This window comes from Pezoporus wallicus, unplaced genomic scaffold (assembly GCF_028554395.1).
Source record: "Pezoporus wallicus isolate ANWC-B61680 ecotype Strahan unplaced genomic scaffold, APGP_CSIRO_Pwel_v1 contig_5418, whole genome shotgun sequence".
NCBI lineage: Eukaryota > Metazoa > Chordata > Aves > Psittaciformes > Psittacidae > Pezoporus > Pezoporus wallicus.
Genome location: NW_026640709.1, coordinates 5,436,478 through 5,580,656, shown reverse-complemented (window position 1 = coordinate 5,580,656; position 144,179 = coordinate 5,436,478). Strand labels below are relative to the sequence as shown.

Below are 144,179 nucleotides of genomic sequence, written 5' to 3'. Positions count from 1 at the left end.
TTTTTGGGTTTTTAATATATCCCACATAAAGAACAATGTGATTCCCTTGGTTGTTCATACACGGTGGTCTTTGGTCTTACTGATATAAAGAAAGCCAGAATCTGAGATGTACACCATGTAGCTGAAGGCAGAGAAAATCTTCAGTCTCACTTACATAAAAATTACATTAATAAATGCAAGAGACACAATTTCTTAAAATGGAATAATAATTAAATAAAAACTTTCTTTTTTTTTTTTAATCCACAATTCCAGTGATACATAACTGTCTGCCTGCCTCATTCAGATTTAACAAAACAAATACTGTATTTGCTGACACTCTTTAGAAATCACAATACCTTAAAATATGTGCAGAATCTTAGTTATGATAATTTTAAAAGAAAAACAGAAAATTGCACATATTGAAGACACAATCCAAATAATAACCAGAATATTAAATTGAAGAATACATGAAAAAAATTTGAACCATAAATGAAAACCTAAGAAAAACCCAATGTGAAATTAATGTAGAAAATTTGCATCTTCTTTAGAAATGTATTTCCACCCCTTTTATAAATAGAGAAAACTCAGAGTTTCAGGAAATAGAATTATGAAGTGTTTCACTTTGGAGAAATTAGTACAAATATATAGCGGATATATTTAAAATTATTTCCTTGCTCTTTCAAGTTATATTCCCACTTGCATGTGAGAAAATTCTATATGAGAAAATAGTGGTAGAGAGTTGAATGCATTATCTCTATATATACACAAACGAAATATTGCTCAAGTACACTAGCTTGTGGGCATTTAACAATGTCAGACATGGACTCTTCCCTCTGAGAAGCTGTACATACATAAACACCTGAATCTCTTGTATATCACATGCAGTGCAGATGTGAAAGCCCCTTTAAGTTCTTCTGACCATGCAGTAATTCCATTTATAACACATGTTCATCATAAGTCACCCTTTAATGTGAAGCTTTAAGTCTGATCACTCAAAATCTGCTAGATAACCATGTCAAGTACCAGATATGTTAAATTCACTGAAGTTGGGCATGAAGCTAGCAACATTAGTACTCATGATGGCTTTAGACAGTGTAATATACCAGAGTCTCCAAATAAAAGCTGCAAAATATTTGTAAACAATTTCTAGAATTGTTTTGCTTACATAGGAGATAATGCAACAGATCTTGTATATTTGCTCATGGATGTGTTCTAGATGTTTTTTTCTCCCTAAACTGCAAAATAAGTAGAAAAGGTAGGTCCATAGCCCACCTGTTTTTCCTTAATATCTACAAACCATTACTTTTTTCCTCATTTTTCTCTTATATATGCTTCCTTAATCTTATCTCTTCACAACCTGTGATTCTAAAATGTTATAAAATCCCTGCTTAATGTAAAATTTTCTAAAAAAAAAGTATAGATTTGACAAATAAAGCTTGTCATTGAAAAGGAAACCATCTCTGCCAGAGGCATTGCTGCTTTACTGGGGCAAATAAGTATTTACTTTAGAGCTTCTCCAAAAAAATATCTTTGTTAACAAATTTAAAGTATAGGATAAATTATCAAAACACTTGTTAAAAAGTAGAGGCTGAACCAATTTTAACCAGCAATCTTTTGACCTTTCTCTGAAAAAAAAAAAAAGAAAGTATTGATCATGATTACATTAGAAATGTCATAAAATATTTCAAGAATTAAATTTACTTTTAATGATGTACCATGGAATATATTTATAGCTACACCATATGCAGCAAATGATGTTTTCAGTGAAAGAAAATAAAAGTCCAAAATTGTTTAATCACTGCAGGATGTATTAATTATTCTCCAGTTACTGGCAACCTTTCTCTGTCCTTTCTGGCCACACCTCGTACACAAAAAGAGGTAGATGAGTAGAAAGTTGGTTTACTTTCACACTCTGTTGAACACAGGAGAAATTCTCACTTTGAGGGGACATCAGAGAGTCATTGTGGGTTGCCACAAGCTAGAGATCTGATTCATCCTGTATTTCAGTCACCACTAGTAAAAGCTGATAGATTTTAATGCAATGAAGACAAGTTTCTTGAAGTTTAGATACTGAGGTGCTCAGTTAAACTTGCTAAAGTAATTAGTTTAGCCATAGCCCTAGTTTCACAGGAAAAGGGTGACTGTTGGGGTTTTTTAGATGTCAAATATCTAAATTTATAAATTTAGAAACAAAAAATATACATAAATTAATATGTATATATATAAATAAAAAGAAATAAAAATAAATGTCTAAATATCATTACACATAGCTGTAAGAATACATGCCTGTGCATTACTTACAAGGTTTTTCTCTATTTTGTCTTCTCTATTTATATCTGAAATTCAATCTATAACACAGTAATATAATTTAGATAAAATTCTTTTAAATATCATGCATATATTTAGCTATATATATAAACATGTATATGTATGGTTTAGTATTAATGCAGCGGTATGGAATTGTCCATATCTGCACTTATTTCATGGTCTGTTGACTCTTCATTGACTTCTTAAGTACATTTTAATAGACATAATATGAAGCACTTCCTAGGGCAATTTTTCTTTACAGAGATGTTATCAGAGTTTCGTTGAGAGGATGGTGGGGTTTAGAATCTGACATTAGTAACTGGTACTAAGTTAGTACATTATCTGGAAGGTTACAATAAAATAGACTTTCTGGGAAATGTATCCCAAAATGTGCAGGGATGGGTGTGCAATACAGAAATAGTATTATCTCCTCTGTTAGTCTCATTAAATAATGGAACTAAAATTTCCCCCAGCTGGGAATTGACTTGGCCCTATGGGAAACAGTTTCATCCTTGAATTCATGATGAACAAGACCAGACCCTAAATGAGTAAAACCTATGCCTGTTTTCTCCTCAAATGTCTCAATTTTTTTATTCCCATTTCTGTATGTGTACACCAAATAAATCCTCTAACCTGTTTCACTGAAGGAATAAGGCAGAACATTTATATTAAAACAAAATAAAGCCAGAATTATGCAGGGACAATATCCACCTGGTCCATCCTCCTGCCCTACAAGAAATGTATTATTTCAGATGTGCATGAAAAGAGTTCTTCCTCACATTTAACCTTAAGATTTCACATGCACCTTTTCCTATTGTTCTACATAGCAACACATATGTCCTATCCTATTAGATATAAAGCAGGACAAGCACTGAGTCCACTTTGGTGTTTCCGAGTGTTTCTGGCTTTTCTAGTGTAAAACAAATTAAAATCCATATCGCCACTTCTGTGATACATTCATCCCAGTTGATCTCTTTGTTCTTTAGATTTTCCTTAAGAAATATGAAAACCCTCATATTTCTTAAAAGTCAACAGTCTCTGAAAATGAACTATTTATGGGAACAGTCAATTCAGCTTCCCCATATAAAAATTTATCTAGTTTTCACATTTTTTTTAAATCTTTTTGTAGAATTGCAGTTTACACATACCTAGTGAAATGGTTCATAACCCCTATGTAAATAGTTTTTTTAATTCACACAGGTTTGAGAAGCTCAAGATCAAGCCAATGTACAAAAGACATAATATCATTATTTTATGTAAATTTTAAAATTCCACAGAACCAATCATGTACTAGATTCTGTTGCAGTTTTCCACAAAAGCTTAGTGAACATAATTTTTATGTTTGCGTGTATGATGGCTTACAGTACTGTCCACCAGTACAAAACAGGGTATACAATGAACTCGGGTTTAATGTCTGATTCTTCTGTAGATGTTAATGAACAATTTATTTCACTGGAGCAGGAGCAAGTCCTAAGTACTGCATTTAGGTCTGGGCACTTAAGAAGAACGTGGAGCTATTGGACAGAGCCCAGAGGAAGGCCACGATGATGATCAGAGGTCTGAAGCACCTCTCCTGTGAAAACAAGCTGAGAGAGTTGGGGCTTGTTCAGTCTGGAGAAGAGAAGGCTCAGGGGAGATCTTAGAGCAGCATCCAGTGCCTAAAGGGGGCCTACAGAAAGGCTGGAGAGGGACTTTTTACAAGGGCAAGCAGTGACAGGACAAGGGCTAGTGGCTTTAAACTGTAAGAGGGGAGATTTATATTAGAAGAAGAAATTCTTCACTATGAGGGCAATAAGGCACTGGAACAGGTTGCCCAGAGAAGCTGCTGCTGCCCTATCCCTGGCAGTGTTCAAGGCCAAGGATGGGGCTTTGAGCAACATGGTCTAGTGGAAGGTGTCCCTGCCCATGGCAGGGGGATTGGAACTGGATGATCTTTAAGGTCCCTTCCAACCCAAGACATTCTCTGATTTTAATACACCCTTCAGCTTCGTGTTCACTCTGTTCTGTTCAGTTAACACACTCTCCATTGCTGTGACAATTTAGAAGCATTTATTCTGTAAATGAATAGTCAGCTTTGTGCAAACAGAGCATTAGCATTAATCATATGACTCTCACATGATCTCTTGACAAAAAATGTGTTTGCAATAATTTCCTTGTCCATGACAAAAAAGTAGTTGGTGAGAAATGAAAAATAACAATTGAAAAGGAAGGTTAAAAAAAGTGATCTCTTTATACCATTTAATTTCTCTACTGAAATATTAAACCCCTTATACTAATTAGTGTAAATATGAAAATGGTATTTCTGTTTATCAAAATGAGTCTTTGCCTACTTTATCACTGATCCTCTTACATAAACTAATATTTGTATTTCCTGATATATTTCTCCTTGGAAAATTCTGAAGAATTTTAACTTACCAGAGTCCAAAATGTGCAACTGCATACAAATAACTGAATAAACTGAATCATTGGCACTATTAAAAAACAAGAAAGAATACTTTCTTGGTCTTACCTAAACAGTTTTACGATATTGAAACTTTACAGCTTTCAACACATGCACTTTCACTTGAGTTTCACTGAACACTGCTATGCAGCCACTGGAACTAACTTGCAATAGAGCTCCTGCCTATCAGGAAATAATCCTGAATCTGAACCATAGCCCAGTGAATCCAATATGAGGTTTTTTCCTTCAACTTTAATTGGCACTGGATCAAGCCCTCTGCACATGATCTTCCATTTCTTCGATATTAAAGAGATGCTTATGACTGTCAAACAATGTTTTTACTTTCAATATCTATTCAAAGGGAGATTTTGAAAACCATTCTAGAACTCTGCAAAATGAAAATGAGACTTGGATTTGTGTGTCAAATAATAATCTTCAGAAGCTTGTTATATTGCAGATGGAGATTTTAGCTGCCATGTTGTCCTTCTAAAAATAACATGCAGTTTTCCAGTGAGCATGCAGTCAACTAGCAAATCCAGTGTGCATTTATATCACAAAGAATCATCTGAGAAATCCATCTTTATAGGTTTCTACAAGCAAATTGGAAAAACTATTCATTTTATACATGAGAAAAATATTCTTAAAATCTTTAAAAACATGATACATCTCAAAGTCCTTTTATGTTTCACATTGGAAGAAAAAAAATACCACAGATGAAAGTGATAATGAATAAACTATCTAAGAACTAATTGACGTTTCTTTTAAATGACAATGCTGGCAAACCACAAGAATGGAATGTTAAGGAATTTACTGTAAGCCAAGAGGAAAAGGTTTATATGCATTATCTCCAAGCCAAAATACACAAAATCCATTTTCAGACTTTAAATAAAATACAATCAAAGGACCATTTGTGACTTTGAGCCCCTGCCTCTTTCTTATGTTATAAAGGAGCCCCAAATTTTCCAGCACCATTTTGGCCCTTTCCTTTAAAAGGCAGATACTGTTTAGTTAGGAAGGCACTTGTACAGTTTTTTAATCCTGATCCAATTCCTACTGTTGCCAGTGGGAAATTTTCTGTTGATTGTAATAGAAATAAAAAGATGGTCCTTAAATTAGACTTAGCATTCTATATTAAAATGGTTGCTGATAAAATTGATTAATCTGTGACTGTCCCAGTGGCTTATCAGTAAGTTGACGAGACACGGACAGTGTATTTTTTGAACCAGTTGTAAGGCAGAAAAGCTGAGGTTATTATTTGGATTCCCTGACGAAATGCTGTAATTGTTTCATGTATAGGTAAATGCATTCTAGATATTCCCAGAGTGACCTTGGCAGCCAACTGTGTTGCCCTTAGTGTCAGCAGAAAGAAGGCTGTTGGTGTCAGTGGGCTTTGGATCAGGCTTTAAGGACAGAGAAAGCTTGCTTAAGGAGGAGAACAGACATAACGAATAGTCCTGAAACCCCAGGTTTTGTCACTTACTTAGACTTTAGAATATCAACAAGACACTTTAAACCCTGGAGAATAATTGTTGTAAGTAAACGATTTTGACCTTGTATGTTTCTACAATTGTATACAAGAATAAAGAAGAACAAATCTCTCTGGCTTACAAAAAAAGCCAAGTACTTTATTTATCAATAGAGATTTTAGCTGCTTTTTACACCATTGCAATGACTAAACAAATAGCATAAAATAAACAAAGGAGAGTATAAAATCACTTTATTCCAGCTGGTATCCCAAGACAACCTTTTGATTAAGTACAGAGTTAGGTGTTTCAAGTATGGCACTTATATATAAATAAGAGCAGAGAGAAAGTGATATATTCACAGTTAAAAGCAATGAACTCTGTTCCTTTGGTATGTGTGTCATAGCTGATCGTAGGTAAATACATAACTTGGTTGGCATAAACCAACTCCATTTTATTCATGCACATATTAGGGAATAAACTGAAATGTACTGATATATTCTGCAGATCACAACTAATGTAAGATGATTAAGGTCTCTGGTGTGTGTGTGGACAGGCAAACAAATAAAATGGCAAAATTATATTCAGCGTTTATTGTTTAGCATAACTAATTGATGCACAAACTATGATAGAAAATAGCTAATAATACACACCAGGAATAAACTCTGTGATTTAGACAAGCAAAATAAGACATCTGTGAGATAGGTGAACGCAGATATCCTTATTGAGCTGTGGTCAGGCTCCTTACAGTGCGATTATCCTCCTTTTAAATCATGCTTACATCTGCACATTGCAACAGTTTCCCCTACCCCACCCCACATAGAGTATCCTTGCAGATTTTTAATATGAACATTCTACACATTTACAACAATTAGTCAGACAGTCCAAACTGTAAACTTATCCTAACAACGACCAAAAAGCTGTTCCACCGACACGTAACGCTGTCAGTCATTAGAAAGAAAAGTAGGAATAATAGTAGCTGTGCTGTAAGGCTAGATCAAGCATGGGTTTATAGCAGTTTTTTCAGTCTTTTACATAGCACTGCATTCTGCAGCTAGTTCAGTAAGTGCGGATCCAATACCTTAATGGCTTTCTTGGTGGTTTGATAAAATGCTTGCCTAAGCAATGTACCTTTCTCTAATGGTATCTGGGTCTGTTCCACCTGGCACAGTGTTTCAGTTCTGTCACAACCTCACACATAAGCTGAGTCACTTGACTGAGTCCTGCCAAAGTTGGGCATACTCATTCTTGGCAGATCCTTATTTCTGATTTCGTATATGGATTTCCTTTTTGCCTGTACTCCTCTCACTGCCATTTTGATCTTTCTCCAGCCCAAGTGGTTCAGTTCTGCCAAATTGAGCACCACACAAATCCCACTGACAGCAAACATGAATACCAAGAATACAGTCTTCTCAGTGGGTCTAGAGACATAGCACTCTACTTCTTTAATGCAAGGGTATCTGTCACATTCATACATGGAAGGGACATTGAATCCATACAGAAAATACTGTCCCACTAAGAATCCAATCTCTAGGGCATTTCGAAAGACCACTTGGATGATATAAAATCGAGAAATGCCTTCTTGCCTCCTCATCTTTGACTTTGTAGTTCTGATAGCAGGATTGGGGATTTCCTTCACTTCTAAGCAGTCTGGTTCTGCCTCTTTGGTGGAGTTCTCAGTGTTCTGCAGCACCCCATTGACAATCGTGTTCTTGATTTTCTTACTGTCCTCACGCTTCATGGAATCCTGGTCCCTCTCCAAGGTGAGGAAGACAGTGGAGTACCTACGTTCCCTCTGCTTAGCAGACTGGTGAACGGAGTATGTTATGAAGCAAAGGCTGGGAGTGCATACCATGATGATCTGGAACACCCAGTACCTTATGTGAGAAATAGGGAAAGCCTGGTCGTAACAAGCCTGGTTGCAGCCTGGCTGCAGCGTGTTACACACAAACATAGTTTGCTCGTCATCGTACACCGTCTCCCCTACAATGGCCACAATGAGTATCCTGAAGATCACCACCACGGTCAGCAGGATCCTGGAACAGAGAAGCCCGTCAGTGCTCGCCGCCGGCGGGAGCTGTCCAGTGCTGACCGGGCTCGGCTCGCGGCGCCCAGGCCCAGCTCGTCACACCGGCGGCGGCAGCCCCGCTGCCGCTCAGGAGGCGTGCAGCCCGCTGTAGCATCGCCTCGGCGCAGTCGTGTGCGCCCGTGCGAGTCCGCGCTGGCAAAAATCTGGGGCGGGAGTCAGCTCTGCCGCCCGCCCCGACCTCCCGCCGGAGAAAAATCAACCGCAAGGGCGGCGGTGGGGGGGCCCGAAAACACAGGAGGGAGCGGCAGGGGGTCGCTCTGGCCGCGGGACGCCGACGGCAGCAGGGTCTCCCCGATGCCCGCCCGCTGCACCGTGGGGACAAGGACGGCGGCGTTCGCGTTGTCCCTAGGCCCCGGTGGCCTGTGCTGCAGACATAGATACACACACGCAAGGCGCACACCGCAGGAGCCCCGCGCGAAGGGTGCACCCCACAGCAGCGACCCGCGTGTGCCGCCGCCCAGCCCTGATACGGGGGGATCCCGCCCGTGGCCCCATTGCTCCCCGCCGCCTTACCTCCCGATCATAGTAGAATGCTGCTGCACGGCAGCTTCCAGTAGCCTCTCTAGAATAGTCCATTCCCCCATCGCTGTTCATCCGGAGACAAAGACTTTGGGAAGCGGAGGGGATCTCTTCACTTCTTCCTTCCTTTTCCCCCCGCCTCTTTTTGAGGAAGATCAAACAAAAGAGAAACGCCTCTCTACCGCCCGCAGTCCCGTGGCGGAAAGGCTGCTGGAGGCGGCAGCCGTGCCGAGGGCTCCCGACTCGGCTCGGCTGGGCCGGGCTGGCCTCGGCTGGACTGGGCTGGGCTCGGGGCCCCGCGGCGGCCGCCACCGGCCCGGCCCGCTCGGTTCGTGGGGCGGCGCGGCGCGACGGACCCGCTGCGTGGTGGGAGGAAGGCTGGCTTTTAGTGTCTTGCTGCCTCTAATCTGCCTTTAAGTACCCTCCGCTTGCGTCACTGACAGGTTGGTGGAGAGCAGCCAAAAGCAGCGCTCGGATTTTCTCATTTTTATTATTCCGATGAATGCAAATAAATAAATGTGATAAAAAGAAATAAATGGAGGAGGAGGAGGAGGAGGGAGGGCGGAGGTAGAGCTGCCCCAGCCGGCACGAGGCTTGTCGTGCAACCGAGTGCCTCTCGCTGGCCGCAGCAGTCGGGACGGGCCCCCGCTGCCCCGCCCGCCCGCCGGAGCACAGCCTGGCGCTCTCCCGGCGGCACGGGCACTCCCTGGCCCGGGAGAGCGGCCTCGCGGGAGACGGGTGCTGCCCCTCGGCTCCTGGCTTGAAAAGCCGAACACCGCGGCCCCTCCGGCCACGAACGCCTGGCTGCCCGGGGGAGTCCCAGGGGCTGCTCTGCTTTGCAGCGACTGTGCTTTCTGCCGCTCACAAAACACCGGTGTCATACGGCAGTAACCTTACCTGTTAGAACTGCTTGTCCTTGGAAAGCGTAGGACTTAAAATTGCATCCTTATTGTCCCTCGATTACAGGCGTGAGAATCACTCAGGAGAAATGAAGTGCATAGCTATTTCAGAGAATTCTGAGCCTGATACTGTGCTTAAGCTAGGAAAGACACCAAACCTTCATACAAAGCATCTCTAAACAGCACCAGAATTAAGTATCTCAAGTAAATCCCTGATTATAATCGATCCACATATTTTATTCTTATAGACTACTACACTGTGTTTGAAATATTTTTCATTTTACAGATACCCTTGAAGACTGTACCTGAGACACCACCAAACAATTTCACACAACATTGGCACCAACTGGAATCGACTGTTCTCTGGTGGAAAAGCATAAAATGTGTTCTACATATTTCCATAAAGATCAAGTATAGCTTCCTACCTGCTGTTCATTTTGCTCAATTAATCTTATTTAAAAGCAACATTCTAGTCATTCTGATCATAATGCCCCTACTACTAGTAAAATCAGTCTCTTTCAAAAGCAGAACTGCTCAGGCCACCGTAAACAATGTAATCTTTTATTTTCTTTGCACCTCTCTTGTGAACTAATTCTGTGTTGCCTTAATGATGTGTTTTCTGAATAGATGGAACCACGCTTCATCTGTGCAGAGGACATCTGTGTGTTTTAGACACCCCAAGGTTTGCCATCTCTTCAGTTGTAGTGTGCAGATGGTCTCTGATTCACATGATATTGGGTAGGTTGCCTAGTTGGATCCCCAAATCTTTGACTTAGGAAAGTGTCAAATGAGAGAAGATCAGTGAATACCTCTGCACAGAAATTGGTGGATTTTTCATCCCTCTCAACCAAGAGTCTGTAAAGAAGCATTCAATAATCTAGATTGTTTTCTTCCCACACTGTTGCAAATTACTGGTAAGACTGAATAATCACTGGTTTTCTCTAAAATTTGGCTGCATTTTCCTAAAATCTGGTTCTCACATTTCCTGCATTTGTGCTGCAGAAACACCATAACTAATAAGAAAGGTTGTTTCTTTTAAGAGGACTGTAGTATTTATCCAATGACCCTGACAACTGAGTGCCTCTCATATGGACCACAAAGTATCTGTTTGAAGATGGATATGAAAATGGGAGAAACCATACCAGTAAAGGAAGCAGTAATGCATGCGCAGAAGGAGAGAGGACAGGAAATATGCTAAGAAGCTAATGATGATAATTCTGTTTAGCAAACCAAACAGAGAGAGAAAGCCTGTGATTGAAATTATTAGGGAAAGAAGAATTTGGTTCATAGACAAATGTAAGAATTTACAAAGCAAAGCTGTTCTCTAGTGCTCAGACAGAAACCCCACTTATCTGAGCTTTTAGCACCAGTAAATAAAAAGGAATTAAATTCTGATCATATAAAAAAAAATGGCCTATTAATGAACAGTTAGTCAGTGTTTGCTGTGTGTGATAAATTCTATTTACTACTGACAGCCCAGCTGTGGAGACATGGAGGGGAAATACTATAAATGAATGCTACAAACATGTAAGCACTGTTATGAAATTACTTTTATTTTAAATATGGTTTAAAGTTAAACACTTTCAGGTCTGCTTTTACAGGAGTTGCATCTCATTCTAAAATAGCTGGCCTCTCCTTTTTTAACAGTAACCTCATGCATCCCCCAACTGTATTTACATACAGGATACTTGGCCTTGGACTTGAAAAAGTTTAATGAATTTTAGACCTTAGTGAGTTTGGGGGAAAAAAGAATCGTGTCAGTGGGAGACTTCCTTTCATGATGTCAACATACATTTTAAGTGCCTGGAAAGCTCAAAGGACTTTGTTATATCTCAAACTTACATGTACAGTTTCTGGAACTATGATTTTCTATCCTTACTTTGAGCCCTGAGTTCTTTTCAAAATAGAAGTAATAAGAATCAATGTGATGTTCTCTGGTTAGTGCAACAGTGAAAGGTTTATGAAGAACATAATTATTTGCATTTCCATTATCCATTACATGTATAACAGCAACCTGTGGACTTGTCTGACAAATTGTCTAAATAAGAAAGTACTCATGTCATGTATAGTCATGATTGTAGACAGAGAATTGTAAACATAAGAAGATTTTCAGCTTCTGAAGGTTCATCTGAGGTTTTACACCATTCCCCTGAATGCTTCCGCCTATGATAAAGCCAGGATCTGCAGAGCAGAACACTGCCAGGAATGCTGTGAATGTGTATTACAGTGTGTGGTATTCATATTAAAAAACCATGCCTACATTTCACTCACAAGCATTCAGGATTATTAAAGCTCTCCTGGCTTACAAAGAACCATTTCCTAATGAAGCAGCAGCACCAGTTTGCAGTAGGACCAAGCCTGCCTTGTTCAATACTGTTATCAGTTGCATACAAAGGAAACAAAATCAACTTCCCACTCCACACATGGGCTTTTTGTGGGAGGGTATAATTTTAATTTGAAGAAAATGAGTATTCATCTACACACAGAATTCAGTATGAACTCTGTTGTCCCTAATAGGAGCTCAAATAAGCTTTGCAAAAAGAAATCTTCAGTCTGCCTGTGTTCAAAAATGCCACTGCCACAATATTAATTTTTGAGAAAATAATATAAATTAAGTTGATCTTGGATTAGGTCTGAGGAATGAGACTCTATTTGTCCTCAGTTTGGTGCCAAATTGAGGTTAATATGTTTCTAAGATGATGTAGGCCAGATTCTCTCTAAGAAGTCCAGCCCTTTTGCACTGGTCAGGTTTTGTGAAGGGTCCAAAAAGCAGTCAAATCTCGCAGGCAGCATATTCTTCAGTAGAGAGAGGATCAGAATGGGAGCAGAGATGCCACGCTTGGCTCTCCTGTCAGTCCCCCTGCAGCCTGGATGTAGATGGCATGATTGGGTGGGATGAAGAACTCACATGTCTAGTGCCATACCTGGTATAAGATAGTGTGCTAAACAATGTCATTTCTCTGCTTTCTTATTTTCTATGCTAAGGTTTACTTATGTTAAAACCTAATCCATACCTTGCACAAGCCTTCCCTATGTACAACCTCCTTTTAAAGTCATACATTTATCCTAAATTTATTCCAAATATTTTATCTTAAATCTACATATTTCAAGTACTATCCCATACGATCCTCATGACCTTCCTTGATGATCTTTTTCTGCAGTTGTTCACAATGGATCCATAATTGCAGCAAATAAATAAATATCATATTTAGATTCCAAACCTGCATGACAGATAACTATTTCATTATTTTATTATAAACCACTGTTTCCATAAATTGTACAAAACTGGGGGCAAAGGAAGAGCTTTTAATTAAAATCTGTGAGGTATTACTAAAGAAAATATTGGGTTTGTCTTTTAGAATTTTTTGTAAAACATGTTGCTTCATATCTGCTTTGTAACTGCATTTCTAGCTAATGCCACAGAAGATTTTTCAATGTTACTGTCATAAATCAGTAGAACTTTATTTGGAGAACTGATAAATTCTCCCTTTCTGCTAGTATTTGGTGTCATCCATGAAATCTAAGTCATTAACTACTAAACTGAAAATGCCTTTTTAAGACCTCTCATAGCCATCTGCTACTCTCTGTTTTCATTTGGTGCCATGTGTGTATTAATGAAATGATTGCATCAGATTAGATCTTTTATTCATAAAATCATCTAGGTCATCTGTTTCCACCTACACTTTCTCTCTCATTAAAATGAGCATTTATGCCACGTTCTCCCCCCACTATATGGGTACAACCCTAACTGCAGTCAGCTGCTATGTGGATCTTAATAAGAAATCCCTCTCGCTGTTTTTCTCTCAGATGAGATGCCTTCAAAAGACAACTTGAGTATTTTACACCACAGAAAGTGTATTTTTCCTACAATTTAAAGACTTCCGAAAAGGTAAGAGACCTGGATGTACTAATGACCTCAGTCCTTCACAAAAGAAAACAACATTTCAAAAATACTGTCATTTTGTTGCCAAGAAATAAGTAGCACACTCTTCACAGCTGGCCAACAGTGTTTGTGTCAGAGCTGTCAATAGCAGGGCAAGCACTTCTGTTCCTTGTTGCGAGGAAGAAATACAGCCTATATTTATACACTTCATGCTTGAGAATAGGAAGGTGTCAAGTGCACAGAACTGAGGACTTTCTGTAATGGGTAAGCAGACAAAATAGCCTAATAACCATATTAAGACTCGACTGTGTATCAGAGGTACGTATCTATGACTGAAGATTGCTATAAATGGAAAATTCTTTGGAAAATCAATGAATATTACCTGTAAAGAAGAATATATCTATGAATATTCACAAATTTTTAAAGTGAGGGCTTGTAAGTTGTATGCTGAATTTCCATAACTATTTTTTGCCAAGGTTGGCTAGTATAAGAAACGTTCTTGAGCGAGGCAGGTATTAAGTAAATATTCCTCTATGTTCTGAGCTAATGCAATTTAAAATATCTAAATGAAAATGCTTTAACTAGAAAAAAAAAAATGTGTATCATACTTTTCTAGTTACAGAATATTTTATTCCCTGGAAGACAAAATCGCTCAAGTTTCAAGGGGGACTCGTGTAGCAGTCCATGAAGACATTTTAATGCACAAGTTAACCACGCAAATCGATTTCTTTGGAAATATTTTGCATCTATATACTAGATAGCATTTGCATATACTTCTGGCATATATTCATGGGTATATACACACACACACACACACATATATATATATGCACATTCTTGCAAACTCCTGAGCATAAGCTCTGCTTATTTGCAGACAAGCTGCAGCTAGGAGAAGAAAAACATCATTGAATCAAGACTTTAGGAGCTGGCAGGCTTGGGAAAAAAATGTACAGAAGAATTAAAATATTCCAGTGGCCAAATCATCTGCTGCCTGTATCTTGATTTTCCCTTCTGTCTTTCACCATTTTCAAAAGAGCACTCACATTGTGCTAAAGTATCCATTAATGTAGCTTCATGGACTATGATGACTTACGTGTAAATTTGTGAGCAAATCTTATATGGATTCCCATTATAGTCTACTTTAAGATTCCATACTCACTAAAGAAAGAGCCTTTCAAAAATACCTTGGACATGGAAGAGTATGAAGGATTCCATATAACCAAATTTGGTACACACTGCAAGGATGCAAGGAAATATGCACATACTAACACACTAATAATGAATTTAATATGGGAATGAAAATGATCTTTTACTGATGAATAATTGATTTTTTTTTTCTTAAAGTCTTTTAAAGATAAATATTACAAAAGATACACAGCCCTATATAACTGATTAGAGCATTATGGTAAAATATGAGCCAATTACACAGCCACTATGTCAGAATCAATACAGAACACTGGTTAGACTCAGTTTGGCAAAACTTATTTTCATCTTTCCCTTACAATTCAAAAGGAGTTACCAATTGTAAGCAGAAGAAACTTAATTACATTTAATGATAATCATATATTTTTTAAAAAATTGTCTATATCATACTATTGTAGTAACTCTATGATAGTAATTTTTCATGGTACTAATGGCAAATCCCACTGACTTCAGTGGAGCTGGAATTTAAAGCCTTAAAGATGTTATTTACAACAAAATATTTTTAAATCTCTAACGGCAGAATACAGATTTTGAGAAAGTTACTGTGTGATTCAGAATACACAGAACAGAAAAAAGCAAGATCAAATAATAAGAAAAAAGAGTCCTCCTAGCAGCATTTTGATGATTCTTGTATTCCACAGGGAAAAAAAATATATATATTTTTGAGAGATCATGCTTCAATATTTCAGTATGAAGGCATTGCATGAAGGTGTTTTTTTGTTTTTTTTTTTTATTTTCAGACCTACTGCTTTGCTTTGGGTTGTCTACATTTGTCTTCATCTAAATGCTGAATCTCTGTACTCCCAGCTGCTTTCAGTTCAGTGTAAGGATTTACGGCAGAGTTGTTTTCCTTTGTTTTGATTGTTACACCACCATATGCCTTCAGTATTCCTGGTGCTCCTCATTCTCATCCTCTCCCTCCCTATCTCACCAGTCTCAGAAGAGAATTCACGTTACATTAAAGCATCCCTTCGGAGGTCAGGCTGAAACAATCCCTTGAAATAACTAGGGCAGTCAAATGATTGATTTGAAAGTAAACTATGTCAGTAAATAGGAGTGAAAAGCAGGATCTTAGTAAGAAATGCAGAGATTTTTTTTCTTTCTGTCAAAGATTCTATGGTTACAATAAAAATGTATGAAATATATTTGATATTAAATCAGTTACAGATAAGTAAGGTATAAATGCACATACACACATATGCATATGTGTGTGTAAATGCATGCATTTATGCATGAGTTATAATTGGTGTCTATTTGCATTACTGCAAAAAAAAAGAAATACGAAATAGTATTTAATAAGTAATTCTATAGTAACTCCTGTTCTCTAGAAGTCCTCAATAATCTTATTTGAGGTTATTTAAACAGCCTGTGTGGGGAGAATATATTTAAATTCCATGTGAATTTAGACTCAGGTAAATCCCTAGGTAAAAGCTGTTGAGCTATCTTTTCAGTTAGATTAGTATATGTGGATCAAAAGGGTATCTCATGGGTTTGAGAGAAGAATCTGACATATTTTGTAGACTTCATGGAATGTTAAAAAAAAAAATCTTCTTGTGAATTTAAGTGTTATAAGCATTCAGAAGTGCCAATTTTTAGTCTAATCTATAGGTTTATATGCTCTCACTGGAAAACACTGATTCATAGACCCAGAAGAGTTTCCTGGAGCCATCCCAATCATGCACATCTGGAGTTTCACAGGTAGTGATTTAAACTGGCAATTTTTGTGAGTTCCACAACTGTTATTAACAAGCAGCATCTACTCAATGCTGTGGAGCATGCTTTCTTTTCAGAACACATTTTGTTAATCTTTCCTAAACAAAAAGTTTTCCAGGATGAGCTTTTCATTACATTTTTGTAATGTTTCTATACCAAAATGAAATAAAATCAAATTTGGACTATGAGAATTTTCTGTGAAGCAAAAGCCCTGATTTTTATAAAGTTGTGATTAGGATACTCATGGTTTTGTCCCACAGAAAGTTTAAGTAGTTACCTCCAGATTTTGCAAATACAATCATGTTCTGAAGTATTCAATTCATAACTATATTTTCCAGAATGTACTAGAGATGATGCTGTGGGAAAGAATTTGTGATACAGCAAGGCAAAAAGATAAATTCAGTCATTCATAAAACATTGTAGAAAACCAACAATTGTGCATGATCTCTTAATGTGCTTTTAAGAAAAAAAACTAAATCAGCATTATGCATAATGTTGCTATGGTACTGGAAGTTACAGTTTCTTTTTCTAGATAACAGTGAAACCCACATAATTCCTTGCACAGGTCAGAGATGCTCAAGGGCTACACTGATTTATACACATCTTATGCAAATCTGTCCTCATTTTAATCAGATACTTACTTTGCATTTTAGATTTAGAAATTCTGCTTTGTAGCTATTTGCAACCTCTTTCACACTTTCCTGTAAGAAAGGGAGGACTGTTTTCCTGTGAGAAACATAACCAAATTATCAGTGATTTATTAAAAAAAAAAAAAAAAAAAGAAAGAAAAAGAAAATTTCCTTAATCTAAAGCTGTGTCTCTTCTACTGGGTGGTAAACAGCATAGAAAGATGAGACTTTCATTACCCTATTCACACCTTCTTTAAGGCACTCCCAGGAGGCTCAGTGGCCCTGTGTGAACAGTCTGGTTCATTCAACAAGCAGATGTTTGAGTCATCCCTGGCTATCCTTCCACTGGTGCTTTCCCACCTCTACCCTGAAGATCAAGGGAAACTGAAAGGTTCCATTACCCACCTCTTGCAAGGCTGAATACCTAAAACAGACCCTGAACAGTAGAATTCACCATTTAAAATGTCTGTTGAAATTCGAAGGCTACAACAGAGTGAAAACAGTGTCATATATTTACACATAAATTCAAATGGATAAATATGTGTACATTTTAATCAACTATAATTTTGTATCAATTACTAAGATTAATTGCAAATACTACGTTTTCTGGTTGGGGTTTTTTTCAGGTTTTGTAGCATCTCTTATATTTGTCTGTATCTCTACCTGGGAACACAGTCAAAGAAGTAACAGAATTTTATTTTCTTCAGTCACCCCCTCTAGGATATCTCTGTTTTGCATGCACATACTTCAGGGATGTGTTCAAACCAATAAGGAGGTCATACCTTCTGACCCAAGACAGTAAGCATCTCTTTCCCCATCCATATTTACTGTCATTTTCCTTCTTCAGCATAGACCCACAATGAAACACAGATTTGCTGATGGAAAGTTGTAAGAACAAGTCAATGGAGGACTTGCCTTCTCACAGAAGCTTTACTTTGCCTAAGAAATCAGGTTACAGTGAATCAAGAAAACAGGACCACAGCTCCGAAGCTTTAAATTTAATAAAGGTTTTCACATGGTTAAAATAGATGAAAATCACACACAGCATTTTCTGACAGGAATTTCAAAGCCTCATGTCTCAGCATGGGCTATCTAATGTTTTCTCAAAACCAGACTTCTTTTGATGTTGAGGAATAGAAATGAGCAGATTTACAGCCCCAATTTCAACATAAGTATATCCATCTTAGATTTTCAGTAGGCAAAATACAGGCAAGTGACTTCAAATATTTACTGATCAGTACTTGACTTGCTTAAACATGAGGTCAATAATTAGTATATAAAAATACATGGATAGATTATTGATTTGTTTCATTAGTGTTGTTTGATGCATTTTATTATTTCATATATTTCCTTGAAGCAAAGGATCTGCCTTGGGGCAGAAATTGTGTTATAAAGAGAAAAAGCTTGCACAAAAGCTAGGGCAGCAGGGGAGAGAGAAAAATGATAGCCACATCCCCACAGGGATTTAATAAATATTTGTAAAGCATATTTAGTTTAATTACACCAACTAGTTATCAAAGTCCAGTATCATGCTACCTGAAATGTCAGTGCACACTGTTCTGGGCTTGAAGGCACTATGTACGGTGAAAATGAAGAATGTGTGAAATCCAAATATGACTGCCACAAAGGCAAACAAGGCCTGAGAGAAAACATGAGCTCAAAGATAGATCCATTAAACCGAAGAACACCAACTAGACAGGTGGGTGAGTCATACACACTGTGCAGGCAGAGTTCCTGTTGAACAGAAAGTACACTTAGTACAGCACGTTTCACTGTGAAAGACAATGTGGCCAACAAGCTATACTAAATTGAGTGGCAAACCTCCTGACTGTGCCATGATGATAGAAGCATCCTCAAGCAGAGAAGAGGGACTGAGCTTCCCCATTATAAGGTCCATCCTCTCATTCTTAGCCCTTCCTAATAATGTGATTTTCCTCTGTTTTAAAGAAGATTTTGGAAAAAAAAAAAAAAAGGATACTTTAAAGTAAAACATTGTTGCCAGGCTTTGAGAAACATGGTCTGGTGGAAGGTGGTTCCCCCTTGCCCATGGCAGGAGGGGGTGGAATTAGATGAGCTTTAAGGTCCCTTCCAACCCAAACCATTCTATGATATGGTTCTGTGATTGGTTTTGATGCAATAAATGGGAACTATCCTTCCTTTTCACTGGGAGTGTTGGTCAGAGAAATACATCAAGTGAATATATCAATATAATTAACTAAACATTATTTAATTGCTCTTTTCTCTGGAAGCAGAGGAAAAAAGTCTTTCCAAAACTGGAAAGTACCAATCTGCTTGCGTCACATTGTCCTGCAGAGATGGTATGACCTACCACAGCTGCTTCTGGAACAAATCAAGTGCACTGCAACCATGTCTATGAATAGCTTGTTAAAAAAATATTTTTGTTTTTTATTAAGTAAAGTAAGTGAATGCGTAAATAGGAAAACTAAAGCACAGAACACATAGAAAAGGCAAAGCTAAACTAGCACATGACTCAAATTTTAAATGGTCTTCTGTGACTGCTTAACACTGCATTCTAAAGGGAGTACAAAAGTGCTTCTTATGTTTGATATTTAATATGAAGATCATCTCAGAAATCGCAGAGAGGAGTGAGAATATGTGAGAGAACCAACTCTGCAGATAGCAATGTCAGTGCAGAAGGAGAGAGAGGAGGTGCTCAGATGCCAGAGCAGAGATTCGCCTGCAGCCTGTAGTGAAGACCATGGTGGGGCAGGCTGTCCCCCCAGCAACAGAGTTCTTGCCAAGAATTGAAAGCAGGACTGACTGGTAACAGGTTTTTCATTATACACTCTTCAGTGCCATCTGCTGTAATTAGATGCATTCAAAAACCTAAGAGATAATCTAATAATCAGTCTCAAGAGCTCCATGACAGGGAAATTATCTAACTCTAGGTTTAGGTCTGTCCTATCAGAATCCCGTTAAGGTTTCAAGTGAGCATCATCACTAAAGATGAAGAACTTGGTTACAACTATGGCCACATTCTTTCAACTTTTTGCTAGACTTTCTTAAGGTGTAGCAAAATACCCTTTACATGACTTAGTACCTGTGAGAATTGCTGCTTTAGTACCACAGCACCTCCTCCAGCCAAACAGTGACAGAACTACACCTGTGAGTAAGACTTGAGAGCAGCTGACCATTTCATGTTCAGGTTGTGAACCCAGAGAAGTCAAGAAACAATATTTCCAAGGTCAGAATGGGAATTGGGTGCCCAGACTCCAAAACCCCAACACTGTAAGACAAGGACACAGGCTTTTTCTCCTCTATCACCGTTAAAGTTTTATTAGATTGAGAAAAAAAGTAGTTCCATTATGCACTTTTTTATCTTAATGTCTTTTCTGCAGTTATTGAAAATATAATAATGATGTTTTTTCTGTGTCTGAAAAGTAAATGCCCAATGTGATTGATTATATCCATTCTGTCCTCCGGGATTTAAACAGAGCTCTAGAACTCTTAAATTATGTCCTAGAGAACAATTTTCTGCTTGAGAAGCCATTTCTTCCAATAAGACTTGCAGTTTAGGTTGTTTGTCACAAGATGCATGGTATATTTTCCAGGAATATTTCCTAAACTTCGTGTACTGGACATACTTCTTTTTGCCTATGTGAATGATACATCATGATCTGGTTTTTATTAGCTTTAGGATACTCAAACTCTGATAAGGGCTTTATTACTCAGGGAGCTACAGACAGACACACAGAAATATTTCTTATACAAAAGACCTTCAGGTCTAAATAAGCAAAATAAAGGAAAAGCGTAATAAACTTTTTACCTTTCCATGCTGATGAATTCCTACCTAATAACATCTGCAATGCATTTCCAGAACATAGAGCGCTGTAGGTTTAGCAAAGTACCACCAGCAGTTTGTTGAATTTTGCACAGCATTATTTATCTGTTATGTGGCATTTGTGGCATTCTCTATATTTAGATTGGCAAATGCCACAAATACCATGACAAATTTAACCACTGTGAGTGATAAATGTCAAGCTTTTAATAGCACCCACTGTCTCTCTGTCACCATATGACCCTATTTGGAGATTGCTCAATCACCATCTCTGTATTATTACTTACAAACGAAATAGTCTTTTCAGCATTAAAGGGCAATATATTTGCTTTGTTTAATAAATACAGACAGAATGAGCAAAGGAACTCTGAATGCCTTTTGGCAGAAAGAAGAGCCTGCAGCATACTATTCCTGATAATTTCGTATGCTGTTTATTTACAAAAACCAAGGTCAGAAGGAGGTTTCCTATTTCTGTTTGGTGCCAGTGTAATGGGCAGAAGTCATGGTCTCAGTTGAAATGAAAGGGCAGAAACAAATTTGTCTACCTAGTTGATGACAACAACTAATGTTATGTTTGATCAGAGAGAAAAAACCTACAAAAGTCTTGCTGCAGCCATTAAATTACAGAATGTGACACCAGCCCTTGCAAACTTATTCTCCACATGACTTTGAGCACTTTTTACTCTTTCAGCAGTACGTGATAGATCCACAATATGTTTGAAAATCATACATTGGTGGCACTTTGACTGTACATTGTAAGAAGCAAAAATTATTTAACATTATCACTAAAAACACTTCAGTTCTGATCTTTTCCCAAAATTCCAAAGTTCTGAGGTCTTCCCTTGAGCAGAAAGCTAAATCAGAAATTAACTTCTCTCTTAGGAACAGGCTACAAAATATCTACAGTTTTGTATTGGTCAAATATCTCTGCGATGCTTCTGACATTGTCCTTCCATCTTCAGCTATGCTGATTTTCTAAGGGATTATTCATATGCTATGTCATACAGATGTGGCCTCTGAAACTTTAGATCAAGTCAGGGATACTCTTCTATTGCAAAGTTAAAGAGAAGACTGAGAGAAAAATATCTGTATGCATATATATGCACACATATGTGTAAATATATTTTTTATAAATATATGTGTAGAATATATTTTTATATGTATATACAGACATGTACAAATACATATATGTTATACATCAAACACTTTGGAGAACCCAGAATCAAATTCAAGAGAAACTATCACCAGAAACAGGATAATCACTCATTTTCCTACATATAGTGAAGATACCAGTTCAAAGTAAGTCTCTTTCAAAGTCCATTTGATTTAGCTGCCAAAATACGTGGGCAAAAGATCAAAAGCTACTGCATTACTGCGGTTTGTCTGGTTGCCATACAGAGCTGAGCTACACAAGAGAGCTCCAATTCAATTGAAAATAAATCTAAATTTATTTCCACACTAGTAAGACTAGTAAGGCCTAAGAGAATTTTTGAAAACTCTGCATCACATATTAAAGGTTTTGTAACATATTAAAGGTTTTGTAACATATTAAAGGTTTTGGTTTTTACAATACACTACATTACATGTTAAAAGCATATCTGGGCATTGTTTAGTATCTTGTAATGGACTGTGATACTTAGTAATCCATAATAAACATAAATACCTACTATATGTTCATTTCTGCATATAAATACATTGCTTTTGAGAAATCATTGAACTTTTGTGAGAATAAAACAACAGATTGTGTTTTTTACAATTTGCATTTCTACATACCCAAACAAGCTGTCTGCTGTGAGTTCAGTGTTCCAACTATGAACAACACAATAATAAAAATGAATTCACAACCAATGCTGAATTAGTAACTGAATTGGTTTTTGATATATATCAATAACCATTTACTCAAATTGTCTTATTAATACTTCAGATAATAAAGTCAGAAGTTTAGCTCAAGAACGGTGTTTTCTGTTTAGCCTCTAACAGAAGACTGAGGAGGAGATGATTCCCTTTATTACACAAAGATTACAACCACAGAGTGCCCATGATTTAACCTGTGAAAAAAATTTTTTCTTGTAGGTGGTGTTCCTTGACAAGGCAGGATCCCCCAGCGTAGGTGCTAAATTCAAGACATAATTCATGTTACAGAAGTATAAAGTGCTTTTTCCTTATGACTTGTTCAGTGGTTTGTCTTTAAAATCTGCTGAAATTTCTATTTCTGCAAAAGTTCTTCTCCCTTTTGACTTACCAGAAAATCAAAGCATTGCAAACATACACACACATGCAGTCAGCTTTAAAACATTTTTAGTAACTAAACATATTTAGTAAAAAAAAAAAAAAAACCCAAGGTACATATTTTTATTGCTTAAGATTAATATTTCTTATTTTATTTGTGTTTGGGTTTTGGTTTTGGGTTTTGTTTGGGTTTTTCTTTTTTATAAAATAGAGACAGCTGTTGAAGACACAAGCCTGTGTCCTGAAAATAATTTATATAATCAAAATTAAAGAATTATCATGAAATTAACTGTCAGAACTCAGCTATAACATAAACATTAGAATATGGCTTGAATTCCCTAAACTTTTCTTTCATCCTTGATGACAGCTGCTGTAAAATCCCTGCACTTCTGGATGCTGTGGAAGCGGTCTCCACCCATACCGGCCCAGCAATATATGTCTCCCAGTCCCTTTCCTCACAAGAATGAAATTAACTAGATTTTTCACCTGTGCGCATTCTCATCTCAGCAGAGTCAGCCACAGCCAACTACAAAGAGCTGGGGGAGAGGGAAGAGTATGCGGCAGCAGTTTTTATGCTGCTAGAGATACCCATTTCACTCTCTCTAGAAGAGCTGGAGCTGCAGGTCTTCACCACCATCCAGGAGGTCCTCATTTTCCCGTTGAACATTGCCTTTTTGTGACAGCATATCCACCATGTAGCTCATAACTCATTTGGGACCCCTTGGAAAGAAAGCTCATGTAGTCCTCATTATCACTGACAATACTCTTTCTGGTAATCTAAAACTGAGGGGCTTAGAGACTCAGAATTGATCTTTAAGCTCTTTCTGACTGCTGTATTACCTTGATTTTATTGGGCACCTTCCAGACTTAATATATTGCTGGCAGGTTATGAAGATCTACATCAATATAGCTTTATGCCACATCCACCTTTTCCTCTGCATATAGATATATATAGAATCATAGAATCATGGAATAGTTAGGGTTAGAAAGGACCTTAAGATCGAGTTCCAACCCCCCTGCCATAGGCAGGGACACCTCACACTAAATCGTGTCACCCAAAATACATATATATATATATATATATGCACACATATCGCCTGCTAAATTAATTTTATCCAACATTACTCACATAGGACAACTTAATAACAAATTATTTCCATCTTTTAATTATATATCAGCATAATATTTTTTTTCCAACCATTAACATTTCTGTATGGTGAGTTTGCAAGTTTCAGCAGTTGTAATCATCCTCAGGAGTAATTGGTAGTACATTAATTGTCCAAATTGTTTCTTTCTTGAGGTAATGAGTGAGATTTCCTACTCACTCACTTTTATAAATGATTTTTTTTTTTCCTTTTACTTGTGTCACAGGATGCTTCAGGGTGGGACTGAGTTAAGCTCTTACTAGAAGAAAGTATCAGTCTCTGCCTTGTATTCAGTTTATCCAATCAGCAGAGAAGGGTTTTTTCTTTATTCTTTTTCTATTGCTGTGCTACAAATGTAGATTAATCTGTCACTTATATTTAGAGTCACCTAATAATTTTAAGTATAAAACTCTCTTATTCTACATTTTTAAAAAGGTTATCACTCTACAGAACTCAATTATTCAAGCTAAACATTTTTATATTGCTGCTTTACCTCAGGGTGACTTTTTTAAAGCTTTAGCTAAAATATCCTTTTTAGAGAAGATTAGTGCAAAGTAGACAACTCTATCAAATTTATGACTGCCTTACCAATTTTTTTGGAAGGAATGTTGAAGCATTAACAAGTGACTTCTGAAACATTTCCTTATTCCCTGTCAAAAACCCCATCTTTTAAAGCAGAATCACAGGATTTTCAGATTATTAGCACATACTCCATATAGATATTACAAGCTTTCTATCCTGATCATAATCCTATCCTTCAATACTCCTTAAGTGCCAGCATGCTTCTCGACCTGCAAGGAGAGTTTTCTGTAAGATCTGTGGATCAGGCAACAGTAGTAACACCGCAAAATGCTTCAGTCAGAAGCAGAAGTACTGGGCTGCCTTGTCCTGGCTACCAGAACAGATTTTGTCCCTGCTCGTCCCTGTTCTCTTAAGTATTTTTAAACACTTTTTAGACCTTACTGAATAAAGCCTCTTTCTGTAGCTTAAAATCATGCTAGACTGACTTTCACAGAATTATTTCCACTCCATTGTATGTAGAGAGCAGCAAGGAGCTGCAAAGTCAAACAGGACACTTTGGTATGGCAGATAAATGTTTTGCAATGTATCCACAATGCTTCTCAAAATCTATAAATTTGGCTAAACATTGTTTCCTTCTTCCATCCAAAGAGAATCTCATCAAAAACAATGAAGGTTAGCTGTGATCCTTTAGTCTCAAAATTTATGTCAATGTGTTCATTGGCTGAAGCAGTTCAGAGCTGAAGATTGATGATCAAAGCAGGGTTTGGGTACAGCTGAGTTTTAATTTGCCTTTTTGAAGAGAGTATCTGCAATAGTTTTACTTTTTACCAGATAAATGCTTTAAAGTTATTTTCTGCATCCTATTATATCTTCATTTGCCATACAAAATATATACTACTGTATATATTCTTGTAAAATGTAAACAGAGTAAAGTATAACAGTGGTATCTCATATGTGTTTTGAATACTAGCTTATGTGACTTAACACTCAAATTCCTTTCAGATTGATCAGTTGCATTATCCATATTTAAAAGGCCTAGTTTTGCTTCCATAAATAGTTATTAGTTATTATAATATTATAACTTAGGGCCACAAAGATGATCAGGGGTCTGAAGTGTTTCTTTTATGAGAAGCTACAGGTTGGGCTAAGAAGAAATCCAGAGCAGCCCTGCGGAGAAGGACATGGGGGTGCTGGTAGATGAAAAAATGAACATGAGCAGGCAGTATGCACTCGCAGCCCAGAAAGGCAACCGTATCCTGGGCTGCATCAAAAGGAGTGTGACCAGCAGGTCAAAGGAGGTGATCCTGCTCCTTTACTCTGCTCTCGTGAGACCTCACCTGGAGTATTGTGTGCAGTTCTGGTGTCCTCAACATAAAAAGGACATGGAACTGTTGGAACAAGTCCAGAGGAGGGCCACAAGGATGATCAGGGGCTGGAACATCTCCCATACAAAGACAGGCTGAGAAAGTTGGGGCTGTTCAACCTGGAGAAGAGAAGGCTGCGTGGAAACCTCACAGCAGCCTTCCAGTATCTGAAGGAGGCCTACAAGGATGCTTGGGAGGGACTCTTCATCAGGGGTTGTAGTGACAGGACAAGGGGTAATGGGTTAAAACTTAAACAGGGGAAGTTTAGATTAGATATAAGGAGGAAGTTCTTTACTGTAAGGGTGGTGAGGCACTGGAATGGGTTGCCCAAGGAGGTTGTGAATGCTCCATCTCTGGTGGTGTTCAAGACCAGGTTGGACAAAGCCTTGGCTGGCATGGTTTAGTGTGAGGTGTTGGAGGGGGCTTGGAACTTGATGATCTTAAGATCCTTTCCAACCCTAACTATTTTGTGATTCTATGATTCTATGAGGAGAGATTGCAGGAGATGGCCAAAGGGATCTCAAAGGCCAGGAGGATGGTGCCAGACTCCTTTTGGTGGTGGCCAGTGATGGGACAAGGAGCAGAGGACATAAACTAAAACACAGGAAGTTTCACCTCAACGTGAGGAAGAATGTCTTTATGTTTGATCAATTGCTGAGGTGAGCAGCTCGAGAGAGGACGCCTTCAACACCTGAGAGGGGGAGGAAGCTCAGGGTCCAGGAGTCTCAACTCATAGTGGCAACAGCCACCGAGGGAGCCTCAGGTCCTTGACAGGACCTGCCCAGGAGCCCTGGGACTAACAGGGGACAGAGCCAGGAGGGGCGGCACCAGCTGTGAGTGGTTAAAAACCTGCCCCAGGGAGCACGAGTTGAGGCAGTTTGCGGGGCCAGGCTGTTGGGAAGGTAGGCATTCATCGTATGACTATGGTCCGGTCTGGGAGCTCTGCTCTGGCTGCCCCGGCGGTGGCCAGCGTAGGCACCCAGACAGAGCCGGTGAGAGGGGAGGCTGCAGTGCAGAGCTCGGGGTGTAGAGAGTGCCTGCACTGGTCTGGTGAGGGGAGGGTGCACAATGGGCAGGGCTGCACTCGGTGCTCCCTGGTGGAGGTGCTCCTGCAGCAGGGGCTGAGCTGCGGGACGGTGTCAATAGACTGCGAGATGTCAGGGAAGCTGAGAGGAAGCAGGAATGCTTGCTCCAGGCCCAAAATGTGCAGGGACCTCAAGCGTCCACTGTAGCTCATGGAGGGAAGAAATAGGCTGTTAACCTGGGAAGCTGGGAATTAGTAACAAAGAAACAAAAAAAAACCAAACAAAATATAAAACCCACCAAAAAAAAAAAAAGGAGGAAAAGGACAATTAAAAGCAAGCGGCTTCCTCCATAATCTGCTGTCCCCACCGCTTTGCTGTCCTGCAGGGGGCTGATGAGGAAACACGCTCGCACCAGAAACCGCCGGCTGATGCCCTGGTAAAGATCTCTACTGGTGCTGCTGGGAAAAAGCGGCGGGTTGTAGTGGGAGGAAACTAAAAAGCACAGAGGTACGCATCTGTAGGCCTGACCCATCTCAGGGGAGGTGTGTTGCCTACCAGGGGCACGGATCAGGTATGTTGCAGAGACACTGCCTGCTCTAGTAAGTCCCACTGACTACTACCCACTTGTAGTGATCCGTGTGGGTGCTAGTGATATAGATAGCAGTAGCCCAGAGAACATGCAGAGCCCTGGGAGAGGTGGTTAGGGGCTCTGGAGCTCAGATAGTCTTTTCATCAGTTCTCCAGGATACAGGGGAGGACCTGAAGAAAGCTAGGAGGATTGGCCAGGTTAATAAATGGTTAGTAAGGTGGTGCCATAGTCGGGGGTTTGGATATCTAGAACATAGGATGCAATTTAGTAGGCCAGGTCTACTGGGGGCTGATGGAGCGGCTTTTGTAGGAGGCTTGCCAGACTGGTCAAGGAGGCTTTAAACTAGATGTGTTGGGGAAGGGGGGCATCATTCCATTCCAACACACCCAGTCAGTTGCCAGCACCTATAATAAATGCTCGGAGCAATGTAGAGATATTCCAGCCACTCCAGCCAATGAGCCGGCTTCATTTCGAGCTCATCTCAGATGCCTCTATACAAACGCCCATAGCATGGGGAACAAACGAGGAATTAGAGATGTGTACATGTCTAGGGGGTATGATATAATAGGCATCACAGAAACATGGTGGGATGGCTCCTATGACTGGAGTGTTGGAATGGAAGGTTACAGACCCTTTAGAAAAGACAGGCCTGGCAGGCGGGGAGGAGAAGTTGCTATTTATGTTAGGGATAGGCTGGAGAGTATGGAACTCTGTCTGGGGACAGGTGAACAGTCAATAGAGAGTTTGTGGGTTGGGTTAAAGGGAGAACAGTGATGGGAGACATTACTGTGGGGATCTGTTACAGACCGCCTGATCAAGAGGACTCTGTGCATAAAACACCCTATAGACAGATAGGAACAGCCTCATGCTTGCAGACCCTTGTTCTCATGGGGGACTTCAACCACCCTGATATCTGTTGGAGGGACGGTACATCCTGGCACAAGCAATCCAGGAGGTTCCTCGATTGTGTGGACGGCAACTTCCTTCTGCAAGTAATAGAGGAGCTGACAAGGAGAGGTGCTGTGCTTGACCTTGTGCTCATCAACAGGGAAGGGCTGGTTGGAAATGTGACGCTCCAGGGCAGCCTTGGATGCAGCGATCATGAGGTGCTCGAATTCGAGATGCTCAGGACAGTCAGAGGAGCGTGCAGCAAGCTCACTGCCCTGGACTTCAAGAGAGCAGACTTTGGCCTCTTCAGAAACCTGCTTAGTAAGGTTCCACGGGACACAGCCCTAGAGGGCAGGGGGGCCAAAGACTCTTGGTTAATATTCAAGGATCACCTGCTGCAAGCTCAGGAGTGTTGCATCCCAACGAGGAGGAAGTGCAGCAGGAGGGCCAGGAGACCTCCTTGGGTGGATAAGGAGCTGCTGAGGAAAATTCAAAGGAAAAAAGAGGCTTGTAAAAAGTGGAAGCAAGGACAGGCGGCCTGGGAAGAGTACAGGGATGTTCTCCAGGAAGCTAGGGACCAGGTTAGGAAAGCTAAGGCTCAGTTAGAATTAAACTTGGCTAGGGATACTAAGGATAACAAGAAGGGATTCTACAGGTACATAGCAAATAAAAAACAGACTACGGAGAATGTAGGCCCCTTCAGGAAGCTCTCGGGAGAAGTAGCTACACAGGATTTGGAGAAGGCTGAGGTTCTGAATGACTTCTTTGCCTCAGTCTTCACTGGCAAAGGCTCTGACCACACCACCCAAGTCTTGGAAGGCAGATGCAGGGACTGTGAGAATGAAGACCTTGCGCCCACTGTAGGGGAGGAACTGGTTTGAGACCATCTTGAAAATCTGAATGTGCACAAGTCCATGGGTCCTGATGAAATCCATCCGCGGGTCCTGAAGGAGCTGGCAAATGAAGTTACTAAGCCGCTGGCCATCATATTTGAGAAATCATGGCAGTCAGGTGAAGTTCCCGATGACAGGAAAAAGGGAAATATAACCCCCATTTTCCAGAAGGGGAAAATGGATGACAGGGGCAATTACAGACCAGTCAGTCTCACCTCTGTGCCTGGCAAAATCCTGGAGCAGGTTCTCCTGGAAGGCATGCTAAGGCACATGAAAATCAACAAGGTGCTTGGTGACAGCCAGCATGGCTTCACTAAGGGGAAATCCTGCCTGACCAATTTGGTGGCCTTCTATGATGGGGCTATGGAACTGATGGACAGGGGTAGAGCGGTTGATGTCATCTACCTGGACTTGTGCAAAGCGTTCGACACTGTCCCACATGACATCCTTGTCTCTAAATTGGAGAGACATCTATTTGATGGATGGACCACTCGGTGGATAAAGAACTGGCTGGATGGCTGCACACAAAGAGTTGTGGTCAATGGCTCAATGTCCGGCTGGAGACCAGCAACCAGTGGTGTCCCTCAGGGATCAGTCTCGTTCAATGTCTTTGTTGGTGACATGGACAGTGGGATTGAGTGCGCCCTCAGTAAGTTTGCTGATGACACCAAGCTGTGTGGTTTGGTTGATACCCTGGAGGGAAGGAATGCCATCCAGAGGGACCTTGACACACCTGTGAGGTGGGCTGATGCCAACCTCATGAAGTTTAAACATGACAAGTGCAAGGTCCTACACTTGGGTCAGAGCAATCCCAGGCACAGCTACAGGCTGGGCGTAGATGAGATTCAGAGCAGCCCTGCGAAGAAGGACTTGGGGGTGTCGGTCGATGAGAAAATGAACATGAGCAGGCAGTATGCACTCGCAGCCCAGAAAGGCAACCATATCCTGGGCTGCATCAAAAGGAGTGTGACCAGCAGGTCAAAGGAGGTGATCCTGCCCCTCTACTCTGCTCTTGTGAGACCTCACCTGGAGTATTGTGTGCAGTTCTGGTGTCCTCAACATAAAAAGGACATGGAACTGTTGGAACAAGTCCAGAGGAGGGCCACAAGGATGATCAGGGGCTGGAACATCTCCCATACAAAGACAAGCTGAGAAAGTTGGGGCTGTTCAGCCTGGAGAAGTGAAGGCTGCGTGGAAACCTCACAGCAGCCTTCCAGTATCTGAAGAGGGCCTACAAGGATGCTTGGGAGGGACTCTTCATCAGGGGTTGTAGTGACAGGACAAGGGGTAATGGGTTAAAACTTAAACAGGGGAAGTTTAGATTAGATATAAGGAAGAAGTTCTTTACTGTAAGGGTGGTGAGGCACTGGAATGGGTTGCCCAGGGAGGTTGTGAATGCTCCATCTCTTGTGGTGTTCAAGGTCAGGTTGGACAGAGTCTTGAGTGACATGGTTTAGTGTGAGGTGTTCCTGCCCATGGCAGGTAGGTTGGAACTAGATGATCTTAAGGTCCTTTCCAACCCTAACTATTCTATGATTCTATGTTGAGTTTGGCAGAGCACTGGAACAGGCTGCCCAGAGGGAGCCATGGAGATGGAGACATTCAAAACCCTCCTGGACATGTTCCTGTGTAACCTTCTCTAGGTGGCCCTGCCTTGGCAGTGGTGTTGGGCTGGATGATCTCCAAACGTCCCTTCCAACCTTAATGGTTCTGTGATTCTGAGAATTCCCACCCCATTGAATTATTAAAGTTTTCACTGCACTGAGTGTGGACACGCATTTTGCATTAAAACAATACATCTGGAAGCTTACTATAAGAAGAGAAAAAGGTCATTATTACTTTTTAGTCATATGCTACGTATTTGCAAGCATATCACTATTTTCCACAACCCTTGCTGCTCATATCCATTTCCATAAATTACAGCCCCCAAAATATCTACAGAAGGAATTTTTCCACTAGTCATGCAGTCAGTGGCTTCCTTCCGTTCCCTCTTCGTGCCACAGCTCATGGGTGAGCTCCTGATGCCAGCCGTGAATGTGGTGCCAGCTGTACACCTGCTGTCCTTGACCTATCAGTCAGAGCCAAGCAGGCAGGCATGCACTGGTCCCGACTCAGCATGCCCTTTGCATACTCGCTTAATATTTTAAGCTCCAGTGGGTCGCACCCTATTAATTCACTGTAATACCTGAGATGACCTTTCTAACCAGCTGAATCTTTCACATTAGCAAGTGAGACCAAGCAAGAAAAGCATAGTAGTTCTGAACAACAACGTGCAAACATCACTGGCTAACATCTGAAGTCTTAGTAATTAGATTTGTGTTGGTCAGAAATCTGGAAATGTCCCCATGTTTTCAAACCATATAAAATTTCTTAATGGTGTGAACTTCAGAGTGATTCCCTACCCTGGAAACTTTCTTGAGGACAGTGGAGGCTGTTGACTTTGCCTTAACAGATTTATGGGTTAATTAATTTGTATTGTGTTGTGAAAAGGCTTATTTGTAGTAGCATGTTAAAATTTTGGTTTTGTATTTATCTAGAATGTTTTAATGTCTGTTTAATTTTTCATATTTATGTTTAAATTTAATTTATATTTAATGACTCCATCCACCTTCTCTGCCCCCCCCCCCAAAAAAAAAAAAAAAAATTTTGAATATTTCATAGAATCATAGAATAGTTAGGATTGGAAAGGACCTTAACATCATCTAGTTCCAGCTCTCCTGACATGAACAGGGATGCCTCATCCTCAACCATGTTGCCCAAGGCTCTGTCCAACCTGCCCAGGGACAGAGCATTTATCACTTCTTTGGGCAGCCTGTTCCAGTTCCTCACCACCCTCACAGTATAGAACTTCTCCCTTATATCTAATTAAAATTCCCCTGTTTAAATTTAAACCCATTACCCCTTGCTCTATCTCTACAATCCCTGATGAAGAGTCCCTCCCAAGCATCCTTGTAGGCCTCCTTCAGATACTGGAAGGCTGCGATGAGGTCTCCATACAGCTTTCTCTCCTCCAGGCTGAACAGCCCCAACTTTCTCAGCCTGTCTTCATATGGGAGGTGCTCCAGTCCCCTGATCATCCTTGTGGCCCTCCTCTGGACTTGTTCCAACAGTTCCATGTCCTTTTTATGTTGAGGACACCAGAACTGTACACAACACTCCAAGTGAGTTCTCAGGAGAGCAGAGTAGAGGGGCAGGATCACCTCCTTTGACCTGCTGGTCATGCTTCTTTAATGCAGCCCAGGATACGGTTGCCTTTCTGGGCTGTGAGTGCACACTGAAGCCGGTTCATGTTAAGTTTCTCATCAACCAACACCCCCAAGTCCTTCTCCGCAGGGCTGCTCTGATCCTTTTCTCCACCAAACCTGTAGCTGTGCCTGAGATTGCCTCGACCCAGGTATAGGACCTTGCACTTTGCATGGCAGAACTTCATGAGGCTGTCATTGGCCCACCTCTCAAGCATGTCAAGGTCCCTCTGCATGGCATCCCTTCCCTCCAGCGTATCAACTGAACCACACAGCTTGGTGTCATCAGCAAACTTCCTCAAGGCGCACTGAATCCCACTGTCCATGTTGATAACAAAGATGTTGAACAGGACTGGTTCCAACACTGATCCCTGAGGGACACCACTTGTCACTGGTCCCCAACTGGACATTGAGCAGTTAACAACTCTCTAAGTGCTGCCATCCAGCCAGTTTTTTATCCACCAGGTGGTCCATCCATCAAATTGATGTCTTTCTAGTTTAGCAACAAGGATGTCATGTGTGACAGTGTCAAGTTTTCAGTTGTAAGCCAGTGGCAAGCAATTACAGTGACACCTCAGTGAACTGTTTTCTAATGATAAGTAAACTGGAGGCAGACGCTAAATATATCTTCATATATTCAAAGAGTAAAATCAATTCTACTTAATTGCAGATCATTTCTAATGGCCAAGTGCAATGCCTTTCAAGAAGGTAAAAGTTTTTTGTGTAAATGTTTGAGGTATTTTTAATTAGCTATTGAGAATAAAATTAGCATGAAATTTAATCATTTCAAACACCTGCAACAGCAGTTGCCTAACTAACTACATGCAGTTTGATAAACACTTTCATTGATATCCTAAATCAAGTTTAGGTAAACTCCATCCTGTACATAGTTCAAACTATGACACTGACTTGTTCCATTACCTTAATGGAAATAAGCCAGATCATTCTGTATTTTACCTTTTAGATATTACTTCTTAAAAACAAACAAACAAACAAACAAACCCCACCAAAAAAAACATACAACACCCCCCCCAAAGAGCACAGTTACAAAGTTATGGTGAGGAACAGTAAAGCCCATGCAAAATGTGCAGTTTATGATTGTCATATATGGGTCAAATAGCAACAAAGGATAGCAGAGATTAAGGATTAAAAATTGCCTAAAACATATGAATGATGATGTGAAAATAATCACAATTGTAATGGTTGTATGTTTATACAGTAAAGTTTTATTCTTGTGCATTGGTAAAATAAAGACTTCACTTCTCTGGCTTTGAAGAGGTGGGAGAAGATGAGTAGGTTATCAGTTTGAATTAATGTTTTGTGATAAATATTTATAGCCCACAGAAAATAATTGTATGGCTCTTAAGGATTGAGCTAATTAGTTATAAATCGCATTCTAAATGTATTAACATACTTCTTTTACAGCAGCTTTGGCTTTCAATAAATTAGTATTAAAATACTTGGGTTATAATAAATGCAAAGGAAGAAATGTTTCTAAATGCAGTAAGAGAATGTGAGGTTTCCTTCCTCTCATTCTACTTACTAAGCCTACCCTCAAGGCTATTTCTTTGTAAACTTTGATATATGATGCTTCCTTTGTTTCAAGTTTCAAAATGTAAACTACAAAGTATAACTTCTCTCTGATAGAAAACCATGGCTTAACACACCTATATCAGTTAGGGCATGCATGCATTGAAAGGTTTGATGGGAGTTTTCAAATCTCAGGGTGGTTAGTCACATTTTTTTAATCAGATAATACTTATAACGAAACAGAAGACAAACATTTGTAGGTTGCAAGTCTCAGATCTTGTTTATTTATAAAGCAATAAATATTAGAATCACAAATAAATTGCACGGGTGTGTAAACAAACTGTACAATGACTGAAGAGTTCAGGAAGGGTTGACAGAAGACTTCAAGAAGCATATCATCATCATCCTGAGTGGGAAGTAAATTGAGGGGAAAAGTGCTTAGAAGCACTTGCGGTGGACAATGGATGGACCAGCTTCATCATACTCCTGTTTACTGATCCACATTTGCTGGAAGGTGGACAGAGATGCAAGAATGGAGCCACCAATCCAGACAGAGTACTTGCGCTCAGGTGGGGCAATGATCTAGAATAAAGAAAAGCAACAAAATCCTCATTTAACTGTTACATTTCTGAACAACCACAGCACCAATGTCACAAAACAGTAGGTATTTCCTTAAGTAAACAAAAAACTTCTCAATAATAGAATTAATCTTCAGCATCTGGTAAAATAGATGTAATAGTCCTTAAGAAATTCTATAACCGTATTTTCCTCTTTTCTAACACTTGCTTCTAAACAATATAATTATTCTGATTAAGTGGAATTTCTTCTCATTTTTCCACCAGCTGTTGATCTTACTCTTGAGTTGTTCCTATATACCAATTTAACAATGTGGATATTTTCTCCATCTTTATTCACATTTTATAGTACAGAGTCAAACTCCTTACCTTGATCTTCATAGTGCTAGGAGCAAGTGCAGTGATTTCTTTCTGCATGCGATCAGCAATACCAGGGTACATCGTCGTACCACCTGAGAGGACGTTGTTGGCATACAAGTCCTTACGAATATCAATATCACACTTCATGATACTGTTGTAGGTAGTTTCATGAATACCAGCAGATTCCATACCTTGAAGAAAGAGAATAAAGTAGGTCAGTAAATTATACAAGAGGTCTTCGTGAAAAGAAATCTTGGCATTTCTCCTCATCATTAATATGAACTTCTATGATCTCTTTGTTGCAAAATTATTTAGTGATCATTAAGTGTTATAGAAAAACAAACAGAATTACAGAACTAGCTTAGAAAATAAAATTATTTGTTAGAAAAGGAAAGAATCATAATGTATGTGGTAAAGAAAAGAGACTCAAAATATACAGTAAGAGAAGAAGTAGACACACAAGATAAACTCATGTATGGCAAGGGGAGAAAGCTTTATAGAACAGAAAACATGAGGATCAGATTATGTCAGTCTCACAAAAAGCACTAGTTGAATACAGTAAAGACAGCAACAAAGACAATGAAAAGAGTTGAAGTAGAAGTAAAGAATACAACAGTAACTTCATTTTCAAAATACAGTCTATACTGTTCATAAATATCAAGGCAAGACGTAACCAAGACAGGGACCAAGATAGCAGTACTTGGCTGTAAGAAAAAAAGAAACCAGGAGCAAGTGTTCGTAGGTTGCATTCCAATTTCAGCAGGTGCTTCCTGAAAGGCCTGACACTAGATCCACAGTAAGACGTCAGCTGATGAACAACTGCAGTACTGCTCAGGACTTGGAGTACAAGCATTTGTAATATCCGTCAGCTGCATTCACAAACAGCAAAGCTTACTATCTTGACCGTGACAATGTTCAATTACAGTGTGTATAAATATACGTGCACCTTCATTACATTTTTGTCTCCTTCCAGACACTTTACTCCTTCATGGAGTCAGATACTCTTTTAGGTGTAAGCCTTACAATTACAGCACTGAAAGCTATTCTTGCCATCAGTGACACAGAATCATAGAATGTCTCAAGTTAGAAGGGACCCATAAGGATCACTGATTTTGACTCCCTAATGATGATATTCTATCTGCTCATCTTATCACTAAAAAATTGTGACCCTCAACCCTGATCTAAACTTGCAACAAGAGCCCAGAGCTCAGCTGATTAGAAGTTGAGTTCACAGCAGCCACAGCTTAGAAGGTCCAGAGGATCTAAGCCATTATTTATTTATGTTTGATTTTGAGCCAAATTTAGATAAGCAGCAAGAGGAGCAGGACACCTTCTAGATCTTCTGTTTCATTTATACCTCCTACATAAAGGAGAATTTCCTGGGGACACTTACCAATAAAGGAAGGCTGGAATAAGGTTTCAGGGCAGCGGAAACGTTCGTTACCAATTGTGATCACTTGCCCATCAGGCAATTCATAGCTCTTTTCCAGAGAGGAGGAAGAGGCAGCAGTGGCCATTTCATTCTCAAAGTCCAGAGCAACATAGCACAACTTCTCCTTGATATCACGAACAATCTCACGTTCAGCTGCAGATAGATGGGAAATAAATCAAGGTTTGAATAAGCAAAATACTAGCGGAAGAAGATGGGCCAAGAGAGACATGAGGATTTTCACAGGAGGGTAAAGCTGAAGGACTGACCTGTTGTCACAAAGGAGTAGCCACGCTCTGTGAGGATCTTCATGAGGTAGTCAGTCAGATCCCTGCCAGCCAGATCCAGACGCATGATAGCATGAGGCAAAGCGTAACCTTCATAAATAGGTACATTGTGGGTGACGCCATCGCCAGAGTCAAGAACAATACCTGGGAGAGAAATGTCAGAGAGCAGTTGGAATCACCTAGAAAATGCTTAGAGCCCTCAGGTACAGTAAGCAGCAGCAGACATCACAAAATATGGTATTTTTCAGGCATCTATCAGCGTCATTCTATTTTAGCCATAAAGATCTTTCACATTCCTTCCACCTTTGCTTGTATGGACATTCCTGTTTGGTATGAACTTTCCCTTAAAACAACTCTTCTGTACATATTGTAAGCTAATCCATAGGAGCAGTAACTACATTTGCAACAGTGATTGTCTTGATCTGATATGAGCATCTTTCAGGTCCAGTTGAAACTCTTAAACTGGCATAACACTTGTATAACTGCACTACAATCACAGGACTCTCTCCTTGTTTGTGTCATGACAAGTGGAAGGAGAGTCAGTGCCCCTCCAAAAGCAATGCACACAGGTCCACATTGTCCATGAACTACTTTGTAGGGGCTTTTCTGTTATTGTTATCATCAATCACTAAAAACTAAAAATACCTAGTTCTCTGTAAATTTGAATGAGTTACAGTTTGGTTTCTTCCCACTTGAAGCGGGAAGGAAGGAGAGTTCCTGAAGTGAAATATTTAAATAGTAGTTATTTGTTTATTTTACCTGTTGTACGACCAGAGGCATACAGGGACAGAACAGCCTGGATCGCCACGTACATAGCAGGTACGTTGAAGGTCTCAAACATTATCTGGGTCATCTTTTCACGATTAGCTTTAGGGTTCAAGGGGGCCTCTGTGAGCAAGGTAGGGTGTTCCTCAGGGGCCACACGGAGTTCATTGTAGAAGGTGTGGTGCCAGATCTTTTCCATGTCATCCCAGTTGGTGATGATGCCATGTTCAATGGGGTATTTCAAAGTGAGGATACCTCTTTTGCTCTGAGCTTCATCACCCACATAGGAATCTTTTTGACCCATACCAACCATAACACCCTAAGAGAGGAAAATACAGAAAAGCATTATTTGAGGGAGTCAACACCACAGAGCTCAAACTATTACATCATAGGCAACCATGCTATTTACAAGAAAGGCACAAGCAGTCCCACCACTAAAAGGTTGTTTAGGAAAAGAAATTAGCATTATTAAAATAATAGGTCAACAGAATTTGAAGTTTACTCATAAAATCCTCTTTCCTTTAACCAGCGGAAAGGCTTTTGCCCCCCCCCCCCCTTTCTTTTAATTGACATCTTATTTTCAACTACTTCTTTCTGGTCCAAAACTTTGACTGAAAACAAACTGCACAGTATCAGGAGCAGGAAAAGACAGAGACATACAAAAAGACTTTCTGAACGAGAAGGTACAGAGGGAAATTAGGCTTCTAGTGAAGGAAGATACTCCATATTACTATGAAGCCTCAGCAAAACTTTATTCATGATAGCAAAATACAAATCACAAACACGTGGAAAAGTGTCACTTGTACCACTGCACGAAATGAGAAGGAAGGGCAGGACAGAAGAACGAAGGAGGGAAGCGGCTAGTGGAGGCAACTCCTGGAGAGAGGAGGAAGGCTCTGTCCTGCCGCGGTGCTGCCTCCGTATTTACCTGATGCCTGGGGCGGCCGACGATGGATGGGAATACGGCCCTAGGGGCATCATCCCCAGCAAAGCCCGCCTTGACCAGCCCCGAGCCGTTGTCGCACACCAGTGCAGTGGTTTCCTCGTCGTCACACATCTTCGGAGGGAGGCACGGATCTGAAAAACAACGTGGTGGCGTGTTCAGACCCCCGCGGACAGCCCCTCCCGCCCCCCACCCCAGGAGACACCAGCGGCGGCGGCGGACTGATGGCGGGAGCGGGAAATGCAGCTCGTCCAACCAGGATGCTCGATGGCTCAGCCACGATCTTGGGCAGGGCTTTAGACGGCATCCGTCCGCTGCTTCGAACTGCGCCCCAGCTTGCAAGACGCTCACTAGGGCACCATTAGCAGTGCCATCGGGCAGCAGGTTTAAACGGGAGGGGAAACTTTTGAAACCACAGAGATAGGTCCTGCCCGCAGCCCTTCACCGGCGGCGAGGCATCGTGCCCCGTCGGGCAGCGGCGGCTGGCGGGAGGCGGCCGGTGCCGCCGCAGAAGTCGAAGAGGTGCACGCCGCTAAGCCAGGAGGTGCACAGGCTGAATAGCTGCGGTAACTGCACCACCGACATCGGCTGCCCGCCGGTGTGTCCCGTCCCGTTCCATCCCATCCCATCCCATCTCATCCCATCCCATCCCATCCCATCCCATCCCATCCCGCCGCCCGACTCACCAGACCAGCACCGGCGGCGGGGGGACTGCGGAGGAGAGCCTGGGTACCGGCACTGCGGAGGCGCCCCAATTTATACGGGCCGAGGGGCCGCGCCGGCCTGTCCGCCGAGGGACGGGGCAGCCACCTTCTCCTTATTTGGTCGGCTCCGCGCCACTGAGCGGCCGCGCAGCCATGAATGGAGCCCGGCCAGCCCGGGCGCACGGCCCATGTAAGGCAGGCGCGGGGCAGCGCGCCCCCGGCCCGCCGCATGGCCAAATAGGGAGACCCGCGCACCCCTCGGGGACAGCGCCGACGGGGCGGGGGGCGGCCGGGCTCGGCTCGGCTCGGCTTGGCTCCCGCGACCCGGGGTGTCAATGCCCGGAAACGTGGCGCATAACGGCGGAGCCGGTGTGTCCGGGCGAGGTCAGGGGGAGCCGCACGGTGCTGATGCTGATGCTGCCCGGTGCCACCCGCCCCGGTGAGCGGTTTTCCACCGAAAATCAGCCGGTCGGGGCTGCTTTTCAGCCGGCGCCCCGTGGGGTTGCTTTGACACCAACAACTGAAATTCTCCCATTGAGTGGAGGCAGCATCTGGGGCCCGTGCTGCCCCAGGATGGAGCAGCGCACGCTCAGGCTCTCTCAAACTTTGAGGGGCATGAGCAGCAAAAATCCTGCTTGTCTCTGGTTTTGGATGACAACTGTAGCACAAACCGGTGTCTGCTCATTTATGTCAATACGCACACACTTAAACTCCCCTTTTTTTTTTTTAATGTATCAGTAATGCGGGGTGACATGTATGGGATGGAGGATGAGAGATAAGGAATAGCCTGGGCAAAAACCACCTATGATATTAACGTAATGTGGCAGTTGTTTTCCTGCTCAGTTGCTGAAACATCCACATTGATAATTCGTTCCAGCAGTGGAACCTAGAAAATCCATGCATCTTCAGGATTTTTATTTATTTATTTATTTATTAAGTTAAAAATAGACTAAAGAGGCATCCCTTGTGTGGGCTTGGACTGGTATGTGAATGCAGAGACTGTCCACTTGTGTCCCTGAAGGACTGTATTATAACATGTAGTGCCGTGTCCTTCAGGAAATCAGCGTATAAACTGGCCAACATCCATCTGTGTAAAGTATAGCAGAGGAAAAAGCATTGAGGTTTGGGACAGAAGGGAAGGGTGGGATGTACAAGTCAAGAAGGGAACACTAGGTAAACTGGATCAACAGCTTACGTTCCAGCTTATTAGATGGCAGCCATCACACACTTATATACATCTTCAACGAGGTGGAACAAAAGAGCTTGTGAATGCAATCCAGCCTCAGTTCGGAGGCTCTGGTGGGTGCTGGTGTAAGAGCTATCCTTGCGCTGTGGTTTGGCTCTGACAAAGGCGGCCAGAAGTGGAAGTCGCCGGCTACTCATTTCTAAACTGTATCTAAAGGGGGCGTCAGAGACCCTTCGACTTTTAATTTCTTCTGAAATTGGAGATGGCGGTATCGGTTTCCTCCTTTCTAGAACAATTACTGGGTGGTTAGCTCCACCCCAGGCGCAGTTTATCTGGACGTTGTGCCCTATTATGAGCTCAACTCTGAAGCAGATGTAGCAACAAATTTCTTGGCCATTGACAGCTTCTGCTTTTCTTTAAATGCCTTGAGGAGAAACAACCTGTTTCAGGTGAGAGACTATTTGTGTGTAAAGGTGTGTGTATGTATATTTCATACGTGTGTATATATATAAAAATATGCACATATCTGTTATATATGCATGTATATATCTGTGTATATATACATACGTTTGTATTACATTTTTTTTCTTAGCTACCTAAGAAAAGAAGGTGAAATACAGCGACCTCAAAAGGTCAAAGCAGGGAAAAACAGTGCTTCAGTGCCTCTGCTTTGGACAAATTTTGGCTCTTTGTTTTCCTGGTATTGATGAATACGTTACCATATGCTGCTTTCAAAAAAAAAAAAAAACAAGTCAGCATCTCTTACTCCATGGTAAGTTGCCATACAAAACTTAAATCTGCTTCTTTTTTTCCGTAGAACATCTTTGCTCAGAAACCCTCTAATGTGAGGGATTGGCCAGCTTCTCCGGCACTAGAGATTGCTTTACAGTGTTATCTCAGCTGTTCCTCGGCTCAGAGGTGTTACAGTATTTACATAGAAGCCCGCTGCTGATAGCTGCATTGGATTCCTCCCCAGTCAGACTCTCCCTGTCACATCCTACATTCCCTTTGGCTAGAGAGGCAGACACTGCTGGAACTGAGACAAAGCCAGCTCCTGCTGCAAAATCTACACTGAACAGTCTGTATTTTCTTGCTTACTTCGTAAAAAAAATACTGGCTTTTTCTACTCTTTCCTCAAATTTTAAATTTCCAGGACTCACTTATAGGATCCTGGTAGACATGAGAGTTTATCAATCCACACGCACCCCTGGTACATTACAGGGTCAAATGAGAAGGGCACCACACAATGTATCTAAGTCCCAAATTACATCTGTTTCCTTGTAGCAACTCAAAAAGTACCCAGCTAATGTTATTCTGTTGGCCAAATCATTCTGCTTTCTGCATTAAAACAATATTACAGCCTCAAATAAACCAAGCAAGCAAAGAAGCAAAACCCTACTGAAGTACATTATGCAATGTCATCTACAGGGAAAATACTCCAGCATCTGACTGGTCAGTGTCCCTGAATGCTGTGTACGTCTCATGACTTAGCTATTGGAGTGACCCCGGAGACAATGGAAATGAAGGCAGTATGGAGTGTCAGGAGAGCAGAGAGATCTGCAGTGGACATGATCTGTGTGTGCCACAGAACAGCCTGAACACACAGGAGCATGTAGCCTCAGTGTGTACGCAATATTAATGGGGTAGTAAAATAATTTATGTATGTGTGGCACATGCCCACGGGTAAAAATGGACATGTTATTCAACCAACAAATTGCTGCTGTGACTGCAGCCAAAATTAGAACAGTTCTTGCCTCTGCATGGTTAAAATGTGAATTTAAAAAAGACACTGTGATCTTATGATGACCAGAAATCCTCATAACTGCTTCTCAGCTGTAAATGAAAAACATTCAGCTTAAAAATAAAGCTTTGATTCTTCAAAACCCGTAAAGCATAGAACACTTGTTACCAGTGACTTTAGATTATTTACAGTACTTAACATTGCATTCAGAAATGAAAATGTGTAGGATCAGGTGGGCTATTTTTTTTTCCTTATCCTTTCAGATTATTCTTTTACTATGTGTACATGTTCCAATAAAACCAACAAACTTCTCATAATGCACCAAACCATTTCATGTACAGTATACACTTACCTAGCAGGTCTTAAAGCAGACAGCTGCTCACTTAAAATCTTCTATTTCTAAGCCCAATGAATTATGACATATAAAATCTGTCCTAGCACAGAGCCAAATGTTACCTCTCTTAAGCCTCAGGCCAGCATAATCTTCAGAAGAAATTTTACTTTTTCAAGAATAAGAAGCAAATGCCACTCTGACAGGTTTTCTTTTGTCTCACAGCAGCTGTTTGGAGTTATAAAGGCTTTAGAAATATAAGCAGCATTGCAGCAAAGTCGTATTGATGGGCAGGAGTCTTGATGAGATTGGAATGCCAAACATACAGTGTATGATGAATATCACTGTCACAAACGAGTCACTGTCACAAAGGAGGCATACTTGGTTATCTATGTCTGTTGTAGTTGTGAATCTGTCTCTGTGTTCATGCAGACATACAAAGAGAAGTCAGAAAAGACAGATCTGCAGTCACAACCAACCTGAAGTTGTTCCCTGTGAAAAGCTCTGCTACACTTTTCCAATTATATTTTGAGCCTCCCAAGTGAGAAATCCTTCTCCTGTACTACTAGAGGACAGCTTCCCAATTTAATAAACACACTGTCAGGAAAACTTTTCCAGAGAATTTATCAGGTATTTCCCTTTCTTAATTATGTCTCATTCAGCCTAGTAGTAGCCCATGTTTCACACTTAATACATTCCCTGTCTTCTCAGCATTTAAACCCTTCACATAGCTGCAGTCTGTTATTATCTCTGTGTCTTTTACTCACTCATGTACTGCTGCACATCTATAATTAACCTAAAACATCTTAAGTGTGTGCTGAAATGGTGGAATCATGAGGTGGCCATTGGGAGTTAGAGGTGCAGCTGCAACATCTTGTTATGAAGCTGAATTAGGCACAAGCAACGTAAGTGGAGAAGGTGAGTGGCAGCAAAAAAAATTGCACTTCTCAGTCTCCGAGTCTCCAGAACCATTATTTGCCACATGCCACTTACAGAGAAAGGCTGTGACTCTCACTCTGCAGCAGAAAGAGAGCTCAGAGAGTGCTGAGAGATCCTAAAAGCACTGCGCCTGCCAGGGAGGAATGCCTGGCTTCCAGAAGTGCTGTGTGTCTCTCGCAAGCCAGAGCATGGCAGGCACAACAGGATAGGACTCCAGCATTCCATACTGTGAAGATTACAGTCTGTTCTGAAATAAAAGGCAGCTAGGGGAAACTGCTACAATTTAAGGCTCCTCAGGCTGTCTTATGCACTGAGGGACATGGAGTAGTTAAAGAGGGCAGAAATAAGTCCTGAGCACTTTGGCTGTTGCCAGCATGTGTTTCAGTTGCCAGTCCTGTGCAGTGAGAGATACCTCCTGTACATTAGAAAGCTGATTGACAGTATTTCAGTCTCATTTCTACTGTTTCTTTGGGAGTTCTTCCCAGTTACAAAACACATCAGACCTAAATATCAGAAAAGGTGGAACATGAAAAACATCTTTGTGTATGCTTGTTCATTATCACACAATCATCATTTGATACTTGATGAATCTCTGGCTGCTAAAACAGTATCAATGAATAACAATTCCAAAAGCATAATTCCTAGATGTACCAGAGACAGTATGACACTATCTTATCTTAGGTATAATTTAAAAAACAGTGCTTAAGGCTAAATTCTGACCGGTTAAATTAAATTTGTGATTATTTTCATTTAAATTATATTTCCTTCTTGCATGTGACTGTAGAAAGCCCAGATTTGCAGGAAGCATAATGAAATGACATGGGACTTCAGCATATATTTCATTAGTATATAAATTATCTAGATTAAGACCTAAATACTTAAAGATGACAAAGGAGAATAGTGAGAAAGAATGTAAGACACAAACTCAGAAATTTGCAGCCAAAGACAGTTCCTCACCCTGATTTATGTCTCACTCCAGTTTCAGTTTCCTCCAAGCTCACTTCACTCTTGTTTCTTTGCCATAGATTCTACATCTGACATGTTCTATAGAAAGAGATCAGGACTTCATAGCTGTCCTGGGTTCAGCAGTAGCAGTCATTTTTCTCCTTCTTGGTAGCTGGTGTAGTGCAGTGTTTTGACTTTCAGCTCGGGAACAGAGCTGATAGAGATGTTTTGGTTTGGCCAAGGACTTTGTGAGCCTCATGCTCTGCCAGGGGGAGGGGAAGCCAGGAGGAAGCAGAGACAGGACACCTGACCCAAACTGACCAAAGAGGTATTCCATACCACAGCACGTCATGCCCAGGATGTAACTGGGAGATAGCTGGAAGGGCTGGGAGACGGCAGGGTTGGAGGAGGTATCGGTCGGAGCTTGGTCGGGCTTGGGGGCCGAGTTATCGGTCAGCTGGTGCTGAGGTGTTGTATTCTCTTCCCTTGTTATTTCCTTTATCATTATTATCATTGGTGGTAGCAGTAGTGATTTGTGTTATACCTTAGTTACTAAACTGTTCTTATCTCAACCCGTGGGAGTTGCATTCTTTTCAATTCTCCTCTCCATCCCTCCGAGAGCAGGGGGAGGGCAAGAAAGGGGGGGAAGTGAGCGAACGAATTACCTGACTGGGTTTAATCCACGACAATAGCCTATCTATGTATTGTTTTTCAAATTTAGCATCACAATTGGTACCAAACCAGTGCCATGAGCAGATGTATATCAGTTATAAATAGTGGTGTTTCTAGCACACTTCTGTAACCTTTCAGTTTAGTCTAGTTCTCTGTAAGCCCTTCTGCAACACCTCTGAGTCACAACCATCTGTAGTAATCCCTGTCGAAGTCTGTAAGGACTATTCAGAATGTTTCATTCTAGGAATTTCTTTTTTCCATTCTTTACTGCTTCTAATGTCCCCCTTTTCATCAATTTCCTTTACTTTTATGTTATTATCACTTTCACACTATTCTCTGTTTCATTACCTTCCTTCTGTTGTAATTCCCATCTTTGTCTTCTTCACTACATATCTGTAAGTTCTCCAGTGCTATATTCTCCAGTATACATACATGATTGTGTGCAGCCACCTATATGCAAAACCAGCAGACACCAACTCTGTGAAAAGGAATCAAACTGCTGAAGAGTTTTCTAGAGAAACAAGAAACATACCTTTCTTTTTTTTTTTTTTTTTCCCCCCAACTAGCATACATTTATAGGAAGATGAAATCTTAGCACTTGTATTTTGTCATTACTGGCCAGTCTTCTTATTTATACCCCACTGCATAACTTTGATCTTACCAACGTACATGAGCAGGAGTCTACCACAATGAGCGGGGTTCAATAATTTGAAACAAAAGGAATCTGTATCTACCAGCTGCTGCAAAGCGCCGTGTGAGTTTCCAGATTGTTTCTCAGCTGCTTTTTATTTTTCAGAATCAGAGACATATGCCTCATAATTACAAGAAAAGCAACAATGAAGCAGTCTACTCTAATTGCATTCTAGCTAAGGAATTAACTTTTAATAAAGGAAGCCATCAAATGCTGGCTTTTCTGTTAACCTGTCTACATGCATTCTCTTTTATTGCATGTTAAGGCAGGAGCTCCTACATTTCTTAATCTGTATAAACTAAACAGAGAGGGAAGTGTTGCTTTACAGATGAGAAGCTAAGATTCAGCAGGATGAAGTGACTGAACTTACGCTGGAAATTAGCAGTTCATGTAAGAATTGAATCCTACTTCTGAAGACCAGTTCCAGCTGGTGAATGAGAAGCATGTCATCGTTTCAAGTATGAGTACATAAAGGCTCTCTGAATCTATGGTGTACATAGAAACAGTTTGCTCTGCCACAATTGATAGACATACACTTCCAAAAAAATATCATTTACAAGATTCTACTGCTGATGGATTCTACTGCTGCTATTAGGAACATAAAGATATTTGATGAGTCTCATAAAAATGTGATGATTCCAATCCACAATTTTGCAAAGTTGTACAATGATTTCAATAAAAGCATCTCAGTTATTAACAAAGGAAGTAGCTGGACTATGATACATGGAGAAAACATTGCAGCAAGTGAATTCAAGGGCAGAATTGGAGGATGCTGAGACTGGCTTGTAACTTTCTGGCAAAATTATTTCTCTTACTAAAAACCCACAGATTCCTCAAACTACATTTTACCCCAGAAGTTTTGTACTCCTGTGATAGGGGCATTTCTGAGTTACCTGTAGAACAGAATGCTTGATTTCCAATGTATTGGAATACTTTATTCTAGTTACTGTCATCCTTAACATAGGAAGCCCTGTTACTGGCTCAGCCAACTTAGTAATTATGTATGCTTGACACAAAGATGTTTAAAAGTCAAATTTAATTTAGTGTTTTGTATAAAGCTGTTCAACATGCCCTGCAGATAAATAGCAAACAGCAACAATGTACCCTTCCAGTTAAAACATCTCTAAGACATAATTAAAATTTTTGTTTATTGTCATTCTTTCTGTAAAGAATGGCCAGAGAGAAATTGTCCTGAACTTGGGAGCAATTATCCATTGCAGGTGGGGATTTGAATCATTACAAAAACCTTGAAAACTTCTTCAAAAATTGAAAGGTTAAATGCATGTTTAGGAACAGGTAATCTACCTAAAATCTCTGTGATTCAAGATCAGAGGAAGTACCAGATTGCATCAGTAAAACCTCATTGGCAAAAGTTCATCATTTAAGTCAACTGGGAAAAATGTTTCTGAACACAGAGTTTTAATTTGTTGCCTTAAGCATAGTAAAAGTTCAGGGGGAAAAAAAAGGTCAATTTGATGGTTCATAAAGCAATTATTTTCCCATAAAATTTCTTCTAAAATAATACACAAAACACAACCAAAGACAGCCACAACAAAGAAAATCTCAATGTTTTCCTACTTTGCAAAATAGTATCAAAAATATCAGGCCATGCAGTTGCCCTCAGAGAAATTACTCTCATGATAAGCAAATGTTTCCCATTGCACAGTGTCTTGCATAGACCAAGGTATTGGATAAACATTTGACAAAGCTTGACATGCAGAAAAATTAAAATTCAGCATACTGCTTTCAGAATGAGAAAAAAAAGGCCCTCAAACAAGGAACTCAGCAAAAATCAGTAAAAAAGAGAAGTTAATTGCTGAGTGAGGTTGCCAAGTCTCAAATCAGCCATCCTGTGCAGAGAATAGGGGCACACAGATGGGCTGGCATTGACATTATTGTCCAATAGAGGTAGTGAGTGAGGACCAAGTTTTCTAAGGATTCAGACTATATTCAGGCTGACTGATGGAGTAAAGGGAAAAAAACGCCATGTTTATTTAACTTTGTTTAACCACATGACATTTGGACACTGTATCTGCCAGGGCACTGAGGGTACTACAGCCCTGACTGTCCCTACCTGTCTACCCTGGGACTCCCCTCACCCAGCCCACAGCCCAGGACTCCATGTTAGCCGTGTTCCTGACCCCCATCTGAACCTTGACTTCTCAGCCTATCCTTGTCATTATGGACCTGTTGCCTACCCATGGATCTGGACCATGTTCTGTAGATTGACTTCCCAGGCTGACATCAGACCTGCCTCATCACCATGATGTTGCCTTTTGATCTGGACTCTCGGCCGTCATCTCCAGACCTGTCCTGCTTGCCTCACTTGGGCACTGTGGGACTGCGACCTGGCTGGTGGGACACCTGTAGCCCTGCTGTCCCCTGCCTGCTGTGTTACCCATCAGGGGATCCCCCATTTGCTGTAGAGAGGCCATACCAAGAGCCTTCCTGCTGATGCTGCAGGCTGCACTACCTATTCATTGTTACTCTTTGCTTTTCTAGCCAATATGTTACTTGCCTCTGCTCCCTTCACCACCATTCACAGAGGCTTTACATAGGCATTGGATTAAAAAAAAGAAAGCAGATACCCAAGATACCTTCAGTCAAGTAGAGCTAGTAGATTGCAGAGTCAGGTTTCATCTCTTATTTTCTCTCCTTTTGCTTTTTCATGACCAGAAATACATGCAACAGAATGAGACAGAATTTTATCTGTTAAGCTTCAAAGGCATTATGGTGCTTAGAATGCTAAGAGCTGAATAGAGCATTAAACTTGTATTTCACATCCCAGCAGAGTACTCTAACCTCTAATCTGTAATAAAAATGAGAAGGAATATCCTCCTCTACCTCCATGTCCTTTTTTATGTCTAGGTGGCGCATAAAAAGAAAACTGACAAAAGAAACAATAAAGAGTAAGTCCTATTTAGCTTCTCAGGAAGAAAAGATGCTCACAATTTTTGCAAGGATTTTGGGTTCTGGCTTCCAAGCAAACAGAGGATCTACCTCCTAGCTTCTCCTGTTCAAGAACACTAACTCCAGAAAGGAATGAAGTTTCAGATACATTGCAGGATTTAGCGTTTCCTGTGTATTATCTCAATGTTCCAGTGCCTAAATAATCTCATGCATTTTAGGTGATACCCACACACCTATGCCAGTCGTATGCAAATTTTCTAGATTCCTGTCTGAGTGACAGGCAACTAAGAACTAGGTACTGCAGCAGCTCCAGCCTTCCTTACATTTGGCACATTACATATATATTTTTTAAAGTAGCAATTAAAATCCATGGTGCTTTCAAAAATTACACCATTTTAAAGGTAAAGACTTTTAATGCAGAATCTCTGGTGAAATGTAAATTGTGTCAAAGCCTTTGGAAACAGAAGGAAACTACTTTGTCTTCTGTAGGACTCATCCGCACTGTTTCGTTTTTCTCTCACTGATGGTCACGCTGGTTCTCATTGAAGACCCTATGGCCAGTCAAGGTAAAATTATCTAAATGGATGCTGTAAGAATGAAACTGTTGCACCTATAACACTGTAGGGAATTCTAAGTACCCAAGTGCAAGAAAAATGGGAGTTAACTACAGCAAGTTCAAAAAAATTTTTATATGTTTGAGAGAAAATCCTTAGAAGAAAGCTTAAGGAGTTGATACAAGCTTCACCAAACTACTTCATAAACTTTCATTGACTTTATAGGCTTTGAAAGAAGCACAGGAAGAGTTGTCTATGTATATTGTTTTCCTATGAAATTAAGGACACAACTATCTATAGATAATAGAAGACATAAATACCCATGGATAAAGAAATATTTATTTGGTAGAACTATAACTAGCAAATTTACTTTGGCCTTTAATTATGAGTCACTGTGTACCTTACAAACCTGTTAATTCAGGTTGTCATCTTCAAAGGACACTGCAGGAGTTCAAACCCCAGCAAGAACTGGATTATTCATATTAAACTAAGTGATTGAAATATTTTGTTGATTCGATTTCATTAGTACCAGGAAGCAGGTGAAATTCCATACAAGCATAAAATAAATTCAGGATTAAATAAATAATAGGATAAATACTGAAAATTACTGTCTAAGCATATTCTGAAAATTAGGTCAGTTAGGCTGGAAGCATATAAATGAAGTAAGCCCTTAAAGCTTGAGACATTAAGAGAAAAAGCTAGAATGTGTACTGTAGTTAGTCTTGTGTTGTTGAACAACTTGCATCTATACTAAAGTCAGTAGCTTTCTAGCTCTTTAGAAGCCTTCCAATTTGGTATAACTAAGTTGTTCATATATATTAGTGAATTTTAAACTCCAAAAATTCCTGTGAGGCTTTTATTCACAAGAAAATGAGGTACAGATTAATTGACTTAATGATAAACAGGAAATTGAAAAATGCATCTTAGAAGTACCATTGCCGTGGTTTAAGAATCAGTTCAGCAGTCCTCAAATTTTCCACTTATCATCCCCACCCCTACTGGTGTTTTGGGGCATGCAATTTTACAGATTAATGTAACAAGATCAAATAGTTGTCATGATGAAGAAGTTGCTTTGCTCAGCCAGATTCTCCAGGTTGATCTGCTTGAAAGCTGTAAAGTTCTGCTGGTTTCAGCAAAGTTATACCCAGCTGAAGCCACAAAGGAGTGAGATTCTGAGCTCAATTATTAACAACAAGGAAATTAAATCTGGAAGTGTTTACCTTTAGGAAAAATATCTGGACAGTATTCAAATGAAAAGAAAAAAGACAGTCTTGGAATTCAAATGAGCATAGAAACATATATGTGTTGAAAATCACAACTTTACATAAACTCTTGCTTCCTGCTTCTGGAACTGGTAGGAAAATGCAGGTGGGTATAAAAATGTCACCACTGCCAAAACAGCTAATGTGATGTCATAGGTGGATTAGTTACTTAACCGGGCATAAAGTCATGTGAGATAGATTGAACTCTAAAATGAAGAAAAGATCTAGGTCCTACATAGGTACCACAAAAATCTGAGTCAGGGAAAAGAATGCTACAAAGGTGACTGTTGGGTAAATCTGTCTGCAAATAGAATTCCAATAAAACTAAACATGAGGTTATTGCTTTTGAATATTCATGAGTTTGAATGCCCTTTTATTTATAATGCATATCATTTATATGATCATATGTAGCATATTTATACATCAGGCTTTGTCAATTCCTATCTGTCATGCATCACTATGCTTACAGGGCATGAAAGAAAATAAATTTTAAAGTATTACCAAACCACGGCTTACTTAGCAACACTCTCTGAATTTATTGTGGGAGATTCTAGATATTTTTTATGTTCCTGTCATTACAGAATAGAAGAAGTGCAGCAGTACTACTCATCCTCAAGTATGTGGCACCATTCGGAATCAAGACCTATAACCAAGAGGACGTATTTCTCACTGTAGTATTACACACTAGCAATACAGACCAAAACAGTTTCCAATACTAGCACAGAACTGCATAAGAACTTATATTAGAATGAATTTAAAAGAACTTCTGTTGCAGCATTAATAATGAAGGGGGCTTAGACTGGTTTTAAAACAGGAATTCTTTCTATCTAGCAGCAGAATCGTATATGGGCTTGCATAAAAGGGTGACAAACTTGTAAATGAATTTCATTGTTTACTTTAAAAGGATGGGCAAAAAATAAACAAGAAAAGTCAGAAAATAAAGAAGAGGAAGATTAATTGGAGAAATTATTGTTTCAACTAACTTTATTGCTGTGCTAGCTTTTCTGGAGACATTGCAAAATCAGCTTTTATCAGTTATGGAAAAATATCAACAAACTAGATACACTTCTAGAACTCAGGTGCTCTTTGGAAGAAGTGTGTTTGGGGGTACTGATGCTCATTTTGGGAACATCTAGAACAACGGTTTTCAAGTGGGGTGCATGAAACCCAAAGGCTGCACAAGACAATCCATTGGGGTGGAGGAGAAAAATATTTTTCATAGCACTAACAAATAAAATTACAAAAAAAAAAAAAAGAAAATACTTTAAAAATAGTGTTTCTTTCATCTTTATCTCATTCTCTTTTTAATTTCTATCATTGTGTATAACATACAGAATATGTTAGTACAGTATTAGCTGTATATAATTTATACATTAATAAATACACATATATTGGGGGTACCTGTTCAAAAATTTTTTACTGATAGGATGTACAATCAAAAAAATTTGGAGACCACCAGTCTAGGATGCTTAATGCTGAAGGTCAACAATAAAAATAGGATGCAGTCCAAAATCTGATCAAGGGTGGCTGAATAAGTGAACTTAATAACATAAAGTTTAAGAAACAAAAAACACAACAGCCCCTTAAAACATACTCAGCACAAGGACTTCTACAACAGTTAAAGTCAGACATAAAATCAACTTTATAAATACAAAAGGAAATTCAACAAAATAAAGTACATAAAGGGGAAGGTAGAAAACATAATGAAGGAAAACAAAACCAATAAATGAAATCCTAAATCAAATAAAGATAAAAAAATCTCACAGGAAAAATATGAGGAAGTAAATTATGACTAACTAAATAAAAAAAAAAAAGCAACAAAAATAGGAAAAAATTAGGAAAGAGGTAAGGAGAATAAAGATGGACAATTAGATCAGGACTGAAAGAAAAGAGGGGAGAATGGAGGGTATGCTGGCCAACATTCACATCTCTCCCTCTTGCTGCATTCCAAGACTCATTGCAGTCTAAAAGGGAGTGCGAGCAACCAGGAGCGCAGCGAGCAGAGCGGGACGAGGCAGTTTGTGTGGCAGTTCGCAAGGCAGGCGAGCGGGATGGTGAGCGCTCTGTATGACCAGGGCCCGGTCCGGGAGCTCTTCTCTGGCTGCCCCGGCGGTGGCCAGCGTAGGCACCCAGACAGAGCCGGTGAGAGGGGAGGCTGCAGTGCAGAGCTCGGGGTGTAGAGAGTGCCTGCACTGGTCTCCTGAGGGGAGGGTGCACAATGGGCAGGGCTGCACTCGGTGCTCCCTGGTGGAGGTGCTCCTGCAGCAGGGGCTGAGCTGCGGGATGCTGTTAATAGGCTGCGAGATGTCAGGGAAGCTGAGAGGAAGCAGGAATGCTTGCTCCCGGCCCAAACTGTGCAGGGGCCTCGAGCTTCACCTCTACCTCATGAAGGAAAGAAGGAGGCCGTTAACCCGGGAAGCTGGGAATTAGTGACAAAAAAAAAAAAAAAAACCAACAAAAAAAAAAAAAAGAAAAGGAGGAAAAGGACAATCAAAAGCAAGGGGCTTCCCCGTAAATCCCCTGTCCCCTCGCAGAACCGCTTTGCTGTCCTGCAGGGGGCTGATGAGGAAACACGCTCGCACCAGAAACAGCCGGCTGATGCCCTGGTAAAGAAGATCTCTACCGGTGCTGCCAGGAAAAAGCGGCGGGTTGTAGTAGCAGGGAACTCTCCTTTGAAAGGAACAGAGGCACCCGTCTGTCGGCCTGACTCCGTCTCAAGGGAGGTGCGTTGTCTACCAGCGGCATGGATCAGGGATGTGGCAGAGAGGCTGCCTGCTCTAGTAAGTCCCACTATTACCCACTTCTAGTGATCCATGTGGGTGCTAGTGATATAGATAGCAGTAGCCTGGAGAACATAAAGAAGGAGTACAGAGCCCTGGGGGAGGTGGTTAGGGGCTCTGGAGCTCAGGTGGGCTTTTCATCAATTCTCCAGGATACAGGGGAGGACCTAAGAAAAGGCTAGGATGATCAGCCAGGTTAATAAATGGTTAAAAGGATGGTGTCATAGTCAGGGGTTTGGGTGTCTTGAACATGGGACCCAAGTTTGTAGGCCAGGTCTAGTGGGGGCTGGTGGAGCTGGTCTGATAAAGAAGTGAAAGAGCAGTTTTGGTAGGAGGCTTGCCAGGCTGGTCAAGGAGGCTTTAAACTAGATATGTTGGGGGAGGGGGGCATCATTCCATTCCAACACACCCAGTCAGTGTCCAGAACCTATAATAAATGCTCGGAGCAATGTAGAGATATTCCAGCCGCTCCAGCCAATGAGCCGGCTTCAGTTGGAGCTCGGCTCAGATGCCTCTATACAAATGCCCGTAGCATGGGGAACAAACAAGAGGAATTAGAGATGTGTGCACATCTACGGAGGTATGATATAACAGGCAGCACAGAAACATAGTGGGATGGCTCCTACGACTGGAGTGTTGGAAGGGAAGGTTACAGGCTCTTTAGGAAGTACAGGCCTGGCAGGCGGGGAGGGGGAGTTGCCCTTTATGTTAGGGATAGGCTGGAGAGTATGGAACTCTGTCTGGGGACAGGTGAGCAGTCCACAGAGAGTTTCTGGGTCAGGGTTAAAGGAATTATAGCTATGGGAGACATTACTGTGGGGATCTGTTACAGACTGCCTGATCAAGGAGAACCTGCAGATGAAACACTGTATAGACAGATAGGAAAAGCCTCATGCTCAAGGGCCCTTGTTCTCATGGGGACTTCAACCACCCTGACATCTGTTGGAGGGATAGTACGGCCCGGCACAAGAAATCCAGGAGGTTCCTCGATTGTGTGGAAGACAACTTCCTTCTGCAAGTAATAGAGGAGCTGACAAGGAGAGTTGACGTGCTTGACCTCGTGCTCACCAACAGGGAAGGGCTCGTTGGAAATGTGATGCTCCAGAGCAGCCTTGGATGCAGCAATCATGAGATGGTCGAATTTGAGATCCTCAGGACAGTGAGAAGAGCGTGCAGCAAGCTCACTGCCCTGGACTTCAAGAGAGCAGATTTTGGCCTCTTCAGGAACCTGCTTAGTAAGGTTCCATGGGATACAGCCCTAGAGGGCAGGGGGGCCAAAGACTCTTGGTTAATATTCAAGGATCACCTGCTGCAAGCTCAGTAGTGTTGCATCCCAACTAGAAGGAAGTGCAGCAGGAGGGCCAGGAGATCTCCTTGGGTGGATAAGGAGCTGCTGAGGAAAATTCAAAGGAAAAAAGAGTCTTATAAAAAGTGGAAGCAAGGACAGGCGGCCTGGGAAGAGTACAGGGATATTGTCTGGGAAGCTAGGGACCAGGTTAGGAGAGCTAAGGCTCAGTTAGAATTAAACTTGGCTAGGGATACTAAGGATAACAAGAAGGGATTCTACAGGTACATAGCAAATAAAAAACAGACTGGGGAGAATGTAGGCCCCCTCAGGGAGCTCTCGGGAGAAGTAGCTACACAGGATTTGGAGAAGGCTGAGGTTCTGAATGACTTCTTTGCCTCAGTCTTCACTGGCAAAGGCTCTGACCACACCACCCAAGTCTTGGAAGGCAGATGCAGGGACTGTGAGAATGAAGACCTTGCGCCCACTGTAGGGGAGGAACTGGTTCGAGACCATCTTGAAAATCGGAACGTGCACAAGTCCATGGGTCCTGATGAAATCCATCCGTGGGTCCTGAAGGTGCTGGCAAATGAAGTTGCTAAGCCACTGGCCATCATATCTGAAAAATCATGGCAGTTAGGTGAAGTTCCCGATGACAGGAAAAAGGGAAATATAACCCCCAGTTTCAAGAAGGGGAAAATGAATGACAGGGGGAATTACAGACCAGTCAGTCTCACCTCTGTGCCTGGCAAAATCTTGGAGCAGGTTCTCCTGGAAGTCATGCTAAGGCACATGAAAAACAACAAGGTGCTTGGTGACAGCCAGCATGGCTTCACTAGAGGGGAAATCCTGCCTGACCAATTTGGTGGCCTTCTATGATGGGGCTACAGAACTGATAGACAGGGGTAGAGCAGTTGATGTCATCTACCTGGACTTGTGCAAAGCGTTCGACACTGTCCCACACAACATCCTTGTCTCTAAATTGGAGAGACATCAATTTGATGGATGGACCACTCGGTGGATAAAGAACTGGCTGGATGGCTGCACACAAAGAGTTGTGGTCTATGGCTCAGTGTCCGGCTGGAGACCAGTAACAAGTGGTGTCCCTCAGGGATCAGTGTTGGGACTGGTCCTGTTTAACATCTTTGTCACTGACATGGACAGTGGGATTGAGTGCGCCCTCAGCAAGTTTGCCGATGACACCAAGCTGTGTGGGTGGGTTCATACACTGGAGGGAAGGAATGCCATCCAGAGGGACCTTAACACGCTTGTGAGGTGGGCTGATGCCAACCTCATGAAGTTTAACCATGACAAGTGCAAGGTCGTGCGCCTGGGTCGGAGCAATCCCAGGCACAGCTACAGGTTGGGCAGAGAAGAGATTCAGAGCAGCCCTGTGGAGAAGGACTTGAGGGTGTCGGTCGATGAGAAAATGAACATGAGCAGGCAGTATGCACTCGCAGCCCAGAAAGGCAACCGTATCCTGGGCTGCATCAAAAAGAGAGTGACCAGCAGGTCAAAGGAGGTGATCCTGCTCCTCTACTCTGCTCTCGTGAGACTTCACCTGGAGTATTGTGTGCAGTTCTGCTGTCCTCAACATAAAAAGGACATGGAACTGTTGGAACAAGTCCAGAGGAGGGCCATGAGGATGATCAGGGGACTGGAGCACCTCCCCTGTGAAGATAGGCTGAGAAAGTTGGGGCTGTTCAGCCTGGAGAAGAGAGGGCTGCGTGGAGACCTCACAGCAGCCTTCCAGTATCTGAAGGGGGCCTTTAGGGATGCTGGGGAGGGACTCTTCATTAGGGACTGTAGTGACAGGACAAGGGGTAACGGGTTAAAACTTAAACAGGGGAAGTTTAGCTTGGATATAAGGAGGAAATTCTTTCCTGTTAGGGTGGTGAGGCACTGGAATAGGTTGCCCAGGGAGGTTGTGAATGCTCCATCCCTTGCAGTGTTCAAGACCAAGCTGGATGAGGCCTTGGGTGGTATGGTTTAGTGTGAGGTGTCCCTGCCCATGGCAGGGCGGTTGGAACTAGATGATGTTAAGGTTCTTACCAACCCTAACTATTCTATGATTCTATGATTTGAACAATCACCTCCCAGTTTCAAATTTGAGAGATATGGTGAGGATAGATCAACTGAAAGAGATGCTCATAAAGATCATTTGGCAGTTAACTCCCATTGTAGCTCTTAGAAATCCTTCTGAGACCCAGAATCATGAACATAGCCCTGACACAACAGGTCCTCTGTGGTACCAAACAGATACATAATAGAAGCAAAATGAAGAGCAAAACCACTAATGTTCCAGTACACCCAGAATGTAGCTGTGAGGCTTAAGCAGCAACTAAAAATTGTTTGTGCATTTCAGGCTCCATTTTACCAGATTCCAAATGCGGTTGGAAGTCACACGGTAACTTTTATGACTGAGAAGATAATGTAATTATAACATTGATTTCAGAAAGCTTAATTCTGTGCAGAAATAAAACAATGTTACTACAGACAGGTATTCTGAAGATAGCTTTTAACAAAATCTGATTTTTCAGAAGTTTGTTTCAATTCCATTTTATTATTGTGGAGCTTTAAGAGAGGGAGAAAAGAGAAAGTATCCATGTCATTCTGTTTGTGCTGAATAAGTATAAAAGATATTCTTTTGTTCCAGCACTTAGAAGGCTCCCTACAGGGAGTCTGCATATGAAGCACATGCTATGTTTTGGGCTTGAGTTTGGGTACATATATTTCTGTTATTTTCATTTCTTTGTTATTTTCCATATCCAGAACACATACTGTGGTCAATCGAAAGCTGATTTTTCCACCTTTTATATTAACATGCATGAGAGATGAATGTTTAATGCCTAAGTTTTAGCTGCCTACTCTGCCCTAGCAAGGATTCACAGCTCCTGAGTTCAGTGTTAATTCACAGGGGAAGTTAAATGTTTCAGAGAACAGAATCAGCAAAAAATCAACCCTAAGCAGTGAATTACCTCAATCAGTGTTGTGTTTCCTCTGATCCTATCCTCTAAAATATTAAACATCTGTGTACCATCACCTAATTCAGCATAAGATGATGCTTGCTGTTTGAGGACAAATGAGGACAATGGTCTTTTGGAAATACAGTTTGTCTCCACAGCTTAGATGCCCCCTCCTCCAGTCTACATTCACACACTTTCTAAGGGCTCAAGCCCCTTGCAATTCTCATTGAAAGAAACAAAAAATACTTCAGTTATGGCCAACTTTATTTTACAACGACTTTTTAATAGCTGTAGCTTATTGGTAAATAGCATATGTAATCCTCCTGTGTTCCAACTGTGGTAGACATATCCCTAACTCCCAGAACAAAGCTACAGGAAATTCTAGGCAGGAGCTTCTACAAGAAGAAGTATGGCTAGATATAGACAAGATTGGATCTCTTGCTACACCCCGGTGATTAGGTGGTTACTCAAAATGAGAGATATTTTGGGGCTGTTTCTGTACCTCTTCTTCCCTTTCAGCACAAGTAATTGTTGTCTGTAAATTCAGTAAACTGTCTGTAGAGCTTGTTGTCTAAGATGCAGGCTAGGAAAGACAGACTCACTGATTTCCTCAGGGATGTTGATGTAGCCTTCTTTACCACAGTTTCCCAAGGGTTCTACAGAACAAGACGATATCCACATATGAGAAACTCTGGAATATATTTGATGATATTAAAATCCAAAGCATCACACCCAGAATGATGCCAAGACCCGTGCTAAAGAAAATGCATGCAGTCATTTATTTTCTAGTTAATCATTAGAGCACCATTCCTGACTTTGGGTGCTTGACTTTGCAAGCATGATACAATTTGCACAAACATCCCAGGGAGGTTAAAACCCAGAAAGCTGATATTCAGTAGGACAGCATATAGCATCATAATGCCACTCTCTTTCCCCAGTGAAGTTGCTCTTTGCAGGAAATTAACACAAATGAGATGCTAATGCACAAGAGTTCTAAAGTCTATTGCAAAGGAACTAAAGAGACACTGAAATATCTGTATAAAAAAATACATACTGTAAAGACATCAGATCAGAATTTCACTTTTGTTATTACTCTGCAATGTGCACTGTGGATTAGAATATTATTCACAAAAGCCAATTTCCAGTTCAGTATCCACTCTTTACAAGCATCTTAATCAGAACCAGAAAGCATATTCCACCTCTAAACAGTATCTACAACTATTTAATTAGATTCTGACACTGAGCTCAAAACCCGAGGGAGGCTTACATAGCTACCTTCTCCAAGTACATGGTATCATTACTCATTTTGAAAACAGTAGCTATAACTTTTATCATATATTTTAGAACACAAACCTCTGGATTGTTAAGGCTTCTTAGACATGCTCAAGAGAAATGTACACAGTTAAAAACTAAAAGTTTGTTTAAAACTGAAAAATTAAGATTAACAGAGCAGCATAGAGTTGAATGCTTGTCTGATTCAGGGCTGTCTCCATTGCTTAACACAGGCGCTTGCCATTGCACACATTCTGAGCATGCTGCCTACCCGAACATGTACCCTTCAGCAACACTTCACTTAATTCATCTAGTCCTATTAAAGTAGTGAGAGAAGAAAAGAATCTATAGAGGGCACACAAGGCTATGCCTATGGGCCAGCCAAGAAACACCAGCACAATGAGCCAGAATAATCTCCACACCAAGCAGTTGCAGTCTGCCATCTGAAACCCAGTGACACAGAAAAGAAGGGTTAACTTCAACTGCAAGTCTATACAGAGATACATAGATAGAACTCTGTTTGAAAATTTCACTTTTGTGGGAAAAAAAGATATTTTCAGCCAAGAAAAATTTGTTTCCTGTATTTAACAGAAGTAGAATGTAACAAATACCAAGTCACACATGCCTCCTGGAAAACTTCCCAAGGAAGAGGGAAATATCAGATTCACTTTAATGAGTAATTTTCTAGGCAAGGATGACTTGCATGCAAGTTTTTGACATAGATCTACAAAGCTGCAATGTTCCTTCAATACATGAGAAAATATGGCTATCGATGAAGTATACAATTAATGTTTGGAATATAACACATGAAGAAAATCCCAAGTTCCAGACTACAGCTAGCCCAATAAATCTGCAGAAGTTCTCATGTTGTTAACAGACAATTTAAGAAGGACACTTCTGATTGTTATTCTCTGGCTTAATGAGAACAGGTGGCACACAACTAGTATTAAGTTAATTGAGTTTACATATCTGCTGGTCCTTTTCATTATCACCAACTCCCTGTGCTGAGCTTTGAGACTATGTGCTTTATTTAACAGATCCATCAAGCCTATTATCCAGGAAGACTATTAACAGTTATCTCCCCAGTGACTGAGATGTGCTGTGAGCTGTCAGAGCATTTTATTTCCACCTTGTTCATTCTTTCAGCAGTCTGGAAAATTGCAGATATATTTATATGTATGAAAATGCTACACAATCCAAAGCATAACCTGGTATTTTCTGCTAGTCTTGTGAGATGTCCAGCTGATAAATAAACCAAGAAAACTCAACTCAAACAATAGAAAAACAAATCGATCCTACTAAAACACTAAAACAGTTCTTATTTTTCATAATTTATAATTGAGATTACATGGTCAAAATACAAATTCCTCAGGAATTTCTTTTAAAATTAAAACCCAAGTGTTTACTATGCACACCTTCATTGTCAAAGGACTACTGTTAACCAGCCCTATATGGAAGGTGATGAAGTGGTTGAGCATCAAGAGAAAAAAGAGAAGTTAGGGTAGTGAAAAGCAGTATTAGTGTTAGCCTAATGAGCAATCCCTGCAGGTGGCACAGTATTACTGAGTTAAATGGGTTGCTCTAATTCAGACCCTAATAAAATACATGAACATGACAGCAGGCAGTGCTTTAAAATCATGACAGAGTAAACAGTGTCATGAAAAATAACTAGCTCTGGGTCTATGGACAGCCTAAACACTTCCATTTATTCCACGAAGTTCAGTTTATAAAACATTTAAAAAATGACCAGAAAGAATGTTTTCCTGAATGATATAACTCTACCAAGATAGCGTTTCTCATGGACTAATTTCATACTAATCACACTAATATTTCATACTAACATACTAACACTGCTTTCAATGTTCCTGTTTAGAAAATAAGACTGGGGCTCAGGGAAAAGACAGTGTGGATTTATTAGTTCAATTTATGCTGCTTTATGTGTACTGAAAAGTACAGAAATTGCTCAATTATCAGTAAGTCAGAAAAAATATACTGAAAACAGCCTTACCGTTACATCACAACTCTATGAACATTTTAAATTATCAGATTTTCTCTGCTAGGTGTTCACCCAAGCAGCAAAAGCGAGGTGAATATTGTTCACCAAAAGCCTTTTTCTCCTCTTTCATTGCCTGAACAGGACCAGCTACACTGTACCAACACACAGACATGCCCACAGCTACGGATGTGCCCTCAGGCCTTGGGTGGGCCGCAAGGAACGGATGGATTGCTGCAAACAGCAAATGTCTCTCAGGAGCTGAGCCCACTGAGCCTGGCACTGCCTCACATTCACACCTGTAGAACTGCAGCCGTGGGAGAAACTGTCTTTGCGCTAGCTCATGTAAGCACAAAAGGGAGGCTGGGCTGGCTGGAGCTGCCGGGCAAGGACAGAAGTGTGCTGAAGTCACCAACATCAGCTGGAAACTACATAACTCAATGGGAGCTGCTGGCTGCTCTGGTAAAGCATGGAGTGTAACCCGTGCCGCAGAGCTGAAGATGCAGCTTCCAGCCCTGACAGCGGTTTTGGCAGCATCATTTTAGTTGATATGGTAACTATTGAGGCAGGGAAACTGAAGACAGGCACTCATGCATGTGCATGTCATGTTTTGGAGGAGAGACCTGGACTATCCTAGAGATATTAAAAATGTCTTCCCCTTCCTTCCATGACAGGGATAGACAAATAAGGATGGCTAAAAAGTTTCACATCTATCTTACATAAAACTCTGCTTTGCCCACTGGAAAAGACTGCATTTTGGAACAGGCATACAATAGAAACAGCACAGAACCAAACAGGGAGGAAAATGTGTCCCCAGATCCCTATGGGAAGGTTTCTTTTTGTGTCAGTTACACAAGCACTCCAGATACTTCACGAATCCTGCAATTTCCTTCATTTTGTGTTTTCCATCTTTTTGTTAGAAAATGAATTTTCAGTGTATTTTTCTGTTACCACATTTGGTAATTCTTTTAAAAAGGCAGCTTACAAATGCTGTTGTATAGGCCACTTTTTATAATTCAACTTTTTTACGCTTCAGAAAATTCTGGTAAAATCCACTTAAGCTACATTAAATCACATCAGAGTGAAATGCTAGAAGATATTCTAAGTAAATTTCTTGTTACCTAGATATCTCAAAGAATATGTCTTGATTTGAGCATTTAGTTTGACAGAGTTAAGATAAATACGTGGTGATCTGAATTATGTCAAAATTATGCCTGAGTCATGTCAACATTTTCTTCACAGTGTATATGAAGAATTGGGGCTTTTTCATAACTTTTTTTCAGCACTGAAGTTGCTAAACAAATATTATGGTTGAAAATGTACGTATACAGATGTCATGATATTCACAGTTAGAATGCTGCTGGCAAGCCTGACAGCTTGCCAGCTGAAATTTTAAACACCCAGACAACTTAAGCAGAAGAATTAATTCAAATAAAGAAGCTGCTCAGGACATAGCAAAACAGTGGCAATATATTTCAGTCTTGACTTTGCTGCCCAGGCCCTTAACATTCAGTTGCAGATGGTTATTTTTTTTTCTTCCATTAGAACACAAACAGGCTAGTCTTCACTCTGAACATGCACTCATTGAAATAATACTGTGAATCAGTGCTCAATCTCTGATTGCCTTTCATAAAAGGCTACTTAAATACCTAATTAAAACTGCCTTCAAACATCTCGGTTGCCAATGTATTTAAGATGTCCTAAATCTGGCTTCAAGCTAGAACATGATAAGGAAGTAGAGTCTTTGTTGTTCTATTGAATGACGCCCTTATTTTAAGCAATTTTTACTAGAACATCTAAAATATTGATAATCCACAATATCAATGTGCAGACCTGGAAGACAGAGGGTAGGGGAAGATTCCTGCTAAGGCTTTTCTGGTTGACTTAAGGATGAGAGATTTCCTCTGCAGGCATGAAGTGTGGTAAGAGTCAGAGAGACAGTTGCTTCCCTCCCTTCTCAAAGGAGAATGACAGACAAAGGTGGAGACAGGTGCCAATTAGGAAAAAAGTTGATCAAAGCAGATATATTTATAGTTCACCTAAAAAAAAAATCTTGCTAGAAGAAACATGGAACTGTTTTTACATCCATAAATTAAAGCTGAAACACTAAGGTACGTATTTAGCTTACTGCAGACGTTTCTGCTTATCTCTTCAGAATTTGCTTATGACCCTTTATGCTTATTGCAACCCTGACCTAATGGCCCCACCAGTTTCTACCTATTGCCATCCAGGTCCCAAGTTACCCACACTTATATGAACCCTTATATAAAAGTTTGAATAGCAGTTTTCAGGACGGCTTTTTATTTGTATGTATGAAAACTTTGCATCTTTAGCCAAGGTCTAGGAAAAATAAGATACAAATTCTTGACCCAAACCCTCATTAGCTTGGTTGGAACATGCTGCCCTCTAATACTCTGTGCTGGCAGAGTTCAGAAACCTAGGAGAAGGATTGCCTTTTCCTCCATGGTACAGGAGCAATAGAAATAACTCTCGTCAGCTCTTTATTCCACCACATTCATCTTGGAACACTCTAAGGCATCTTTTTTAAATTTAATAAAATAAATCCAAATAGAATAACTTTAAATATGCAGAACAAACCCTTTTTGGAAAAATTAGATGCCAAACCACCACTTAAAGGGCATTACACTGCTTACATTGAAAGCCTTTTCCTATATTCCCACAGGGAGAAAGCATGAGTATATATTCATTCATACTTCTGTATATTGAAAAAAAAAATTAAGTCCTGGCTTAAACTATTATTTATAGAATGCACTTCACCTTATATTAAGTAAAACAGCAGGTTTCATGCTGACAAAATTAAGCACATGACATTTGTGATTACAGAAGACATTCTCTTAAGAATCAATTTTCCCTACATAAACGTACTACTACACAAGGTGGGCTTGTTTATTTCCACCACCATTTGTGTTTCTAGAAATGAAGTTTAAAACACTAAACCTGCTTCATCCATTTTTTCTTTCCGATTTTAAATGAGTGTTTCAGCTTAGAGCTGAAAGGTACAGAAGGTACTGTGCATAGGACTGGGCATCAAGATGAGTCAGGAACTGCAGCAATCCTCAGTGCCTCATCACTTAGCTCAGACTGACAGAATGCTGGTGAGTGAACACTGCAGGGAGAAATCTGGGACAACTGCCCCATCACTGAAGTATCTGTGTATAAAGGAGCAAGATTAGTTCATAGTACATTAGAAATCAAATGAGATAATGAAGCCTTTGAAGCTAATGAGCTACTCAGGAGCATTTCTTAGCCCCGAGTAAAACTCACAGGTGTCTAAAACACCTGTATAAGGAAGGAAATAATATGTTACTGTATCCTGTACCAGGATAGGAAAGCGAGACATTGAGGACAACTTAACCAGCTTGAACTTCATAAACGCTATAGTGAATCATTCACTTCTGTGGCCAGGTTGGTCAGTTTTCAAAACTGGAAATCAAGTGGTCCTGCAGGAAGTACCACTTACTTTCAAGATCTGAACATACCTGATCAGAGCTGCTCACAATTTCGTCTCAAATTGCACATTTTAAGATTTCCTGGGTTTTGGAACCAAAAATAATAATAAAAAAAAATCATAATTTTTAAACACTGAAATACTTTGGGCTTTTTTGGTGTGGGTCGCCGATTTTATTTTTTAATTTGGAATACTGTACCTTTTACTTCCTGTTTTATTATTTGACTTTCTAATAATGTATGATTTATGTAAGGAAAAACTGCATTACTAAACCAAGTGCTTGAACAGCTTTATTATTTTTAACTATGATACCTAAGTGCAACACTTAACTAACATTTGTGGAAAAGCACTGCTTTGGGAAAATTGTCATGAACTCTACAATCACATTATTTCCTAAAACACCCCACAAAAGTTTCTTAATTCCCTAACTTGTTTTCTGTTCTGAAAATCCCTAGTTTATCTCAAGGTTTATGTAAATCACATTAATAACAACACTTTAGATACAATGTTATTATAAATAGAACTGACCAGGAGGCCATGCGTTCTGGCCTTCCACTCCACATGATTTTCTGCTACTACACAGTGGCAGAGTTGAGAAAATCCAGAACAACACGCAGTAGGGTACCAGTAAAAGCCAGTCTGCAAAATAAGAACTAACCATTTCCTAGAAGGTGGATATGTACTGTTCTCCTCTAGTATCTGTGTGAAAGTACAAAACTGCTAGTAGAGACCTCGGTTTCAATAAAGATTTCTATCAGTCAAAGAATAGTAGTTCTAAGCATATCTTGCTTGATGAGCAAACCCATTTTCTCTTATCTTTAGTCATTATTAGGCTTTAAATTCAGAGCCATCCAGAGGCAATGTTTGGATACGCATAAGTTCTATTCAAAGGTAATGTTTACAGACATTACAATACAGGAGTTACTTATTTAGCTTTGATGATGTTTCTAGAGGTGATCCGTGACAGGCAGCAAGACAATTCTGCAGCTGGACTTTTCTTCTTCCCAGTGAGTCTTGTTTCAGTGCTCTTGCACCTGCCCTCAGCACAGATTATTGGTGAGGTGCTTTCTCCCCTCTCTGACTCAGCATGCAAAACATGGTATGTCTCATTTTAGAAAACACAGCATAGCCCAACAGGACATCGCTGCTGCTGCTGCCAAAAAAAAAATCACTCAGAAACCAGGGCAAGTCTATACTGCAGATTAAGGTTTGAAACAGAACTTCAGTGCTTCTATACTGAGCTTCTCCCTATTCACTTCTGCTGGCCCTGAACTACTTTCTTTACAGTAGTTAAGGTATGTTATGTCCCTAATGACTGTCTCATCTAAAAATAAGTGCTCTTGACACATATGAGATGTCAGGCCAGCACAGCAGGATGCTGAAGCGTCTCTAGATGCCTAGCAGGGCTTCCTGACACTGGGTTGCAGCAATTTAGGAATTCACACTTGATAAATGCAATACGGGCGGCTTCTTTTTATCTCTTGCAAACAGTGCCAGGACTGATATATTCCTGACCCTTATTTGGCTCTCCAGCTTATTCTTTTATGCTGTTCTCTGGGATCATGAAATTCTAATGTTTCATTAGGCAAACACATGCTGTAGTCGCATATGCTTTTCCACTGATATCTATAGATGAGCTATGGAACTGGCAACTGGCTCAACTTTTTGCTTAGGTCTAAATTTTCTTAAGATACTGATGCGGAATTATACTGTTTGCTCTGATAATGTTTCTCAAGCAGAGAGATAATGCTTGAACTCTGGGAAGTTTCTTAGCTATAACTGAAATAACTCTTCAGCTTTTATTTTTATCTTGTTTTCTAGACACAATGATACAGCAACAGACTTCTCTGTGTCACATTTAAGCAATGCTGTTACTTGATTCAAAGATCCTTGTCCTTGCTCTTATTTTTTCCCCCAAGGTGAGTAAAAATCATAATGGAAGATAAATGAATCTTACTATTTTTCTTAATAGCACATCTTATCCTTAATATGGGTTAGAATAAAGCCCTGCCACAGCAAGGCCCAGAGAAATAACCTGTCCTTGTTACCTACCACAGGAATAGGAAAAGACTTTCTTACTACAGCAGTAGTATTTAGGCTCCCAAAATATTATTGTTAACAAACTGAGAGGGAGTAGCATTGCAGGTATAATTTCTCCCTCTTTCCTTGCATTCTCTTCACCTTAATAATTTTGTAAATGCCTGTGTTGGCAAGAGTTTTGTCAGTTTGAGTGCTGTGCTTTCTCAGAAATCTACCAGAAACCATGAAAATACATGGACTTACAGAGCATACTTAGCTGAAAGTCTTTCAAGTTCTTTTTCAACTTGCAGTGGAAACAGTAGTCTTTTAAAATGTGTTGATCAGTACTATAGCACATAAACATTAGAGTTATAGGGCTTTTTTTGACAGGTACCTAAGCAACCAGTCCTCTGAGAAAAAGGACTGTTAAGAGAACTATGTTTGAGAAACCACACAGAAAAGGAAGCAGTAAGAGCCATAAAAACAATCTCCAGGACTCTCCCTAAAGCATTCATTTTCTATTGATTGTTTGTACTGTGAGGATTACTATGTTTGGCAAAGGGAAACTACACTGCCTTATGTCGTAACGACATACACAGCTTCTTGACTGCTGTGGGTTGTGATCCATTTGCTCACTAGGACATTTGTGTTTGTCTGCTTGTTTTACAAGATTTTTAAGTGTTACATAATTCTATTGAAACAAGAATTGGATGTCATCATGTTTATCCAGTATGTGGTCAACACCTCCTCTAGGTCATCTTTTTTTAAAGATGATAAAACTGGTCTCTCTTGTCCTGTCAGCAAAGCCATTCCATCAGCAAAAGTTAACTTCTGCTCCTCATGAAAATACTTTTCAGGACTCATAACCTTCTTATGTCCCAGGAAACTGCAGAGGTCTATTCTAAGGGGAGGAGAAAGGATCAGGTATTTGCTTCTCCTTTGAAGGAAGTTAGAACCTACCTTATCATAGAATCATAGAATAGTTAGGTTTGGAAAGGACCTTAACATCATCTAGTTCCAACCGCCCTGCCATGGGCAGGGACACCTCACACTAAACCATACCACCCAAGGCTTCATCCAACCTGGTCTTGAACACTGCCAGGGATGGAGCATTCACAACCTCCCTGGACAACCTATTCCAGTGCCTCACCACCCTAACAGGAAAGAATTTCCTCCTTATATCCAATCAAAACTTCCCCTGTTTAAGTTTGAACCCGTTACCCCTTGTCCTGTCACTACAGTCCCTAATGAAGAGTCCCTCTCCCCAGCATCCCTATAGGCCCCCTTCAGATACTGGAAGGCTGCTATGAGGTCTCCATACAGCTTTCTCTCCTCCAGGCTGAACAGCCCCAGCTTTCTCAGCCTATCTTCATACAGGAGGTACTCCAGTCCCCTGATCATCCTCGTGGCCCTTCTCTGGACTTGTTCCAACAGTTCCATGTCCTTTTTATGTTGAGGACACCAGAACTGCACACAATACTCCAGGTGAAGTCTCAACTGTTATCCAACAACACTGTATATCAAAATTACAGTTTTAGACTGCTGCACTTCCCCCACTTACTCTTTCTTGTGAGAAAATGTAAACAAAACACAAAAACTATTTTGGTAGAAAAGACAAAGTTAATCTTTGAACAAAGACAAAACTCATCATGATGATTTTGGTTATCATCAAAATTCACTGCCAAAAATTACAGCTGAAAAGCTTTGAGGGAAAAAGCCCCAAACCACCAAACAGGAAACTTACAGCCACTGCTACAAGAACATGATTTTCGAGACTTTAGAAGATGTATTCTCCTAATGCTACCATGTCCCTGAAAAAAAGCAAAGTTCAGCATACATAGGATAATGAACCACTTGCTCAGCTCAAGCTGCCTCAACAATACCTTCATCTCTTCTACAGGGGGTGCTTGGTCCCTCAGAAAACTGTATATTAAGGCTGCTCAAGCTTTTGCAGTTGTTTGCAGTTCAATTGTCTCTTCCTGCACCTTAGCCAAAACCAACCTTCATTACAACTCCTCTCACCATTTTAGGGCAACACTGAAGTCTGGGATGACTCTATACTTGGCTGTTGTTATACAAGGACTGAGCCAGAAATGACCATGTACACCAGAGACCTGCACAGGGGAACAATCACCACACAGGCAGGCGTGTTCACAGTTAATTGCAAACTGTACATGACTCAAAAAGGTCTTTGCATCTCCTTTTGGCTTTGGGTACTTTTGTCCTAATTACTGGTAGAATCTCTGTTAGTTACATTATCCATTTTATAAAGGGAGTTTGAGAATACTTTTCCAATTCCTAAAATAATACAGCACAATAAATGATTGTCAGACCCAAATACTTACAGAAAATAAGCTGGAAAACAAAGATGAAAACCCACAGATGAGTTAGATCCTTGTGGCTCGAAGGCCCTGTATTATTTGAACCTGCATGAACAGGGGAATGCTACTGCATGAAACTTAACACCCAGGTGTTCAACACTATAATATTTGCTCTCCCAAGGTGATTTGGTAATAAATAGTACACCCCCCCTTCCAATCAAAACAACCAATGAAAGAACACACATTCTATTCATAAGTTTTCTTGCTTGGGAAAACTTCATTTCAGCAAATGAAAACTGTAAGAGAACACCGTGTAGCTACAGCAAATATTAGGATTTGTTACTCCTGAGCTCCCCTCTAACTGAGGGGTAGAATGATTTCAGTATATGACAGATCTGTTTCAAGGAGCCTGGCTTACATTTCACTTTATAGTATTTCTTTTTTCCTCATTATACTATAAAAATACAAAGAAAAATAACTTCAGTGCTATCAATAAAAGCTTATAAAGTCAATTTAATTATTCTCTAGTCAATTTATCAAGGAAGTCCTTCTGGTAGCTTCACAACTGCAGCACACCACCATTTTCCCTTTGCCAGCAGTAAGGGAAAGGGAAGGCTACTGCTTTGAAAATCCACTTGGAAATCCAAAAGTCTCTTTGAACCATTGAATAATTTGCCAAGATTCTTAATGAACCTGGGGAAAAAACTCTCTCTGATTACTTTATGAAAGAAGTACACTCAGAAGTCGTCATAGAAAAACCACTCCACCATGATGTCATTAATATCAATATTGTATATTTTGCAAATCCTGCAGTTAGGGAATTACTTTGATTTTTCTTCCTCTTTGGCTTTATCCTGGGCAATTACTGTGCCCTGTTACAGCAAGAGAAATTTATTTCAATACACTAATTTAAAAAGCAGTGCTATTGAAAAGCTGAATCCTTACTTCATCTATGAATTACAAACAGCATCAGAAGTCAACAGTGAGAAATTGCTATAAGTACCTGAGCCTTATGAAATTTTGAGAATTTGCTGAGGTCACAATTCAATAAAACTTCTGAACATTTTAAAGTCCCATTGTAATTCACACGTCTCATAGACATACTATTAAATATCTTACTGAACTTGAGCCTATGCCTAAAATACCACCTCAGTGTATATCAGCACAGCTCTGTACATGGAATTCTCCATTACAGAATATTAAGGAAACTATAGAGTGTCTGACTAGTATTGAATATACTTAAACCAGTGAGATTTAATGGACAACTCAGTGACTGAATTAAAGGTCAAATATTCAAAACTGGTATAAAAAGCATCTTTACTGAATAGCTTATGAAAAGAAAATTGGAAATTGTGTATCATTTGAGGCCATCAAACAAATTACATTACTGATATTGATAGGAACTCAGTAGAACTTTTGCCAAATATTTTGCTTGTCCATAACGTGAAAAATATACCAAACAGGTCACACTACACAAGCAGACATTTTAAAAAGTCAGTGTAAAATTAGCAATTTTATTCCTAAATGTCTTTTCCCTTATCTGTTTACCAAAACATGTAGAGGACAAACATCATGTGAATCACTTTTCAGTCTCATTCTCGGGTTCACTGTCTCCACTATCACTGTCTCTTCCAGGGTGTTCTGGCATTGTTCGATGTTCATCCACTTCATCCACTTTCAATTCTCCTTCCTTTATCATTTCTTCTCCTGCTTTATTTTCTTCTGCTGCTGCATCTTCTTGCATATCTTGCACTTCATCTTCTATCTCAGACTCCTGAGTTTGAGTAGTTTCTGGTTCTTCAACCATGGCAGGTGGGGGCAGTAAATGCTAGATGATTAAAAAAATAAAGGATTTTCAGTTCTTAGAAATGCATCTATTTTGGCATATATTCCTTTTTTAGCTTGAACTGTTCACCTTGTAGTTAGGATTTTGCATTAGATAACAACTGAACAACAAAGACAATCTAGAATCCTTAATCACCTGTAGGCACTTAACTCCTATATGAAAACAAAAAAACCCCAGAACAGTCTTATTAGACATATATTTTTTGCCTGAAAGAGGATGTTAAAAACTCAGAACTTGCAATTAAAGGCTATCAAACACAGTATCCCAAACAGCCAGACAAGTAATAGGGTTATGGTAAATCCCTACTTGGAGCAACAATCACATTCCTACCGTAATCTCATCTATTACTAACTCCTAGATATGTTTAACTTGCTTTTTGAGGCCATTAATAAGCCTGTTTTCAACAAATCATTCCAGTAATTTCCCATTGAAACATCTTATAGGATGCTATATGAACATTATCTGTACTTAGAGTTGCACCGACAGCTGTAAATGTGGAACAACACAAGTTCCAGTAACACTTTAAGCAATGCTTAGGTATTTTTTCACACAGTACATCCATAAATTCGAAGTCTTTTGCCTGCAAACAAAAATTAGTTGGCAAAATATTATAAGCAGCAATGGTAGCTGTATTACAGATTTTGGAAAAAAAGTAATACCAAGCATACAGTTAGCTGAAGAGTATGGATGACAGCTATACAATTCCAGGCTGTACAGAAACCCTCATACTTCTTGCAGCCTTACATTATTTAATGACAGGATGGGTATTTCCTTGGAATACTATGAAGCATTTTAATGAAACGAAAGCTCAATAAACCTCCTATGGATGACTGTTCAGTTTTGTTTTCCTTAAAGGCAACTTAGCTTCACATGACAAATTGAGTGTTTAATTACAGTGATGTCTTATCTTCAATTAGATGACACTAATATTACAAATTTCTGACAAGCACAGGCAAATCTTTGAAGCAATTATGACTACCAGCAGAGATATGAAAAGCATTTTTATAGACTCTGAAGTTACCATACTGTTTTTTATAATCCATCTGTTCACAGAAAAAGCGTATTTCAAAACCAAAGATCCTTTATGATCCTGATATAAACTCAAGACTTCTTCAGTGATTCAGTTAGATGTATGTTGTGCTTTGTGCCTACTACTCTTAAGTCCAGTGTCAAAGAAAAGGAAAAATACCATGTTGTACTATATAGGCTAAAAGAAATTTAATACCTGCATTTTCTTTTCCTATTTTTTTTTTTTTGTTCACTTTTTTGGCTTTGCCTGCAAGGAGAATGTGATTCATTGCCGCAGTAGGAAAGCTGCAGTTTTGTAACTGATTTTAGCTAGCAATAGACAAAATAAGAAATCTAAAAAGAATAACTGGTATTAGCACAGGATTGGGTCCATATTTGATTAAGGTATCAAGCAAACCCATCTTTTAGTAAAATTTAGAGACTACCATCTGCTTTTCACGACCTTGTCTGTTTTGACAGGGCTATTAATTTGCATCTGAATGTGACCAACTGCATAGTCCGCTGAGGCTTCATCACATAAAATCTGCATGGTTGAAAGATCTCCAACTATATTAGATAAACTGACTCCAGGCAAATCTTGTCATAGGGCTGGGTTTCTAACAGAACAGTGTGAGCTTTCATACTTTAAAAATATACAATTACAAGAAGATGAGATTTTAGTAGTGTCACTCCTCTTTCCCTATCCCCTTTTCTTTACAGCAGACATAATTAGAGCACTTCCCCAAAATAGTCAGTATCCTGTCTACCTGGCAAAGGCTTTTTCTGGGTAGCAAAATGCTTCAAATCTGGCTGAAGCTATGCCTCTCAGAAGAGAAAAAAAAAATAAATGCAAGATTCACTGGGTAAGAACTGCAGAGAAAAAGAAATTTAATATCTGAAAGTTTGATACTGGGGAACAGACTCAAACCTCAACAGCATCTGTCACTTACGAGAAATCAATTTTATTTTAAATGCACACCTTCCATGAGTTAAAAGGTCCTTACCTGTTGATAGTGGTGTGTACTTTGTATCATGTGCATATACATATTGTACACAAAGTTAGCCATCTGTGGCATGTTCTTAATAACATGTACTTGGTGAGATGGCCCTTCTCCATTCTAAGAAGGGAAAAAAAAGTAGACAACAAAGCAAAACAACCATTACTCAAAAGTTATTTAACTATGTTAGAAAACATAAACCCCCTAAAATTAAAAAATACTTTTTAAAGAAAAAAAAACAAACAAACCTGAACTCTTTGGAAAGACACTAAGTGTCTTACTCTTTAGATTAATAATTGATTAATCATGATACTGCAGCCCAAGGGCTGGGGAAGGCTGGGTTTTGATTCTTACTCCATAATTCATTTTGGACTTGAGTCATTTAGCATGTTAAAGGCCAAATAGCTGACAATCAGATTAGGACTTGGCCTACTTGTCCACCACAGTCCAGCTCCTTCTGGATCACCCTCACTTACTATGCATACTTCATTCTTTGTTGCACAGTGGACCTCAAAGTTTCAAGTGAAGGGCTCCTTCCCAGACTTGTCAATAACACTTAAGACCAGGGAAAGATCTGTAATTGAATTTGAATTTTATATAGGCACTCCTTAAAGCTCCATAAAGCAAAGCAGATTTTCTTCTGCTTCCTCATTTAGCATCCTACTCTGCTTAGATGCTTAACAAAACCTTTTCCTTCAAGATCTAATGCAGTATTACAAATAATATTTTTATATTTATGAACCTAGCTCAGCAACAAAACTGTTTTGCAATTCTGGGCCAATAAAAATAAATTAACTGGTTATCCTGAATTACTCAAACAGAATTTTACCTCTTTCAATGAGAAATTATTAGCTTTGTGGTCTTTTTGAGAAGTAAGATTATTTTGTAACAAGACCAAAATTATGTAACACACTAAAAACCTACTTCTCAGAAGAGAAAAACATTGAATCACTTAACATAGGCAGAATTTAGGAAAAAGTAGGCACAGTTATATTGATAACTACATTTTGTGGAAAAATCAACTAAAACCAGCCTGTGTGTACTATGACAGCAGCTAACTCTAGGGACATAATTATCAAAGAGGCACTGGTTTAGCAAAGAACTAGACGATCTTAAGGTCCTTTCCAACCATAACTGTTCTGTGATTCTGTGAAAGAAGGCAGTTCCACCTCTTATAGCCCACTTAAAAGTGGGCAAACACATGCACTGCCATTACAGACCACAAAATTCAGAGCAGCTGTTCCTACCTTTCTTGCTGTTGGAAAACATTCCGTGGGAATGATATGGAGGTGAAGCGGTCGAGCTGTGAGTTGGCTGAAAGCTGGAGTTAGCTCGAAACAGTTCTGAAACAGTGATACCCTTGCAAAGATATAAAGCCCAAGCCTAGCTCTTGACATGGCAACGACTAATCGTCGGACATCCCTTCAGAAAACAAACAAACCCAATTATGTTCTTTTTTACTGATGACATAGTTGCAATAAAAATAACTAGAAGTATACAGAAGCCTTAAATAAAGGAAATATAAAATAATCTGCTAAAATACTACTCTGTCTTTAGTATTTTTCCTTACATTCTGTTTCAATAACTTCCAAATCCTAGAAACATTATATAGATCTCTGTGTTTGTATGTATGTATATCAGTTTAACACACTGGTAAAAGGAAAGGTTGATATAAAATAATAATAATTTAAAAAATCACCGTTTACTACTTCCCTAGACTTTACAGGTTAACACTGACAAATCACAATAGCATTTCTGTATCTCTGAATGAGTAAACATGAGTCTGATAACTCATCTAACTACTTAGATGATCTGTGTGACTGCAGTGATCAAAATCTTCTGATACAAAAACAAATTAAAAGCTCACTTACAGGAAAGCATCCATGAGAAAATTTAAGCCTGCATTTGTTCAACAAGTATTACGTTCCTATCGTTCTACAAGGGTGAAACCAAGTTCAGCCTATCAGCAGTAATATAATTATAGTATAACAGCCATTACTAAAGGATAAAGTGGTTGTGAAGAGGGTACCAGACAGTTATAAAAAGAAGTACGTCTGAACTTCATTCATTACGTAGTATTAAACTGCATTTCTACTACATATGCAAATAACTGAACATTCTTATGTAATGTATTATAAACAATCTTTCTGATACAGAAAACACGCGGTTTAATGACATTACAAGAGTATCTTGTCACATACCTAAGGTGGCCTACAGCTTTGGTACGCACTAGTGAAAGGAGAATATAATCATTTTGTTGACCTTGGAATCTGTCCACAGTTGTTACCTAGAGAATCAAAAATCAAGAAAAAAACCTCCATAGCTTAAATCTTGCCATTTCAATTAAAATGTGACACCAAAATTTTAATATCAACTTTGGACTGATGGGAAGAGAAAAGAAAATGGTTTAACTCTTTAGCTAGCTGCTAACCAAAAATCATCAGCCTGTTCCTTTTGGGAAATGCTGGGAGCAGCTTTTGTCTGACTGTATACTGTTTCTTTTACATTTTTATTCAACACAGATAGATAACAGTGGAATGCTAATATCAAAAGACTGTGGAAAGCCATCAGTTTTATAGAGTTTAAACCTTCATATTAGCACCAGATTTTTACAACTATACTTTTTGTTTCATCAGATTTGTCATCCATCATATGTTTTATCAAAGCATTTCTACTCTGGGTGGATCTTGTTAAAAGCTGTGGGTTTGGGGATTTGTGGGTTTTGAGAACAAAATAAATGACAAAAGAGTTATTCTGTCTCTGGTGGTCTATACCTTTTCCAACTTCATGGACTTCACTTTGTATGAAAAATTACAAACAGGCAGAAACAAGGGCACTACTTTACAAAATTCCATAGAATGTAAGTTAATAAATGTGTAGTTACCAGGGAATACTTGCACAGAAATCTGTGCATCTCACAGATTAGCCTGCTGTATAATATGACAATTTAAAACCAAACAAACCAGAATCACTGCAATGACCAATATATTTTCAAAGTCACCTTATTTGGCCGTCCAATCAGTGGATTATTTCCACACCGCTGATTAATGACATCACGGATCAGATGTTTCTGTCCATTGTATGTTGTCAGGATGCTTATCCTGTCTGCAGGATAACCAAGCAGGCACATATACATGAAGAGTGCCACAATGTACTCAGCTTCACCAAGATTCTTAAAGAAAAAAGAAGGGATTACTCAATCTGTAAAGTTGGAAAGAGTAATACCTATGACATTATCAGAAAAATCTCAGAGCTAAAATGTCTCTAGATCTGATGTTTCAAAATGGCTTTTATTAAGTGAGCAAAGAAAGGATTAAAGAACCTCAAATAGGTTTAATAACTTAATTCTGATTCCTTTTGAGACAACTGCTGAAAATATCTACATCAATATTATTGTTAGTCATTGATTGACACTTTCCAGTATTTACCCAGAAGCTCCCAGTTATTTCAACAAGTTTAAATTCTAAGTGTTTAATAATTGTTAAAGATAATAGTAATTGTTTAAAAATTAAATCATTAAATATTTACACATTAAAAATTAAATATGTACTTATTTATGTACTTATAGCCTTATATACAAAAGGAACTACCAACTTAACTGCATTACACAACTCAATCAACAGGAGTATTTGGTTTTTTCCTTCTTAAAAAGTCACATGCCAAAGTCCCACATTACGTAAAACTGTGAAATTATTATTTGTTAAAAAGTATTAGAAGATGGTAATGTGCAGATACCTGCATTGAAATACAAGGGTTTAAAAAACACTTAGCACCAATACAACATCATTTCAAGTAAGCCTGAAAATAGCTGCAATGACTCACTCTTGAGTAAGCTGAAAGTAAGAACTAGTTGAACTAGAATAACTAAACTCCTTTTGACTATTAATTAGGAGACAGACATCTGGATTATCAAACCTGATTATTTCTACTGCAGGCCAAGCCTATTCAATTTCAAATGACCAGTTGTTATTTCACATTTTGTATACCACAATTTTTTCTGTGCCATTACTGATAATGAACAATGTCTTTCCCAAAGCATCACTCTACTGCCTATTTGAAACAGGACAAAACTTCCGGACTAAAGTTATTCACAGCCTGTTTAAATCCGTTTTCTGTCAACAAAAATTATCTTTCGTGTTAAAAAGTTGCTCTCAATTACTGACATTTACTCCTGCTCTATTTATACTGGGAATCTTATCCCTACTTGGCGTATGTTTGACTAGGCTATTTTTTCTTATTAAGTGGGCTCTGCATTAGTTGGAAAATGCAGTTGCCAGGCATATCAAACACCTGTGGGTGTAAAACTATTCTATAAATTTTAATCCTCCAAGTCTAGAAAGAAATGCCCAAATTCATAAATAAATAATACATGGCTGCAATCTTACCTCATGGAAAACAATGCAATGCCACCAACATACTCTACTAGTATCTCTCAATCCTCAAGACCACAAAAACAACCCAAAGTCCCTCTCCCCTGCAAAAACCTCCCAAAACCCTATAGGAAACATGAGAAGAGCCTGCTCATGAAATCGCTGCTGTAATGATAAAGGTGTCAGTGTTCTTCCATGAGTGTTCCCAGTCTTCTTTGGCCCAGGAGTGGTCTAAACTCAGAGTGCTCAGACTCTCAATTATCAGAATCTCATTTTTAAGGCAGTAACTCCAGCTATTCCTGTTCCACAGGACAACTTTTTAACACTTGTACATTACAGTGTTAAAAACAAATATAGCATAAAAACAAAATAAAAAGAAACTCTTCCCTCCAAACAACTGTGCCCTCAACCTAGAAGTAAGATAAAGTGGATTATGGCTCACCACTGTTTTCTTCACTAACAGCACATTAGTTTGTATAACAAAAAAGTGGGAGGAACCCAAGCAAAACATACAGATACATATCTTGAAAAAAATACATAAACATAACTCAATGATTTTAACAGGGGAAAAAAATGACCATGAGTATTATCATCTTAAAGCACACTGTTTGCTTTTCACAATTTTAAGCAAAATTTAAGGTGTTAATTCCATGTTAATTTCAATCTTTGATCCTTCATGTACAGGGGAAATGCTACCACGCTATCATGGCGGTACAGCTGAATCACAGCAGTATTTAACTTGCTATAGGCCAAAAACAATGTTTTGTAACGAATTATACACCAAATCTCATTCCTCCTAAAACACTGAGAAAACACAGATCTCAAGCAAAGTCAATCACTTTGAGCAAAAAGCAAAACATATAATTTTCAACACTGAAAACTCATTAAAAGGAGAAAAAGAATCATGCACACACATGACTCAATTATCTGAGAACATGAATTAAAACATCCATTTACTGTATTTTGATTGTCTTCATGGCAGATGTAACATGTGATATCTAGGTTAAATGAAGTATATATGTAGCATTTCTCTTACTTGATAGAAATAAGGATTGGGCTCAGACTCTCCCACACCATTGAAATCTTCCACATTTATAAGCTGGAAGTCGTACAAAAACCCAGCATTGGCTGTTCTGAACTCTGGCAGAAGCTGCACATGAGGCAGGTTACCCAGGTTCTTGTAACGCCAGTTGTAAAGGTTACATAAACTGTTCAAAAACACACAGAGACAAACCCTCAATTCAACTCATTCAACACAATTCAAATGCACACACCTCATTACTTTCAACATTAATGTTTCTGCAGGTTTTCAATTGAAAAAATAATTTTGCTGGACAGCTATACGTATATAAATGAAAGCACTTGTACAAGCTATCCAACAATATTAAGTTTTTAAACTCTGTTTGGTTATGTCTCACAGAAAGCTTTAGATTTTACTTCAGTGCAGCACACGCAGCCTTGAGACTGTTCTACTTGATCAGACTTATGCTGAAGGGTACATATTGTGCAAAGAAATCTAGTAGGAATTTCCATGGGTAACAAAACTTAAGGAATATTAATGCTTCTTCACAAGAAAAAAGGAGTAGGAGAAAAAGGATTTTCAGCATTATCTGCTGTAAAGTTTCTTACTGCAAAAAAGAAATGAATTTTCTTATTTTGTATACTGCCATATATTAACATGGGACATGAAGGGAAGCTACTGATATCTACCCACTTCTGAATCACCTCTGGTATTTATAGAGACAGTAATATAAACAAAATGCCTCATTCACAAGCATACAACAAAATCCAGACCAGGTAAAGTAGCAGTTAGTTCATGGGAAGCTACCTATGACAAAGCATAGGAAGGTATGGAAAAAATCCTAGATGATGAAATGGTTTATGAAGTGATAGAATTCTGCTCTAAGAAATTTGCAGAGATGTTGCAAAATAGCAGATGGCAAAATAAACTTAATTTATCACCATACTCAGCTATAATTTGCATTTTTAAAATCAGACTGAACTGTTTTTCATGACTAGAAAATAATATTCTACCCCCCCAACAATTCCTACATGAAAAAAAAATAAGTTCTTGTTCATTTTATGAAAATAAAAAAAAAAATCAGGATTTAAAACTAAACTTAGAGTAGCAAGATTTTATATGGAGTAATTTTCTCTTTGGTTTTATTTTACCTTCTTACTACAACCCCGCAAATATGCAATTTACACAATAAATAAAACATCTACATTACCACAGTAAAGTGACAAATACATGGATAAAAAAAGTTATCGTACTACAGAGATGCTGTATCTCTTTAAATATATAAAAAAGGCTTAACACTCTTGGGTGGACAACATGACTGTCTTCAATAAAAGCTGAAGCTCTGCTGAAATAGTACAAGAAAAGAACTCTTTTGCAGAATTTAAGGGAAATATTATGTATACAACTCTAAGTAAATAATGTATTTATTTGGCCTTAAATATATTTAATATATTAGTTAAGAAAAGGAAGCTTCTAAAAAAGTTTCAGCTGTAAAGAAAAAACCAACAAAATTTGACTACTAAAATTCCTTTAAATATGATTTTCATTAAAGTACTCATAAAATAGCAGAGTACTATTATATTATCAAAAAAGGAAAATAAATCTGATTGTATTTCAGCAAAGCAGTTTTGCAAACTCCTGTCCTAACAATAAAATAAAGTTTCCAAAATTATATGTGTACTTTTTCTCTTTTTATCTTTGTATTTTCTTATAGGATAGACATGACATTTTGTATGTCTCACCTTGCTCTTGCTCTTCCCTGAGCATCCAAATCAACAGTTGGCACTCCAACACGAACAAATCGTGTAAAAAGAGACTGCTCCATGTTGGAGTATTTTTGAAATGCCATGTTCTTAATGACTGGTGGCAGCTGATGATGGTCTCCAATCATAATCCACCGCTTCAAACGACTGAATCCATCCTGGGGGTTCTAGAATTAAACAATTACAGAATTGTAACTGTTACACTGTAACTGAGGTACTCAATTACAACACATTAGCAGTCAAACTGGCTTAGTCTGAGCACTAAATTTCAATATTTGTTCTTAAGCTACACTGAGCTGCAGTCATTTTAAAGACTATTACAGCTTCTTTCTAATCTACTACCAGAAAAAGAAGCAGTGCTTTACATAAACTCCTGTTTGTTATAAAGCAACAGGTAAGTTTATCTACTAAAATAGTAGAGAAATATCAGTATGCCATATTGCATTGTTTTAAAAGTCAAAGTTAACATGTCAGAACACAAAAGGAGGGGAAAAAAGCACGAATACATAGAAGTTATAGTAAAAAAATCTGATTTCTACACAGTAGTGTTACCCTACAATAGTCCTTTTATTTTTTTTTTTATTCCAAGATAGCAAATACGAACTACCTGCAGCATCTGAAACAGTTTTAGTGCTCATGTACCTGAGGTACAAACTGAGCCAACCTTTCAAGTGTCTCTGTAGTTTATGTGTTTCCCCTGTTTAGCTCTGGAATTCTCACATGGCCTCTTCCATGACCAGAACGAGCCTCTAATTAAATCCCCACCCTGGCCCTTGGACTGAATGCTCTTCAGTATGTTTGGTATATCTCTTTCCAGGTCCTCATCATCCTTTGTCTACCTAAATTACATACTGACAGAACTCAGCAATGACTGCTGAGCCCATGAGTTCTCTTTCACGATTTCAGAACTCATGGAAGAACATTGTAACATAGGGACAAAAGGGGAACAGATGTGTAGAACTGGAATTCTGAAATTTTCACCTGCAAGTTTTACAATTCAGAGCCATGTTTGTTATACACTTCTGTGATATTTCCCTTTCTCAATAGGAGCACTACTCAAGACAAAGACTAAAGTTCCTTTCCTTGCCATCCTGAAGTGTAAAAGAAATGAAGACCTCTCTGATAAGAGAGTAAAGAATGAAAACTGAATTCTGGACTGTCCAGCTCACCACGCCGAAAGATGCCTTACTAAGAAAGTGGATGGAAATTATTTTCAATGGCAAGGGAAAAGATTTTATTTTATCCCCTCCCAAAAGGCTACTGCTTTTGAGAAGACCAATTAGTCTATATAATTATTCTTCTCTGATCAGCCATTTCAATCACAAAGAGCTCTGCAAAGAACTCTGTTTTTAAAAATTTCTTATTCTGAATTGTAAGTGCAAGAAATCAAGTACTACTCTGTAAGCCTAGCTCTTCAGGTTTTGTTAAAAAAGGAAACAAAACAATCCTCAATTTTCAAGGTCTATTTTGACAGCTATTGTAAATAAGATCACAGAATAACACACAGAATATGACCCTATGATGAAACAGTCAGCTTATGTATTGTTCATGTACACTTACTTCCCCTCACCAGCCTGATGCACCTGGTTATTCAATGTTCACTCAACCATTTAAAAAACACTCTAAGATGCTTATTTACTATGTCTAATAATTTCATAATCAATGAAAACCACTGTAAAAACCATACAGAATTTCATCATTACATAGCACTGCAGTACAATGTTGCGTCACAATTTGTGAGAAGCCTCACTCCAGTGGTTTGCTCTCCAGACACCCAAATGAGATGGGCAAGTATGTGTTCCTGTTCAGAGTTCAGGCAGTATTTGGGGTTTATAGGGTGAATTAGTTGCCTGCCTGCTCAGAATTATCAAAAGTCATCAGTCTTTAAACACATCAAGGTGTAAAGTACTACATTTTTATCCCTAAAATCTAAAAACCTATGGAGTTAAAACAGCAACTGAGAACAGGAGTTGGGCTTTAAAAGCAACTTAGACATGCAATTTTTTTTGTGTGCTAGGCACATAGTTATTTTCCTGCAACTGTGTTCTAATATCCACTGGAACAGAGCAAAATGAAAAATTATGAGATACAATTACAAATATATCCAGTATTTCATGGAATTTCTATCATGCCTTTTTCAATACACATTTTCTTTTAGAATGAAAATCAAAAAGCTTGGATGTGGTTTTCTTAGAAGACTTTATTTATTGCTTTTCAATGAAAGTATCTGCTCCAGGCAAAGCTTCTGAAACAAAACTTAATTTTACAATATGAGAATATTAATTTGAGAATATGAAATGCAGACTGCATATTTTTCAGAAAGCCACTAGAGTAAGAATCAAATCAACAGTAGACTGTCTTCAGTTTTACTGACTTTCCACACATCAAACTGATTCACAGGTACAGTTTGCCCAGAGCTCCTGAGGGAGGCCATACTTCCAGAGGTGAAATTTTATCTTACAATGACTGCAGATTACAGAGATAGCAGAGCGACAGATGAGCAAGAAGCACATTTTACTTACTTATTAAATCCCCTAGCTCTTAAAAGAGGAGTTGCTAGAAGCAACCACACACAATCCTTACTGGAGGCAAAAAAAAAAAATGTCAAGAAAGTCCAAGCATCTTGAGCTTAGAATGATCAGCACAAACGTTTTTAAGGAAAGGTACTCAACTTCAGAAGTAGCAGTGTTGGCCATCTATTACAAAAATCCCTTACGTAACAGAGCTATTGCTACCTGGCTTCTTAAAGACTATGCTATAAATATCCCCTGTTCCATGTTAGCTCCAGTTCCCTTCCTTCCTTCCCTGCATTAGCAGTACCTTTCCAGCTGCAAGACTTTCATTCAACTGTATCATATCTGCATTCCTTTATCTACTAATTGCTTGCTTTCCAAACACAGTACAAGCTGCAGCTTATTCCGGGCTAAATATTTACCAATTGATCAGATAAAAGGTATAATTATTGGGAAAAAAAAGAACCAATAATCATTTGTTTTCTTTCTGTGGAGTTGTAATGTCAATTAGAAGGTCTCCTCTCTAGCTGGCCCCAGTTTTCCTTGAAGTTGTCTGTGCTTGGTATCTCTCTCTCTTAATCCTGACTGAAACTGACCAAACGCCACAAACAGACAGATGACACAGAGCAATTATGTAAACCTTACGCTTTTGGGTAACAAAACCCATACTTAATAGCCCTTATTTAAAATTTAACAATTTTTACAATCAGAAATAATCACTATTAAATGACAAAGAATATAACAAAGCCAGGACTACTTTACATAAAGTATCTTCACTTTATTTTCAAAACAAAAGCCTGCTAATCCTACTATTTAGTCAATAAAACCAATATATCTAGAACTATTAGCTTACTCCATATCATCAAAACCCAAGGATAAACAACTTTGTAGAACAAAGTGAAAGTTCTTGCTGTCCACTCACATGGCAAGTATCAGTCCTAGGTTACTTTCTGCACAAGGTATTTTCCTTTAAATATTCTGTATTGTTCACAGACTTTCATTTAACATTTTTTGTAATATATTTTATGATTCAGGTCTAACCTGCAGCAGGAGAGGTATAAAGGTTTCTATCTCCAGAATCTGAGCAGACTCTTCCATTAAGATGTTGTCATACTGAGGGGAAAAACGAAACAAAGAGATACGTCCATCAGGCAAGTAATACAAATTTATAGTTATTCAGCCTGGAAAAAAGAAGACATCAACTAGTTATTTGATTTTTGACAGGTGGAACAGTTACAGCAGGATTTTACCTCATAGGCAAAATATCAGTATTACCAAAACTAAATGTCAGAGGGTGAAATCCTACCACATCAATAGCAGATCTATCTGTACCAACCAACCAGGGCTTACATTCAGAAGGAATCCATGACTGAATCACGACATGCTTCCCACATCACACAACCCATCCAGAAAAGCTTTCTGCAGTAGATCAAACTATGCTGGTACCCTTGCACTGAAGCAGAAAAAGAGTGCTTTTGTGATCCAATACAGGGCATTATCAGAGAAAAATAATACTAAAAGTTATTGGTGGTTGGCTACTGTCACATACAAGTCTGTACTAAATTAATATCTATGGCTAATACTGCAGAGTGAGAACAGCATTGCATCATAGTACCTTTTCATCAAATCGTTCATTTTTTAGGTGAAGTTATAAGGGCCATTTTTTCTGCCTTTATTTTATTACTCAGTCATATCACTGCAGATCATCATCTACACTATTAAGCTTTTTTTTATATAAGTAACTTAGAAGTGATCTTATTTTTTACTTATTTTTTTCTTCAGTAAAATTAAAAATTGAAACACACTAGTACAAAAAAAGCAACTCAAAATAACCTAGTTGCCTAGATTTAGTACAGACAAAAAAGTTTATACAAGAGAGGGTGGGGACCAAAACAAAAAAGTCATTACTTTGAAACCTAATTCAACCAGGTCGTGTCGTTTCAGAGCAGCATGAGTACAAGTCATGGCAATGATTTTTGCTTCTTTCACCAACAGGTATTTGGATCTATCCAGGCCACTGCGGAGAAGTTCAAATGCTCTGAATTCCTATGCAAGAGAAGAAAATCGTGAAAGTCAGAATACAAAAAAATTTTCCTTATAAAATGTATTCACTTCAAGTATCTGGCCACTTTCTTAATATAAATAGACAAGTTCTGAAGGTACCTACTGCTAGGAATCCCATTTTGAATAATTTTTAATGCTAAACTTGGAAATCACAGTATTTCAAAAAACAATCTTTGAAATACACAAATAATTCTGCAATCTGTGGGCATATACAAGTTTGCAGACAATTATTCAATCAATTCTGAGGAACTCCCTCAGAATCCCCCAAAATTCTGTTGTACTATACCTTCTTGTTTTCCACTATAACACCACATCAAATTCAGTATTGGAAGACCATTTAAGTTAATATGACTAAATGATACACAGACCACCTTTACCCATACTTTTAAAAGCCTCTAAAGCAATTCTGGGAAAAACAGAAGACAGTCCATTTAAGTTACTTCTAGGTTACCTGATTAAAGACAACTCACTGGAAATGCAAAGACCCTGTGAGGATGAGAGGAGCAGTGATAGGCAAACCAACCCCAGTAACCTTATCAATGAAAACGGAACACCCAGAATGGCTGCTTCCTAAGATCAAAATAAAACAAATTAGACTTTTGTGCCTGTTGTGAAACATGCCAGTATTACCCAAAGGTGGAAATTCTCACCTTAGCAGCTAATAAAGCTGCCTAGAGTTACATACTCGTTGGAGGATACAGGGCAAAGGAGAATTTTGGAACTGTGTAAAGTTTTTTATAGGATTAGCCAGATCCACTTACCTTTAACAGTTTCATGCCTTACCTCAAGCTGAGTGAATATTTTCTTAACATGTCTAAAACACCCTTCAGCAATTTCCATGTCTTCTTCATAGGATTTGCCTTTGAAAACTGGTTGAGGAGCATTTGCAAAATACTGGTGAAAAGGAAAGAAACTGGAGACATCCGTAACATCTGGCACTTTTCCACCCTTAACTTTGACTTTGCTGATATACTCCTCCCAACGAGACATTACCTATGACAAACAGAAGTTTCATATTGACATGTTTTAATATCAAAGTCATTGGCAAGGTGTAGCCTTGCACACACAATATTAAGAAAAATTATCACAAAAGCAAGGTATGTCTAAATTGGCACTTGAGCTTGTATCGGGACAGTGGTTTTGAAGCTGTGGTGCATTGACTTGACTTGGGGAAAACTGATTTGTTTCCAATTGCAAGTGGAGTACAATGGTGAGAAACATACAGAACCAAAACCACCTTTCTTCTCCGCCCCCTCTTTCTTCCCAGGTTCAATTTTACTCCTTCATTCCCAACTCTTCTACCTCCTCCCCACTCTGAACAGTGCAGGAGGAATGGGGCTTTGTCACTCAAGTTTGTAGCACTGCATCTTTGCCACCTCACACGTTTCCACTGCTCTGACATGCGCTTTCTACAGGCTGCAGCTTCAGGGCATATCCACCTGTTCTAGCATGGGGCCCTCCACTGGCTGCGGTGTGGCTATCTGCTCCGACACAGTCCTCCATGGGCTGGAAGGGGGCAACCTGCTTTGCCATGGTCCTCTCCATGAGGTACGGGAGAATCTCTGTTCCTGCTCCTCCTTTTCCTTCTGACCTTGGTGTATATGGTTGCTCCCCACACTCCCCTCTCTGCCCCAGGTGCTGCACAGTGGTTTTTGACTTTTACTCAAAGATGTTTTTAGAGAGGCATCGCCAGTGTCACTGATGGGCTCAGTTTCAGCCAGCTGTGGGTCCATTTGAGCTGGCTGTGTCCAGCACTGAGCAGCCCCATGCCTCTTCTCAGAGATTATACTTGCAGATCACAGCTATTAAAATCTTGCACATAAACCCAGTACAGAAGGAATTTCCTGATTACCTCCACTTACAGTACTTTGGTTGAAATACCAAGTGGGACTCCTCTGGGAGGAAACTGAACCAAAAGACGAGCTCTACCAGTGCTCCTAGAATTCTCCAACACCTAATGTCCATTTAAGGCTTAGGCCCACGATACAGCTAGCCCGAGTAACTTCAGTAAAAACATACACCGTGTATGCATTTGATCCTAAGTACCAGTCTATAAATCAGTTTAAGCCACACCAACTGCTAATATAGATCATATCACTGAAAAATACATGCAAGGAAAATCACGGATATACAATATACAGAAAATGTGTTTTTTATACTGTGCATCTAATTTCATGCTGGCATTTAATGCCATAAAGCATTCTAAAGCAGGACCATCAAGTAACTGCTCTAATGCTTGTTCAAAATGTAAAGCAGACCACATATTTTTCCATCTGAAGGAGAAACTTCAGGTTAGCATCTCTGCCAGCAGCCATGAAGAACAGCACTGCTAGCCTTTAATTGGCGAGTCATCATGTAGGCGTCAAAACAACAGCAATACAAGTAACTAATGCTGCAATTATAGCTTTAGCTGCTATTGTATTTTAAATCACTGAAGAAAATGCGGTTTGCTTTAGTTTTTTTTTTAGACTCAATTTTGAAAATTCACTCAAATTTTCACAAACTGTTCCATAACACACTGAGGTCATACAGTCTTTGTAGAAGGATTTCAGCCCTTACTTGGTACAAGAAAAAGTGGCCAGCTGTTTCACAAGTGTAAGAAACATCTCCTGGGACTCCAAGACTCTCTTGCAATCGTCCAACTTCCCGTAAAAGTTCAAGTCTTCGAGCCAGCACATAATTAACTCTTCCATACCTACAAAACGGATTAAACAACATAATTTGTATTTAAATGTAGCTAATTCAAACCAGTTTATTTCAAGTATCATGAGAGCTCACACACCAAACACGATGCACCCTCAAAAAAAACAACCCACAACTACTAGCTAGTCCCAAAACCCAAGAATATGCTACATGCTAACTATTTCTATCAGTTGAGGCCTAACAATTTACAAAGCCATACAAGAGCCATTACTGTACAGTTCTTTTTATCCTATCACTTCAACAAAAGCTTCTTAAGTGTTAATAAAATATTCCTGCGATGTATCTGTAAAGTAGAAAAAGTATCACAGCGTACTGTTTAGGAGCTACCAGTCCACTACGTTACATAAATACAACCAAGTTATACAAGTCTATGGACCTTCCTAAACAGAATCAATACTCAGAGTTTCAGTATGGCAAGGCTGAATTCCTTTGACAACATACAAAATTTCTAATAACAACTGGCCCACCCTAACAGACAGGTTTCCATCCACACATAGGATACGTACGTACCTGACACACCCTGTGCTCCTAGCTGCCTGCTGAACAACTTTTATGACTAGTCTGTAACTTACTCCTTCCATTCTTCCTCCTCTTACAAAATTCAAGGCCAATTTTTTTTCTTTATAAATCAATTTCCTTATTCCATGCACTCCCCCCCTCCCAGAAGCAGTACAAAACCAACAAAAAATCTATGGATCACTTTTTCTAAAAAAGAAAACAGATTAAAAAAGTATACCAACAGATGAAATTAAAGAAATGAGAGGAACAGGACACTTTCTTTTAAAAATGCATACATAGTTAAAAGCTCAAATAAAAACATGTCAGTACGACACTTTCATGAATAAGGGCTAACTTTTAAGTTCTTATTAAGCTTACTAGCAATAAAATAAGCTTTCAGCACAAAAGCAAAACCCAACAGACACAATCCCTGCTAATCACAATGGGTTCTATTGTCTTATTTAGAAGGGTGAGAGTAGTTAAAAGCTGGAGATTTGAATTTACTAAGAAACAACTGACTATGATATTGTTGACAACTGGAATAAAACAAGTTTCTTTGGACCTATGACAGTTTACGATCCTTGGAGCACTAAATAGTTTTTTTCATCTTCAACAAATCCAATCCATTATAATTACAAGTGACTGCAACCGGTTGTTTGGGTTTTTTTCCCCCCTCACACTTCCAGTGTCCTCTCGTTTCCCACAACATGTTCCTTTTATGGCACCCTCATTCATTGCTACAGAAGTTTCCTTGGCTGTGATTCCCTTTGTGTTTAAGTGGCAATACCAGTTTAATCGGCTCCCATCCACCTTACATTCTTATACCCCTGTTCTGCTTTGCTGCGCCTGCAGAAGGAGCAAAAAGGAACACTATGCTTGCAAGCAGAAGAAATTCTTTAGGCAGTATTGTGACCTCCAAAGCAGCCTGACTCAGGAAAAAATATGAAATCAGAAGCAAACAAACAAAACAAACAAGAGGCATATGAGAAATAAACTTCTCACAGTAGTGCAGCCCACCTTCATACATCTTGCTCAACCCTCATCCTCCCTCCCAAACTGCCAGAACCCTTAGAACTTGCAGTAATGTCCCATAAGTCTGGAGTTACCTTGAAAAGAACGAAAACAGACAATATAGAGTGCCTCAAAGAAAACTTTTTAATGATAAGCATTTCTGTTCCAGGAATACTAAATTCTGGATATTACTAAATAAATATCTTCCATGCCATCATTTCACTAAGATTTTGGCTATCAGATTTCTGGAATAATTTGAGCATGCTAAAGCATTCAAATTTATTAAAAAAAAACACAAGGTATTTATTTATTCATTTATTTATTCATTTTGCTAAATGAAACATAACTATGCATACGGGGGTAGTTTCTAGTCACTATATATAATTTTTACTACAGCTTTTGAAGTCAAAGTATTGCTATAATAATCCAGTACTGGACAGTTATTTCCAGTGCATGACCATTATATCCCTGCTTACATTGATGAATGTACGTAATCCTACTGACGTCAATTGGACTAACACATAACAAACATACTAATATTTACAAGCACAGGTTCTTAAGCCTTTGGACTGATAGAATTAATAGCTTTTCTTATATTTTTATTCTCCAAAGCATGTTATTTACCAATGAAATAAGTGACTCTGCATTAAATCAATACACTAAAGAATTAAAACCAGAAAGTTTAATTTCATGTTTATAGTTATTAATGGCATATTCACCATGCCAGTAGAAGTGATATATTGGTACAAAAAATTCGCAAATGCAGAAACCTACCTTTCTCTCACAAAACAGATTAATTCTATAAAGTGTGTAGGGGCCCAAGATATATTGCGCTACTTTTACTTAAGCAGTTGAGTTTGTGAACATGTCTGATTCTGCCTTTAGATTCTCAAAGGCAACACAGTTTCTCCACTAAATAATAACCAAAATTACTTAACCCTGTATTGAAAGCAGGTGCACTCTGCATTACTGGGATTCAACAATATTACAAGAAAGGCAAAACTTGTCAAACACAGCTCCCTGCTCGTTTACAAGGGGGGGCAGAATGGATTCAGTGCATACTTCTTGCTACAATGCTTACGTAAATGAGTTTATCATTAGCACCTCCTTTCTCACCTGCTGAAATCTTTCTCTGTCTCTAATTCCTCTTCTCCATGACCCAGACGCAGAAGGTGGCGCTCGTCAATGTCTAGAGCCATGATTTTTTCAAACAGCTGGTTCAAGGCCTAAAGATTGACAAGAACAGGAGAAAAGGTAGTTTTTGTAAGTTCAGAGGCTCTTGCAGGGGAAAACTAAATAATTACTTGTAAGCCAGCTAGGAAATAATGCCCATTTTGGAATAAATGGGAGTAAAAGAAAACATGAAGTTAATACTGGAATTAGAGCTCTTAATCTTGGTAATAGGGAAATTAGCCTACCAAAACTCTTGCGTATTCATACTTTACAATAATTAAATTTGATTTTACATTTCTAAAACAATTTTAAAATTCATTCTATCCTGTAATTAATTTACTTGCTAAAGCTATCAGCTTTATAAATTGTCTCAAGAGGCACACTTTGCAAGCATGGATTTTGTGACACAACTAAACGACTCAACTTTTACAGTACATGAGAAAAGTGTGATCTGGTACTGACTGGCAGGTGCTGTGACTATTCCACATGGATAAGTAAATTTTGCTGAACCCAACTTTAAGATGCACTACATCTCCTGCCTTAAACTCTTCAATAAACTGTTCTTAAACTCTCCTCTGCCTTAAACAGGTTAATATCAACTGTCCAATTCAGTGTATTCCAAAGGAGTAAGTCTGTAAGCACTGGATCATCAAGTTATGAAGCAAACAATAAATATGAGCAACCTCCACTTGTACTTCAAGTCAGGACTACAAACCTGAAATTCAAAAAAAATGAATTTCACATTGTGAAATTGGCAAGACCACATACAAGCAAACGGAAGTTTTCACTGTTAAAAAGCAACTGCAATCCCAAACGTACTGATCTCAATACCTACTGGTTTTGATTTTAATTACAGGAAAACTTCATACATGACTGACACTTCACCTGATTAGAGTGTGTAACTATCAGAGTCCTTTGTTCTGGGAAATTATGATAAAGATTGGATATTATCTGAACTGCTACATCAGTTTTTCCAGTACCAGGTGGACCCACTACCTGAAACCAAAGGAAAACAATAAATTAAAAACAAACAAACAAACAAACAAAAAAAATCAACACACAATTTATCAGGGTATCGCAGAATACAGAAATATACCCAGCTGGGAAGAAAACACAACAATCTCACAGGACACTGACATCATACATTAACAACAACAAACAAAAATATCTTCTGTTTTATGTAAAATTGCTTGCTGGCTCCTATGATCTTCAAGAACATGTATAAACAACATGAAAGACTTAAGCTAATGCTGATTCCTGCCTGAGAGGAATACAGTAATCTAGCAATTAATTTCTGCCTTTTGTGAACTTCAAGAACAAATACAATGTATCATAAAAGACTTCATTCAGATTAGTTAGGCAGATTCCTGCCTAAGAGGAATATAGTAACCCAGCATCTGAAGTATTATTCTGTTTTGCAACCCATGAAAACAGACCTCAGAGAAAAAAAGGCTGTTTAGCCTCAGGTCAGAATACACACAGGGGAAACTTGGGAGGCAGGGAGCCTGGGAATAAGGTGAGGCAGATAAAAAGAACATGGGGAAAAAAGAAAGTCCATTCTTTTTATATTCCTCAAAAATGTACAACTGATGACCAAGAAGTGATACTGACAGTTAATATTTTTATATGCTCAATTATACCAATGTTAAAAAATTGACACCTGAGACATTTTAAAGGTGTCAAAGCATTACAGAGCATCTCAGTGTAATTTGTTCAACATCAAGAAACACAAAACGGCAGGTTTCATATGTCTTTACGAAAAATTAGAAATTGCTACGAAATCACACTTGCTTTAAGGAATCTCACTGATCACAGGATTCAAACGCAAGCAGCACTGTAGTTGTCAAAAATATTACACAGAAATACATGACATAATGAAAGAAAATAAAACATAGGCCTGTATCACGTAACTGTTTTCTCAGTCTGCCTTCTTTCTTCTGCCTGCAAAATAGTGGTGAGGTAAAAAAAACAACAAAACACCACCAAAACCAAAAGGAATTAAAAAATTTCAGATATCCTCATAACCAAAAAGCCAACTTTGTCATTTGTTTTCCCTTGTGACCTCTAACTTCTTTAAACATCAACAAATGCAGTTTTAGTAAAAAGTCCAAACTATATAACTCTCAAGTATTTATGGAGTACCATGCACAGGAAGTTACTTTTCTTCTTTAAAGCCCTCCAAAAGTGAGGTAGATGGTAGTTTATAATCTATTATACACTTGCATTTGAAGGCCATTATTGGATCAAAAAATATTACATGATAATAATAACAGCATGCAATGATATTTAAAACTTAAATAAGACAAAAATAAAAACGAGGGGACTTGGAGACCTCCTCTCTAGTACTTTGCATGTTAATTATATACTACAAAATAGTAATTTAAAATTTCCCAGTTTTCTCTCCTATTAACAATACTACTGATATAAAACAATACTCCTATATATTGGCATGGGTATTCTTGGACAAATGCTCCAATTATGTAAAATCCAGCAGTTCAAATCATTCCAAAATACCACTTCCAACACTGTTTAATAACCAAATTTAAAGCATTTATCACTGTGGCATTTTCACAGCATTAAAAAAAAAACAAACAAACAACAAAAAACCCACAAAATGTCTCATTTCTGAATAGTCCTTAAAGATGAAATTCTAGTAACAATCAGAAAGTTCTGCTGTGCTATACTAGAAAACATATACTCAAAAACACTGCCAAGAATCAATACCATTCTACTGAAGTTTATTTTTTCCTTTGACTTGCATCTTTTGTGTGCTAGCTGAAAAGAGTATAAGGAGTCATAAAACATAAGGAGGAAGTGACAAGGAAGAGCATGATACTAATGAATACCAATACAAAATATAAAAATTAGCATTATTGCCGATATAGGTCAAGAAGAAATTAGAAGCATCCGAGAAAAGTCATTCAAATATTCCACTGCGTCACTACAAGGATAGACTGCACTTCATTGTGAGACAGGTACTTGTAGTCAAAGTCTAACTGAGAGCAGTGAATTTTAAAGACCTTTGCAGAAATTCACTGATAAGAAATTATTTTCATAACAAATCCACCACTTTGGTTTGGTTTGGTTTGTAACTTCTTAGTTCTAAAATTCAGTAGGATATAAAAGGATGGCACATTACACAAGAGAGCAGAAAACAGGTCCCTGAAGACAATTCAATGAATTTCATTTCCTTTAATGGAGACAGATGAAACTAAAAATGATGCAAGTAATCTAAACAAGCCAAAACTGACAGACACACAAACTCTGCAGTCTAAAACTAGCAATCCAACCACTGAAAAAGTAAACTCAGTTGCTGCAGAAAGCCTTCAGCTACTGAAACACAGGATACAGTTACACATTAAATATGTTTCTGTATGATTCTGTGAAGATGGGAGGATGTTGAACATTTGTATAAATGTTCAACATTTGTAGTATGTAAACAACATTTGTATGTAATTTTTTTTGTATTTTGAAACTATTACTAGAAGTGACCCCAGCAAGGCTGCAGAAATAGGCATTACTGGTATTTCACTGCATGTGCCTAAAGCCAGAATCACATAAATAAGAGCATAAAATCCTTAAAAATATTCTTACCATAGTAAGCCCAGGTTGCATTCCCGCACGTATAGCTTCAATCTGAGTTTGGGTAAATTGAATAGTATTGCTGTAACAAAGCAAAACGAGATCAGAGAATTAACAGATTTTGCCAACTGTTTTGATAAGAGCAATTGTTTTTACCAAGTTTGCTTTAAATTAATTGGCTACATGTTTCTCCAGAACTGTACGCTTGCAAACTTATATAAGCTAAACCAACATTACAACTATCTTCTTTATAGATGTGATAAACCTGCAATTTTGAAGCAAGACAGTAAATCATATTGTCCACATGACAACAAAATCATCCCACCTAAAAGGCTGTCTGTCTTTAGTTTTTGTCATTTGCCAAGAATGCTGTAGAATTCTTTAGGTATGAGTCTCCTAGTATTCGAAGTCCTGACACAACACCAAAAGACAGTACGTCTCCTTGTTCTTCAAGGAAATTTTTTAACAGAGAAATCATAATAGAATAGTTTGATTTAAATGTGAAACAAAAGAGTCTCATATTCAAATCTTCCTTTGGTAATGAAAACAAGTAACATTTCATTTATGATCAACAATACTTTTCATGTATTCCTGAAAATTAACTACTATGCATGTTTTACCATTTGTAAATAAATTCTCATCTAATGATTACCGTTTTGGCTGATTATATGGATATGGTCCCCTGTTTGGAATGACATGAGGCTCTACAATCAGTGTTTTAGCTTCTTCGGGTTTTTCTTCATTCGCATCCTCTTCTTTTCTTTTCTTTCCTTTACCTCCCATTATAGGGAAAGTTATCCTGTAACATATAATTTAAGGCTATGCTTCAACACATTCACTATGATACCATACAGTCTTAGAAGTTTATACAGAAAGACTGTATACTTTCACACTTTAGGGGAAAAAGAGTTGTAAATGTGGATAAGGAAAGAAATGACAAATTGATGAAGCAGATTTTAAGAAAACATATTTGACAAGAAGCATGCCAAAAGTCTTCTTTACATAGCTTGAAAAGCCAGGAGCAGTGCTGAGAGCCAGCTGGAAAAAACACTGAAGACAAAAAGTTCGTAAATGAAAAAGGAAGGGACAGGAGTAAAGTTGCAATACAAAGCCACTGGCACTGTTCAACAGTAGTAACTTGATTTTGTTCTAGAACTGATGCTTTTTTTCTTTTTTTAAACACAAGATATGTCCATGTTCTCAACTGTTCAAACACATGAAGCCATTTATCCTTCCTTTTCAATATTTTTTATAGCCTTCTGCATCATGTTACCAAGCTTCTCCAACTTTGAAACAAGTCACAGTGAATTCCAATGGCTATCCAATTATCTTCAGACAACAATGCAGACATCCTTAACAGCAGTAACCTCTTTATCTCTTTACAGGACATATGCAGCAGTAGGAAGACTAACAGCTCTTCATAAACAGGAATATCTGTATTTTAACCTCTGAACTGAAAATGAACACTAGTTCATCATGGTAAATGGTGTGTGCTATCCTGTCTTAATACCTTCATATTATTTTTATACAATTACATACTGTTAGTATCTCCACTGCACATATTCTACATGCAGTGTTTCAGAAGCAGCATGGAAGATTACCTTCCTGTTTTTCTAGATTCAGTTTAACCATAAGAACTAACTGGTGCAGAGGGAAGAGCTGTCTTTTCCCTCGCCAGTCAAATCGACTCATTTAAAAGGAAATGTATTTCAACTTTCATTCAAGTATATGAGGAGGTCCACCAGGAGGGACAGAACAATCAAGTCTAAAAATGCTGAACAGCAACAATGAAACAAAATATGTAAATCTCATTTAGCGGGCACAAAGGTAGGCATCCTATTTCAGAAAGTATTTCTAACTAGAATAAGCAACATGGGATTTCAGATTTAATTCTTTATTTTAATTGAATTGTTTCAAAAAGCTGAAGTTTTAACTGATACTGAAATTGCTGTTCTTTGCTTGCTTTAATGAAACACATACAGAAGCTATGTAATTAAAAATCTTTAGGCTGAACTTGAAGAGGTTATATAGCATCATGCAGAAGTGAATACTATGTCTCTTCATTTTATCTCATACTGTTGCTTTTCCCATCTATTCAATCAATGCTCCAGAGAACAGAACAGAGCAGAAGCTGGTCCTGAGCCTCACTGTAGGTACAGTTAACCCTGTTATACATCTACCTTAAATATTAACATCTTTTCTTAAAACAAAACGTCTCCCTTCAACCAGTGATCTCAATTCCACCTAACATCACTTCTGCAAGAATACCAGATCAGAAGAAACTGAAATTTTGAGATCACCTGAAGGGGGGTATTTGCAGAACTGGATTATCAACAGTCACTTTAATATTATATCCAGGAAAGCTAGCTTTTAAGTGATCAATGGACAGAAAAGTGTCATTAAAATCCAGAGTTGCGATCTGATTTGGCATTTTTGAATAGTGTGCACTACTTGGGTCTCCATATCCGAGAATGATGTCATGCAGCCAGTCAGGAACCACACAATCTGTATTCATCAAATTCCTAATAGTCTCCAGAACAGCCTGTGAATTAGAAAAATGGAAAAACATGACTGGGGAGATTGACTTCTTACTAAGAAAACAAGACATAATGACAAGAAGACTAACCAAATCTATTCTAAATGCTTGCATATAACTGTCAGGTAAAGACTGTTGTTTCATCAGATTCAGTCAATATATACATGTTCTGCGTATATATTTTTATATATGGAAAAAAACCACCAGTGCCAAACATGTAATTCTTAAAATATTCAACTATTCTGTTAGTAAAGAGGACCACAGACATCAGTAAGATTTTCATTCCAGAACACTCAGAGGAGGGAGAGGAAAGACAATGACATAAAATACATTCATGCAGCTTAAGACTTCTCTATCAACCCTGTAAATTTTATCCTGAAGCCAGGTTAAATTTCTCTCCAAATTAATTCTTCTACTCGCAGTTATGTCAGTATTTTCTTTCTTTCCCCACCCCCATAAAAACACCAATGCTCCAGACCCTGGACATGCACAGAGGATGTGTATTTCAACTAAGAGGTAGCTGAACTTTAGTTTTTCTGTTAAAGGACTAATTCAGTGGGAAGTCTTCAACAAGAAATCTGACTTGAAAGTTGGTATTAGGACATCACACACCTGCTCCTCAACAGGATAGGAGATCTTTGCTGATTTCCATATCCTCCAACTTACCGCGCCATCAAACATGGACACAGATGGCAAACACAGTGCATCAGCAGTCCACAACAGGATATAATACAGATTTTCCAAATGCTGATCTTGTAAAAGAACAATCAGCCAAGACAAAGTATGGAATTTTATTCAGATAGCATAAATTTACATATCTAGCTCCAAAGAGCAGGATTCTCTGCCCTTTTACTACTTCTGTTGTATTATTCAGGAATCAAAGTGATCATTATTTCTGCTTAAACAGTCAGCCTCTATAAAGGGTATTTTTATCCAGCTAAAGTTAGAAATATTTGCGAATAAGACTGAATTATCGCACCTAAATTGATAATAATGTGATAAATCTGGAAATATCTTCGTTTGTCTTGAAAAATTAATATATGAGACTTAAGTAAAAACCAGCATAGAATGGCTTACATTGTGAATTGCCTGTGAAATTGCTGTAAGGACACAGTACACTCTCATCTAACAGCAATTCTGACCAAACTTAAGTATTGACTTTCCTTCTGACTACACAAAAGTGCCTACATACGTGAATAAAATCAGGTCTATACTGCTAGCACACCAACTGGCTTTGCTGGCTTTGGCAGAGGGAGCTTGTGCTTGTAATGTAAAATGAACCTGCCAGACATACAACATTTAAGTTTTTAGGTTTGTTTGGTTGATTTTTTCTTTTGGGGGGGGGGGGGGTAGTGTGGGCAATGCAAAGTTATAAAGAACTCTCTCTGAAGTACTTCCAGTATACCAGTCCACAGCAGGATGGTACCAGAATGCTCTGTGCAGACCAAAAGCTACTGTTTTACACCAGAGGCATCTTTCCAAATACAGAAAAGTCTCAGGTTTCATGCCTCCCTCTGCATCCACCTGCAAAGGACATGCTGCAGAATCCTTTACAATGGAAAGCACCTCAGTTACACAATGCATGATTTTAAGGTACCAAAAGAAAGGCAGTTTGTCATTCATGCTGCATTTTCATAATGGAAAACTCAAGGAACATTAAAGATTCAAAGGTCTAAACAGCAAAGAAACTGAGCATGCATACACGAAACATTTTCAGGAAAAAGAGGCACCATTCACTCTACAAAGCTCCAGTTCACATACAATCTCTATCAAATATATCAGTGCTAAAAACCTCACCTGACACCGTCCAAAGCCCAGTAAGAATCCAGTGATGCTCCCAAAAGGTAACAGTTTTCTCCAATTTGAACCTTTTGACTAGTTACTCCTCCTTTTCCTGCAGTATACTATCACCTCAGGTAACAAAAACATTCCACATACTCCCTTAACCCAAAAAGCCAAATAAAATTAATCTGTAGGCTACCTGTTAAAAGACTGAAATGATAAACCACTCAGGTGAATTCGGAGTGGTCTGCTTTTCAGTTATTTTCAATGCTTCTCTGAAAGGGGAAGTCATCAGCACCTGACATGCTCCAAATTCCTGCAGTGATCAGATGTCACTAAAAAGCCTACCTACATGCATCTGAAATGAACATGTCTCTATTGCTGGCATATTCAGACCAACTCTCCTCCTAAGAGTTAATGAGCAAGCACCTTACCTTGAAATTGTTTTCTTTGGGCTTTCTTCTCATTATTATATTAAATGTCTCATAAACATCTTCTGCTCCATTCTGGATTGTATTGGTCATGTCTTGTTGATACTGGTTTGGATCCAGAAATACTCTGTATGTTCTGCAATCCCCTTTAAGTCTTGGTTTGGGCTCAGGTCCTGCCCATAATGAAACAGTAAGAACAGAATTTGAGTTAGTGCTAAAAGCAGATTATCATTCAAATAAGTGAATCCTAAAATGAAATTTAGAAAATTCATACGATGAAACTCATTTCGGCATGGCATTACAAACATTCTTATTTCACGTTTTCATCCCATTTCGAACAGATTTTCTAATTATAAGCTATTTTATTCCTAAACCAGAAATGCACTGAATTTAATTAATCTAATTACAACAGATTTTACCAGAGGAAACTAGTTCACCTTTCTATGGCTGCTTATGGAATTGCTTTGTTTTTTTTCAAGTAGGTAATGAATTCAATGAGCACTGGTTAAAAGACAAGCAAGTCAACAACCAGGCTGTTACAACAAAGAAAAAAAAATAAAAGGAAAAAAAATATTTCAAACAGGTTTTGGTATATCTTACCTTCTTCAATAACACGTCCTTTCTCATCCAACATGCCCTGGATTTCACAGCCTCTGACATACACCAGGCCAATTTGCTCAACAAAAGGCCGTCGTCGATCAAACTTGGTGCCGTAGGGTTGTGTAGGACGTACCGTGATCAAAAAGCAGACATCATGCTTACGCAGACCTGATTCCAAAGAGGAGCATTCAGTGGTTTGATCAAATACCACTTCCTTTCTCTATTCCTTTATACATACACACACACACACACATATATACAAACACACAATAGAATCCACAAAAATTCAAGTAAAACCGCACCTGTTTAAAAAAGAATGTGTTTTGTTTCAACATATGCCTTTAACTTAGAGGATACAAAACCACAGGATACCGTCATCTTTTCCACACTGATCTCAGATATGAGAAGGAGAAATTGACTACTTTCTTCATGACAACAGACTTGTCTTGAAATAACCTCAGTTAGGTTACACACAACCTAGGTATTTTCAGTCTTACCTTAAGTGTGCCATTAATCCCTTATTCCATTTTTCTGTACTAATTTTTTTGTTTGTTTGTTTTTACGATTTAAGTGCAGTACCTAGAACTAGGGCAGAAAATCCTAAAGTTTAGTTATCTACTTAGAAAGGTAAAAGATCACTTAACCAATTACTTGTCTTCCAGGGTACACTCCAGTTTATGAATCCCAATATGACTTGGTTTAGCGTTTTTATTTTTCTCCTCAGTAATAACATGTTCTTGTGGAGCCACATTTGCTTTTGAGCAATTAGGACCTCGGACTCTTTCCATTCTGCAGAGCTACTGCCTAACAAGCCATTACTACAACATGCATTTGTGCAGTGACTTGTTCTTGCTTAAGTTTAGTATCTTAATATTCACCATGGTGAACTACACCCTACTTTTAATATGCAGTTTCTCCAATTCACCAGCATAAACACTAATCTTTTTCTCCAGTATATCTACAGTTTCTCACAGATCCAAGACACCTTCAAAATTAAGTAAAAACATGCTGTATTTTTTATACAAGAGAAATAATTTCTCACAACACACAGGATATTATTCAACCTAAAGCAGTTTCATCAAGACCCTGTTATGTCAGGAAATGATTCATGAATTCCTCATTAGGTTTGATGAAGTTAAAGCATTACTGCTTTTGAGATCACAGAGGCTGTTCTAGTATTTAAACAGCCAGGTGCGCCACTATATAGATACCTTCAGCATGGTGAAGTCTGCTGCCATCCTCCTAGGCTTCCTACTTTAACAGAAATCTACATTCCCAAACTTGTATCTGCTTATTTATGATATGCTCCAAATTTAGCATTTGTGTATGTGACCTGTAATCACACTATGCAGCTACAGCACATTTAACAGATTTCTCTAACAAAAGGGAGTGACATTTACTGATAATCCAAGTAAAGTACATGTTTCTATGCCACTTGCCAACACAGTCAACTAAAAGTTCAGTTCTTCAAGCGGAAGAACCGTCACCTGTGTACACTTCTAAACAATGGTATTTGGTACTAACAATACAATCATCACTTCCTAACAACATTCAAATATACTGAAAGCTACTAAAATGCACTGGCTTGAATTTAATCACAATTTGTCCTTTCTGCTTGAATATGAGACGGGTATCACATTCCCCACTATCCTTCCAATATGACATTATTAGCATGCATATTAATTTAAAATGCTAACTTACTTTTCCACATTCCCTGTAAAGGGCAGAATTTTCCATTAAGAAACTGTATGACATCAGGCTGAAATAGGAAACATTCTGGTCCCAATGAACATGCAAATACTTTAACACTGTCGATATTATCCTCATTTTAGGAAAATATAAACTTCTTAGACTTGGAATTTGAGTATCTAACTTTTAAATACTGTGTAAAGATCGGCAAATCTGCATCTCTGATTAAAATAACCGGTCTTACAAATAAGATTACATCAAAGTGTATTTTGATGGGCACCTATTTTATCACTTTATTTCAAAGAACTTAAGTACCTTCCCATTCATCTTTGATGTTATCTCGGACATTCAAATTAATAGTAACATCTGCTCGTACTCGCATGGGCCAGTTTTCACCAATATTGGGCTTTGCTACCTCCACCACTGTGAAAGAGACAATGGGCTGTGCCATCCTAGCCCATCCACCAAAGACCACACCTCCATATTCAGATAACCTGTAACAAACAACAAAAAACCCAAACACAGAAGTTTTAAGTGATTATCTGACAAAAGATTCAGTTCTTTTTCTAAAGTGTGAAACAGTTTACCTCACAGTCAGCTCTAAGACAAAAAGTAGAAGCCTTAATTTTACATGCTACTGATGCAGATTCACGTACTCCTATATTTTAGAACTGAAGCATAACATGAACTGACTTATTTTTCAAGAAACTAAAGCAACTTATACTGGCATTATAAAAAAAAAAAAAAAATTGTACTGACTTTAAGAGCTATGGCACCAAATGATCCCTTGAAAACTAAAGAGGATCAAAACGTGGCAGATGGCAAATTCAAGACTACTCAGTAACACCTCCCATAAACCAGAAATGTTGGTGGCAAGATTCCAGATTTTGTAATGTCAGCCCAGGCTTAGTCCTTTTGAAAAATTCATCTGCCTTAACACAACAAAGATTGATTGCTAGCATCCAACGTATTGTCTTAACACATCTACAGGGATACATATAAACACACCCCTATAAAATCATCCCACAGGGTTGCAAAACCTTATGGATGAAGCAGTACCTGTGTAATAATTTTAAATACGTTTGTTACTATGTATTTAGTATACACACAATATAAATTACTCATTTTCAAATGCACTTTGATTACAATTGAAGCTGAATTACTGGTTTGCATTAGTTAATAAATATTACCATGGTTTCATCCTACTGACACTATCTTCGATGTCCTGTCTGATCTCGTAGGTAGACTCTAAGCGGAAAAGATTGAAGTTCCTCAGAAGATAGTCATGGAGAGTGAGAAACTGCAGATTCAGTTTAGGTAGTGCAAGACAGCCTAAGGGGGTAAGGGTAGAAGGAGAGAGGTATTTGATGGATAAACTACATAAATTAATATATTGGTTCTAAGAATTCATACACATGTTACTTTATAACTACCATGACTGTTATCCTGGGAGATTCTATGAACTACCCCCTTTTATAAATACAGGCCTCTTAAAAAGCACACATTTTTCATGTTTTCTTGAAATGAACCTGCTCAAAATTAATTTTCATCCTTCTGGCAGTAATGCCATACATAATGACATAAAGACTGAATCCCTCCCTGTATTCAGACAACAGAACTGAATTTATAAAAATCAAACAAAGGGCAAATTAACAGTTTTTTTGGGGAATGGAACAATTAAGCCAGCATTAAATAATAATGAAAAAGGTTCATTAACTAATAAAACCTATGAATTATCCAAAAATTCCCCAACTCCAATCATTTATGCTTATTAGAAGCCACAAAAAGCCAGTAATGTTGAAAAAAGTTTTAAACCAAGAAATCAGTTTTTAACACACAACTTTCCTCAGAAGTTTCTGTTACTGATCATAGATTTTTTTATTTTTTCTTTTTTAATGAGAATGAAAAACATGGGAAGATTAGATCTAACTAAACAAGGAGTATTAAAATTCCTAGACAGGTTCTAAAGCTTGCACATCTTTATGATAGTTTTTATTATGGAAATTTTGCACCTAAAACTATTACATGTTACTCATTTAACAATACTGGACTAATGTTCCAGCTTCACATCTATGCTCAAGACCTGTGAAAACATCAAGCTTTGGTAACTCGCAATGTTATCCTTGAAACATTTCACTGGTATATGTACTTCCTATTAGCTTTCACATGCACTAAGATACAATGGGAGTGAAAAAAGATGGTAGAACATGGCAATTTTTATTCTAAAAAGTCTTATAGTGATAAAATATTTAAACTCATTTCCCAACAAGAAGTAACAAACCCAGTCCAGTAAAGCTAGTTATATGCACAAAGGGTAGGGCCTGCAGCAACACCTCTTTAAGGTTGCACAGCATTTGTCAGACAGACTTTTCGTCCCTTATTTCTTAGGAGAAAACAGAAGCAGTACTTCTATCTTTCTTGGGCTAAAATAATTTTGCTACTTTTAGCAAGACAAAAAAAACAAGACCATTAAAATAAAACTTGTTGGAAATAAGGGCTGGAGAATATGTAGAGATTAAAAAGAGAAACAGTAAGCTGAAACTAAGAGAAGCAAAACTGAAAAATACTTTTAACAGTCTGCAGACAAAATGCTTCAAAAACTATCTTTCTTGTCAATAATATTTGCTCACAGAGAATTTATAAAAAAACAAAAACAAAAACAACCCTAATTTATGCTAAGCAGCTGAATTTAAGGCTTATACCTACACAAAAAGTATCTCTGAATTAAAACGGTATGAAGGAGGGTATGGAATACTCTGTGCTCAAACCAGAAACATACTTTGTACTAGTCTTTAAAGATATATGTTGTTATTTGGAATCTCCATGCTCCAAATTAAAGTTTTTATATTCCTAATGAAAATTCTCAGGATCCACATCAATACATCTTTTTTAAAAGTAGCTAGACAAAAATAAGCGTTGTTCATTGAAAAGCTTAAAACTACCTAACTCCTTGTTTGCAATACGTGGAGTTTGCTTGGTCATGAGAACATTGAGCAAGAACACTAGGCTCTGAATTTAGAGTGTATATACTACATTTCAGTGACTGTGTACACAAGTACCTTAAAATAAAAGGAAGATAATCAGTGCTAATTCTACCACTTAAAAAAAAACAAGAAAACCCCAACAACAAAAAAAGGGCTTTAGTGAACATACTTAAGAGACAAGTACAGACAACAGCTTTTCTGCTGCATGTTTACAACCTCTCTCAGGTTACAGTAACTACCTGTGCCACAGCTGGTAGTATACCGTATCTGTTATCCAGATTAGAAGCAAATAAATGTCTTTGTAAATACAGGCCTTTGATTTCTCAAAAACTCCACTATAAATTTGCTAATAATTTCACCTTAGAGTTCCTGACTCACAACTCATAAAAGCTAACCTCACTCCAATATACTGGAAGATGCCAAAGTACAGCACGTAAGTTCCAAAGACAGAATGAACCTAAACATTGGAACTGCTTTTTTCTGCAGCATCTACTGTCCTCTTCAGCATTTACTGAACTACTAATCATACCTTCTCCAGAATAATATTCAGTTGGTACAATATTTTCATCCCAAATAATCTTCTCTGTGGGATAGAGTGGCATCTGGTTGAGTTGCTGAATTTGAGATATTCGTCGCTCATGACGGGAAACCTAAAGAAAGGATGCATTTTAAACTTCTGTAAGTCAAAAAGGGAAAATAAAGCTATTTTTGAAATATGCACATTGACCCATAAGACTGCTGGTGGTCACTTGTCATTTTCTCTCTTTTAATACATTTAGGTTTGCTTTGGTTCTGGGTTTTTTTGTTTTTTTGTTTTTTTGTTGCTGTTATTAGGGGGCTTTTTTGTTTGCTTCGTTTGTTGTTTTTTTTTTTAATAAAATATAACTAAATACAAAGAGTGAAACTAGAACATGAACATACACCTAGTCCAACTATTGGTCATAGTACAGGAGTCAACCAATCATCTGGCTACTCAGCAGACCCAAAAAGACACAACCAAACTGAACACATTCAGTCACGGCTTAGCAGAAAATCAACTTAAGATAAAATCTATTTGCTTCTCCATTAAGCATGTGGTCAAAAGTTAATGCTATTAGCTCACACTGCTCATTCAGCAACAAGTAGTCTTAATTCCCTGTTCAAGACAGAAAAAAAAAAAAATATCCAATACTACAATGTCATCTGAACAAATACGGCATCCATAAACATCATGTCTAAACCTTAGGAAGCTGTGCAAACAAATTTTAAAGGAATTAACAAGCATAAAATAAGCCTAGAAAAAAAGATTTTTAAAACAGCTATGCCATTCTAACACTGATATCAAGAGTAGAATCCCACAGTAATATCATTACACACTGAATATCCAAATAACCATGACGTACCAAAATGGTACTTCAAATGGGTTCAAGGAATCAAATAGGTACTGACTATCTAGATCTACTTTAGAAGACCTCTTTATTTCTAAAGGGGACAAACAGGTTACTACATAAACTTTTCCAGAAGAACTGTTTCTGAGATTCTGGTTTCTGTCTATACCTTTACAACTACACCAAACATACACATCCTAGTTTCTCAGGAAAACTACCTCTATAAATAACCATTTTAATGCTTCATTTTTATGATATTAAACCCCATTTTAGTATTACTACTAAAACCCTGCTGTGGTTCACAGGCAGTTCAGCTAAAGGTCCTAAATGGCTACTTTACCACAGTGTAGTTGCTGGATTTAGCTGCCCTGAGTTTGCAAAAGAAAAAATGCAAGCAGTATTAATTATATTTTTACCAGCAGCTCCAGCAGAAACTCCTTTTCATAGCTTGAGTCTTCCCCTTCTGGAAGGGATGGCAGCAGGCAGAGATATGATGCCACCTGGTGAAGAACATTTGAGCTGCACAGCAGAAGAAAAAACAGAAGCTTGGGTCATTGGTCATTTGCAATAAAACCAAGGACAGCACGCACCATAGCTTTCTTTTTTCTTAAAAAAGAAAAACAAAAAAACCCCACAAAAATCCAACTATTAATTTCAAAGACAGATCAGTATTTTAAGTGAAGTTTGAGATATTTAAAATACTTCTGGAATTGTTACAAAGTGATCTACAGCACTTCCATGGGGGAAGTGTGTTCAGGCACAAGTGTAAGCTGAACCACTCACCCACAATAAACAAAGCAAGATATGAATATTTTTTATTGTTTCAAGATGTGTACTTGAATGCAGAACCAAACAACAGAGCAAACATTGCCTTTGTCAAAATACAGACTGCTATCCTTTTAATCACAGCATAACAATACAGCACAGTTAATACAGTGGCATACTTTTATAATTTGTTGTATTTTTTGTACAAAACAGAGTAAAAAAAGCCAAATTAAAAAAGTCAGAGGTTAACTACTGCAAGTTAATTACTGCTACAATTACTTTAAGCAGCTAGCTGTTTTCCAGAAAGTTAGAGCCTTTCTACATTCATACATAAAAAAAGGAAAATAGAAGCCTTTTTTTTTTTATACTGGAATTCTAGTACTTTGCTACTAGAGGACACAAACTCTCCCCATCTCCCTATTTTAGCAGATATAAAAGCACCATGGGAAGTCAGAAATACCTGAGAAGTCAGAAAGACAAAAGGCTAGCAATTTGTTAAATTAAAACCTACTGAGAACAAAGAACTGCAGTTTCATGTTAAATTCATATTGGTAACTTACCTCAGGGGTCCAAATAACTTCACCAGGGAATCACGAGTATCCACCGCAGCTACATTTGAGAGCGCAAAGTCATATAACTCCGGGAAATGTGCAAACGCTGCCCTCTACAAAAGAGCCATGCCCCAAAACAGAATGTAAGCATATTAATGAAACAATTTAATAACAATCTAAGTATTAATAAAAAAGCATACCTTATGATTCCTAACACATACCGAGATATGGACATTATCAGAACAGAAACAAAAACCAGGGAAAATCTCCATTTTTCTTAGTCAGCACCACTTATCTGTTACCCCTGTGCTTCTGACACTATCCTTTTTTATACACTCTCCTATCAGCACTTGTTCTGTCACTAAAATAAAACATAAGGGGCAGGCAACTAAGAAAAACATGGACTGCTTCTTTTATTTTTTTTGTTAAAATCGATGGGGGAAATTCTGAAAAGTGTAGCTATCTTTACATGACTACAAGTAATGTGAATTTTTGTCTGTTATGTACAAGGGGCCGCTACTGCTATCATCATATGTACGTACTGATCTTGAAGAAATGGTGCCACCTGCTGCATAATCATAAGTTAAGTTCCTACTGATCTTGAAGAAATGGCGCCACCTACTGCATAATTGTAAGTTAAGTTCCTACGGCACTTAATTTTCCATTCTGAATGGAATGGGAGCAGTTCACCTTGACAATATCAAATCAAAAGTGGTGGTTCTGCTGGAGCATAGTAATTAGCTATAGTCACACACATAGTATTGAAGTGTTAAGCTTATTCAATATGGTACAGAAAGTCAAGTTAAAATTACTCCTGTAACTCAACAGGAAAAAGAAGGGGTCTGCTTTGGATATTAAATTAATGCCTATTCCAGACACAAATTGGACTAAAACAACAAAACCAGATCCTTCCTCTCCCATAAATGCTTCACTGTCTGCCTACCTGTAGTGAAGTAATTCTGTCATAGTGAATTGTTGTCATCTCATTCTCTGTCAAAGCATTTCCAGTCTGATCATTGATTTCAAAGCCAGTGTAGAATTTAAGCATATCTAAAAGCTGAGACATTATCCATATAAATTAGTGCATTAAGAATAAGAGATACCCTACCACAAACAAAGAAACACAATTTAAAAGGACAAATCTGGGCACTATTTACAAAAAAGAGCTCCTCAAAGTTCTAGGAGAAATGGACTAAGAAGTTATGTCTAAGTTTTATACTTGGCTAATGCATAAAATAATTTTGTTATCTCATTTACAAGCCATAGGAATTATAGCACTGCCCACAACCAATGCAGTTTCTTTTACATACTAGGACCTGAAACTAATCACACTACAGTGATCTAGCCAGAGGTTCACTCAGACACTGAACCCCACTTCTGGCTTGCTGCTACTAAAGAAGGGAAAGGTCTTGCTCCCTCTTACCCTCTCTGATGTCAGCTCTGGAACTCATCCTACCTTTCAGTAAGATTACTTAACTTGGGAAAATTATTTAGATCTGCTACTGGCTTTGTGTTCCATCAGTACTGACCCTCAGAGAAACTGAACAAATGCCAGTGACTGGGGACACCAAGCAGCAGGAAAAGCAGCTGAAATGCAGGAAATGGGACAGATCTTCAGCTCCTGCCACAAAAAAACCAATATACTGTATATGGACTAAGTAAACTGAAGGACAGTAGTGAAACACAAAGGCACTGTTAGGTAGATTAGTCTGAGGTCAGAATGAAGCACAGAAGGATGCACTGGTGACAACTTCTGCAACATGTGGGATAAAGCATGCCAGAAGCTGCACTGTTTTCTAGGTTGTACTTCAAAGAATTGTTCAAAAACGGAGCCAGAAATGTAAGAGCAGTCACACACACAGGTACAGTCAGGAAAGAACTACCATCTGAAGGATTTAAATCAACACGTAGTTTGCATAAATCAGAAAAAACTGCCTTAAAAAATACAAAACAAAACAATTGAAGAATTTAGAGCTGCATCAGAATGAAAAAGTTATTTTCAATAATTTTGCATTTCACCTGACAGAAGAGATGACCCTCCTTCTCTCTTTTAGCAAGACTGGACAGGTAACAGTGAACAACAAGGTGGGAGTCATCCAACACTGTATTAAACCAGCGTCGTGTGGGAAGCAAAGCCTGTGGTAAACAACCTCACATTAATACAAGCAACTCTTCAAAATGAAAGAAATCCTGGTTCTTCATGGTTTTCTATTTCAGGAAGGCATACCAAGATGGACTGCTGCAAAGCTGTTTACATACCTAATACCCTACAAGAGGATCTCACATTAAAGAAGCAAGATTGATTTTATGCAGGTAGGCTACTGTCAGCACAACTTGTTGGATGACTGGGAGCAGGGCACAAACTTGCCATTAGTGCAATTGCATCCTGCCAGTAATAAAAGTAAATTAAACAAAGCAATCATTCTGCTACTGAGTGTCTACTTAATGACTGTGCGTTACAAAAGGCACGTTAAACTCTGAAATACTACTTTAAACATTTGTTTTCTATACTCATTGATTTTAAACATGTCTTTCTCAAAACTACAAACTTTAGGATAGATATAAGGAAGAAGTTCTTTACTGTGAGGGTGGTGAGGCACTAGAACAGGTTGCCCAAGAAAGTTGTGAATGCTCCATCTCTGGCAGTGTTCAAGGACAGGCTGGACAAAGTCTTTGGTGACATGGTTTAGTGTGAGGTATCCCTGCCCATAGCAGGTGGGTTGGAACTATACAATCTTAAGGTCCTTTCCAACCCTAACTATGCTATGATTCTGTGAAACTGTGTTTCTTCAAAATATTGTATGGCATCTCTATTCTTCGTAAGATACTCAAATTAGAGCTAAGATTTTTTCAAATCTTAATTAAAAACCTACAAAAGATTTTTTGTAAAAACAAAACAAACAAACAAAAAAAACCCAAACAAAACCAAAACAAAAAAAAAAAAACATAAAACCAACAAAAAATACCAAACAAGAGAACATGCTCTACATAGCACCTGTTCAATAGCAGACAGCAGTACATCTCAACAAGTGGATAAGAAAAAGTGAGTTGCTGTCAATGGAATCTACAGACTGAACTTAGAAAGGCAAAAAGTGTCAACATGGTGTTTAGAACTAAGACAAAGAATATGTAGTAGAAAATGTTAATTGTTCTGCACAACAATTATATAAAAACAAACACACACACAAAAAAAAAACGCTCAGAAAACCATAAGAACTTTTCATGGATTCATTCTTTTCAAATTATCAAATCACCAAACTTTTATGGCAGTCTATATATATGGTAATATGAAACTGGAATATTCTGAAAAAAGCATAGGTAAAAGAGTCCATTAACACAGTACATGCTACCAAGGAAAAAAAAGACTTGGATTTATAGTTAATTTCTCATTTGCTTGTTCCAGTCACTTAAACAGGCTTCATAAAACTGCCTGAATTCTAATCTTCCTGAAATACCTAGCAAGAACCAACATTAAACGTACTACCTGTAAGCACTTCATCTAACAGCCAGACTAAAGTTTAACTTCAAATACATATGTTGTCTTAGGAGAGCACACTATATCCATAAGACAACAAGCTCTAACTTAAAAAATTCATTCTATGGCAACTACAAGCACAGACAACTTCAGCAATTTAGCAGAGGACAGTTAGCCCATATGAGTCAAAGATCATGCCATTTTAGAATTCCCTCTTCTTACTGTTTCAGAAAACAGTCTTATTTCAGAATGTCTTCTAAATCCCAAGTTACTTTAAAGAAACTGCTACTCATGTGAGAAATTATAAATTAACGTATTTTAGTTTTAATTCTGGTACAAGTAAAGCTTAGAATTGTCCCACTTTCTCAGCACCTGCTTAAAAATTTTACAAAACCTTGCCTGGCCTCCTGTTATTCTGTAACAAGCCTAGGTCACCAAAACTGTTACTTCTAAATACTGAATTCTACTCAAATAGAAATTGATAGCATTTCAGAACTAGTGATGCTTTCTGGGATTATGCCCTACAACACAAGGTACCTTTAAGTGACCTTTTGCACACTGAAAAGAATACTGGGTCATTCCTAGCAGATTAAAGTGTCACACAATCAACTGCCAGAATTACTACCATCACCCCAATTAACAAAGTCCTCTTCACTGAGCAATTCAGGATCCTAGCTCTCTCCTAACAATTCATCAGGTTTATAAACCTTACTAGTCAGTTCCCAGTGTGGATGTACTGCTAAAACCTCCAATTTACAGATGGAAAACAACTGTTAAGCAACCATATGCACAACTGCAACATAAAGACCTGCTAATTGGAACAAGGCTGAAATAATTACGCATTTAAAATCTGGAACATTAGAACACCTGGAAATAGGTTGAATAATTTACAATAACTTACCTCAAGATCTAGCATAAGTTCAATGAATCTCTCACAATAATGAACTTTGTCCATAGAAATAGGACCTACATAGAAAAAAAGAGGTTTTTTCTGCAACTGATCCACACACTTGTATTAGAACTATTCTTTAGAAATGTAACAAATGCTACTAATATACTATAATATACTGATATAAGTTTTAACAAGATTAAAAAGTTAACTAACACATTCTTCTCTTTCTGAAACAATCCTTTCTTTCACTGCAAACCAGAAAAATTTTGGATACAAGAAAGTAATGGAACCAGTTTCAGGAGTTATTTTATCCACTCTGGAAAAAAAAACAGCAATGTGAAACAAAATGAACACTTCCACAAGATACCAATGGCTTGCTAAGCTTCTTAAGAAATTTTAACTCCACGTACCCAAAAATACCTATTTTAAAGCCATAATCATGGTGTGTGCGAAAGGCCTTGACAATATTCAAAGGTACTCAGTGATGACTGCTGAGGAGCCTTTAGAATCATGTCAAAACACAAATTAAGTCTGCTTTAACTAATACTTCCAAAACCCCCAAATAACTGTTCATATAAGTCTTCCTAAAATGGGTCTTGCATAACTGGAGAAATAGAGAGGATAGGTATACTTTCTGAGGAAGCTACAGTACACAATTTCCCCTTACAGCTCAGCTAAGAGCTAGTTCGCCGAGTTTAAGCGCAGAAGCAGAACTCTAGGAAGTGATTTTACCCAAACTGTGCTGTGCTTGAAGCATACTAAGCCTTTTTTGTCAAAAGGCTAACACTTTCCTTTACAAACACTCTTCCTTTCTAAATCAGGCAAGCATATAATTTTGCTTGTCACAATGACTTCTAAATCAAGAGCAGTCAAATCTTACAGAATTTCACTTAGGCTTTTGTTCTTACCTTAAATCAAGAATATTAACAGAACAAAGCCTTATTATACGTATTTAAACTACCTGTTTAACAAGGCATCTAAGTATGTAAGAGATGTTTTAATGCTGTAAGCACACAACAAAAATATCAATTTCCAGAAATACTTTTTAATGAAGTCCATACAGACCAGAAGAAATTTAAAGCAGCTTTCTGCTATTTCATTTTTAAAGCATATACAGATGCGAATACTAATTTTGACATGATAAGCATGTATTTCACTAAAACCCTATCCAGAGAAGGTCTCCAACCTCAGCAACAGGAAAAGAATTCAAGACAGATTACCAGATAACAAAGCAACATAAGAACCACAGCTACCTGAGACAGGTATTGACTTCAGCACAGAAATGAATTTCTGGATGAGCTGTGAAAGAAATCTTCTCTCCTGATATGCTCTAAAATCAAACACATGACAAAATCATTAATATTCCTTAAATGCAGACCAGAAGTACATTGTAACTTTCACTAACACAAAGTCAGCTGCTTTAAAATTTATATAACAGTAGCAGGCTGCTTTGAAACACATGTAAAATGTTTAGATTATAACTTTTCTCTCAGGCAGACAGATTAATAGTGTACACTTTTAGGCACAGAACTGCTTAACAGCCTATGCTTATACTGAGCCAAAAAGGAAACGTATGTCACCACCTACACCTTGCCAGATTGTAAGACAAAAGTACTGGAACGTTTAACTTTGGTGATATACACACAAATTTATTCAAATATTTGCATAAGCTATATGCTTAAAAGCTAAACATTTGCTAAAGGTCATGAAAAAATATGAGTAACTACATGAACATTATTTTATGGCTTTCACCCTACAGCTCCAAGATTTCGTATCACAAATTCACTGATCAAATAAAATACTAAGTTCTATAACAGTATTTTCCATAAAGAGACCACATGATTAATCCTTATGTGTCATCTTTGTAGTTGTTTAAAAAAAAAACCACACATTTTTTAATTGAAACAATTTATTTTAGCTGAAACACAATGAATGCATTAAGGGCTTTGGAGTTATCAGGAAAAAAGGCTTCTGTAACATACCGTGTTCTTGCCTCCTCATCCATTTTCTCATCATTTTTCTTAATTAGATTCCAGAATTTCCTTAGTTTTGGTGTCTTTTTCAGCTCTTGCTCCAGTCGTTTCTGAAATGTTACAATGTTATTCAGTCATCAAGAATCCTTGTTTTCATGAGAGATAAAAATACAATCCAGTCTTTTTATTAAAAAGAAAAGATATACAACAAAAAAAAATAGCTGTCTCAGATAATTGAAGTATTACTGCAAAGCAAGAACATAGTACTGCTAGAGAGTAGCTACGGCTAGATGTCAGCTCCATTTCATGGCTCCCGTGATTTCGTGGCCTTGTCTACAAATTATAGCCTGAAGAAGCTATAAGCAACAAAGCTTAGTTTTATGAAAAATTACATCATTAATAATTACATTGAAATTAATAATAAACAAGAAAGATAATTCTACCAAGTACACAAATACGTAATTCTACAGCAAAGCAGGCAGCTTTAAATAATCAGACTTCCACAACAGTGCTCCATAAGAAGTCACTTTACAGAACCTGAATAAATGCCTAGAAGATTGCTTTGCCAGTTTACAGTGTTATGCTTACAGGTTGTAGAGCCATCCACATCGGTAAGGAAATGAGCTGCTGCACCTGTGCTCTGATCAAATCCACTTCCTGTTAGAAAGTTACAGACAGAAAATATATTTTAAAATTCTTATGTTTTCTGAGGTGCCTTACAAAACACAAAATACCCCAATGTATACTATCTGACAAAACCAAGTACATTATTGCATTAAATTCCACAATTTCCTAAGAGGAAACTGCACAGCAGCCCCTCCTCAGTAACACTTGTAACTGTTGAAGACTTCTGCATTTTAGGTTCTTTTCATGGATTCTGTCAGTTCTTAATACTTGAGCACGGGCCCCTTCCAGGCAAGTATTTTTAGTATAGAAGACAATGAGAACTGATGTTCCTTCTTCAGTCATTTCTTCTTCTTGAATTGAGCTGTTTTACTGTGCTTTCCCTGTTTTCATGCTTTCTTCTCTCCTGAAGCCTTATCAAGCTTCTCCCACTTCATCTACACTCTTCCCATTATCCGAGATAACTAATTTTCTCTGTAATTCATGTCATTTCAACTGTCATTTTAAATGTTTTCTCTCCAACTCTGCCTGTGATCTGGAACCATACAGCAAGAGCCAAAAACAGGGGTAAAAGCCCTTTGGTACCATCTTTTCTTAAATAGGAATTTTGCTTCATCTGTCTTATAAGGAGGGATTGCTCAAACTAAACTGTTATTAACACAGAATAGCATAAACACATTGGAAATATTACAGTTACTTTTAATATACCAAACTGTTGAAGCAGTGATCAAGGAGAAGCAGCAGGACTGTCTGTTCATGCAGAGAGTATTCACTGTCATTTTCGACCAGTGATGCTTCCAGTATGCATTTGAAAAAGAAGGGAAAGTGTTCTGGCTTCTTTTGGAATATCTAGAAATAGAAAAGGAAGTTGATTTTAAGTCAGATTGATACAAACCATTTTACTCTTCATTCACATAACGTAAGTCCTCTAAATCCATTTATATCTCTAAAAGGAAGGCTTAGTTTTTCTCTTTTTCATTTATTCTGACCAGGCAGCACAAACAAAACTGACTAATGATCTTCTCCTGATCATTGATTCTCACACTATGGCAATCCTTTTTTTTTTCTAGTATCAGAGCAAGAACTCTGCAAATGCCTGACTTTTGTCAAGCGCCAAAAAAATCAAATGCTGCTGCTGATGTAATGGCATCACAGAGCAGAGCAAAGGAGTCGTGCTTCAGCAGGAATCTGGTGACTTTTCGTACGTCCATTGCTTTCTCTGAAAAGAACACACACTTTAAAACACCACTATGTGGTATTCCAGGTGAGGTACCATTTACTTTTAACACTACAAGCTTTGCTACCTGCTGTCAGTATAAGCAAGCATACTGCAAAAGCTGCAACTTGTGAATCAAAGTCAATTCCAGTTGTAATCGAAATCGGTTACCTCCCATGCAGGGACATTCTCTCTAAACTTCTCGTTCACCATACAGCAGATTGACATTAAATATGCTTTACTGGACACCTCTGGAGAATAATTAATCCATAGGTAGTTTTCAAGGTACTGGCTGTGAAGAGACAAAGAATATTTCATTAGTTGCTGCCACCTACATCATCTGTCACTCATTTAAAAGAGCAGTTATGCACAAGGTTTTTTTCCTCCTTCTCCTTACACCTATCTTCATAGTTTGCAAGCAGTTCCTGACGCTACCTCTCATTTACGTCACTGTAGCAAAACTTGTTAGACTCCATAACTGCTACAAAGAGACAGAGGAGTTTCTTATCAGGAAGACACATTTACCAGGTTTTCATATGTAACAAGTGTCCATAACCCAATAAAGTCCTAACACAAATTCATGTTAATTTTCCAAAGAGAGAACAAAAAAACAAAAAAAAACAAAACAAAACACAAAAATGAAAAACCTTCACTTGTCTAAAGAACATCATGCAACATTTCCTAGCATAAAATGCAAACGACAACAACTGTTGTCCCCCTAAATCCACAGAACTCCACATATCATCTCACCTAGGAATTCTAAAACCTTCAAAATATTTTAGTAAAAATACTATTATGCCCTCAATCCAGGATAAATCCTACATGAGCAAGAATGAAGGACAGGAAAATCTCATGTGTGTGAAGACAGGAGAGCCTGACAGATAGATGGAGGGAGACAGGAGAAGAAGAGAGAGAACATGACTTAAAGGACAAATGGCAATAAGATCAGGCTACAGTCCAGAAAGTACTAAAGTTAAATTACAGGCTGGTAACACTAAGAATGTTCATAAAAAGAACAAAAACCTCTAACTCCATGGTATTGCTGGTATACAAATTCCAGAATTCATACTACCAGCAAGCCATCTGTTAGTGTCAAAACCCAAACATAGCTTCTATTTTCCTTTCCACCTTTTCTAAAAGAGAAATAAAAAACATACGTAAGTTTGTCCTACTTTTCTAGTTAGTGGCACTACTTATATATTTCAGGCTTTTGAAACAAATAATTTATCTCAACCAAAACCCACCTCATTCTATCTGTTCCTAAGATTTGTGAAATAAAACAGAGCCAACAAAACATTAAATATTGTGGTTTAAAATATGTAAATATTGCCAATATTTATTTTACATCATTTTATACATGCTTTATAAGTTCTTCCAGGAAAGTCTGAAGTAGATGTAAGAATCTTCTAAACAGATTTCCATTTATTTTCAAATGGAAAAACATGTTAGCAATGCTGCTGCAGCACATTTCACTTTTACCCTTGCCTAAGAGACTTAACCTAAAAACTTCCTCTGACTTCATCGAGTTCTGATTTCAGGCTTGATAACACATTCCAAATTACAGACCCAGGCTTTTTTACCTATTGCATTCATACCCTCATCTCTGGCGCTTCACTTACACTAGAAATTCAAGATACTCTGATATGTTACTTATGCTTATGAAATTAACCCCTCCTTAAATTAAGCTCTCCTCACTTCATTTTTCTAGGCACACAATTCAAGGCTTTAGTAAGTAGGAATAAATGAGAATACTAATTAAAACTGACTTACTGCTCTGCATTTGCTTCTTATCTTTACAGGTTCCTATGGAAAAATAACTCGGAATTTCATTCCAATTAGCTTACCTGAATTCAAGAAGCATTATCTTTCTAATAGCAAACCTAAAAAGGAAAAAGTAATCAATTAAAACACGTAAGAAAGCCTCCCATACACATCACAGCTGCATGGGAAACAGCTGTGTTTTCCCTTATTATATAACAAAAGCTGTTGAAACATCTAGGAATTATTTCTGCTTCCCCCTCCCCCTTTTTCCCTTCCTCCATTTCCATGCAAGAGCACTTGAATGCAGAAGTAACTGTTGCAACACCTTGGAAGCTAAAGTTAATGCAGCTTCATTAAGCAATCAAAGACACATTAACAACAAAAAAAAAAATTAAAAAAACCACCCCAAAACATGATAAAACAAAAAACCATCTAGATCTTTTAAATATGAAGACACCACTTCTAATAGCCTTGAAGACACAAACTGCTAGAAGCCGAGTGTCTTCTGAAAAACCACAACTATGTATTTCATCAGTTCATAATGGCATATCTTCTGACTGGAAACTGAAGCTTATTCTGATCCTATATGGCAATTCTTAGACTACTTTCATAAAGGAATCATAAAGAGAATTCTCTCCAGAGCCCAAACTTCTCCAGAAAAACTCCAAACACCTACAGTTACAACTCTTTTCTGCACACAAAGCTACAGAATGCAGTTAATCTTGAATTGTCTCCACCATCTAACATCACATTTCACTGAAATAAGATTTCCTCTTTACAAACCAGGTAACAATAACCAGTGAAAAAGCAAAGAGCTAGAGGCAGCACACTCCTCAAGTGTTTTTTTTTTTAATTTACACACCTTAGTGACAAAAGAAGGGGTCAGCGTTCTATAACCAACACAACAAAGCCAATATAAACCTAAGCAGACTACCAGAGCAAGGAACCAAACAATATTATGTCCAACCATCACATTTATGAGCTCAAGAACTTTCTTTTTGCCTCATTCAGACTTTGAAATACCATAACAATTAAATGACTCGCATGCACTGGAGTAATTTTCATCTGCTTTAAACATGTTAATGCATTTTGAAATTCTACAAGACATTAGAAACCACTTCAATACAGATAATGTTGGAATGCTTGTCTGCAAGTGAAAGTGATTAGCGTACTTACTTGGACCTGACAATTTCTTTTGTATACACATCTTCAATAACCTATGGGAAAGAATATTTTAAAAAACTGGTTAAGAATTTTATATACCTCAAGTGATTAAAATGTATTAAGACACCTTATGCACTGAAAGTTTCTCTGAATTATTTACTCTTTGCTCACTGCTATTTGATCAAAAGTGTTGTAACAATTATGTCTTGGCTCTGAAGAGTCCAGAAGCTTCACAGATACATTCCCACAAAGAAGGTGAACCAACTTGAGGATAAGCACATGACAGAGAACTGACTGGACCTTCATTCAAGTTATTCTGAAGGAATAATCAACATCTCGCCGAGATTTTTATAGAAAAGTCAAACAGATATGCAAATTCTTTTATTGTTAATCTCTGGCTTAGCGTTGAATTTAAAGAACAGTCGTTGAGAGTAAAGCCTGCAGCAACTCTGTCATCTGTTGTCACTCTTTCTTTTAACTGACATTTAACTACATCCAGACACTATTACGTAGTTTTTCCAATAGGACTGAAAGAATCTGCATTATCTGTTGCAACAGGCTCACTCTCGCATCATACGACATAGAGATGCAGTTCAACTGCTTATGTACATCCTAGTTCTAACAATAACAGATAAATACTACCACAGATACTACAAAGAGAGAGAGTAAACCGAGACTGGAAAGGGAAATTTAGCCAAATATTCACAAGGGAATGAAACCAGATATTCAAGAACCCCATCTACAGAAAAACAAACGCATCATGACAAATTTTTGACATTCAAAACACACATATCCACCAGAACAGTAGTAAAGTTGTCTGATCAAAACTCTCTCAAGAAGCTTTTAGAAAGAAGCATACAGTTCAATAATACCTGCATCTTTTCTCCTTCTTTGATTTCTAAGAGTAGCTCCTCCTTAAGCACCTTTTGACTGTAAAGCAGATGCCCAAAAATCTTTCACTCTCCTAAAGTTCTTTACCAAAATGAACTGAACAAATAGCAGGCAGGAGAACTGCACTGTTATAGCACACCACACACCTTCATAACACTGCCTACGTTTATAAACTACAAATACATTAACAAATTACAGAGTGTTAATCAGCTGCTGACCTTCCAAGCAGTCTGCTATACTCTTATATAAAATAAGCACCACAGGAGGCTGGCACATCAGAAAATGGTTGATCCTCATTCTTTTACACCCCAACACAATTTCAGTAGAAGTATTTACCTTTGAATCAAAAGGCAATTTTTTCTTCACATGTGGAGCCCAGTATTTATTTGCTAACTGTATGGGGAGAAGAAAAAAAAAGTTAAATATATACATTTTCAGTTGTATTGATATAACAGCTCTATAAAAGATTCCGTCCCAAACTTTATTTCAGTTATACCTCACTTAATTTCAGCTTATGGTAACTACAGGTAACAAAATTATGTTTTCCAACAGCAAGGCTTTCAACCATTGAAGGTTTTATACCTAAACCTTTTCCAACAGAGGTGTGATTCTCTGTAAAAACTCCAGCTGTACAGGCTGCTATATAATAGGGGTTTAGAAAAGCCTAAGTTACTTCTAGCAAATCTCTCAAAAATGTGCCATGATCTTTGAGGGACAGCAACCCCCAGACTGCACACGATTACTCTCCCACTGCAGAACTTCACAAAGAACTACAGGCTATAGATAACTAAAATAGATAAGGTCTAATACCTTAAGGGTATGCGCTGTAGCCACCACTTCAAAACTCCTGAACTATGATGGCAAGAGCTTCCTAACCCACTTTACTCAACCTTTTTTTGGTTGAAGAGGAAGGAAACCAGCATTTCCAGCATAAAAACAATAAAATAAAATTGAACACTTGCAGGAAACCACTTAAACTATTCAGCTACAAAGAACTATCAGTAACCTTTCCCGTGTAACAACAAATCTGATATACTGGACAGTACTGCTCTGGTAAATTTCTCTAGTCAACAAACGCTGGGGGCACACACCTCTTCCTACGTAACGCAGGCGCTAAACCTCTCTTTCGTTACGCCAAAAGGCTTTTCCCCTACCACCGACATGCCGCAAGCACTACTGAACCCCGGGCACCGCCACTACCGGAGCCGCCTTGCCAGCACCCGGCTCCAGCAGCTGGAGCCGCGGCCCACAGATCCCCACGAATCCTACCTGGGTCACGTACTCCGCGTTGATCTGCGACACGGTGGGAGCCACGATCTTTTTCGGCTGGGCCGAAGAGGAGGAGGAGGACGACGACGCTGCCGCCGCCATGGTGCCGCCGGGATGCGCCCCGCCGCTTTCAGCCTGGGCTCTGCCACACGCACCGCCGCAGCGATGGCCGAGCCGTACCGACCTCCGGACGAGGAGCAGCAGAAAGAGGAGCACTTCCGGGGACCGGCGCGATAGAGCGGCCGCGAGGAGGGGCGGCTCTGGCGCCACCTGCTGCGCCCTCCTTGCCACTGCCGCCGGCGGGTGCGGAGCAGAGGGGTGGTGCCGGGCCTCTCCAGCCTGTCCCGGGGCTGGCCGCAGTAGCGCGCTTCCTGCCAGGCCCAGCGAGCTCCCAGCAGCGCACCCGGCCTTTGCAGGAGACGCCCCGATGAGCAGCTAAGGAGTCTCTGAAGTCTGAAAAAAGGACGCAGCGCAGCAGGTTGCTTCTCACCCAGCCTCCAAAACGCTCTGTGAATCCACTTAGGATGACTCCTTCTATTGTATTTGTCATTTAGGGCAAAGGTTTCTGTCCAAAAACATCAAACATCCACCACCGAGAGTGGAGTGTGGCTGTGTTAGTTGTGCGATTCACAGCCCTGAAATCCAGGAAACCCATAGGGGACAGGCACAGTGGGGAGGGGAAATAGCACGTTCACACAAGTCAGGGTCTTGGTAACGATTTAGATTAGTTTGCGATTAACTCTATTTAGTAAACCGATTAATTAAGGAGGAAATGAAGAGCCTCCCTAGAGAAGTTCTGGGCTTTGTTTCTGCAGTCATCCAGCACCTGCCACTCAACCTACTTCAGGCTCCAGGCAGGTGCCACTGAAGCTGGTTTGAGTATGACCTCCTTTGTTTTGATATCAAGGTGATCTCCATTTCATCTCTTCAAGCGGAGGTTAAGCTAAATATTCTTTTTGAAGTTGAATTAGAATGTACAATGGGAATGGGAAACATAATGACAGTACCTTGAACAGGATCAGACAGCAGCTGCATTCAAATAAATACGCCTGCTGTGTGCCGTTGCTTTAAAAGGTCCAGAAGATTTATGTTTTGTGTATGAAAACTAGTAAAATCAAAAAGTTAACAAAAGCACCAGTAACAGCTTAAATAAATAACAAGGACTGAGCATCATTTTCTTTAATGATTGAAACCTTCAGTGAGATCTGTATTTGATGAAAAATACGTGAATGTAAAGCACTGAAAATATACTTAAACCAATGTACCCCACCTGACATTTAAATTTTGGTAAAAATCAGATCATTGAGAGGCTTCGATTGAACTTAATCAACCTAGAGTCTGTGGCTGACTTGGGCTTACTGAAATTATTCAAATACAACTACTCCTTTTGATGTCTGACCTTTCTCCATAGCCTGCATTCATGGACAGGTGTAGAAAATACAAGTAAAAGTTACCTAAGCTCTGAGCTGGGTGGCTGAGCTTTATTAGCATGTTGCTCCATCTTACTGAACTATTTAAGCTGCAAATCAGTGATAAAAAAGGACAAAGAAATAAAAGTTCATTCATTACAAGAGGCTGAAAATAGGAAATCTTCTGAAATTGGCTTTCAAATGGGAGCCCAAAGTTTGACTTATGTTTAAGATGGACCATGAGACAATTAGGAGAGGCTATGGTGGCTTGGTATCCGAGTTCAGAACAGCAGAGGTCATTCCAGAGGGCAAATCAGAACTAATTCTCTGAAGTAGCTTCTGATACCGGAAACTAGTATTAGATGCCTAATGTTAGGCAATATGATTACATCCCTCAGTGGCAATGTCAAATAAAGTGGTAAAGATCTCCTCTCTATAAATAATGCATTAAATACTTCTCTGTATGGAGTATTTAGTTACAGAGTGCTGGGACAGTAGGACTACAAATGAATAGCTGAAGTATAAATTAGTGCTTTGGCAAAATACATCGCTTTCAAGCCTCAAGAGCAGCTGAAACTTTAAAGAGGAGTTGTGGTAAGACTGGGCATAATGACACCCAGAGTTGTACTTACATCCCTATGAGCAACTCTCACCCCAGCTTGCAACACCTCAGCTTCCAACTGTCTATTAAGACTGGTCTCTTGAATGCTATGCTCAGTTTCCCCCGGAGTGGAGGCACATCTGTCACTTTCCACCCCAAACTGCTTTGTAGTTGGGGGAAAAATAAAGTCTTGCATCCCATTGTCCCCACAGCCTTCAATGAAGTTCCCCATCTTTCTATACTCATTGACTTAACACATCAAGAAAATCAAATATTCCCTCTCTTCAAAAATCTGTTAATTCATTCATGAAGACATGTATTATTTAATAAGTCACACATTTCAGTAGATGCAGTTTTCAAGAGTGTTATTCATTTCTAGGCTACATACAGTCCTGGTCAATTTATATTCAATGCTGCTTTCTTGCTTAATTAGCTCTTTTTGGTTTGAATGCTTGCCCTTCTATGTTCTTGTAGCTAGGAAAAACTCTTCTTTGTAAACTGTACAAGCCAAGATCACCACTAAGCTGGACATGGCTTTATCTCAATGACACTCTGGAACACAGTAGGTCAGGAAGCACCTACTGATAATCAGGTAGTGTTGTTTCTATGTTCTGTCCTGTCTACCTTTTAGATTAGGTTCTACCTAGAGTCACAGAAATTATTAATTTCTAGCAATGAAAACTCCAAACAATCTATAAGTATTTCTAATATTAATTGATCTTAAGGTTTATTATTGTTTCAGGGTCTTCAGTGAGACATGACCACAAACTAGATTCAGCAGCTACATATTTCTAATACAGAATTTCACCTTTTACTGTTTCTCTTTCACACACACACATATATTTATCCTTCAAGTCTTTTATCTTTCAGCTTCTCAGACATAAGTAAACTCTGCACTGAGATGCAGAGTCAGTATGGGTATTATCTTGGACCTATGTAAACTCTGGTGGGAAAGCTTTGTTAGCTTTCACATAAACATTCAGCCTGTTCATTATAGCTTTAATTCAGTCACATCACATTGCTTTTACTATTTTCTTTATATGCATTCTTCCAGTGCAAAACTTTATCACTGTATTCATCTCATTAAATATGGGTACTCAGTATGTGTACTTCCACTCAGCAAATATGATGCCTCAGTTTAGTAACAGATGCTTCTTAAAATATTTAGAATTTTACAGTGTAAAGAAGCCATCAGTAGCATTCTGATTTGTGTATAAATATTTATTTAGCACACGTTCTGGCCAATGTACTGCCCTTGATTTTTGTGCAAAACTCACAGTAACTTCAATGGAAATTCTCAGCTCATGACTAGAAGAAAATATGGCTAATTGAGCAACCCAGCTGCTTTTACATCCCAGAATAGCAAGCACTGCCTCTAGTGAAGGAGGTGGGGAAGTAAGAGAGTTTATGTCATTCTTAGCTTCCTGTAGCTGGGCTTACATTTGGGTAACAGCTCAAGTTAGAGCAGACTCTGGGCTATTCTAATTATCTTAAGAGACATCTAGTTAGGTTCATACCAACTGGAGGAGAACAATGGCATGAAGACAAGAGACTAATGGCCAGTAAAGCTCTAGAAATATTTGCTAAAAATCCTGCAAGAGGCTGTTATGTGGCAAAATTTCTATGGAACAAAAAAATTAATGTAAGAGAAATCTGTTTGATGGAGGAATAGGTCTTCATCACTGAAATGAGATTCTAAGGCAAGTAACGGCCTTTCTGCTAATGCTAGGGAAATGCTGTGGGAAGTTGAATCTATTTGCAGCATCATTGTGAAAGCAAATTCTCAATCACATCCTTTCTCACAATGTACAAAAAAAAACAAAACACAGATTGCAGGCAAAATTGATATGTATCTAATACGCAGCATAAAACTTAATCAGGAGAGAACAATTCTAAGATGCTGAGAGCTAGCTCTAGTCTCCCAAAGCTTTCACCCGTGCCTTTCTCCATATTTTCTAGGCTTTTGGTAGTCATTTCCACTAGCACGCCAGGATTTTAAGAGAGGATAAAATGACAGGAGTCTCCTACATTGGGGATATTCAAGGCCTGCCTGGACAAGTTCCTGTGTGATGTACTCTAGGTTACCCTGCTCTTGCAGGGGGGTTGGACTAGATGATCTTTTGAGGTCCCTTCCAACTCTTGGGATTCTGTGATTCTGTGTGACAGTAAAACAGAATAGCTATTGAGAAGACCAAAACTCACACTGGTGTAATACTGAAAAATAATTTATTAACTTTTAATATTTTACTAAAAAAAAAAAACCAACCCAAAACCAACCAAAAAACAGCTTCTATTGTGATATAAACTATTACATGACAAATCATTTTAGCTTACTGGCAAATTCACATTTTTCCTCTGCTAATTGCACAACATCACACACACTGTTCAATGCTGAGGGAATTCTTACAAAGCCATTCTCAGTACCCAAGTAACTGCTACTAAACAGACCAAGAGTATAAAATACAAGATAAAGTGCACTACGGGAAACAAGGTTGCCAAGATACTAATCCAAGATTGATCCCAACGTTATGGAAAAATCGTAACATTCTGATCTTAAAAATTATCCTCAAATTGACTGATAACACTTGAGGAGTCTAGATGGCTTAGTAGATTTCTACTCAGTTTAGTATGACTATTGTCACTAACAGGAATCTCTTTGCTCAGGATCCTCTTATAATCAAAATAAAAGTCAAAATTGCAGAAATCATCTGAGTTCCTGTAACTAAGCAGGCTACTTTTGCAAGCACATACTAAGCATTAAAACTTACACTTTTATAAAAAAAATGCAGCAATAAAATAATACAAATTTGCATACCAGGAAGATAGCGCTTTCTTTGACTCCAACATAAATTGAGTGCAAAGCATTAGCACTACAAATGGGAAACACCATGGGTAATTTATTATACAGTAGTGGCCATACAGTAGTGGCCACGTAATTCTCTGTATTTCCTTCACTATGTGAGCAAAGTACACTCCAGTGCCATATCTGGAGAAGCAGCCATAAGCAAAGCTAGATAGCCACCATTTCCATATGCTATTGCTATCCTACATACCCAGACCACTTTTCAATGGCGAATGACCAGCCACAGTGTTCATCATAGCTAGTCAGCTGCTCCCATCTTCATGCACTCGCATCCTCAGGCACCATTTTGCATGCCATGGCAGCACATGTGCAATAACCAGCTCCATGAGCCTCTGCAAGTCACATATGGGGTTTCACGGGTCCATACAGATTTGGACCAGGGACACTGGAAGGATTCCAGTGAAGAGGAAAAATTTCAGTGGCACACCCAAACTGTGTCGGGTGTACAGCAGAATCAAGCCACACATTAGCATATCCTAGAGGCAGACAGGAACTGGAATGGCAGAGTACAGGAGTAAAACAGCATTTAAAGACTTGGAGTAACTCAGGACGTACAAAATGACACTTTCATGTTAGAACAGCAATTTTTGAACAAGGAAAGGATCAATTCTACTTGTGAGTTATTTTGTTGGCATAAGGCCGACTTCTTCACTTGCACAGACATTGAAGATTCACTTTTTTAACACACGCTAAGAAAGATGCTATTTAAAAACTACTTGAGAGAACTAGTCATTATATGAAAAAGTACAATTAATTTGCTCAACCTGGAGAAAATAAGGTATGTGAGACCATAGAAAAGTCACTTCTGTAACTTCAATTTTCCTTATGATAACTGCCTCTCAGACACATCTCATCTATAGCCATCAGACCATAAAACTAGGCTATTAAGGTAAAACTTGCATTTTAAAAATCCACAAAACCTTGTGCTAGGAATATGAACCGTGACCCCTTTAGTTATTTAGGACATCTAGACATTTTCAACATTATTACAAGGGGCCATTAGAAAGACTGAACCCATAGCCTTTATTGATTTAAGTCATCCAACTGTACTTAGATAAGTGTTACTCAAGAGAGCTACTGTTGTGAGATTATGACTTTCAGAGTTTTACATTTATACTAGAAGGTAGCCAGGAAAACTAAGCATTAAGTCCAGCACCTAAATTTGAAGCCTCAGGTCTCATTAACTTCAATTCCATTTCTTTTGTGTTTGTCTCCCATTTGCCTCACTAAGTTTTCTTCTTGGCTCTTGGTATAAGAGTGAGAGCAGATCAGACAAGTGAAAAACCAAACACTCTGTGAGAAGTAGGTACAAAAGTGATTAAACAGTTTTTCTGTGGTTTATGATGGCTTGTCTTCCTTTCTGAATTTTCCCCTAGACATACATAGGAATACTTACATATATATTTTGCAATTTTTCGTTTTCTGCAGACACTGCAAGGATAGCACAGCAATCAAATCATAAATATTTAGAGTTATCCATAGCCACATTTCCTAGATAGAAAATTATGTGATCAGTTGGTACTGCAGTTCCAGTGAATTTACTGTTGTGTACTTTGTCTTAAAAGTAGTTTTACCTTTTTCTGTTTGTTTTAAAATATTTGACCTTTTGTTTGTTCACACAAAACTACCTCAAAGCTGTATCTGCATGATTTGAGAGGTTCTCCTCGGGGAGAGCTCAATACTAACACATGAGGACCCACTGTTTTCCTGTTTACAGGAATATTTGCAGGAATATGCATTGGTTCTGCATATAGTCTTTTAAAAAAAATAATCCACTACTTCAGTACTATGAGATTATTGCTATATGACATCATCTCATTCTAACAAAACCACAGGCAACAGCTCTGCCACCAAAATATAATTAAAAAATTGATGGCCTGAATTTGCCTTGATTATGAACAACACAAAGTGTTACTGTTAACACTGGGAAAACCATTCTAGCTCAAATTCTCAAAGGTACTTGGAGAATTTTACTGTTAACTTCAAAAGAGACAGGATTTCAACCTTAGGTTTTTTTTCTCCTTCTGCTTTACCTTTTCCTAGCTAGTTTATGCTATAATCCCCTCAAAATAATGAATTTATACTGACACAGAACTTCTCATAAAGGGACAGAGAGCCAGATAAACAAAGTGGCCCTTACTGCCCTTCTGAAATCCCATGGAACCCAAATATTACATTAGTTTCCAAATTAATCAGACAGTAGCACCTCACATACATGTCTATTCATCCCTGAAAAGGAGCTTTTTATATATTTCTTTTCTCTCATTTTACTCAAATTGAGTATTTTCAAAACACACCTAGTGTTCTCTGAACATCACTCTCAAACATAGAAATTTTTTTAAATGAGTGTGACTCCTTAAGAAAGATCTTACTATCTTTAAACATATTTCTGTTTGATAACAAAAGAGATCTTGAAGCCTATTTCTCTAACATGCAAAGTTAGTTATTTTAATATGTAGCCTTAAACTTCTTTGGAAATTGAATATTACATAGTTTCAAAACTGACCTGCACATACAGTATACAATTAAAGTCCAGTATAAACAAAATAGTTTATTACAAGTATTTTAAAAGCTCTACCATACACTTTCAAAACATTTTAGACAGTATTCTTTCAATATGAAACAATTCACATATGGAGAAAAAAAATCTCAATATATAAGTGTAGTCATTATTAATGTACTGAAATTGTCTGTCATACAAAAGTCATAGTTAACTACAGACTGCTTCTGAGTACCCTTCCTGATTTTATTCTCTCTGAAAATAGGAAAGAGTAACAGGTACGAAAATAAAACCTCCATTTCCTTTATACCAAATACTACAAAGCTCATGCCACAGCAAAACCTGGATAAAACACTTCAAAAATTAAAACAGAACCAAAAAAAAACATTTTACTTAAATAAATACGGATCTATTTAAATAATGAAAAGAATGCCATGGATCTTACAGATGTTAATTTAGAAACAGGATTAAAAACTTAAGGTTTCAAGTTGCATAACAATGTAAAATATCCTAAAAGGTAGTTTTTCAGTGAAAGAAAAAAAAAAAAAAGACTTAATTCTTCTTCATAATGAATAAATCTCCACTGCACTTTCACTTTTTGCCAGTCCCACAAGCACAGCAGCTCTCTACTTACCAGAAAGTATAACTACAGATTCTATTAATACAAAATCAGAATTACCTAATTGAACTAAAAGTAATTTTCAGTCTCTTATATTTAATGTAACAAGAATATGACTTCCTGACAAAACTGCTCATCTGAGTTATTATCACATCTTAGAGAACATTTCTTTTACTGGTGCAATATGTATGCTAGGAGACTGGAACAGATGGTAAGCCTGTTTGTAATGTTAATGATAATTTCTTGTCCTCTTTTTTTTTCTGAAAAAATAGTTCACTATTGTATGAATTTGAAAAAAAAAAAAAAAAGCTAGAAAAGGCAAGGAATATACAAAGAACTGGAGATAATGAAATGGTAGAATGGATTAACTGATTATAAACCCTGCTATTTTAGCATTGCCTACTTACATTTTAAGAAGGGGAAAGATCTAATTCCTTATGCATAGATCTCCAAGCACATTACAAAGCAGTTAAATTTTTTTCTATTAACTGTTCTATAATGCCACATCTACATTTTTTCTCATTAAACTTCTTCCCCCTTTTCTACTCAATTCTTCTTTGCTTCTTTTATCTAAACATAACTATGGGATTTTTTTATTTTTTTTAGTATGAAATATACACAGCAAGTATCCTTTGCTTGCAACATACAGGGAGCCAAAAAAAAAGTAAAAGGACCATTTTTTCTCCATTCTGGACATTACCTTTTTAGCTTTATTTTTCTGACAGTTATCATGGGACAACATAATGTCATAAAATATTATATAAAGGTTTAACTTTTAAAATACGTGACTTCTGGAGGACTGCAGATTACTGCAACATTATTAATATGGTAAGAATGTGTATTTATAAATTAACTTAGGAAAAGAAATGCAATAAAAAAGCCACTTTGCTTTTTGTTTGTTTTAAACATCTCCTCACATTTTTCACATATTGTATCAGGTAGACAGTTCTGAAGACAGTACATTAATTCTTCAACAGATCATCTCCATAACAGAAAAGGATAATCCCTTTCGGTCAGTTGTTCAGTCTAACATATGCCTTTTAATAATTATGTAACCCAAAATTTCAACATACAGTTTCATAGGACATTATTCAGTTTTGATAAAAACAGTATGTTCTCTGGCTGCTGCTCAGTAGAACTCAGCTTTAAACTCTCTTTAGCATGAATAAGGTGATGCCTTTTCAAATGTGGGGCCTGCCTGAAATTTTTACCACAAACAAAACATTCAAAGGGCTTCTGTCCAGCATGCATTACGTAATGTCTTTCAAGCTTAGAAGGTGATTTAAAAGTTTTAAAACAGATACTGCATTGATACAGTTTGTTAGCAACTTTGCTTTTTTCAGTACCTTCAGAAAAATCGTGCCAATAGCCATAACTGCTTTGCTCCATTTCCAACGAATTACTACACGAATACGGCTGTACGTTTCTACTGCTGGTGTCAAGGACAAAGTCCCCTGACTCAATTTCAACTTTGATTTCAGCTGCTTGGTTTGATTGAATCAGCTCAAATTCTTGAAAGCCAGATGCCTGTGAAGGTGTTTGAGAATAATCCAAATAACCCACAGGCTGAGAAGACTTAAATTTAATGTGATCTCCCTGATGATTGAAAAGTTTGTTCAGGTTTTCAAATTCTACCTGGCAAACAGGGCTTTTATGGGGTTTCTTTTCAGTATGGGTGAGCTGATGTCTTTTTAAGTGAGCTGACTGTCTAAATGTCTTCCCACAAACATTACAGCCAAAGGGCTTCTGTCCCGTGTGTATAAGATAATGTCTTTGAAGTTTGGATGAAGACGGGAAGATTTTTTCACATCTGTCACATTTACACACTTTGTTACGTGTACGTGTATTTTTAGCAGAAGCTGAAAAAGCACACTTAAGTACTTCCGGATTATCAAAGACACCATCATCTGAGGAACCATAAAAATCATTCTTTTTATTATCCAGTGAATCACCGATGCTTAACATGCTTTCACCAGTAAGCATACCTTTTAAATCAATTCCAAAGTCGTGAGGTTGCAGATGCTCTTCCCAAGGTAACGGCACAGAAAACATTCTTTTCAACCGATTACTAGGTGCCTTGTGTATGTCAAGCTTGCGATGGCAACTCTTGAAAGGTTTAGTGGAAGCATGCTGATCAGAGCCCTGATCTCTAGCTGCAACCAGGTCATGACTTTTAAAGTGACCTGATTTTGATTTTTTTCCGTCAGTCAGAGAAAAATCTGTTGCCTTTCCACCAGTACACTTCAGCTTCTTCAGGATCTTACTTTTCATGCTGACTGAGCGGCTGCATGCCGTTATACTATTATTTGAACTTTTGCCATCTCTCAGATAACATTTGTGCAAATTTAGGACCTGCTCTGTTTCAAAACACTGCTTGCATGCAGGGCACTGAAAGGGTATGATATAGATTAACTGAGCATCATGTGGGTCATTCTGTGACTCACAGGTGTCAGCATTCTCAAAATTATCCATCTTCCCTTCCAAAAGGTTACATGTTCTGGGATATTTAAGAGTCTTTGCTTTGTATACAATATTGGGAAAAATCCTGTTTCTGACATGAAGCTGTCTGTGCTTCAAGAGTTTACTCTGTATTTTAAACCCTTTCTGACAAAAGCTGCATTGAAAAGGTCTTTCTTCTGTGTGTGTAAGCTGATGGATTTTCAAGTGTGTTGACTGTCTGAAAGATCTGCCACATGAAGAACACTTAAAGGGTTTCTGGCCAGTGTGAATCAGGAAGTGTCTTTCTAGCTTAGATCTTGATGGAAATGTCTTGTTGCATGATTCACAAGCATGACTTTCCTTTCTCCTTCTAGCACCATGTAGAAAATTTGCCTTCAGACACTGATGCAGCATCCAACTCTCTTCAGTTGTAAAAGATTTCCAGCACACAGAACATTGAAATATGCCACAAGTGACCATGTCTTTCTCAGAATTTACAAAGCTTTCTGCTTGCTTGGTATTCTGGTAATTTTCATTATGATGCTGCTGATGCTCTAACAAAGTGATTAAGTTTCTGAAGTTTCTGTAACAAACAATGCACTTAAAGGGTAGATTATGGGTTAACTGATGCCTCTCCAGGTGGACTAGCTGCCTAAACGTTTTATGACATACATGACATTCAAATGGCTTTTGACCAGTATGTATCAGATAATGCCTAGCTAATTTTGACGGAGTTTCAAACTGCTTATAGCAAATGTCACAAATATATGGCTTTTTCTTGGGTATCCCATCAGCTGTTACACACTGCTGAACTTTCAACATTTTTGAAAAGCAATTGCACTGTGCCTACTGTTCTTCAGTATTTCAAGTGAAATCATCAACTGCACACTAAGATGGAAGGCTGTAGAAGCAGCAAATTTTCTTATGAGAAATATTCTTAAATCCCACAGGTCCCTAAAATAAGAAAAAGAGCATTATTTTAGCCTACATTCCTACATAATTGCCTAAATTTGTCTCATTTTTAATGAGACCAAAAGCATCCAGATTAGAATACTCCTGATTTAGCCTTGCTTAAAATGCTTAAAATTTCCTTGTAACAGAGCAGTCACTCATTATATTAACATGATATGGAAAAACTACACTGTTTTCCAGAAGCAACAAACAAGTTTAAGTCAAGCTCAAGCTATACTTCCAAATATACAGTTCAGCTACATTATGATATTTCAGGTTATTTACAAATAAAGCACATTCTTAAAACAAACAAACAAAAACAAAAACAACACCCACAACAACCAAAAAAAAAACTCCAAACCCCCCAAAATACAGGGTTTTACAATAATTCACTGTAATTGTTTTAGTCTAAACCAAAATCATGAAGTAGTTTTAATTTTAATTGAATTTTCAACAGAAAGAACACACTTAGGGAAGTTACTGTTTCTTAGCTAAGGCATAATGACTGACAAAAGAATGACTTTGCAAGTACCATAGTTCATGAAATGTTATTAAAATATTTATAGGAACAACAACCATTTAGTCCAAGCCCTCTACTGTGAGGCCAACTCATGTCTAGACAGTTTCCAAAGCAGTCTCAACTTCTGCTGAAGGAGATTCCTTAATCTCTGCAGGGCTCCTGCTCCAATGTGCCACCCTCTCATGAAGATTCTCCTTGCACTCAGCTGAGCCCTTCTTCACTACAAAGTTATTGTAATTGTCTTTTCCCCTGTGAACCTGCAAAATAAATAACAAGTGTTCTCTGCCACCGACTGTGTATTTAAAATCTCCTTTCTCTTATGTGGAGTTTGTTTTTTCAAAACTAGAAAAACTCTTTTTTTTTCTAAAGTACTGGTTTTAGGTCAACTAAAAAAAAACAACAAAAAAAACAACCCAAAACCAAACAGATTGGTCTTTTTAAGCATTTCTAGACTTACTTAAATTGGTCACATCCTTCCTAAACTGTAGTAAACCAGACCCAGTATTTCAGCAGTATGAACAACAGAATAAAAATATCTCTATCAAATTACATATATCCCTTTACAAAAAAAAAAAAGACAAAACAGATGGGGGGAGCGACCTTTAAAGCAACAACATAATAGCTAGGACTTGTAATAGCTTTAACATGCACAGGACATTTCTACTAACCCCATTTGTGGTATTTTGATACTACAACTCACAAAATATATTCTTTCTACACACCAGCAGAATAAAAGAAACAAAAATAATTTACTCAGTATCTCCAAGAGCCCCATCTCTTCACAAAGAGATAATGTCCCTAGGTTTTAAAAATCCAGAACTATTTGGAAACTCCATTTCAAGTCATTGCAAAGAATAAATGCCTACTGCAACTTACAACAAGATTCAAGACACATGCACAAAAGACTTAAAATATATGGTGTACCAATACTTCCCTTAACAGAGAGAAACCTGATCATCTGGTAGAATCATTTCACTTCTAACAGGTGTTACGAGGAGGAACATGTTCCTATGTAATTGTGGGCCTTATTAAATAACATTTGGACATATGCCTTAGATGTAATTGTCACCTAATCTCACTGAAGTAGTTCAGGATAGCATTTATCAATGCTGAAGCAGTTCAGAAAGTCAACTTTACTATTCTCTCTTCCTGTTGAATTTTAACAGCTACTCAGTTTCAGTCTTCTTTTGAAGATGTAAGAAAACACAATGCTTTTAGGAGACCCCCTTCTCCTCCCAGTTATCACATCATATGAAAACTGGAAGTTTAGAGAGAGTAAGCATGTGACACCAAATGCTTTCCAGTTTGTGCTACTGTGAAACTAGAGACAGGTAGGCTGAGAAAAGCTTCTCTGCTATGCTGAAAGTTTCTGTACTGCTCAAGGCACCCTCCATTATCAGGGAAGAAAAACCTCTTGAGAAAGAACTGTAAAGAGTGATGAATCTTAGTTAACATACTGTCATGCAGTTCTAATTTACACATCAGGAAAACGCTCAAACAGCATAGTGACATGCAAAGAAAAAAAAAGTCCAAAGAGACAGCTGTGTCATATTACACAAGGGATTTTGTATTTAGCTTATAAATTTTTTAAAGATTCTATCTGGTGAATGAGAAAAATGCTCTGTAGCACAAGGTGTCAAAAGCAGAGTAGAGCTTGCTGCAGTCTTTGTGCCCTGTAAAACATGGAAGGCTCAGATAAGGTAAACTGAGTGAATGCAAGGGAAGGAAGAAGGAGCTAAAATGGACATTACAGTGTAGCCCAAATATATTTTCAAATCCTATTTACTCAGGACACACTTATTGCACTATTTCAGGGTGCTCTGTGACTTGCATATCTCAGGAATAAACATGCCGCTGCTAACCATCAAAGAGCAAAAGACCATCTTGGAATATTGTCTCCTGCCAGGCCTGGAAGCACTCAAGCTTGTCCTAATTAAAGTCAGAAAATGTACTTCCCTACGTGATAAGGATTTAGTTTGTGACGTAGGTCCAAATCCAATTTTAAATTGGCACTATTTTTCATCTTGGCTGTGAGGTGATGCAGAAAAACAGAATCAAGAAGTAATACAGGCCATTGAAGGTCCACAGAGAACCCTCCTAAATCTAGTGTTATTTAATGTTTAAGTAAATATTTATGTTTACTAATATTACAGGTGGCAGCAAGCTGCAACAAAATGGAAACACAATGAAAGAAAATTCTAGATTCTAATCTAGTCTTTACTATTTGGAGAGTTGTTGTTTTTTTTTTTTTTAAAAAAAAAGGAAGTGCACTTTAATAAGAATAAATACCAGGTCTTCAATTTAGGCAAGAATAATCAGCTGGAAGGGAACAACATGCTGGGTTATAGTTGTGCGTAATAGCCCTTGAAGTGTAAGCTAGAACAGAAGCTGAGTATGCCAGCAGCATGCCATCCATACCAGGATGCGTAAACTGAAGTAAAGTTTTGATGGCACATAAATCTTCCATACTATTCACTACTGCGTAGAATTCAGCTGGAATACTCTACCCAGATTTGAATACTGTCCTTCAAATTGAGACAAGCATATGAAGTAATTAAAATTAATTCAGAGAAGAGGATCAAGAATCATCAGAGCTTAAATGCATAACGTACACGAAAAGTTTAAAGTAATTGGGAATGTTTAAGGAACAGACCCGAGTTAAAAAAAAAAGCCCCAAACAAAACCAAACATAAGAGCCAGCTTTAAAGAAAGTTGTTCCCCATGCCATTTATAGATGTGACTAGAAATGGCTTTAAATTATAGCAGGAAGGATTCAAGTACATTACTGCCCTTACAGTTTCAGAGTTTTTCTTAGTGAGCATACAAGTTGTATGGGGAGATTGCTCTACCACCAACACTGGAGGTCTCCAAAATTGGTTGTACAAACACCTCTGAAATTCCCACACCCACAGAGCTGACCCTATACAAGATTATTCTGCCTTGCTTTCCTATGGCTCATTAATATAATTCAAAAGAAGACAATAATTGAAAACTTAATATATTTCCAAAGTTGTCACTGAAGAATCCTTCCACATTATTATTAGTATACCCTCAGATCTTCGAGATAAGCTAACACTTAGAGCTTTCCTGTTAAAAGAAAATTAATTGTAACAATGACCGTGTGCAGAAAAGTAACGTGCCTCTTGCAACATTAACTACAAATCAGACTGTGAAAATCTAGCTGCTGATACACAAAATGGATAGCTTGCAATAGAGGTAGGAACCTAAGCGCTGAGGCAAGCACATCGCAGTCTAGATTACCTCACCGTCTTCCCCTAGGGAAAAGTTTCCCGCGATGGGGCAACCAATCACACCAGAAACGTACCCTTCACCTGCAAGTCACACAGACATCAACATCTCATTTATGGATCCTCAAAACTAACTGCTCTCATTCTTACACACTTTCACTGTATTTTTGAAAGCATTTTCTGAAGCAAACAGTACAAGAGACACATGACGGCCCGGCAGGGCCGATACAAGAACAAACCCAAGTTCTGCCGAAGGGACCTGAGACCCCCGGGGCAAATACCACCCCCCAGCAGAATACACTTAAATCCAGTTAGAAATTTAAAAGCAACTGGTGAGGTGGCTCTTGCAGCAGGTATACCGCCAACTGGCACACGGCCACGCTCGGAAAGCGGGCTCCCCGCTGGGGCCGCACCGTCCCGGCCTGCATCCCGTCCGCCGCGGCTTCTCCAGCCAACAGCGACACACCTGCCCGCCGACTAGCCGGCACTGGCATGGCTCTGCCCCGACGCACTGCATTGCCGGCCGGCAGCGCCATGCCGGGGCCGTAACCAACCCAGCAGTCCTGACCGCGGGCCGAGGAGAAAGACCGTAACGGAGGATCGGGGCAAAGAAGGGAGCAACCTACAGAAACAGCTACCGCACCTCCACCTTCCTTATCGTTAACAGGCTGCTGCCGCCTAAACTCTTCCCCCGGATGGCACCGGGACGCGGGGAAACCCGGGCCTGAGCTTTCCGTTCCCCCGCGCAATCCGGCCCCGCCCCCCATCGCTTTGAGGCCGGGACGGGTCTGGGACAGGCGCCTTCCTGCTTTATGTCTGTGCGGGCAGAAAGTGCTCCATGGCTCTCCTGATCGATTATCAGTCGCTGGACACACGTTATACCCTATAAATAAGACACTTCTTCTACTTCAGCTTCCTAAAAGCAAGTAACCGGTTCCCTCTGGTTGTGGGGCTGCACTTAAAGTATGCTGGTAGTGTTACCCTGTAGTGTGACAAATCCACTGTTAGGCCATACCCACGGGCCTAAAAGGCCAATACTGTGCTTATCACTCATGGGGCAGAACTCTTACTACTTGCAATGAAACAAAGGGAAAGCCAGAATCATAGTAATTTATGTCTCCTTTTTTTAAAGAATTAACCTGGAAATCAGTGGTCTCCTCTGATGTGTAGCTTATGTAGTACAAGCCATTGCAGTAGGATACCAGTTGATTAAACAATAACAAAACAGACTTTTACAATCAAAATTCCAGTTTGGGATAGAATGTACACCCAATCACCTCTTCCACATGTTGCGGGTATATATATATATATATATATATATATATATACACACACTTTACTCATGAATTTTGTATACATCAAGGAAAAAGAAGTTGACAGCACTCACAGGCCTAAACATAAGATAATTTTCAGGCCCTGGTATCTCTGCAGATCTCTCCTGGAGATACACTTTTTGATATCCAGAAACAACTGTCTGTAGAACAATCATTACTTCTTAGTTTAGAAGTATGAAAAATCAAGTCTCATCACCAGTGGTACTAAATAATATCCAACCTAGCTTGCAACACATAAGCTGAATTTTAACATTACAGAATAAAATTTGCTTGAAATTAAGCTTAAATGCTCAGGAAAAACAGCTTAAATAGCGTTGATTGTTACTTCAATTGTGTGCAATCATTTATTAACCCCACTGGAAGACAGCCAACTCTTGTACTCAAATTGGGGATTGGGACAGCCTATAGCTGAAGCTTGGTAACCCTGTATGATCGCAAACAGGCCACTTATCCTTCTAGATGTCATTTCCCACCTGTACAAAGTGAATGATATTGGCCAGATGAATCTCATAAAGCTATTCAGAAAAGTTATGAATAATTTAAGAATTGCAGATCAGCTGATTATATATCTTTTCTTAAAAGCATCTCTTTAAAGTATATCCAGCCTTACCAGTCTGTTCTTCATGAGGCCGCTGACCTGGTCTGAGGCAAGATGCACAAGCAGCTGAATTCTGCTTGTGCCTGGTAACTAACGTAGCAGTTCCACAGCTGGTGTAGAGTGTCGTAGCTGTCCTGGTTTTAATAAATACCAGCTGAGGATCTGTTTGTATAGTTCTGGGAGTTAGCAGAGAGCATAATCAAAAAATACTAAATTCAGTCTTGGCCCAGATATACCAAAACAGGTGAATTGATGCAATATGTTTTTGTAGGAAATGCTGTGAACATACAGAATCGATTATTTGCTTTTATATGCTAAACAATAAAATACGCAGGGTTTGTAGAAAATACAGTATTGCAAAATTGTAGCGACAACGAAAGACTTCCTAGGGGTGGAAGGTGCTGATACCTAAAATCTAAACTAACCTCAGTCATCTGTTTATGATCCAACCCACATCTTGGTTTTGGATATGGCTTTTTGTAACCTGACCATGATTATTTTCACCATTCCGTCCCACTTCCAAAGTCACTGGGACTTACTCATTGCCCTTTGCCTCCTGATCTGGGTGTCCTGCTAAACTGTAGATAGATATGTGCTAAGATCTTGATGCTACGTGCTATGAATACAGACCATTCCTGAAAATGTTCTCCAGCTGCTTTTTCCTTCTGATGTTTCCGCACCCAGATACTGCTATTGATTCACCATACACACTGATCTTAACATTTCTGTGACAATTCTCTACATACTGCAAATGTGTGTGTTTTGGTATACCCATTATCACTGTTTCATTTATCTAGATTAGGTTGTATTTAATAGAGAAATAAAACAGGAGGATACTGAAACAATCTGCATAGTTGTTATCTGACTTGGCACTCAAGCTGCTAAACAGATCTGGTTCTTGTGATACCTGCAGTGTTATACGTTAAGATTTTTTTTTTTTTTACAGTTTTTCTTTCAAAGAAAAGAAAGCCTAAAAAATAAACAGTGAAAGAATTACTAAATTTTCCTTAAAGAAAAATTTGACAATACTATAGTCTGAATAGCTAGAACTGAATTTCGGGATCATGAAATGCTGAGTTGTCTTCATTTCTGAAAAGACAACTTTATTTGTTGCCTTCATTTGTGAAAGAAAACTGTATTTCCCACTTGGTACAACAAAATAAGCTATGTAACTCTTTTACCCTACTATTATAAATGCATATTACTCCACTTCTTATAGAATAGACACTGTTTGGAGTAAGTATTAGCTTCTCAGTTTTAATGTTTACAAAAATTGAGTGATTACAGTTTTTGTGGGTGTATGCTATAGTATATTGATATGGAAAACTGGACCTTGTTCAAATAAATTTAAATTCTTTTTAATTTTTAGGAATTATAAGATTTTGCCTTAAAATATGGTAAAGTTGCCTCTGCAAATTCACAGTTGACAGTTCGATTACATGAGCTGCAGGGGCGGTCTGTGAGTTATCTGCAACACTTTATCGGTAATATTATGTCTGCTCTTGTAAGGTATTCCCTACTTTAAACATGTGCTGTATATGCAGTGTTTTGCAATGATTTCCCTGGTGTTATATTTATTGAATTCTAGGCTAAATAGGCACATAACAAGTATATAACTTGCTAATGCCACCTTGGGGCTGAAATAAATTGGAAAGATGTTTAAAACTGTGAATATGCATTTCAAGCTTATCTTAGGTTTCTCCCTTTTTCTCTTGTCCTATTTTCTGCCTTTTTTTTTTTTTTTTCCCTCTAAATAGTCCATCATAAAGCCCTCTGGTGCATAACAATGAATTGCCTTGAGGGGAGATAGTTGTTTAATGAATCTCAGAAATACGTATTCTACACGTGAAAGTATCATATTTTGATTAAGCACTATGCGTGGCAGAAGCTCTGTAAATTTTCTCTCTATGCTCAAAACAAAAAGCAACTTTTAATGCCATTTTTGAGGAAGGTAAACTTGATTCAACTAGACTTATAGAAAACTAGAGCAACATTTCAAACGAGAAATTTCAAGAGAATTTGATGACTTTTTTTTAGGTAGCACATTCAGTTATGTGAAATGTAAGAATAATTATATTTAAATACCTTTAAAATACAGTTGTGTCTAGATACAGTCACTTCCATTAACTTTTTGGCTTTGTCTAGCAGTATGTCTTGCTTTGTCTAGTAGTATATTTCAAGATAAGTTTCCTATCTGGTATAGTGTATTTAGAATTAATACGTAAACCATTTTATTTAGATGCTCATTTGTTGAGTAAAAAAATCCACAATTTGCTGGCTCACAGCCCTTAATGTCTAGAATCCCTTAAGAATCCCTGTTTTCAAATTAGTTCCAGGATCTATTAATTATATCTGTTTAAATGGACAAATTTAATTACTACAGAAGAGCAATTGATTTTTAAATTACCACTGATTGCACCGTGGGTATCTCAGTGGGACGACAGGTATATGCAGTCTCTCAAATGCAATCAATGTATTAATTAATCTACAGACTGACATACTCTATAGAAACTTCTCCTCTTCACCTCCTTCCTGTAGATTCATCTGTTTCAATTTAAATCAATTTCTAATGATTTAGAAGTGAAAAATTTCAAATGCAATATCAAATCACACATGCTGTGTATAATACGTAAGTTTTTGTTTCTGACTTTGCACATTTGGTGCCATTTCTAGCCTAGGTGGCCTCTGTGGTATAAAGCATTTTTCAGAACACTGAAATATTAAACTGTGCCATACCATGCCAACATATATGGACATATATGTTGGACATATATTATATATTATATAGTGGAGCTGAAAATGGCTACAGAAATTAATTCCTTTTGTGGACCCAGTAAAATGAACGTAAGCAAAAACATGTCCTCAGTACTGTGTCCACTGCTGGGCTCCCCAGTACAAGAGATGGACATGATGGAATGAGTCCAGGAAAGAGCTGCTAAGATGATTAAAGAGCACCTGTTATATGGGGAGAGGATGTGAGAGCTGGGACTGTTTAGCCTCAGGAAGAGCAGACTTAGTGGTGATATCAATGTGTATAAATACATAATGGGTGTAAAGAAGCTAGAGCTAGATTCCTCTCCATGGTGGCCACTGAAAGAACAAAAGGCATAGTTTAACATACAGAAAATTTCACCTAAAAATTAAAAAAAAAAAGAAAATCCAAACAAATCCACTTTGTTTTTTGCTTTGAGTATGGTAAATCGTTGGAAGAAGTTTCCTTGAGAGTTGGTGGAGTCTCCATCGTTGCTGATAATCGGTACCTAGCTGGACCTACCACTGAGCCAGCCACCTGCTCTAGCTGGCTGCTTTGGGCAGAGGCTTGCACGACATGATTTCCAGAGGTGCCTTAAAGCCTCAGCAATATCCATGGAATCCCGATATTGCTATTAGCTTTAAGGTTTATGTAAGGGACTTGTAATACTTCATTTTAAAAACTGCTTTCTATTCGTGAAGTGTGTAGATTCTTACATTCAGAAGTAGTTAATTTCTGAGGCCTATTTAGTCAAGGAAGCAAAAGCATCTACCTGCCGATGAATGGTGCACTTTTAGAGTAAGACATGTAATCCAGCTATATTATATTGTAATTGTATATTCTTAAACCTGTGGTTTCACTGGGAATCTTGACCTAAGGCTACAAAGGACTTGAATTTTCCTGAATTTTCCATCAACAAACTTTTATATTTTTTTTCAGAGCAGAGCTTTTTATTTGTCATTGATTTTTCTGAAATGGTTTTGTTAAAGTTTTGAAAAGCACTGGAACTAGAACAAGTGAGCGAAAGGAAAGGATGGAGGCTTGAAAAACCAAAGGAGCTAGCAATTAAACTGGCTTCTAGTTCTGTGGGGCCACAGCTTGAGTTAAGGAGAAATAAATTAGCTGAAAACACAGTAGTCAAAATTACTCATGTACAGTTTCTGTGCCACTCTCTGGGAAACAAGTGTCAATAAGAATATTTGGAGCCAGTCATTCCTGGATATGGTTGACAATACTGAATGACTACTGAATCAGTTATAGTTGAATATATTTTAGAATTTATTTACATTTGGTTTTGGCAAGCTGTGGGTGCATTAAAGAACAGTTGGTTATAAAAAAAAAAACCTTCTTTTAAGTGATCACATATATGTTACATTTAGGTTAACTGGAGGATTAATAGAGGTTGATCATTAGGTTTTTTATTTCAAAAAAAAGGATGAACTTCAAAAAATTAGGAGGATTGATTAAATCAAATAGTGGTCAACAAGTAAAGCTAAACCTCAGTGATGGGAAGTAAGAAAAGACTTTCCAAAAGTCAAATGTTACGAGTCTTAAAAAATATATAGCAAAAGGTTCTTCAGCCACGTAAATTTAAAAGAATAGTAAGTGAGATCGCTGTGCACTGAAGATGAAGGACCAATGGAGGATAAATTATGCATCATTCAAAATGTATTTGAATATTTTACTGTGAGGGTGGTGAGGCACTGGAATGGGTTTCCCAAAGAAGTGTTGAAGGCTCCATCCTTGGCAGTGTTCAAGGCCAGGTTGGAAGGAGCCTTGGGTGATATGGTCTAGAGTGAGGTGTCCCTGCCCATGGCATGGGGGCTGGAACTAGATGATCTTAAGTTCCTTTCCAACCCTAACGATTCTATGATTCTATGATTTTGCCTCAGTTTTCAATATGGATCAAAAGACAGGTGAAAGGAAAGGGAGACTGGAAATCTCAAATAGAAGCAAAACTTGAGATTAGGACAGTTAGGAAAATTGTATGTATAGTTTTCCAGAAATATAATGGAAGTAGTATGTGAAACACCTGACCACCTGTGACAGCAGGAAATTGGATTTGATGAGCCAAGAAATTCTTTCTATTAATAAATTATGGTGCCTCTGTATTGACTTGCCCAAAAACTCTTGTTCATTAATGCAGTTAGTTTTTTCTATGCCACAGAGAACCTTGCCAATTCAAATTATTATGGTTTGTAATATAAATGTTTTCATTTAGATCTGATCTTGTAATTTAGAAAGAATGGACACATCATTTCATGTAAATGCAGTGAGATGCAGATGGTGTGATTATCTGTCCAGGGTAAATAATAATAAAGTGTTTTAAATTGCAAGATCAAGAGTTTAGTAACACTAGACTCATTCTTTCAAGCCTTTCCACAACCAGATGCCTACACATGTCTTCTAGAAGTCAGTAGAGCTGGTGCAGGAATCTTCATCATAAAGCTACTTGAAAACCAGGAACTAGGAATTCACATAGAGTTACAAGTAGCCAAAGTGTTTCTCACAATTCCAGTATCATGTTGAAATTTAATAGATACGGTTAATGTCAGCTGATGTCCCACTGCGGAGAGCATAAAATTATTAACCTGGAGAAGTTTTGTCTTCTGAGTATAGAGTTTTACTTGCATAAGATCTGAAGGATTAGATATTAAAGTAAAAGATATTTTCCATCTCACAGTGCTTCACCCTGCTGATTTCAGCTTTAAATTACCTTCTTAACATGAGTAACGAAAACAGTTGCGAAAATAGAAAATGTGTAAATTTTACACATCCTCCAAGTCCTCCAATTGTCATAATATATTATGGGTACTCATGTCAGCCTACATTTTTCTTTGTGTGTCCTTGACTACTCCAGAATTGTCATGACAGGCTAACACATTTCCACTTAAATGGTAGCCTGCAGCTGTCTACAGCCTTCTGCATTTGAGAACTAGAAGATGCTGATTTTTCAGGGTCCCATTCCTCCCTTTTTGTCTATCTTTTACCATGTGTGATTGAAGTTGTCAGCATTCTATTTGTAGTATAAGTATTCTTGAAGTTCTTTAAGCAAAGAAATATAGCTTGGATGTTTGGTTGATCCTAAGAGCTCTGTGTGATCCTCTTAAAATCTGGAAGTACTATTATTTCCATTTTTGACAATCTGAATTTCATCTGTTCACAAACCCTGTCTGTGTTTGCCCTCGTGAGGATGTTGGGACCTTTCTATGACAAAGTCTAAACTACCTTGTTTGCTTAAAATCAGCCATCTGACATTACTGCACAGACTGATGGCATAAGCAAGCTGCCAGGCTTAGGCATGAAGTTCCAGTAAAATGCATCCTTGAGTAAGCCAGAACAGGCAGCTTCCTTCCTACTGGTACTGAGTGGCAGAGAGCTCATCCTCGAAGCTTTCAGAGGTCAAACAGTATGGATAAGTGACCTGTTTGGCTTCAAAACTGACACTGAGACTGCTTCTGCCTAGCAGTGTGATCACAGCCACATAGGTATTCTGAAAACCCTGATGCATTCCTCAGTTTGCAGCTTTTTCTGCTTCATCTCTTAGTCAAGAGCAATTAATACTATGAGCAACTTCTTGGGCTTTATGGTCTGTTTGGTAGCTTTCCATTCAAATTGTTGTTTTAATATGTCAGGAGATGAAGTTGGTTTACTCCGAAGAGTCTGTCTTTGGTCCATCAAAAGCATGACACAATTTTGCCATACTATGATGAATTCCAGGTTTACATGGGACATCTGTTATAAAACTACCCTCCTTTTATAGTAACAGCCTAGTAACTTCAAAAAGAATAAGACTTCATAACCTGTAGAAGTTCTGCCAATGAACAGATGAAGAAGTAGACAATCCAAGCACCTAAGAGTCACCTGGAAGAGACTAATGCAATGCATAGAAAGATTAGAAATCAACACACCAGTCTGAAGAGAAGGCTTCCTTGCTGTTATTGAATGATGACAACTGTAGTGGAAAGAAAATAGTTCCATGTACCCCATTACTTGTCCTGGTACATTTTGGAAATCCGATGACCACAAACCAACAGGACCTCTTTCTTATGTTTACCCAGGATTCTGAGTTAGAGAAAAGGCACTCACTCAATAGTTGTAAACATCTAAATTTCAAGATGAATGAATGATTAGCCAAGACCACATTGCCATAGTTACCTACTAATCAGTAATAGAGTTGGCCAATTCATAACAGTTTTGCTGCTCTTCACCATGGTCTGCATCATCCTGTGTTTTTGTCAGAGTGGACCGCAGGATTCCTCTCAGTCCCACTCAATGTTTCAAGCAAGCCGAGCCATATCTTCATCCATAGCTTCAGAATCTTTGTTTTAATGTCATAGCACAACTTTAGATTTTATTCAGGAGCCTACCTATATTAATCACTGTAAGGAATATCAGGTCTTTAGTGTTTTCTTCATGCCACTTACCTGTATCTTGAAAATGGCACTGTTTAGGGAAAAAAACACAAAGAAAAAACCCAAACCAGTAAGAATTATGGAATAAAGCAAGAGAAGTTACAGGAACTGTTTAGTTTCTCTTCTGGTCTGAAATTGTATGGTTTTCTGATAGGGATCCAACAGCGCATGACATGAGAAATCCTGCAATATAAGTAGTACACAGCAGAGCAGTATAATGTATGAGCACAGTGTTCAGCACCTTTTTAAAAATACTGTGTTTCAGTATAATCTCAAAGCAAAGATGTGTATGTATGGGCACAGTGGGGTGTCATAAAACATCTGACCCTCAGGAAAAAACTGCCAGATTTCAAATGTGGATGTAACTCTGGAAGACTGTGAGCCTAAAAACTTAGGGTACTATTTTGAGTATGCAAGTGAAGCAGAATGAAATACTATTTTCTTCAGTCTGGGTGTTGCAGCTTCTCATGAGGTTCAGTTCTGGAACTGAGAGGAGAGGGATATGCAGAGAAAATGTATACTGCAGTGCAACTTGCTGCACTACTTCACTATCATAGTCAGCGGCTTTTATTAAAAAAAAATACAACACTGAAAACTGTGTAATTATTTTATTCTTACAACTTACCAAATACCTATGACAAACAACGTAAGTTAATCCTGA

At 38.4% G+C, this 144,179-nt stretch overlaps 4 protein-coding genes and 1 long non-coding RNA gene across 10 annotated transcripts; 1 reads left to right on the top strand and 4 right to left on the bottom strand.

Moving 5' to 3' along the window:
* Positions 1-6,330: 6,330 nt before the first annotated feature.
* On the bottom strand, positions 6,331-9,004 carry GJD2 (gap junction protein delta 2). 2 transcript variants are annotated; one of them, XM_057420105.1, is made up of 2 exons: positions 8,792-9,004; positions 6,331-8,225 (listed from the first exon to the last, which is right to left on the bottom strand). In XM_057420105.1, exons 1-2 carry the CDS (start codon positions 8,860-8,862, stop codon positions 7,382-7,384), a joined length of 915 nt encoding a protein of 304 aa, XP_057276088.1. In that variant the 5' UTR covers positions 8,863-9,004; the 3' UTR covers positions 6,331-7,381. The 2 variants fall into 2 exon arrangements, with proteins under 2 accessions (XP_057276088.1, XP_057276089.1); XM_057420106.1 differs by having other exon boundaries at positions 6,331-8,066.
* A 25,599-nt stretch (positions 9,005-34,603) lies between these two features.
* On the bottom strand, positions 34,604-39,555 carry ACTC1 (actin alpha cardiac muscle 1). Its single transcript, XM_057420100.1, has 7 exons — positions 39,396-39,555; positions 38,695-38,843; positions 37,761-38,085; positions 36,984-37,145; positions 36,679-36,870; positions 35,295-35,476; positions 34,604-34,932 (listed from the first exon to the last, which is right to left on the bottom strand). The coding sequence occupies exons 2-7, from the start codon at positions 38,821-38,823 to the stop codon at positions 34,789-34,791; spliced, it is 1,134 nt and encodes a 377-aa protein (XP_057276083.1). The 5' UTR covers positions 38,824-38,843; positions 39,396-39,555; the 3' UTR covers positions 34,604-34,788.
* A 1,369-nt stretch (positions 39,556-40,924) lies between these two features.
* LOC130605019 (uncharacterized) lies at positions 40,925-49,991 on the top strand. 2 transcript variants are annotated; one of them, XR_008973591.1, is made up of 3 exons: positions 40,925-41,048; positions 43,104-43,301; positions 49,318-49,991. It is a non-coding gene; the product is annotated as an uncharacterized LOC130605019 (long non-coding RNA). The 2 variants fall into 2 exon arrangements; XR_008973590.1 differs by lacking the exon at positions 49,318-49,991 and adding an exon at positions 48,595-49,282.
* A 20,060-nt stretch (positions 49,992-70,051) lies between these two features.
* On the bottom strand, positions 70,052-119,392 carry AQR (aquarius intron-binding spliceosomal factor). The gene is made up of 35 exons (XM_057420019.1): positions 119,270-119,392; positions 118,337-118,393; positions 117,122-117,162; positions 116,029-116,064; positions 114,356-114,476; positions 113,677-113,817; positions 112,933-113,001; positions 112,354-112,454; positions 111,625-111,701; positions 110,381-110,445; positions 108,024-108,140; positions 106,948-107,061; positions 106,014-106,117; positions 105,105-105,207; positions 103,851-103,971; positions 101,528-101,669; positions 100,653-100,831; positions 98,649-98,816; positions 98,052-98,221; positions 95,600-95,841; positions 93,952-94,098; positions 93,312-93,381; positions 90,603-90,713; positions 89,661-89,770; positions 86,892-87,027; positions 85,116-85,325; positions 84,177-84,314; positions 83,310-83,381; positions 79,735-79,922; positions 78,008-78,179; positions 75,603-75,773; positions 74,803-74,888; positions 73,849-74,023; positions 72,608-72,721; positions 70,052-70,577 (listed from the first exon to the last, which is right to left on the bottom strand). Exons 1-35 carry the CDS (start codon positions 119,369-119,371, stop codon positions 70,329-70,331), a joined length of 4,419 nt encoding a protein of 1,472 aa, XP_057276002.1. The 5' UTR covers positions 119,372-119,392; the 3' UTR covers positions 70,052-70,328.
* A 7,283-nt stretch (positions 119,393-126,675) lies between these two features.
* On the bottom strand, positions 126,676-135,200 carry ZNF770 (zinc finger protein 770). Of its 4 annotated transcripts, none has more exons than XM_057420202.1 (3): positions 135,063-135,193; positions 131,184-131,428; positions 126,676-130,654 (listed from the first exon to the last, which is right to left on the bottom strand). In XM_057420202.1, the coding sequence occupies exon 3, from the start codon at positions 130,520-130,522 to the stop codon at positions 128,339-128,341; it is 2,184 nt and encodes a 727-aa protein (XP_057276185.1). In that variant the 5' UTR covers positions 130,523-130,654; positions 131,184-131,428; positions 135,063-135,193; the 3' UTR covers positions 126,676-128,338. The 4 variants fall into 4 exon arrangements, with proteins under 4 accessions (XP_057276185.1, XP_057276186.1, XP_057276188.1 ...); XM_057420203.1 differs by having other exon boundaries at positions 131,228-131,428; XM_057420205.1 differs by lacking the exon at positions 135,063-135,193 and adding an exon at positions 134,779-134,855.
* Between the last annotated feature and the right edge of the window lie 8,979 nt (positions 135,201-144,179).

Coding starts and splice junctions, on each gene's coding strand:
- GJD2 (XM_057420105.1), bottom strand. CDS start 8,862: ATGGGGGAATGGACTATTCTAGAGAGGCTACTGGAAGCTGCCGTGCAG. Junction 8,226..8,791: donor CATTCTACTATGATCGGGAG/GTAAGGCGGCGG, acceptor TCTCTGTTCCAG/GATCCTGCTGACCGTGGTGG.
- ZNF770 (XM_057420206.1), bottom strand. CDS start 130,522: ATGTTGAAAGTTCAGCAGTGTGTAACAGCTGATGGGATACCCAAGAAA.
- AQR (XM_057420019.1), bottom strand. CDS start 119,371: ATGGCGGCGGCAGCGTCGTCGTCCTCCTCCTCCTCTTCGGCCCAGCCG. Junction 101,670..103,850: donor TGAATATTATTCTGGAGAAG/GTATGATTAGTA, acceptor TTACCCCCTTAG/GCTGTCTTGCACTACCTAAA. Junction 93,382..93,951: donor CCATATAATCAGCCAAAACG/GTAATCATTAGA, acceptor GCTTTGTTACAG/CAATACTATTCAATTTACCC.
- ACTC1 (XM_057420100.1), bottom strand. CDS start 38,823: ATGTGTGACGACGAGGAAACCACTGCACTGGTGTGCGACAACGGCTCG. Junction 36,871..36,983: donor CTACTCCTTTGTGACAACAG/GTCAGTCCTTCA, acceptor ATCTATCTGCAG/CTGAACGTGAGATTGTTCGT. Junction 34,933..35,294: donor CTAGCACTATGAAGATCAAG/GTAAGGAGTTTG, acceptor TCTTTATTCTAG/ATCATTGCCCCACCTGAGCG.